The sequence below is a fragment of the Hyla sarda genome, chromosome 5, assembly GCF_029499605.1.
Source record: "Hyla sarda isolate aHylSar1 chromosome 5, aHylSar1.hap1, whole genome shotgun sequence".
Taxonomy (NCBI): Eukaryota; Metazoa; Chordata; class Amphibia; order Anura; family Hylidae; genus Hyla; species Hyla sarda.
This window is the reverse complement of record NC_079193.1, coordinates 375302967-375421581: the sequence shown is the minus strand read 5'-3', so window position 1 is coordinate 375421581 and position 118615 is coordinate 375302967. Positions and strand designations below refer to the sequence as shown.

At 43.2% G+C, this 118615-nt stretch overlaps 1 protein-coding gene across 4 annotated transcripts; it reads left to right on the top strand.

Annotated features, from left to right (window-relative positions):
- Positions 1–38014: 38014 nt before the first annotated feature.
- On the top strand, positions 38015–118378 carry PTP4A3 (protein tyrosine phosphatase 4A3). Of its 4 annotated transcripts, none has more exons than XM_056522861.1 (6): positions 38015–38132; positions 80677–81352; positions 98641–98733; positions 105879–106009; positions 111160–111234; positions 115708–118378. In XM_056522861.1, the coding sequence occupies exons 2-6, from the start codon at positions 81248–81250 to the stop codon at positions 115823–115825; spliced, it is 522 nt and encodes a 173-aa protein (XP_056378836.1). In that variant the 5' UTR covers positions 38015–38132; positions 80677–81247; the 3' UTR covers positions 115826–118378. The 4 variants fall into 4 exon arrangements, with proteins under 4 accessions (XP_056378836.1, XP_056378839.1, XP_056378837.1 ...); XM_056522864.1 differs by lacking the exon at positions 38015–38132 and adding an exon at positions 38257–38279; XM_056522862.1 differs by lacking the exon at positions 38015–38132 and adding an exon at positions 47338–47451.
- Positions 118379–118615: the final 237 nt, after the last annotated feature.

Here is a 118615-nt window from a genome sequence, read left to right as displayed (position 1 = left end):
ATGGGATTGTATAACCAGCACTGATCTAGATACTGCCGAGGGGTCCTGTACAGCGAGCGCCATGCTGCTCATATTATGGGATTGTATAACCAGCACTGATCTAGATACTGCCGAGGGGTCCCGTACAGCGAGCACCATGCTGCTCATATTATGGGATTGTATAACAGCACTGATCTAGATACTGCCGAGGGGTCCTGTACAGCGAGCGCCATGCTGCGCATATTATGGGATTGTATAACAGCACTGATCTAGATACTGCCGAGGGGTCCCGTACAGCGAGCGCCATGCTGCTCATATTATGGGATTGTATAACAGCACTGATCTAGATACTGCCGAGGGGTCCTGTACAGCGAGCGCCATGCTGCACATATTATGGGATTGTATAACCAGCACTGATCTAGATACTGCCGAGGGGTCCCGTACAGCGGGCGCCATGCTGCTCGTATTATGGGATTGTATAACAGCACTGATCTAGATACTGCCGAGGGGTCCCGTACAGCGAGCGCCATGCTGCTCGTATTATGGGATTGTATAACCAGCACTGATCTAGATACTGCCGAGGGGTCCCGTACAGCGAGCGCCATGCTGCTCATATTATGGGATTGTATAACCAGCACTGATCTAGATACTGCCGAGGGGTCCTGTACAGCGAGCGCCATGCTGCTCATATTATGGGATTGTATAACAGCACTGATCTAGATACTGCCGAGGGGTCCCGTACAGCGAGCGCCATGCTGCTCATATTATGGGATTGTATAACAGCACTGATCTAGATACTGCCGAGGGGTCCTGTACAGCGAGCGCCATGCTGCTCATATTATGGGATTGTATAACCAGCACTGATCTAGATACTGCCGAGGGGTCCTGTACAGCGGGCGCCATGCTGCTCATATTATGGGATTATATAACCAGCACTGATCTAGATACTGCCGAGGGGTCCCGTACAGCGGGCGCCATGCTGCTCATATTATGGGATTGTATAACAGCACTGATCTAGATACTGCAGAGGGGTCCCGTACAGCAGGCGCCATGCTGCTCATATTATGGGATTGTATAACCAGCACTGATCTAGATACTGCCGAGGGGTCCCGTACAGCGAGCGCCATGCTGCTCATATTATGGGATTGTATAACAGCACTGATCTAGATACTGCCGAGGGGTCCCGTACAGCGAGCGCCATGCTGCTCATATTATGGGATTGTATAACAGCACTGATCTAGATACTGCAGAGGGGTCCCGTACAGCGGGCGCCATGCTGCTCATATTATGGGATTGTATAACAGCACTGATCTAGATACTGCCGAGGGGTCCCGTACAGCGAGCGCCATGCTGCTCATATTATGGGATTGTATAACAGCACTGATCTAGATACTGCAGAGGGGTCCTGTACAGCGGGCGCCATGCTGCTCATATTATGGGATTGTATAACAGCACTGATCTAGATACTGCAGAGGGGTCCTGTACAGCGGGCGCCATGCTGCACATATTATGGGATTGTATAACCAGCACTGATCTAGATACTGCCGAGGGGTCCCGTACAGCGAGCGCCATGCTGCTCATATTATGGGATTATATAACAGCACTGATCTAGATACTGCAGAGGGGTCCTGTACAGCGGGCGCCATGCTGCTCATATTATGGGATTATATAACCAGCACTGATGACTTGGGGGCTCTTTATCTCTATCCATGTAATATATAGCAGTCAGTGCCCTTGCTCAGATTTAGTTTTCCTGGTGATATTCAGCTGTTGCCGTGGCAACTCGACCATTTGCCAAGGTGATTAGCATACGCCTGATACATAGCGGAGCGCTACCTTTTTTGGTACTTCATTTTACACCATATCAAAGGGGTTGTAGGGGCAGTGTTTAAAAATAAATAAATAATTATATATATACAGTATATATATAATTACATAATGTATATGTATTTTTTTATATAATTTCTTATATTAAAAAATATATACATTATGTATGTGTGTGTATGTATATATTATATATTTTTATATACACACATATACATAATGTATATATTTTATATATAATTTTTAATATAATAAATTATATAATAAAATATACGTTATGTAATATATACACGCACTCTATTCGTTCAGGCTTCTTTTTAAAGGAATTTTGGGAAACCCTCTTTTTGTTTCCTCTTCACCTGTGAGCGGCGGCAGCTTGATGTGGGTGAAGGGTGGCGACGTGCAGGGATTCCCCCTTACATCACGGTGCGGTGGCGGAGTTCTTCTTCGTGTTTGCGTTCAGTCCTGTTACTCATTAGATTTTACAGAGCGGCAGAGTTGTCCTTTGAAGTGGACAGATAAATGTGGTCACCAGCCGGGCGTGTTGTGGCTTTTTTAGGAATGTCACTTTTTCCTTCCATGATGGCGGCTGCGCTCACTCATCATAACCTATCAGAGAATCAGAATGTTTTTTTTTTTTTTTTTTTTTTTTATTCATTTTTGTGATCAGCTTCATCTCTCCCCCTCTGAATGAAAACTTAAATTTCTCTTCTGTTTCCATCCCTGACAATACGTAAGATCTCTGCTTGTCATTAAAATATATTAGTACCGTATATACTCGAGTATAAGCCGTCCCGAATATAAGCCGAGGCCCCTAATTTCACCCCAAAAACCCAGGAAAAGTTATTGACTCGACTATAAGCCTAGGGTGGGAAATACATCATCCCCCCCCCCCCATGTCGTCATTTCCCCCCCCCCCCTTCATCATCACCTGCGGACCTCCAGATGTTGCAAAACTACAACTCCCAGCATGCCCGGACAGCTATCGGCTGTACGGGCATGCTGGGAGTTGTAGTTTTGCAACATCTGGAGGTCCGCAAGTTGAAGACCACTGCGGCCTTCGTCATCATCCAGACCCCCCTTTTGTTTTCTACTCGCCTCCCCTCAGTGGGAAGGAAGGGTGAGCTGGTCCGGGCCATCTATGCTGCAGAGACCGTCCGGTAGGGAGGGCTAGTCGTTCCAGGCTGTCCATCTTCACCGGGAGGCCCTCTTCTCCGCTCCGGCCCTGGAGTAGTGACGTTGCCTTCATGACGACGCACACGTCACATCCGTGCGCATGAACTTCCTTGCGCGGTGGCATCAATGCAGCGTCACTAGTCCGGGGTTGGAGCAGAGAAGAGAGCCTCCCGGTGAAGATGGACAGCCTGGAACGACTAACTTTCCCCACCGGACAGTCTCTGCAGCAGAGATGGCCCGGACCAGCTCACCCTTCCTTTCCACCGAGAGGAGGTGAATAGAAAACAAAAGGGGGGGGGGGGGGGGTCTGGATGATGACGAAGGCCCGGGCAGTGGTCTTCAACCTGCGGACCTCCAGATGTTTCAAAACTACAACTCCCAGCGTGCCCGGACAGCCGATGGCAGAGAAAAGCAAAGGCTTTCCATAGTGGAGTATGGCTCCATTCACACCACGTTTTTGCAATACAATTCCTGTATACGTTTTCAATTTGAAAACTGTACAGAACCGTATTGAAAACCGTATGCCAAACGATGCGTCAGGTTGTGTCCGTTTTGCATCCTGTACGTTTTTGTCCGTTTTTTTTTTTTCTTCCTGTGCCCAAAACCGTAGCCTACCACTGTTTTTGATTCGGGTGAAAAACTGTATTAAAACCTATGTTTGTGTGTTTTTTTTTTTTTTATTTTTTTTAAAACATGGGAATCAATGGGAACCGTACAGAACTGTATGTGCGCACGGTTCCATCCAGTTTTCACCATACACTTTTTGACTTTGCACCGTTATTTTTCTTGGAATTTCAATCAAACAAGTTAGGGATCGACCCATTATCGGTATGGCCGATATTATCGGCCGATAATCACGATTTGGGGCATTATCGGTATCGGCAATTATCTTGCCGATAAGCTGATAATGCCCCGCCCCCCGCACCGCCCCCACCGCAGCGCGACGTCACCCCCTCGACCCGCCGCACCGACCCACCGCACCGTGTCGCACCCCCCACCGTTATGCTAGGCGGTATACCGGTATGGATTTTTTCCCATTCCGCTATACCGGTCGGGCCCCTCCCCCACTCTCCGAGTCAATAAAAAAATTTAACTTACCCGTAATGGGGGTGGTCCAGGCCATCCTTCCTTCATGTAGTGTCCGGGGGCTTTCCGGGTGGAGGGTGGTCCGGTCCGAGCTGTCCTTCTTCTCCCACGGTCTTCTTCTCCACTCCTCGCTGCGCACGGGCGTCACTGCGCAGCGGCGTCTATGCAGTGTACTAGGCCGGAGCCTGCCCGGAGTGGAGAAGATGACCCCCAGAGAAGGACAGCCCGGACCGGTTCACCCTCCACCCGGAACGCCCCCGGACACTACAGGAACGATGGATGGATGGCCCGGAGCACCCTGGCAGGTAGGGGAGAGAAGCGGGTGGCGGCGGCGGCGGCCTATGGCCCCGCAAAAGCCACTGCAGATCATTGATTTAAAGTGCCCGCTTTAAATCAATGATCTGCAGCGGTGTCGCAGGGGGTTAAATAGCCGATAACTTATACCGGAATATCGGTATAAGTTATCGGCTATCGGCCCTAACCTGCACCGATTATCAGTATCGGCCCTAAAAAAACGATATCGGTCGATCCCTAAAACAAGTGAAACTCTATTCATAATGGAATGAAAAGTTAAAAACATATACTTTTTTTTTCTTCTTAAAAACTGATGTAACCGGACATCCTTTTTCAAACTGTATGCGGATTAAAATTTGTACACACGTTTTGATACAGTTTAGTGAGATTTTTTAACTTGAAACCGTATGCGGGAACTGTATAGCAAAAACGTGGTGCGCATGCAGCCTATTACCTCCCGGCGACACTTTGTCCCTTTTTCACGCACGGAACCCACACCCGGAAGTGCTGTAGTCCAAGTCTTTTTATTTTACTGTTGTCTCTATTTTTGAGCTATTTTTTATGTAGTCAGTTCTAGCTTTGCCATTTTTCTTCCAGGGGGCCTGGCTAGCAAATGCGCCAGGCTGGTTCATTCAATTTATCACTAAATTAAAAAATTCTCGTGTACATTTTTGCATAAATGTACTTTTTTGTAAAGTGTAGTGACGTGTAGTGTTGCCACGCTGCCCTGAAATAATAAAGCTCCGGTGATGTCATGTGTGCGGCGGTGTCCTTGCGCAGCCGAATCCTCCGCCAGCCTCTGTTTAGTATAATTAGGACATAAGGATTAGGAGATTATATGGTGTGAACTGGAATCCTCTCGTTCGTCTATCTGGTAATTAACATAAATGGGGGTTTTGCAGCAATGCCATTACTCGTCGGCTCTTCAGTGACGCAGGGGGGGGGGGGTCTTATTTTGCAGCAGCAAGTTCTGTTTTTCTCCTGTTAAGACCATGTTACTTCTTTATTTTAAAGAAATCTTCTAGTTCCCATGATGCATTGCAGGGCCAGACAGTTGCAAGTGCATTGACCTGCATTTTGTGATGGTGAAAGTGAGAATCGGTGATTTGTCAGGAGCTGTAAAGCGAGGAATGTATGAGGGAGATGGTGAAAATAGATGTCAGGGAACAAGTGTAAGTACCGGCATCCGAGTCATGTAACAGAGCACCCACTGCCGGGATGACACTGGTTAAAGGGGTACTCCACTGGAAAGGTAAACTGCTGTTGCCAGATTTGTAAATCACGTCTACTTAAAAATCTTAATCCTTCCAGTACTTATCAGCTGCTGTTATGATCCACAGGAAGTTATTTTCTTTTTGAATTTCCTTTCTGTCTGACCACAGTGCTCTCTGCTGACACCTCTGTACATGTCAGGAACTGTCCAGAGCAGAATAGGTTTTGTATGGAGAATTGCTCCTACAGAGGTGTCAGTAGAGAGCACTGTGGTCAAGCACGAAAAAATGTAAAAAAGAAAAGAACTTCCTGTGGATCATAACACTAGTTAAGTACTGGAAGGATTAAGATTTTTTAATAGAAGTAATTTACAAGTCTGTCTAACTTTCTGGCACCAGTTGGTTTAAAAAAAAAAAAAATGTTTTCCAGTGGAGTACCCCTTTTAATTCTCTTCCTTATGATCCCTCAGGCCACATTCACACAGCTGAATTTATGAGCGCAATCAGGCGGACAAATTCAGCCCAGATATTTTGTTGCAGCAGAGTCTCATTGTTTTCAATGGGGTTCTGCTGCACCGTGCACACGGCAGAATTTCTTGGCCGTAAACATCTAGCATGGAAATTCAGATTCCAGTCTTTGCTGAAATATCCGAATTGTCAATTCTTTCTGCAGAATCCGTTCAGAAATGCACTGACATCCATGTAGTCCTGGGCGGACATTCCGCATAAAATGCGCTGTGTGAACATAGCCTCAAAGGGGTTATTTGTGGTTAGGAATAATATCAGCTTTGTGTGATTTTCACGCCCCCTCCCATAGACTTGCATTGAGGGGGCGGGGCTATTACGTCACAAGCTCCCGTCGCCAGCGTTCGGAACAGTTTGTTCCAAACACTAAGCAGCGGAGTACCCCTTTAATAAAAACTATCTTGAGTGGACAGTGTTTGCAAACCGGGGGAGACAGGGTTCAATCAGGGGCCACCATTATATCCAAAATTTCAATCTGTCAATGTATGTTCAGATTCCAACCAATCACAGAAAGCGAACCTGAAAAAAGTGGACGCTTAGTGAGTTCTCTCCTAGGTCTGTCACGGGACTTGGAAGGACTTATAATGCAAGTCTATGACCCTGTCCAGGTCTCATAGACACAGAGTGGGAAGATGAGCATGTGGCCACACTTCTCTCCCGGTTTGTTCTCTGTTCATTATTAGACCCCAATCTGGGGGAAAAAAACAAAAATAACTTTTGGCATGTCCCTAGGATAAGTCAAGTTTAAATTATAATTTTTATTTTTTTTTTTTAAGGGTACCTTTCATCAGAAAAACTTTTTGATTTATTGTAGATTAATGTATGCAGAATAACTTTCAAATTGCATGTTATTAAAAAATATGCTTCTTTCTATTTAATGTTTCACTTTGAAAAAATGACCTCTAGAGGTCTCCCTACCAGTCCTGGCCGCAAGCCCTTTTTATAGATTTCAGACTCATGCTGGAGTCCTAAATCTCAGACTGCAGCTGGGGACACAGACAAGCTCAGCACTGCTCCCTGACTGTCGATCAGACTCATAGCACAGCAGGGCATACTCCTGACTCTGCCTTACTGCAGGCCCTCATTCATTTTACTATCTGAGCTCTGATCTTTCCTCTCTTTGCACATGCAGTTTTAAACAGAGAGGAGAAGATTCAGAGCTGCCAGCTGAGCTTGTCTGTGTCCTGGCTGCAGTTAAAATCTATTAAAAGGGCTTGCGGCCAGGACTGGTAGGGAGACCTCTAGTGGTCATTTTCTCAAAGTGGAAAATTTAGTAGAAAGAAGCATATTTTTTAAGAACATGCAATTGGAACGTTTTTCTGCATACATTAATCTATAATTTATAAAAAGTTTTTTTTAAATGAAAGGTACCCTTTAAAGACAGGTACGCTTTATGCAGCCTCCATTTCTGTAGTAGAACATAAATCCGTAACACAGGAGGCCATCGCATTCTGTCATAGATTTCGTTCTTGCTCGTGTGCATTTTGTCGTTGCCGATACCTTTTCCCAGTTTTCCGTATGTTGTTCTTTAGTTGGTGTTCTCGTATACAGCGCTGAGGTTTCTCACAGGCCCCGGGAGGTTTACTATCCCCATGTCCATTATAAAAGCCGTGTTTGTGTAACATTAACAAGCCGTGCCACAGCTGGAATGCCGTGTTAATGTGGGTCGCCCCGGAGCCCAGGACCATCCTGCTTTTGCTTATTGACATTGGATCGCCAGTTGCAGCGAGGGCAAAAGGGCCTTGGCACAGAATGGTTTACATTGGGCTCAGACCATGAAATATCCAGATTTTAATTTTATTGTAGGGATCTGGCTTGCGGAGTAAGAATACATTGTAATGGCCTCTCTGGAGATTGTATTGGCTTTTGCACATGTTTCTGCTGTGAGCTTTGGAGCTTTAACAGCAGCTGGATGGGCTTTGTTTTCTCTAAGATTTGGGAGATTGAGTTTTATTGAATATTTTATATTCTACTCAAAGCCCCTCCCCTCCAAAATGGGGTCTGTATGTTTCCCCTGTCTCCCTTTTGTTTCGTATGGAGCTGTATTGTCTGAAACTTTTTAAAGACGAATTATTGGGCTTTTATTCAGGACTCTCATCTTTTACCAGGATCGAGGAAAGTGTAAAAAGCAAGTATTTACATTTTAAGCCTAAGACCTCTTATACTCTATCCAAAGGATAGGGGATAAGACGTCTGACCTCGGGGGTCCCGCCGCTGGGGAACCCCGCAATCTTGCATTCGGCACCCACCTCTTTGAGCTGCACACTGTGCTGCCAGCTCACAAACTGCCGGGTGCCGACCACTGGGTCGGAGTATTATGGCGTCACAACTCCGCCCCCGTGTGATGTCACGCCCCCCCCGCTATGCATGTCTATCGGAGGGGGCATGATGGCCCCCATGGTCAGACATCTTATCCCCTATCCTTTGGATAGGGGATTAGATATCTTAGGGCCGGAGTACCCCTTTAAGGGAAATTCCTAGAGGATACTTAGGGTGCGTTCACACTACGGAATTCCCGCGGAACTCAGTGAGCGGAATTCCGCGGTGTGAATTTAACATCGGTGTGAATGGGTCTCCGCGAGACCCGTTCACACTGCGGAATTTCTGCGGTGGACAATTCCGCCGCTGAAATTGTTCAGCGCAAAGAAAGAACATGTTCATTCTTTGCGCGGATTCCGCGAGCACTGCATAGCTGTCAATGGTGACTGCTCTGTGCCCCACGGCTCTAGCGCCGAAGCATCCTCGGCGGCGGCCGCCAGGTGGGATCTCTGCTCGCAGAATTCAGCAAGCGGAGATTCCGCAGTGCGAATGCACCCTTAAAGGGGTATTCCACTGCTTAGCGTTTGGAACAAACGGTTACTGGAGCCGGTGTCGGGAGCTTGTGACGGCATAGCCCCGCCCCCTCATGAGACCCCACCCCCTCAATGCAAGTCTATGGGAGGGGGCGTGTCACACCCCCTCACATAGACCTGCATTGAGGGGGCGTGACATCATGAGGGGGCGAGGCTATGACGTTACGAGCTTCCATCGCCGGATCCAGTGTTCGGAATCAGTTTATTCCAAATGCTGAGCAGCGGAGTACCCCTTTTAAGTATCTGACCAGTGGGCATTTGAATAGCAATGTCGAGAATAGGGGCCAAACTTTTCAATTGAGTGGAGCAGCAGCAAAGTATCCACAACGCTACTTCACTCACATTGGGACTACTGAAGTTGGGTCCAACTGATCAGTATCACCCGCACTACAAGCCTGTATGACAGGTTAGTGCGGGTTATACTTGATGACTGATTTCCTTTAAAGAGGTTCTCCGGTGCTTAGACATCTTATCCCCTATCCAAAGGATAGGGGATAAGATGCCTGATCGCGGGAGCCCCTCCCCTGGGGATCCCCGTGATCTTGCACGCGGCACCCCGTTTGTAATCAGTCCCCGTAGCGTGTTCGCTCCGGGTCCAATTACCGGCGACCACAGGGCCGACGGCGTGTGATGTCATGCTCCGCCCCTCAATGCAAGCCTATGGGAGGGGGCGTGACAGCTATCACGCCCCCTCCCGTAGCCTTGCATTTTTCCTCCAGCTCTGAGCCCTGCACTCACAGCTGTCAATCAAGGAAGTGTGTCCATGACATAGGTGATGACACATGGACACAGCAGGACTAGTATGTGTCCAAGCAGGCAGGGGGGCAGTTGTTTGACTGGCTTTTTCAGTATGAAATACTGAACATTTTCTAATGAAAGCAATTGCAAAACCTATTGGTTATACATGCTTTACAACATGTAAAAAGTTTTTGTATCTGACATTGACCATTTAAAGGAAAGGAATTAGCCGCTCCTAACTGGTCTTCACTGCGCATGTGTCGCTTCCTGACATGCGCAGTGAAGACCAATTAGGAGTGGCGGGGAGAGGGAGCGCCGGAGGGAGGGGAGGAATATTCGTAAGCGGGCATATTTGCGGGCATTTGCATATTTAGGAAAACTAAGATTGCGGCCGAACAGCCGGACTGATCTGGGCAAGGTAGGGATCATATGAATCGGGGGACCTGCACTATCCATCGGTACCTGTGGTTAGTGCGGGAGTGAACATGTGACCGTTTTCCTTTTAAAGTAAACTTCTCCCCACCTGCCGTCTCTCTCTCCCCCACAAGGTGTTTGTTTTGCTCTGGCTGTAAACCTATCCCTTCCTCTATAGCTTATTGACTCCACTGATCTCTTGGCTCTGACTGTAACCTTGGATGCCTGATTCTGTCAGACCGGTAGGGGCAGGAACCCCCGGCGCATGCACATATCCAGCTGCTGCCGTCAGTCCTGATCGCTCCTGGACTCTTACCAAGTATCCTGCTGTATCAAGAACATTGGCTTTACTTAGACGGGGTCAGCGCGGGAAAGGCCAGATCAATAAATTTAGTTCCATGTAATTGACAGGTTGACGGCTCCGACAGGACATACCTCTAAAAGTAACATGAAGACATTTGTAAAGCACCGAAGGGCTGAGTGCGCCAGACAACTTGGAAGAACTGAGTCGGGAACCGTATGCACCAAGAGCCCGGATATACTTAGAATAGATCGGAGCTGGGGAAATAAAGACTTTTCTATTAATCATTCTATACGTTCTAAGAGACTGATAAGTCCTGGGTCACCACCTATCAGGTCCCTCCCCTCTCATCTCGATCTCTATACTGCTATCTGTATGGGATCAGGATATATGGTAGTTACACACATTCCCTACAGCTCTATCTGTATACTGCTGCTGCTATCTCTATGGGATCAGGATCTATAGTAGTTATACACCTCCCCTCCAGCTCTATCTGTATACTGCTGCTTTCTCTATGGAATCAGGATATATTTAGTAGTTATACACCTTCCCTTCAGCTCTGTGTATATATTTAGTAGGTTAACCCTTTCCAGCACAGTAGGGGATCATTTTTAGAACCTGAAAAACCTTCACTTCAAAATCTTAAGAAAATGCATCAACTGTGAAATAGGTGAAATCGCCCTCCTCATGGTAATATTTCTCTAAAAAAAAAAACACTGATTCCATTGCAACTTAAGAATTTCGCATGGAGTTCACATGGGTTCTGCTACAAGCTACATCCCATTATGTTTAATGGAAATCTGTAGAGTCCATTATTGTCCTGTCCTCTGTGTAGATTCTCAGGATAGAGACTCTGTATTCACTGGGGCTCATCCGTGCCCAAACTGAAATCCATGGGTATGCTCTCTTCTGGCATGGATAGGTGAGAGATTATTGGTACGGAAGAATTTGTTGTCTCCATGAGTGTATCGCGTCTACAAACAAGCATCACCTTACTTCTGGTCCAATAGCTTAATGGGATCCATATTTCTAACACTATCAACATTGGTGCCCAATCTTGGTGAAGACACAAACCATGAGCAGCCAGGTTGGGTTTATATTACTGGGACGTATCCATGCTCAGATTGGCATGGACCCAGTTCAATTCAGGGACCAGAATGGTCAGGTCCTTTACCGAGCATATTCAAGTTTTGTTTTGAACCAAAAAAAAGTGGCTTGCTGTGCTTTTTACTGTAGAGCTAAAAAAAATTATCCGAATGTATTCAATAGATATGATCTCTGGGGTCCTGCCACTGGGGACCCTACGATCTAGGTGTAGACCCCTGACATTCTGTGCCAGGCGCTGCCTCCGAGACAGGAATGTGACATCACGGCAACGCCCCCTAGCGATGTCAGGTCACGCGCCCTCTATTCATGTCTATGGGAGGGGGTGTGGTGGTCATCACGCCCCCTCCCATAGACCAGAATGGAGGGGGAGTGGCTGTGACATCATGTCTCATGAGCAGGGCCCGGCACAGAATGCCGGGGGCTGCACGGAGATCGTGGGGGTCCCCAGCGGCAGGACCCCTGTGATTATAAATCTTATCCCCTATCCTTTGGATAGAGGATAAGATGTATAAAGCCGCAATACCCCTTAAAATCGAATGAGGACCGATCATGTCCAAACACAGAGATGTTGAGATTCTGCCAATGTATCTGTGCCTTTGAGGCACGAATCGTAATATAAACCCGGCCTAACGCCTCGTTCTAGTAGAGTTATGGAAAGGGAGGTTGGGATGGGGAAGGATCTTCTAGAGCAGTGGTTCCCAACCCAGTCCTTGACGCCCACATTCTGCTTTTTGTTATTTTTAGATACTCCATTAGAATAGTACAGGAAAATTTTTTTAAATCCAGGACTGTTGTTGGGCCTTGAGGACTGGGTTGGGAACCTCTGTCCTAGTGGGGACCACATTGGTGGTGGTTGAGCTCCATGCTTCTGGATCTTCATAGATTTGACTTATAGGTGTCTGTCTTGACTTATTTGACTCTTCTGGTGAAGGTCTTACAGAGCTGTATATGGATTCTGGATAAGTTATTTGGATGTCATTTCTTCCTTCACCTTTCACTCAAACTATTAGGGCGGCACAGTTTGGGGGAAATGTGCGATTGTGAAATTCCCCAGTTTTATCTGCAGTTTCCCCCCTTTTCATTTCATACCAATGCCCCAATGTCACATTTCTCCCCCAATGTCACTGGACCTGATGAAGAGGGGGTCCCACCCCTTGAAGTGCATAGTCCCAGCGTTCTTGCCAATAAAATTTTAATTTCCTTTCCCAATACCTGATGGTCCGACTGTGTTCCTCCTGATCCGATCCCTTCTCTGGGGATCACAGGTGAAGCGCCAATTGGATCGCACTTCCAATGTCATATGAAGAAGATTTATTAAAACCTGTCCTGTTACTAAGTTGCCCATAGCAACCAATCGGATCACTTATTTTTCTGAGGTCTTTTCAAAAATGAAAGAAGCGATCTGATTGGTTGCTATGGGCAACTCAGCAACTTTTCGCCTGGACAGGTTTGCATAAATCTCTCCTTTTATATTTACATACTCATTTCATGTCCACACCCCCATGTCACATCTCCCCCAATAATGCTGTGCTTACCTAGCCCTGTTCCCCCGTACATCTACCGCAGGTCCGGTTTTCCTCCATGCTGTCCTATGGGACTTAAAGGACCTACCTGCTCAGCCAATCAGTGGCTGCAGCGGTGACAACTGGTTATTGGGAGCACAGAAAGGATACTGGGACCACACGGAGGAGAACGGGATCTGCGGAAGACCTACAGAGGGGACAGGGGCTAGGTGAGGTCAGGCTGTTTTTTTGTTCCCGCACGCATCTATTACTCAGGACAGTGTTTCCCAACCAGGGTGCCTCCAGCTGTTGCAAAACTACAACAAGGCTAAAGGCTGTCCAGGAATACTGGGAGTTGTAGTTTTGCAACAGCTGGAGCAACCGTTGTTGAGAAACACTGACTTAGCATTTGAATTTTGGTAGCGGTCCAGACCCTGTGTGCATGCTTGATATGGTGCTTGATACCTAATTGCAAATTTTCCCGGGGGGACCATATGGACATCATGCAATTCCTAAAAATCCTAATGTGATTGCGAGATATCGTGCAGCCCTTCAAACTATTTAAAGTTCTTTTTATGTTTATTATATATTTTATGGATCGGCCTCTCCGTGCTACAAGGTTATTCTGCCATGTTTAATTTAATTTTTTTTTTATTTTTAACAACCCAAAAATAAAAGAAGTTTGACCTGCACACCCAACGTGAAGACCACCGGGCTTGGCAGCTCTTGACGCTCCCGTTGTGTCTTCTGTCAGGTGGCAGCACTAGGATCCATTGTCTCGTATAAAATACATTAACCTTTAGGAATGTGGCGGCTCCTTGTACCGTGTGTGAGTTCACCCTTATTGGGGTGCGTTGGCGCATCTCCTTTTATGTCTTTTTTGTTTTCCCGCTACCACAGCCATTTTATCTGTTTAAGTGTCACTTTGTTGGTGAATAGAGGACGGAAGAGGAACGGCTTTGAAGGCCGCTGCTTGGAATGTGGGCCAGTGTTCTCAATGTACGGGGCTCATGGATGACAGCTGGGCTTTAAGGGGCCTGTATTGTGCCTGTAATTCCCTCTTCATCCTCACCAGATACTTGGAATGCCTTTGAAGTCCTCCCCACCCCCACCATACACACTTTGCCTGTGCAGTGAAAAGCTGATCTGTACAATTTCTGGCACCAATTGCCTGGCTCAATGTACCTTGCATTACATGGAGGGCTTTTTGGCAGCAGATGAAATAAAGAGGAAAAAATATTTTACTTTTGTTGATATCTTGTAGATCTATAGAGACACAAAAAATAATTTATAGGTATCCATATCTTATAGTTCTTACAACCCATGGAATAACAGTCTGCTGTCATATATTACTTTTACTGTGTATTGTTATATTATGTACAAGAATATAACTACTATAATACTGCTCCTATATACAAGAATATAACTACTATAATACTGCCTCCTATATACAAGAATATAACTACTATAATACTGCTCCTATATACAAGAATATAACTACTATAATACTGCCTCCTATATACAAGAATATAACTACTATAATACTGCTCCTATATACAAGAATATAACTACTATAATACTGCCTCCTATATACAAGAATATAACTACTATAATACTGCTCCTATATACAAGAATATAACTACTACAATACTGCTCCTATATACAAGAATATAACTACTATAATACTGCTCCTATATACAAGAAAATAACTACTATAATACTGCTCCTATATACAAGAATATAACTACTATAATACTGCTCCTATATACAAGAATATAACTACTATAATACTGCTCCTATATACAAGAATATAACTACTATAATACTGCTCCTATATACAAGAATATAACTACTATAATACTGCTCCTATATACAAGAATATAACTACTATAATACTGCTCCTATATACAAGAATATAATTACTATAATACTGCTCCTATATACAAGAATATAACTACTATAATACTGCTCCTATATACAGGAATATAACTACTATAATACTGCTCCTATATACAGGAATATAACTACTATAATACCGCTCCTATATACAAGAATATAACTACTATAATACCGCTCCTATATACAAGAAAATAACTACTATAATACTGCTCCTATATACAGGAATATAACTACTATAATACTGCTCCTATATACAAGAATATAACTACTATAATACTGCTCCCTATCTACAAGAATATAGCTACTATAATACTGCTCCTATATACAAGAATATAACTACTATAATACTGCGCCTATATACAAGAATATATCTACTATAATACTGCGCCTATATACAAGAATATAACTACTATAATACTGCTTCTATATACAAGAATATAATTACTATAATACTGCTCCTATATACAAGAATATAACTACTATAATACTGCTCCTATATACAGGAATATAATTAATATAATACTGCTCCTATATACAAGAATATATCTACTATAATACTGCTCCTATATACAAGAATATAACTACTATAATACTGCTCCTATATACAAGACTATAACTACTATAATACTGCTCCTATATACAAGAATATAACTACTATAATACTGCTCCTATACACAAGAATATAACTACTATAATACTGCCTCTTATATACAAGAATATAACTACTATAATACTGCTCCTATATACAAGAATATAACTACTATAATACTGCTCTTATATACAAGAATAGAACTACTATTATACTGCTCCTATATACAAGAATATAACTACTACAATACTGCTCCTATATACAGGAATATAACTACTATAATAGTGCTCCTATATACAGGAATATAATTAATATAATACTGTTCCTATATACAAGAATATAACTACTATAATACTGTTCCTATATACAAGAGTATATCTACTATAATACTGCTCCTATATACAAGAATATAACTGCTATAATACTGCTCCTATATACAAGAATATAACTACTATAATACTGCTCCTATATACAAGAATATAACTACTATAATACTGCTCCTATATACAATAATATAACTACTATAATACTGCTCCTATATACAAGAATATAACTACTATAATACTGCTCCTATATACAAGACTATAACTACTATAATACTGCTCCTATATACAAGACTATAACTACTATAATACTGCTCCTATATACAAGTATATAACTACTATAATACTGCTCCTATATACAAGAATATAACTACTATAATACTGCCTCCTATATACAAGAATATAACTGCTACAATACTGCTCCTATATACAAGACTATAACTACTATAATACTGCTCCTATATACAAGACTATAACTACTATAATACTGCTCCTATATACAAGACTATAATTACTATAATATTGTTCCTGTGTATAAGACCAGACCTCTTTTCCCCGTTCTTTAGGGCGGAGTACCCCTTTAACCACATTTAGCAGTGAAGGTTTTAATGATTCTCACTGTCTGTATAGACTCTTGGTTTCTATTAGACTTTTGACGTTTGGCCATTTGTATATGTTTATTTTTTTCTTATACTTTTTAATACACGTTAAATTGAACCAACTTCTAGGTTCCTGGGAACTATTGCGCTTCCTTGTTTGGCAGCAGAACTTCTTGTGGTTCACACAGGAACTCTGAGTGATGCCGGGGCCGCCCTGAGCCCTAAACCCCGGGTCAGGTTCTGTCAGTATCTGGAGGCTGGTAAGTTGGCTTGTGTACTGATAAAGTTTCTTCTAGCTGCTCTTCAAGTTGCCAAAAAACGCTTTGGGGTCTCCATAGCATGGCCTGAGCCAAGACCTTCTCTACTGTTTATTTTGACATAAAAACCCATGTGCCCAGCGAGCGGATGGCTGTGTGGGTATCTCTATCCGTGCTGACGCCATTCCTCTCACTGAGGCGCACACCATCTGGATTCCCAGTACAGGGGGGTAGTATGTCCTCTTTTATGAGAGCTAATAATGAATTCCTAATATTATGCTTGTTACTGTCCTCCCAATGATTCACTGTTTAGCCAATTTCTGCTATGTTTTATGTATATTCCCAGTATCTCACCAAACCCAACTGGGAAAAGGGGATTTTTTTTGTAATTTAAAAAAAAAAATTATTTTGTGAATTCTCTTTATTGCTTCCTTTATGCTTGGGAATAAGGCACACATTTTATGGTTCTCGCAATATGGAAGATGGTTACCTCGTTCTTAATGCTTCTTCTTTGAGCAATGAACATTGAATTTGCTGCCAATAGGAGAGGAGGACGGGACGTTACAGTGATTCAGTTTCCAATTTTATCCCGCAGTTTGCCAGCACTTACCTGCTTGTTGCATCAGAACTCCACCACTATACCCTCAATAGGCAGGAATATAACTACTATAATACTGCTCCTATATACAATAATATAACTACTATAATACTGCTCCTATATACAAGAATATAACTACTATAATACTGCTCCTATATACAAGAATATAACTACTATAATACTGCTCCTATATACAAGAATATAACTACTATAATACTGCTCCTATATACAAGAATATAACTACTATAATACTGCTCCTATATACAAGAATATAATTACTAGAATACTGCTCCTATATACAAGAATATAACTACTATAATACTACCTCCTACATACAAGAATATAACTACTATAATACTGCTCCTATATACAAGAATATAACTACTATAATACTGCTCCTATATACAAGAATATAATTACTAGAATACTGCTCCTATATACAAGAATATAACTACTATAATACTACCTCCTACATACAAGAATATAACTACTATAATACTGCTCCTATATACAAGAATATAACTACTATAATACTGCCTCCTATATACAAGAATATAACTACTAGAATACTGCTCCTATATACAAGAATATAACTACTATAATACTGCTCCTATATACAAGAATATAACTACTATAATACTGCTTCTATATACAAGAATATAACTACTATAATACTGCTCCTATATACAAGAATAGAACTACTATAATACTGCTCCTATATACAAGAATATAATTACTATAATACTGCTCCTATATACAAGAATATAACTACTATAATACTGCTCCTATATACAAGAATATAACTACTATAATACTGCTCCTATATACAAGAATATAATTACTATAATACTGCTCCTATATACAAGAATATAACTACTATAATACTGCTCCTATATACAGGAATATAACTACTATAATACTGCTCCTGTATACAAGAATATAACTACTATAATACTGCTCCTATATACAAGAATATAACTACTAGAATACTGCTCCTATATACAAGAATATAACTACTATAATACTGCCCCCTATATACAAGAATATAACTACTATAATACTGCTCCTATATACAAGAATATAACTACTATAATACTGCTCCTATATACAAGAATATAACTACTAGAATACTGCCCCCTATATACAGGAATATAACTACTATAATACTGCCCCCTATATACAAGAATATAACTACTAGAATACTGCTCCTGTATACAGGAATATAACTACTATAATACTGCTCCTGTATACAAGAATATAACTACTATAATACTGCTCCTATATACAAGAATATAACTACTAGAATACTGCTCCTATATACAAGAATATAACTACTATAATACTGCCCCCTATATACAAGAATATAACTACTATAATACTGCCTCCTATATACAAGAATATAACTACTATAATACTGCTCCTATATACAAGAATATAACTACTAGAATACTGCCCCCTATATACAAGAATATAACTACTATAATACTGCCCCCTATATACAAGAATATAACTACTAGAATACTGCTCCTGTATACAGGAATATAACTACTATAATACTGCTCCTGTATACAAGAATATAACTACTATAATACTGCTCCTATATACAAGAATATAACTACTAGAATACTGCTCCTATATACAAGAATATAACTACTATAATACTGCCCCCTATATACAAGAATATAACTACTATAATACTGCTCCTATATACAAGAATATATAAAATTTTTGTGTCCATTCAGCCTTAGGCTAAAACATTGGTCCTAGCACTGGTCGTATTGTTGCCCACACCTCCGTCCGCCTTCACCGCTGTGTGACCTTCTGCGATATGTCTGGGCATATTTGGGGCACATGATGAATACCGCCTGGTATTATTAGCGCACGGTCATGCCATGGAGGGCAGGTGACTGGAGCTTTCCAGCTGTTGTTTTGTAAGTTACTTTTATAGGCTCTGCTCATCTGTCAGCATCGTGTCCTGCCTTCTGCATCACGTACGTGACGGGTGTTAAGATGTTGTTTTTCCCACAGAAAAAGACATTTATTTATTATTTATTTTTATTTTTTTGGGAGGTTTTTCTTTTTTTCTTTTTCTACCTTCTTTTCCTGTGTAGGTGTTTGCAAGATGTACCTAGAAGAATGTTTGCTAACCAGGGTGCCATGCTGCACATGCTGGGAGTTGTAGATTTTGCAACTGCTGGAGGCACCCTGGTTGGGACCCAGTGACCTAGACTAAAGCGCTGGTTTTATTGGTTTTGTGATCCATCAGTGTTCGTGTTTTTCATGACTCAGAGATGGACGGCTTTTTCTGCAGAAGCTTGAATACAGTCTGAGCCGTCAATCACTGTGTGTGTGTGGGCCGAGGAAAAGAACGCCAGGCTCCCATTCCTCCAGTATCCTGGCAGCATCAGAACCGCCTTAAAATATTGAAATACACACAAGTATGTACCGATATCTATAGTCAGCATCTTCCTTCTTGTTCTGTGCTACCGTACAGCCTTCAGAATAGCTTTTCTGGTGATGAAAAGAAGCTGGTTTACTTTTATATGTACAAGAATATAACTACTATAAAACTGCTCCTATATACAAGAATATAACTACTATAATACTGCTCCTATATACAAGAATATAACTACTATAATACTGCCTCCTATATACAAGAATATAACTACTATAATACTGCTCCTATATACAAGAATATACCTACTATAATACTGCGCCTATATACAAGAATATAACTACTATAATACTGCTCCTATATACAAGAATAGAACTGCTATAATACTGCTCCTATATACAAGAATAGAACTACTATAATACTGCTCCTATATACAAGAATAGAACTACTATAATACTGCTCCTATATACAAGAATAGAACTACTATAATACTGTCTCCTATATACAAGAATATAACTACTATAATACTGCTCCTATATACAAGAATATAACTACTATAATACTGCTCCTATATACAAGAATATAACTACTATAATACTGCGCCTATATACAAGAATATAACTACTATAATACTGCGCCTATATACAAGAATATAACTACTATAATACTGCTCCTATATACAAGAATAGAACTGCTATAATACTGCTCCTATATACAAGAATAGAACTACTATAATACTGCTCCTATATACAAGAATAGAACTACTATAATACTGCCTCCTATATACAAGAATATAACTACTATAATACTGCTCCTATATACAAGAATATACCTACTATAATACTGCGCCTATATACAAGAATATAACTACTATAATACTGCTCCTATATACAAGAATAGAACTGCTATAATACTGCTCCTATATACAAGAATAGAACTACTATAATACTGCTCCTATATACAAGAATAGAACTACTATAATACTGCCTCCTATATACAAGAATATACCTACTGTAATACTGCCCCTATATACAAGAATATAACTACTGTAATACTGCCTCCTATATACAAGAATATAACTACTATAATACTGCTCCTATATACAAGAATATAACTACTATAATACTGCTTCTATATACAAGAATATAACTACTATAATACTGCCTCCTATATACAAGAATATAACTACTATAATACTGCTCCTATATACAAGAATATAACTGCTATAATACTGCCTCCTATATACAAGAATATAACTACTATAATACTGCTCCTATATACAAGAATATAACTACTATAATACTGCTCCCATATACAAGAATATAACTACTATAATACTGCCCCTATATACAAGAATATACCTACTATAATACTGCCCCTAGATACAAGAATATACCTACTATAATACTGCTCCTATATACAAGAATATAACTACTTTAATACTGCCTCCTATATACAAGAATATAACTACTATAATACTGCCCCTATATACAACAATATAACTACTATAATACTGCTCCTATATACAAGAATATAACTACTATAATACTGCCTCCTATATACAAGAATATAACTACTATAATACTGCTCCTATATACAAGAATATAACTGCTATAATACTGCTCCTATATACAAGAATATAACTGCTATAATACTGCTCCTATATACAAGAATATAACTACTATAATACTGCTCCTATATACAAGAATATAACTACTATAATACTGCTCCCATATACAAGAATATAATTACTATAATACTGCTCCTATATACTAGAGTATAACTACTATAATACTGCCTCCTATATTCAAGAATATAACTACTATAATACTGCTCCTATATACAAGACTATAACTACTATAATACTGCTCCTATATACTAGAGTATAACTACTATAATACTGCTCCTATATACAAGAATATAACTACTATAATACTGCTCCTATATACAAGAATATAACTACTATAATACTGCTCCCATATACAAGAATATAATTACTATAATACTGCTCCTATATACTAGAGTATAACTACTATAATACTGCCTCCTATATTCAAGAATATAACTACTATAATACTGCTCCTATATACAAGAATATAACTACTATAATACTGCTCCTATATACAAGAATATAACTACTATAATACTGCTCCTATATACAAGAATATAACTACTATAATACTGCTCCTATATACAAGAATATAACTACTATAATACTGCTCCTATATACTAGAGTATAACTACTATAATACTGCTCCAATATACTAGAGTATAACTACTATAATACTGCTCCTATATACAAGAATATAACTACTATAATACTGCTCCTATATACAAGAATATAACTACTATAATACTGCTCCTATATACAAGAATATAACTACTATAATACTGCTCCTATATACAAGAATATAACTACTATAATACTGCTCCTATATACTAGAGTATAACTACTATAATACTGCTCCAATATACTAGAGTATAACCACACATATTTGTAAGATTATAGAGGGAGATTCATTAAAACCTGTGTGGAGGAAGAGTGGCGGAGTTGCCCAGAGCAACCAATCAGATTGCGTCTTTTATTTTCCAGTGGCCTTTTTTTTTTAAATGAAGGAAGCGATCTGATTGGTTACTATAGGAAACTGCATCAATCTTCCTCTATACAGGTTTTGATAATTCTCCCTCATAATGATTATATATCCTAAATACAAGAAGATATCTTCACATAAATGTGATGGAGTCTTTTGACGGGGGTTTATAATGGGGGGGGGGTATATTTTCGGGCACGGTTTTGCGTCGTGTAAGCGCACACGTACAGTGAGATCAGTCAGGTGGGAGTGCAGCGCAGTGATTTCTTACAGATCTTTGTGTGGGAATGTAAAGCGCGCTCCAGGCTATGTGAACATTACCGAAGTCTATAATGTATCCTGCACATTTTTTACTTTGTTGATAACCTTGGGGAAGCGATGACGGAACATAAAAGAAACGCGGCTTAAAGCGAAATATCCATCGTTCTGTGATGGTTACGTTCCGCTACAGTAACAAACTATAGAGCTATATCTAGATACTTACTAAAACTTGGTCAGTGACTGGGTGGTCGCATAGCGGGCACATCGTGGTTGATCAGAGCTACGCTACTTGTTTTTAATTTAAAGGGGTACTCCGCTGCTTAGCGTTTGGAACAAAATGTTCTGAACGCTTAGAGACGGCAGCTTGAGACGTCATAGCCCCGCCCCCTGATGACGTCGCACCCCACCTCCTCAATGCAAGTCTATGGGAGGGGGCGTGACTGACGTCACGCCCCCTCCCATAGACTTGCATTGAGGAGGCGGGGCGTGACGTCATGATGGGGCGGTGCTATGACGTCACGAGCAGCCAGCTCTAAGCATTCGGAACATTTTGTTCCAAACGCTGAGCAGCGGAGTACCTCTTTAAAGTAAAATTCTCCATTACTTTACCCAAGGACCTGCCATCTCTCTCTTCCCCACAAGGTGATGTCATGAGGGGGGCGGGGCTATGACGTCACGAGCTCCCAGCGCCGACTCCAGTGTTTGGAACAGTTTGTTTCAAATGCTGAACAGCGGACTACCCCTTTAAGTTCAAGCCTTTGTGATGCTGCATTCACAGTCCTCCAGAGCTGAGATCTCCCCGCTTTATTTGCTTGTTCAATGTGTACGTTCCGTGAAACAGAATGGTAAATGCAGCTGTAGTCTGGGAAAACACGGACGTAAAGATGTGGAATTAAGACTCGAGTAGCTTTCACAAAAAATACTGAAATGTGGCGATCACAAAAACCACCATGACTCTGCGGGGGCGGTGCATGACACCATGAAAAAAATCTCTTAAGTCCCACCCCTGCAGTCCTGGAGTAGTGCCTGTTCTGCTGTATGTAATTATTTTATCATTGTCTTCTGTAACAAGCTTAAAGGGGTACTCTGCTGCTAGACAATGTTATCCCCTATCCAAAGGATAGGGGATAACATGTCTGATTGCGGGGGTCCGGCTGCTGGGGACCCATGCGATCGCCACCGAGGCACCCCAGCCATCCGCTGCACGACTTTGTACTAGCTGTCACTCGCGGGGGTTGGGGGGTCCCAACGTCCGGACCCCTTGCGATCAGACATGTTATCCCCTATATAGGGGCGGAGTACTGCTTAAATGTATCAATTAAAGTGGTATTCCGGTGGAAAACTCAGTTGATTTAAAAAAAATAAAATAAAATCAACAGATTTGTAAGTTACTTTTCTTTAAAAAAAATCTTAGTCCTTCCAGTACTTATTAGCGGCTGTATACTACAGAGGAAATTCTTTTATTTTTGGACACCTTTGTCCATGTCAGGAACTGTACAGAGCAGGAGCAAATCCCCATAACAAATCTCTCTTGCTCTGGACAGTTCCTGTTAAAGAAACCCCTAACATTACTATCAATAGGTCTTCCATGGATCCGTTTACACTGTGGATTGATCCGCGCAAAAAACAAACCTGTTCATTGTTTGCGCAGTATTCCGCGAGCACTGCATTGCCGTCAGTGGTGAATGGTGCAGGGCCACGCTGTCCTACCCCTCAAGGATTTCTCCTACATTACTCAGTGTGAACATACCCTGACAGTTCTAGGAAATCTGCTGCTTCTCCAGCTCTGCAGGGGTTGGACTTAAGTGATTCTTCAGTGCTGTCTACCCTGCCCACGCGGAGCCATGTTGGTCTTTGTGAATCCCTTTTTATTAGAATTTTCCACCTGATTTTGACGGTTCTTCTTCTCCATTGTATGTCTTACACTCCATGGGCCCCCGGGGTTTCCTCGCTTCAGATCTTTCCTGTCTTAAACGTCTCCACTAGTGGAAATATGATGCATTTTGGCTTGGAGCTGGTACACAGGCCTGGCAAGTTCTCCCGAGAGTGAGAGCCAGGAATGCTTTGGCTTCCAGCCCGAAACTATGCTTTTTGGTTTGTCCCACCCTCCGGATGGCTGCCGGAATGTTCCTGCCAAGTACGCTGCAAGGTGTATAATTTTGCGAGCCGTGCGGGAATCGGGGTGGGGGGGAGAAACGGAGGGGGGGGGGGGGGGATCTGTATGTTGCCTCCCGTAGTTTGAGCTGCGATGCTGGAGGTCACTGTGTAATCTGGTTATAAATCCTGCCCCAGTCTGCTGATGGTAGATAAGACGTTCTGTTTGTGTTATTGTTTATGTTACCATTTGGATTGTCTCCTCCTAACCAGCAATTTAATTAAAGGGGTACTCCGGTGGAAAACTTTTTTTTTTTTTTTTTTTTTATTTTTTTTTATTAAGTGAACTGGTGCCAGAAAGTTAAACATATTTGTAAATTATTTCTATAAAAAAAATCTTAATCCTTCCAGGACTTTTTAGCAGCTGTTTGCTACAGAGGAAAATCTTTTTATTTTTTTTATTTTTTAATTTCTTTCTTGTGTTGACCACAGTGCTCTCTGCCGACACCTGATGCCCGTATCAGGAACTGTCCAGAGCAGAAGAAAATCCCCATAGCAAACCTATGCTGCTCTGGACAGTTCCTGACATGGACAGAGGTGTCAGCAGAGAGCGCTGTGGACAAGACAAAAAATAAATTCAAAAAGTAAAGCATTTCCTCTGTAGCATACAGCTGCCAAAAAATACTAAAAGGATTAAGATTTTTTTTTAGAAGTAATTTACAAATCTGTTTAACTTTCTGGCACCAGTTGATTTAAAAAAAAATAAAAAAATTCCACCGGAGTACCCCTTTTCCCAAGTTTTTCCCAAGTGCTTCCTGTCTGCTGTTGTAATTTCCCAACCAGGATGCCTCCAGCTGTTGCAAAACTACAACTCCCTGCATCCAAGCTTGCTAGGAGTTGTAGTTTTACAACCATAATAGTTTTACTACATTGGCGTGCTCGCCAGTAGAAACGTGCAGTAAATATTTTACATGTGAACATTGCCTAAAGGATTGAAATTTTCATAAAACCAGTTAAAGGGATACTCCGAATGGGGGTACATTTTTATTTTTTATTTTAAATGAACTGGTGCCATAAAGTTTAACTGATTTGTAAATTACTTCTATATAAAAATCTTAATCCTTCCAGTACTTATCAGCCTCTGTATGCTCCACAGGAAGTTGTGTAGTTCTTTCCAGTCTGACCACAGTGCTCTCTGCTGACACCTCTGTCCGTGTCAGGAACTGTCCAAAGCAGGAGAGGTTTTTCTATGGGGATTTGCTCCTACTCTGAACAGTTCCTGACACGGACAGAGGTGTCAGCAGAGAGCATTGTGGTCAGACTGGAAAGAACTACACAACTTCCTGTGGAGCATACAGCAGCTGATCAGTACTGGAAGGATTAAGATTTTTAACTATGTAATAACTATGTAATTTACAAATCTGTTTAAATCCAATGGTGCCAGAAAGTTAAAGAGTACCCCTTTAAGGCTATGTTCACACTGTGGAAGATTTGCGGAATATCCGCCTGGAATACATGAGCATGTTCCTCCGGCGTTAGGACTAGAGATGAGCGAACTTACAGTAAATTCGATTCGTCACGAACTTCTCGGCTCGGCAGTTGATGGCTTATCCTGCATAAATTAGTTCAGCTTTCAGGTGCTCCCGTGGGCTGGAAAAGGTGGATACAGTCCTAGGAGACTCTTTCCTAGGACTGTATCCACCTTTTCCAGCCCACCGGGGCACCGGAAAGCTGAACTAATTCATGCAGGATAAGTCATCAACTGTCGAGCCGAGAAGTTCGTGACGAATCGAATTTACTGTAACTTCGCTCATCTCTAGTTAGGACCGCTCGGAAATGCACCATCTTCAATGCATTGCCAAACGGAATCTGCAGAAACAATGAACATGTTTTTATTATTTTTCGGGATTTCTGCGGGAAATGTTTCCGAGCATAATATTTCCACAGAATTCCGCTAGGAAATTCCGTCATGTGAACATGGCCTTAGGGTGCATTCGCATGTACAGTATCCTGCGCAGGATTTGAATTTGCAAACTTCAGTGTGAACTAATTGGCTGAACACAGTGTCTAAACCAGGGTGCCTCCAGCTGTTGCAAAACTACAACTCCCAGCATGCCCGGACAGCCATCGGCTGTCCGGGCATGCTGGGAGTTGTAGTTTTGCAACAGCTGGAGGCACCCTGATTAGGAAACACTGATGTAGGGCTGTCTGGGCATGCTGGGAGTTGTAGTTTTGCAACAGCTGGAGGCACCCTGATTAGGAAACACTGATGTAGGGCTGTCTGGGCATGCTGGGAGTTGTAGCTTTGCAACAGCTGGAGGCACCCTGGTTAGGAAAGACTGATGTAGGGCTGTCTGGACATGCTGGGAGTTGTAGCTTTGCAACAGCTGGAGGCACCCTGGTTAGGAAAGACTGATGTAGGGCTGTCCGGGCATGCTGGGAGTTTTAGTTTTGCAACAGCTGGAGGCATCCTGGTTGGGAAACACTGTAGGGCTGTCTGGGCATGCTGGGAGTTGTAGTTTTACAACATCTGGAGGCACCCTGGTTAGGCAACACTGATCTATGGATTTCTGGGCATGCTGGGAGTTTTAGTTTTGCAACAGCTGGAGGATACCTTTTTGGGAAACACTGAAATAGACCTTGGTGGATAATATTTTGATACTTTGTAACTTCTTTCTTTCCTAGATCCTAACTACTTTTTTTTGTTTTATTGTTTCAGGGAGTTTCAAAGCTTCAAGACGACACATTGGTAGGTAAGTGCATAACCGGGTATATAGATAATTTTTTTTTTTTTAGCTGATTATTTTCGGTTTATTGGTTTTATACATCTTTTATAACGCATTGTGTGTGTTGTTGCTGGAGGCAATTTAATAAGAACTTATTCTCTTTACAGTAAGTTGTGTGGAATATGAGGTCTCTAATCTTGTGGAGTAAGGCCGGGTTCACACTACATTTTTTGCAATACAGTTCCTTAAAAACTGGACTAAACTGTATCAAAACGTGTACAAATTTTAATCCGTATACTTTTTGAAAAATGATGTCGGGTTGCATCAGTTTTTGAGGAAAAATAACGTATACGTTTTTAACTTTTCAGTCCATTATGAATAAAGTTTCACTTGTTTGATTGAAATTCCGAGAAAAAAAACTGTGCAAAGTCAAAAACTGTATGGTGAAATCCGGATGGAACCGTACGCACATATAGTTCTGTATACGGTTTTTCACCCAGACCAAAAACCGTGGTAGGCTACGGTTTTGGGTACTATGGGAAAAAAAACAGACAAAACCGTACAAGACACAGAACGGATGCATCTTTTGGCATATGGTTTTCAATGGAGAGTCAATGAATACGGTTATCAATGGAGAGTCAATGAATATGGTTTTCAATGGAGAGTCAATGAATACGGTTTTCAATACGGTTCCATACGGTTTTACAAATTGAAATTGTATACGGGAACTGTACTGCAAAAACGTGGTGTGAATGCTGCCTTAGAGTATTTTAGCAGAGGTGCGTGTGTTTATCTTTTGGGAGGTCACAAACTATGTGCACAGCAGCACAGAGGGTTTAAAGGGGTACTCCAGTGGAAAACAATTATTATATTTTTTTAAATCAACTGGTGCCAGAAAGTTAAACCGATTTTGTAAATTACTTCTATTAAAAAATCTTAATCTTTCCAGTACTTATCAGCTGCTATATGCTCCACAGGAAGTTCTTTTTTATTTTCTGTCTGACCACCGTGCTCTCTGCTGACACCACTGTCCATTTTAGGAACTGTCCAGAGTAGGGGCAAATGGGGGTTGGGCTGATCTTGTGGCAGGTTACAGACTTGAGTGACATAGTGAAAGGAGCAGGGTCATAGCAGCACAGAGGATTTCTGCAGAGCAGAGGAGGACGTTACATAGCAGAAGCAGTACTGTCATAGAGTATTTCAGGAGAGGAGTGTCTTGTTCTATTATTCTGAGAGCAGTTTTTCCAGCAGCAGAGTGTTTCTGCAGCATGCATATGTTGTGTGGTGACACACCGGGATCTACATAGTGGAAGCAGCAGGGTCTTCCAGCAGCACAGAGTATTTCAGGAGATTTGTGATATTTCATTCTGAGAGTTGTATTTTCAGCAGCACAGAGTATTTAAAGCGTACCTGTCAGATCCCACAAAAAAAAAAAATCTAATCCTGACCATGTACATCTACTTGCTTTACCTCTGTCACCTATATTTATTATTAAAATACCACTTTTCATTAGCTCAGTGTTAGAGGGGGCTTGTCCCTCCTTGTGGGAGGGGGTAGGGCCTTTGTAGTGGGAGGTGTGTGGAGGGAGGGGGCATGTCCCTCCTTGTGTTGGGCTGGGAGGGGCGTGTCCCTCCTTGTGGTGGTGGGAGGGGGCGTTTTCCTCCTTGTGGTGGTGGGAGGTGTGTGGTGGCAGGGGGCGTGTCCCTCCTTGTGGTGGTGGGAGGGGGCGTTTTCCTCCTTGTGGTGGTGGGAGGTGTGTGGTGGCAGGGGGCGTGTCCCTCCTTGTGGTGGTGGGAGGGGAGCGTTTTCCTCCTTGTGGTGGTGGGAGGTGTGTGGAGGGAGGGGGCGTGTCCCTCCTTGTCTTGGGCTGGGAGGGGCGTGTCCCTCCTTGTGTTGGGCTGGGAGGGGCGTGTCCCTCTTTGTGGTGGTGGGAGGTGTGTGGTGGCAGGGAGCGTGTCCCTCCTTGTGGTGGTGAGAGGGGGCGTTTTCCTCCTTGTGGTGGTGGGAGGTGTGTGGAGGGAGGGGGCGTGTCCCTCCTAGTGTTGGGCTGGGAGGGGCGTGTCCCTCCTTGTGGTGGTGGGAGGTGTGTGGTGGCAGGGGGCGTGTCCCTCCTTGTGGTGGTGGGAGGGGGCGTTTTCCTCCTTGTGGTGGTGGGAGGTGTGTGGAGGGAGGGGGCGTGTCCCTCCTTGTGTTGGGCTGGGAGGGGCGTGTCCCTCCTTGTGGTGGTGGGAGGTGTGTGGTGGCAGGGGGCGTGTCCCTCCTTGTGGTGGGAGATGATTGGTGTGTGGCAGCCTTGTCCATGACTCATCTCTTGTCCATGTCTCATGGACAAGCCTAATACTGCTGCGGGACTGTTAAGTGTCCCATTCGGCATGGGCAACTCTAGTGGTGGGATTTTAAGGGGATGTTTTCTTAATTAAATATTCATCTCTTGAATTTTCCATCACCAACAACATATAAAACGTTTTTGGATCTGACAGCGCTCATTTAAGGTGAGGAGTGTTATTTCATTCTGAGAGCAGCACAGAGATCCATTATTCTGCCACCTTATTTACTCCTCCGTTAACAGTCCGGTGTTTTCTGCGCTGATCCCTGAATGCTCCGTAGAGACGTCAGCCTGATATAAACGCATTTCGAGCTCCCATTCTGCACCTCTGCCGGTATCCTTGGTGAGAACCTCTTCCGCATGTTCCCTCAGACGGGGAGAGCGCGTTCTTGTACCTTTTCACATCACGTTGCTAAATGCATCAATTTGCAGTAACGCTGGAACATTGTGTTTCCGAGGAGCGTGAGCCGCTTCGCCTAAGAATAAAACGCTGCGTAGTGTTTATGCAAATCGCCTTCTTTTCTGCCAGGGCTAAATTATTCTAGTTTATATTTCATATATTTTTATTTTACTTTTGGCAGTAAAAAAAAATATATAATTCTGTCCTGTTGTGACTTGTGACCTTATTCCTGGTGGGTACGGAGCGGGCGCAGGGATCATCAAAGCACAGCCGTATCCCATGACCCCATGTGTGCCCTTATCCCTCAGTGATGTCATAGGAGCCCCATGGGCACTCGGGGGCCTCTCCTGCTACAAACAAGCTCCAGACCAGGCGGCCATTTATTATCACTTAGATATTAGAGGTTTTAGATGAAACCACTTCTATAAGATCAGGATATTATTACTTTCGGGTCAGGAGGAGTTTAGCAGAATATTAGATACTTGGTTGCTGTTCTTTTCTTATATTTAATGCTTTTCAGCCACTAACCCCATATTAAAGGGGTACTCTGCTGGAAAACATTTTTATTTATTTTTTTATTTTATTTTTTTAATCAACCGGTGCCAGAAAGTTAAGCAGATTTGTAAATTGCTTCTATTTAAAAATCTTAATCCTTCCAGTACTGATCAGCTGCTGTATGCTCCACAGGAAGTTGTTTTCTTTATGAATTTCCTTTGTCTGACCACAGTGCTCTCTGCTGACACCTCTGTCCATGTCAGGAACTGTTCAGAGTAGGAGCAAATCCCCTTAGCAAACCTTTCCTGCTCTGGACAGTTCCTGACATGGACAAAGGTGTCAGCAGAGAGCACTGTGGTCAGACTGGAAAGAACTACATAAGTTCCTGTGGAGCATACAGCAGCTGATACATACTGGAAGGGTTAAGTTTTTTTTTTAAAGAGTAATTTACAAATCTGTTTAACTTTCTGGCACCAGTTTATTTAAAAAAAATAATAATCTGGTATCAGTTGATTTAAAACAAAAAGTGTTTTTCAGTGGAGTACCCCCTTTAAAGGGGGTACTCTGCCCCTAGACATCTTGTCCCCTATCCAAAGGATAGAGCAGTGTATCCCAACCAGGGTGCCTCCAGGTATTGCAAAACTACAACTCCCAGCATGCCTGGACAGCCTTTGGCTGTCCAGGCATTCTGGGAGTTGTAGTTTTGCAACACCTGGAGGCACCCTGGTTGGGAAACACTGGGATAGAGGATAAGATGTCTGATCAACAGGGGTCGCCGCTGGGACACCCTCCAGTTTTGGAGAGGGGATAAGATGTCTAGGGGCAGAGTACCCCTGTAATACTTCCCAATCCTACTGTTTATCAGACTCATAGAAATCCTGCATAGGAAGCAAAGTATTCTCCTGCTGATGTGTTTCAGATGAGGGTGGAGCTTTATCAAAGAGGTGGGGCCTAAAGGGGTCGGCCATTTATATTTTATTTATTTACCACGGGATAGGTGTTAAATGTGACTGCTGGTGATCTGACTGCTGAAACCCCCAGCAGAACGATCAGTGACCCTTGTGGATGGAATTTTGGGGACCCTCTCTCCTAGATTTCTGGGAGTCCTTCCAGTCTAGTCCTCAGTGATCACATATCATTTATCCTTTGCATTAGTAATACTGTACATATTGTTATAGTTTACAAAAAAAGAAGGTTGCAGCAGCACTCTTGTCAAAAAAATGGAGGCTCTTAGGGCACTTTTTCATCAAAACGTGTCCCCCATCCACCAAGCGGAGGTGGCCTCATTTCGGATGGTACCCTAACGCTCATTTCCCTCACCTCTGCTGGGCATATGGCCTCTGACTGGGTGACATGCAGGATCCACTATCAATTTAATAAAAACCTCCTGTGAATAGGGAGGGTTGCACTGCTACAGAGGGTGCTGCTTCCCCTAAATTGCACAGCAAAAACAAAATAAAAATAGAAAAATAGCCAGCACAGCTACCGAATACATGGGTGCACGCTGCTGTGGCAAATACTAAGTATACAAAAAAATACTGCACTCCTCACATTATCTGTATTTGTGTTTTGCTTCTGACAAGTCAGAGGGGGGAGGCTCCTGCTGCAGGACAGTAAGGAGGAGGAGGACGACATTGATGGTCTCCTTGGATCTCTCTCTAATTCTTAGATTTAATTGAAATATGGGACATAAAAATATCAAAAGAAAAGAGTATTAGGCCGGGTTCACACCACGTTTTTGCAATACAGTTCCCGTATCAGATTTTTGATGAAAAAAAATGGATTCCTCAAAACCGGACTAAACTGTATCAAAACGGGTGTACAAATTTTAATCCATATACGGTTTGAAAAATGATGTCCGGATGCATTCGTTTTTTAAATTTTTTTTAAAGGTATACATTTTTAACTTTTCACTCCATTATGAATAAAGTTTCACTTGTTTGATTGAAATTCCAAGAAAAAAACCTGTGCAAAGTCAAAAATCATATGGTGAAATCCGGATGGAACCGTACGCACAGACTTCTGTACAGTTCCCATTGACTCCCATGTTAAAAAAAACAAAAAAAAACTTATACGTTTCAATACGGTTTTTCACCCAGACCAAAAAAAGTGGTAGGTTATGGATTTGGGTACGGGGAAAAAAACTGAAACCGTACAGGATGCAAAACTTCCTGAAATTGAAAACGTATACGGGAACTGTACTGCAAAAATGTACACTTTTTTGCAATACAGTTCCTGTATCAGGTTTTTGATTTAAAAAAAAAAAAAACGGATTCCTCAAAACCGGACTAAACTGTATCAAAACGTGTACAAATATTAATCCGTATACGGTTTGAAAAATGATGTCCGGTTGCATCAGTTTTTTAAGAAAAAACATACACGTTTTTAACTTTTCAATCCATTATGAATAAAGTTTCACTTGTTTGATTGAAATTCCAAGAAGAAAAAAAACTGTGCAAAGTCGAAAACCGTATGGAACCGTACGCACATACGGTTCCCATTGACTCCCATGTTTAAAAAAAAAAAAAAAAAAAAATACGGTTTAATACGGTTTTTCACCTGGACCAAAAACCGTGGTAGGCTACCATTTGCTGTCCTGAAAAAAAAAACGTATGGTTAGAAAAACTGAGACAACCGTATACATTATGGTGCATACAGTTTTGAACAGGAAGTCTGTACGGTTTTCTGTACGTTGCATACATTTTTTTTTATTTTTTTTTTTTGTGAAACTGTATAGCAAAATTGCAGTGTGAATGAACCCAGGCATACAGGGAGTTGTAGTTTTGCAACAGCTGGAGACTCCCTTTTTGGAAAATACAGTGGCAAACATCGGAATACTATTGATCTGTGCGTCCAGCATAGCCAAAGACAAGATGGGAACAGAGCCTGGTGTGGAATGCGACCAACTCCCCTCGCCCTTCCTTCCTGGGTCACACACACCACAAAGGGCATTTTAGGCTGTGATTTCCAGCGCGGCGGCTGTGTCCTCCTCTAGTATTTACACGTACCAGAAGGACGTCCGTGTGCTCCCCTTCCTAGTAATGCAGGGTGGTCCCTCTGATTAAAACCTTCTCCGCACATTCTTGACAGGCAGAACAATGACTCTCTGTGGAGGTTTTGCATTAATGTGCTCCTCCGCTGACATGGCGGCTGCTACGCTATTCTGCTAAATCTGGCGGGTCGCTATAGCATGGCTGATGATTTGGTTGCCTGGTAATCCAGTGCTGCGATATAGGAGAGGTGGGGGGGGGGGGGCGCAGGTGGAGCAGGGAGAACAGATTCGGAAATTCCATGGGTTTTCATTGATACCAGATTAGACCGGGTTAAGGCTACATTTCGGCAACGCTATTGTGTGCGACAAAGAAAAACAGATATGCGGTGTCAGAATGGGAAATGTTTTATTGCTGTATGTTATACATTTTTTTTTCCTATGAAACAAATGCATTTAACCAGTTTTACCTAACCAGCGTGCCTCCAGCTGTTGCAAAACTACAACTCCCAGCATGCCCGGACAGCCGTTGGCTGTCCGGGCATGCAGGGAGTTGTAGTTTTGCAACAGCTGGAGGCACACTGATTGAACAATACTGCTCTAGGCTGTCAGGGCATGCTAGGAGTTGTAGTTCTGCAACAGCTGGAGGCACACTGGTTGGGGGGGAAAAGTGTTGTAGGCTGCCGGGGCATGTTGGGGGTTATAGTTTTGCAACTGCTGGAGGCACACTGATAGAAAAATACTGCTCAAGGCTCTCAGGGCATGCTAAGAATTGTAGTTTTGCAACAGCTGGGGGCACACTGGTTAGGAAATACTGCTCTAGGCTGCTAGGGTATGCTGGGGGTTTTAGTTTTGCAACAGCTGGGGGCACCCTGGTTGGGAAATACTGCTCTATGCTGTCACGGCATGCTGGGAGTTGTAGTTTTGCAACAGCTGGAGGCACACAGGTTTTGAAATAGTGTTGTAGGCTTCCAGGGAATGCTGGGGGTTATAGCTATTCAACAGCTGGAGCCACAGACTTTGGAAATACTCCTTTATTTTGTCCGGACATGCTTAGACTTGTAGTTTTGCAACAGCTGGAGGTCCACAGTTAGACCACTGACCTAGAAGCAGCCTCTACTAAGTAAGAGCGCCTCCTGCTGGCTGCTCGTGGCTGCCTGGGATCATATGGCTGCAAACTGAGCAAAAATCCTACCAAAACACAGATACACAACTCGTTGCTACAACTTGCCCAATAGACATTGCTTTCCTGTAATCAAAGGGTTAAAAAAAAAATCTATGGGTTCTTCAGACCACCGTTCTCAAAACTGTAGCTCCCCAGAGGTTACAACACTACAACTCCCAGCATGCGTTTACAGCCTGTAGCTTCAGTTCACACGGTCACCCACTCATTTCTAGGCCTGCCATGTAATACCACGTTTCTCCTGGGCGTCCTCCGCAATAACAGCTGATCCACGGGGGAGGCCACTCTGAGAGAGGGGCTTGATGAGCTGAAGGTTTGTTACAATGTAATCCAGTCTAGACAATCCTCTGTATATCGGTAGCGCATATCTCTGCCCTGTTATGATAGATTGTAGCAGTATGTAATTCAGGTAAAATGTATCAACCTATTGAGCAGACTGAGTATACAGGATGAGGGTTTAGGCTGGATTTACACATGCAGTTTTTGGTGTATACCTCCTGCCCAGAATGAACTGTACCCGTGGCTGTATATACAATGTATACCTCCTGCCCAGCATGAGCTGTACCTGTGGCTGTATATATAATATATACCTCCTGCCCAGCATGAGCTGTACCTGTGGCTGTATATATAATATATACCTCCTGCCCAGAATGAGCTGTACCCATGGCTGTATATAGGTATATACGGTATACAGTGATGGATCTGTATGTATGGTCTACAGTGATGGGTATTTGTATATGGTATACAGTGATAGGTCTGTGTATACTGTATACGGTCATGGCTCTGTCCGTATACAGTATATACAAAGCCATGACCGTATACAGTCATGGCTCTGTCTGTATACGGTCATGGCTTTGTGTATACTGTATACGGACAGAGCCATGACCGTATACAGTATGCACAGACCTATCACTGTATACCATATACAGATACCCATCACTGTAGACCATACATACAGATCCATCATTGTATACCGTATATACCTATATACAGCCATGGGTACAGCTCATTCTGGGCAGGAGATATACATCATATATACAGCCACAGGTACAGCTCATGCTGGGCAGGAGGTATACATTATATATACAGCCACAGGTACAGCTCATGCTGGGCAGGAGGTATACATTATATATACAGCCACAGGTACAGCTCATGCTGGGCAGGAGGTATACATTATATATACAGCCACAGGTACAGCTCATGCTGGGCAGGAGATATACATTATATATACAGCCACAGGTACAGCTCATGCTGGGCACTGTGTGTGTACGGTCGCGGCTCTGTGTACGGTCGCGGCTCTGTGTACGGTCGCGGCTCTGTGTACGGTGGCGGCTCTGTGTACGGTGGCGGCTCTGTGTACGGTGGCGGCTCTGTGTACTGTGTACGGTGGCGGCTCTGTGTACTGTATACCGTCACGACTCTGTATATATGTGCGCTGTAGTTATCTTCAGTCGGACCATGTGACATCCCACGTATTCCTCCTCTAATAATCGGACGGATTGGATCTGGTTGCACTTATCCTGACCCCGTACTGCAGCGACCGTCATCATTGCCGGTAAGAGTGTTCGCTGCATATGTTATACGGCACACGATGGCGGTAACACAGAGCAGCTGTAGAGCCGGACTCCCCTGTGGACGCCCTCCCCGTTTTTTTGGGGGGGCCGGCATTGACATCACTAATTGAAGACAGACAGAAATGTGGAACAGCAGGAAATGCCTGGAGTCCCTGCTCTGCTCCAGAACACTTGGCTTCTTTCTAGAGAGAGAGAAGAAAACATTTCTTGTAGGTCAGGGCCCTAGTGGTGGGATTCCAGGAAGCTGCTGATTCTGTTCATCCTGATCTTCCTGGTTCTGGAATATAATGCTAGAGCTGCAGTAGAGACTGACACTGACGTGACTATTAATTAGATCAATGCGAGCGATCGATAATGCATTTTAAGGGGCCCCCAACTGCTTGTGGGGACAAAGAACATTCGTGCATATATATGTACAAACTATATGGTTATTAGCTGAATTTGTCATTTTAGATTTTTTTTTTTTTGTTCAAAGGACTGATCTTACCTTTTTAAAGCATTGTTCCTTAACCTGTGGTTCTTTACTGTAACTGTTACATAATTACAACTCCCAGCATGCCCAGACAGCCGTTGGCTTTTTGGGCATGCTGGGAGATGTAGTTTTGCAACAGCTGGAGGCACACTATTAGGGAAACTTTTCTCTAGGCGGTCAGTGCATTCTTGGAGTTGTAGTTTTGCAACAGCTGGAGACACCTTAGACCAGTACTTGATTTTACACTAGAGCAGTGTTACCCAACTACAATTCCCAGCATGCCCAGACAGCCATTGACTTTTGGGGCATGCTGGGAAATGTAGTTTTGCAACAGCTAAACCAACTGGTGGCAGAAAGTTAAACAGATTTGTAAATTACTTCTATTAAAAAAATCTCAGTCCTTCCAGTACTTATTAGCTGCTGAATACTACAGAGGAAATGGTTTTCTTTTTGGAACACTGAGCTCTCTGCTGACATCACGAGCGCAGTGCTCTCTGCTGACATCTCTGTCCATTTTAGGAACTGTCCAGAGTAGGAGAAAATCCCCATAGCAAACATATGCTGCTCTGGACAGTTCCTAAAATCGACAGAGATGTCAGCAGAGAGCACTGTGGTTGTGATGTCAGCAGAGAGCTCTGTGTTCCAAAAAGAAAATAATTTCCTCTGTAGTATTCAGTAGCTAATAAGTACTGGAAGGATTAAGATTCTTTAATAGAAGTGATTTACAAATCTGTTCAATGTTCTGGCACAAGTTGATGATGATAAAAAAAAAAAAAAGTTTTCCACCGGAGTACCCCTTTAAGGCACACTGGTTGAGAAATATTGCTGTAGGTTGTCCAGGTATGCTAGGAGTCCAGGCATGCTGGGGGTTGTAGTTTTGCACACAGGTTATGTTATGAAGCAGAGCGGATATTGTCAGATTCCCTCTAGTGTTTGCTGTCTGGCTCGGCTCTGCTACATGGATTTGTCCCGGTTTATTTAGCTCCCCTCTTGGGGATGAGAACGATCTCACATTCTGCTGCTTTTATTCTTCATGGCGTAGTTGCGGAGAGTTATCCAGCGCATTTAGCTCTGCTACATGTGTACACATATGTTAGGGGTGACTCCGCTGTGTGTTGTGCCTCGGATTTCTCCCAGGCGCACTTATTTATTTATTTACTGAGCACGCTCCATCCCAGGCAGGAAAACCTTTGACGTTAGCAAAACGTTAGAAAGTTCCCAGCTGCTGATAGGAGGGAAATCCCAGGGATAGGGGCGACCGAGCCCGCCCCTGATCGCCACATCTGCTGCCTCCATGTGAGTCCTGGGTGTCAGCGGGTGGCACCGGGCTGTGCGACTATTATTACTGCCCTGTAGGTTTTCTCTTATTTATATTCTGCTTTATTGTGGGTCTTGTGTATAGTGTTGTGTGATCTTATTATTGTGATGAGGAGCGGAGAGCGCCGGAGCCTCAGGAGACACCAGGACCCATCTAGAAGCGGACATGGATCTTCTCTTAGGTTTGGGGAAGGGGCGAATTCACATGCGACAGGTTTCTTGGCAAAATCATTTACCTGAATGGCGGATATTTCAGAATGAATAGGAGAGTTGTAGAAATTTCTGCAACAAATCTGAAATAAATTAGCTGCCTGATTCCTGGAATGATTCCCAGGCTGCTAGAATTATTATTTGATTTGTTGTGGTTATTAGTATTTATTAGTATTTATTATTAGTATTTTTATTATTTGATTAGTTGTTGTTATTAGTATTTATTATTAGTATTTATTTATTTTTTATTATTTGATTAGATGTTATTAGTATTTATTAGTATTATTTATTAGTATTTTTATTATTTGATTAGTTGTTGTTGTTGTTAGTATTTATTATTAGTATTTATTTTTTATTTGATTAGATGTTATTAGTATTATTTATTAGTATTTTTATTATTTGATTAGTTGTTGTTATTAGTATTTATTATTAGTATTTTTATTATTTGATTAGTTATTAGTATTTATTATTAGTATTTATTAGTATTTTATTATTTGATTAGTTGTTATTGTTAGTATTTTTTTATTATTTGATTAGTTATTAGTATTTATTAGTATTATTTATTAGTATTTTTATTATTTGATTTGTTGTTGTTAGTATTTATTAGTATTGTTTATTAGTATTTTTATTATTTGATTAGTTATTAGTATTTATTATTAGTATTTTTATTATTTGATTAGTTGTTTTTGTTGTTGTTTATTAGTATATTTATTATTTGATTACTTGTTGTTGTTGTTGTTGTTGTTGTTGTTGTTGTTAGTATTTATTATTATTTATTAGTATTATTATTAATTATTAGTATTATTTAATTAGTATTTTTATTATTATTACTATTACTGATATTGGTGCTTTTGCTGTTTAGGAGTATAGTTCTATGTATAATAATAATAATAATAATAGCAGCAGCAGAACACTTAATCAAATAAATAAATAAAATAAATCAAAATTATAATTTTATAATAAAATATTAATATCAACAATAATTAATATAATAAAATAAATTTATAAAATAAAAATTAAAACATGTTTTTGTTATGTTGTTATTATTATTAGTATATTTATTTTATAAAATTATGTTTATTTTTATTTTGTGTTTTGCTGTTTCAGGAGTATTGTTTATTATGTATTACTAATCATTATTATTATTATTATTGATGTTTTGTGGTCATGTTTTAGGAGTATGTTTGTTTATTACTATTTTTGGTGAACAGCTTCCCACAATAGTGATCTGCTGCACCATATGCCAAAAAAAATCAGTGGTATTCCACCTGTGGCTCCTCCTGTAGTTGCAAAACTACAACTCCCAGCATCTCCTGACATGTTAGAACTCTTGTATAATTTTGAAACAACAGCTGGAGGCGCCACAGGTTGGAAATGTTATACGTTTTGTTTAGGATTTGTCTTTTGTGTATATTTATTATCTGAGGGACGGCACTACAGAATATGCAGGCATAGAAATAAGTATTGTTACTGCTTCGTATGTAGAGTGTGCGTCAAAAGCATTGTTTTTAACCAGTGTGCCTCCAGCTGTTGTAGAACTACAATTCCCAGTCATGGTAGCATTCCCGTACCCAGCGGTCGCACCCCCGCGATCAAACACTTATCCCCTATCCTGTGAATAGGGGATAAGTGTTAATCACGCTGCAAATGTCCTTTTAAACAGATTTGTAAATTCTATTAAAAAAAAAAAATCTTAATCCTTCCAGTACTTATTAGCTGGTGTACACTAAAGAGGAAATGGTTTTCTTTATGGAACACAGAGCTCTCTGCTGACATCATGACCACAGTGCTCTCTGTTCCATTTTAGGAACTGTCCAGAGCAGCATACGTTTGCTATGAGGATTTTCTCCTACTCTGGGCAGTTCTTAAAATGGACAGAGATGTCAGCAGAGAGCACTGTGCTCGTGAATTCAGCAGAGAGCACTGCGTTCCAAAAAGAAAATAATTTCCTCTGTAGTATTCAGCAGCTAATAAGTACTGGAAGGATTAATATTTTTTTAATAGAGGTAATTTACAAATCTGTTTAACTCTCTGGCACCAGTTGATTTAAAAAAATAATAAAAATAAATAAATAAGAATTTCCACCGGAGTACCCCTTTAACATCTATAGGAGTTACGTGAACAGCCCCTTTTATGTCTCTTTGGCGTCCTCACCAACCTTAGACTCTGTGCGGACGCCCTTTTTCTCAGGATCGGTGCAGGTCTCTGCATGAAGATCTCACCTCTGAGATTGTTGGAGATGGGAAGGGGACACTGGGACTGATGGGAGGTCCCAGCTATATACAGTGATCCCTCAACTTACAATGGCCACAACATACAATAGTTTCAACATACAATGGTCTTTTCTGGACCATTGTAAGTTGAAACCAGACTCAACGTACAATACTACGGACAGTCCAGATCTGTGAAATGTGTCAATGGCCGGAAGAACTGACCAATCAGAATGGGCAATTTACTGGTAAAACACCTGTATTCCTGAAGTGTATGCACTGACTGATGTCTGGTAGCGCCCCCTACAGTACAGGGAGGTATTACATGTTCTGTACTCTTTACCTGTATTACTGAAGTGTATGCACTGACTGGTGTCTGGTAGCGCCCCCTACAGTACAGGGAGGTATTACATGTTCTGTATTCTTTACCTGTATTACTGAAGTGTATGCACTGACTGGTGTCTGGTAGCGCCCCCTACAGTACAGGGAGGTACAACATGTTCTGTACTCTTTACCTGTATTACTGAAGTGTATGCACTGACTGGTGTCTGGTAGCACCCCCTACAGTACAGAGAGGTATTACATGTTCTGTACTTTACCTGTGCCAGGGTTACCTGCTCCTTTGGACACCAGGTGAGGGCGACTCCATGTTACTTTTTTAGGACATTGAACTGTACAGGACCCTGAAGAAGCTCCTGTCCTCTACATAGACCAGTGTTTCCCAAGCAGGGTGCCCCCAGCTGTTGCAAAACTACAACTCTCAGCATGCCCGGACAGCCTTTGGCTGTCCGGGCATGTTGAGAGTTGTAGTTTTGCAACAGCTGGAGGCTCCCTGCTTGGGAAACACTGACATAGACAGTGATTACAGCTCCCAGCAGATCTTTCTTACTTTTATATGGAAGGATTTGCTTTATCTATATTAATCTACTTATTTTTGTTTAATCCTGACTTTTTCCTATTTTTGGATGACATTTTGGAGCTTCAGAACCAATTACCAGGTTTCCATAGAGTTCTGGTCTCAACATACAATGGTTTCAACATACAATGGTCGTCCTGGAACCACTTAATATTGTAACTTGAGGGACCACTGTACCTCATGGCTTCTCCATTCTCTCCCTGAAATGGCTGATAACAGAAAACAATGGAATCAATTCAAGGCCAATATTGTCACGTCTATGTGGGGACTGGACATTGATCCCTGTTCTGGGTATCGGTCCTGTTATCATTGGGGTCCGATGTCTATGACATAAACCTATTACACACAGTACAAGTCTTTATACCCCCCTCCCCTTTCCCACCTGTGGTGTCTATTCTGGCACTGACCTAAATGGCACCTGCACAAAGCTGCTCCTTTATGTATTCTCCTTCACGTGTCCCAAATGTAACCACGTGAGATGCCCGTATCGTGCCCATCTCCAGCTTGGCCCTTCTTTTGGTGGCATCAGTTTACAATTCCTGCAGGGTGGGGTGAGTTTGAGCTCAGTAACTGTGAACCAGTCGTGTAGTGGGGGAGTCTGTACCCACTACCCAAAGAATAGTGTAGTGTTTCCCAACCAAGGGGCCTCCAGCTGTTGCAAAACTACAACTCCACTCCTGGACCTCTTATGCCCTGTCCCAGTGTTTCCCAATCAGGGTGCCTCCAGCTGTGGCCAAACTACAACTCTCATGCTGGGAGTTGTAGTTTGGCCACAGCTGGAGGCACCCTGGTTGGGAAACACTGCCCTATCCATGCTCACTCCACCCCTAGACATCGTATCACCTATCCCAGTGTTTCCCTGCCAAGGGGCCTCCAGCTGTTGCAAAACTACAACTCCACCCCTAGACATCGTATCCCTATCCTAGTGTTTCCCAGCCAAGGTGCCTCCAGCTGTTGCAAAACTACAACTCCACCCCTAGACATCGTATCCCCTATCCCAGTGTTTCCCAACCAGAGTGCCTCCAGCTGTGAACAAACTACAACTCCCAGCATGCCTGGACAGCCAAAGGCTGTCCAGGCATTCTGGTAGCTGTAGTTTGGCAACAGCTGGAGGCACCCTGGCTGGGAAATACTGCCCTATCCATGCTCACTCCACCCCTAGACATCTTATCCCCTAAGCCAGTGTTTCCCAACCAGGGTGCCTTCAGCTGTTGCAAAACTTAAACTCCCAGCATGCCCGTACAGCCAATGGCTTTCCGGGCATGCTCAGAGTTGTAGTTTTGCAACAGCTGGAGGCACCCTGGTTGGGAAACACTGGCATAGGGCAAGACTAGGTGATCATTGGATGGTCCGACAACTTGGAACCCTATGTCCCCTGAGTGAATGGGGTGGCAGAAGTCCCATAGAGAATGAATGGAGCGGTGGTCGAGCATTTGTACTGCTGCTCCTTTCACTTAAAGGGTCAATTGACCTCCGTTCCTGTTTTCATAAGGCAGTCTGGGGAGAGCAGGGTTTCCCAACCAGTGTCCTTACAGCTGTTGCAAAACTTCTACTCCCAGCATGCCCCTCATGCTGGGAGTTGTAGTTTTGCAACAGCTGGAGGCACCCTGGTTGGGAAACACTGCCCTATCCATGCTCACTCCACCCCTAGACATCTTATCCCCTATCCCTGTGTTTCCCAGCCAGGGTGCCTCCAGCTGTTGCAAAACTACAACTCCCAGCATGCCCGCACAGCCAATGGCTGTGCGGGCATGCTGGGAGTTGTAGTTTTGCAACAGCTGGAGGCATCCTGGTTGGGAAACGCTGGAAAAGAGGATAACTCCCAATCTTGCGGCATCCCATTGCTGCGTGTGGATGATGTAGCTTTATCTCCATTACTGGTCTGGTATCCCCTCCCGCTGTCCTCCATGCTTTATACTCCACTTCTGCTCAGCTATATCTCATCTGTCTCTCTGTCCCTCATGCTTTACACTGCAGCTCTACATGTCATGTGACTGGTTGTATGTGTTGTTGTGTTTCCTGGATTGCTTTGTGTTGGTTTTCGCTATAAAGAACATATATATATGGGGGGGGGTGAACGAGCAGGTTCAGAAGTTTCCTCAGCTGTTTATTCAGCACCAAGGACTTGCCGGCAGGATTGCTGTGTTCTTGTCCTGGATGCACAGACCCTGCAGCCTGTAACATGGTGTTACGGACGCTCTGTGAAACCACCGCGGCTCATGTGTCCAAGGTCAAGGAAATAAAGCAAACACCGATATCAAGCCAGAATGTCAGTCCTGAGTGCAGATGCCAAGTTACATCGAGTCCGTAATACCAGATTGTGATGCCCATGAAGGGGGGGGGGGGGCAGGTTGGCAATGATGCCCATGAAGGGGGGGGGGGGCCAGGTTGGCAATAATGCCCACGGGTGGAAGGGGCTCCGCTGCCGGTGAAGCTCCTGGGAGGTCCAGCAGTCGGTCATGTTGGGAGTTGTAGTTGGATGGATGCACGCTGGTTGGGAAACACATGCTGGGCTTGCAGTGATGACCATGATGTTCGGGGTTTAAGGTTGATGACCATGACATGGGGGTCTATGATGACTGTGATGACCGTGATATGGGGGTCTATGATGACTGTGATGACCGTGATATGGGGGTCTATGATGACTGTGATGACCGTGATATGGGGGTCTGGGATGACAGTAATGACCATGATATGGGGGTCTGGGATGACAGTGATGACCATGATATGGGGGTCTATGATGACAGTGATGACTGATATGGGGGTCTATGATGACAGTGATGACTGATATGGGGGTCTATGATGACAGTGATGACCATGATATGGGGGTCTATGATGACAGTGATGACCATGATATGGGGGTCTATGATGACAGTGATGACCATGATATGGGGGTCTATGATGACAGTGATGACCATGATATGGGGGTCTATGATGACAGTGGTGACCATGATATGGGGGTCTATGATGACAGTGATGACTGATATGGGGGTCTATGATGACAGTGATGACTGATATGGGGGTCTATGATGACAGTGATGACCATGATATGGGGGTCTATGATGACAGTGATGACCATGATATGGGGGTCTATGATGACAGTGGTGACCATGATATGGGGGTCTATGATGACAGTGATGACCATGATATGGGGGTCTGGGATGACAGTGGTGACCATGATATGGGGGTCTATGTTGACAGTGGTGACCATGATATGGGGTCTGGGATGACAGTGATGACCATGATATGGGGGTCTATGATGACAGTGATGACCATGATATGGGGGTCTATGATGACAGTGATGACCATGATATGGGGGTCTATGATGACAGTGGTGACCATGATATGGGGGTCTATGATGACAGTGATGACCATGATATGGGGGTCCGGGATGACAGTGATGACCATGATATGGGGGTCTATGATGACAGTGATGACCATGATATTGGGGTCTGGGATGACAGTGATGACCATGATATGGGGGTCTGGGATGACAGTGATGACCATGATATGGGGGTCCAGGATGACAGTGATGACCATGATATGGGGGTCTGGGATGACAGTGATGACCATAATATGGGGATCCAGGCTGGCGGTGATGACCATGAACAGGGGAGGGGGGGGGGGGAGCCCGGGCTGGCAGTGATGCTCATGATGTGGGGTCTCAAGCTGGCAGAGCTGCCTGTGAGGAGGGTCTCTGGCTGGCAGTGTTGTGTACAGTGTATCCCTCTCAGCAGGTTACATAGTAGCTCAGTGTTCTCTGGCTGTGATGGTAGTGATTCCGGCAGGAGCGGTAATGACTCCCAGGTGTTCAGTGCGGAGGGTTACCGTGATGTCATCCGGATATCGTGTGCGGTCTGGGGGGCTTCAGTTCTCTGGTGTTATCCAGAGAATTCACCACTTCAGTGTTTATAGCACTGCTATTTCTGCTAAACCACTGATCCCAGCTTGGCTGTCTGTCTGGTCATGCTGGGAGTTGTAGTGGCAATAATAATTGTTGAATCAATAGTTTCCTTCCTTATAGCTGCATTATATTACCCCTTGGTACTTCTTTACTGTATGTCTGTCCATTGTTTCTTTTGTCCGTGGCCCCCTATGAAAATTTACCCTGTCCTAACATCACATGGACAGACAGATCCAGTTACTCATTTCTTGAAATAATCTGTACTCCTTTAAAGGGGTACTCCGCCCCTAGACATCTTGTCTGATTGCGGGGGGTCCTGCCGCTGGGGACCCCCCCCCCGCGATCTCTGCTTCGGCACCCCAGACATCTGGTGCACGAGTGAACTTTGCTCCGTGCCGGATGACTGGTGATACGGGGCGGAGGCTCGTGACGTCACGGCCACCGCCCCCTAAATGCAAGTCTATGGGAGGGGGCGTGGCGGCAGCCACGCCCCCTCCCATAGACTTGCTTTGAGGGGGCGTGACCATGACGTCACGAGCGGAGCGCAGCCGTGATGTCACAAGCCTCCATCGCTGAATTCGATGCTTTAAGGATATTTTCCCACCTGGCTGCATATTTGCTGCATATTTTCTGCTGCGTATTTTATTTCAATGGGTAGGAAAATACGCAGCAGCAAAATGCGCCAGGTGGGAACATATCCTTAATGAACGCCAGGTGCAGCTTGGAGATCGCGAGGGTCCCGGACTCCCGCGATCAAACATCTTATCCCCTATCCTTTGGATAGGGGATAAGATGTCTAGGGGCGGAGTACCCCTTTAAGACCATGCTCCTTCCAAGAGAGGATAAAATACTCTGTGCTCCTGATCCTCTAGCTATATAACTCCTCATTCTACTTCCCACCAACCAATGATCACATTCTTCTCCTGAAGTACTCTGTGCCGCTGGATACCCAACTATTGTCACTCTGTGACCTGTAGGATCTCCTTATCCCCTCCTCGAATACTCAGTGCTGCTGGTGGACCCTGCTACTTCCCCATGTCAGTGTTTCCCAACCAGGGTGCCTCCAGATGTTGCAAAACTACAACTCCCAGCATGCCTGGACAGCCGAAGGCTGTCCAGGCATGCTGGGAGTTGTAGTTTTGCAACACCTGGAGGCACCCTGGTCGGGAAACACTGCCCTATGTTCAGATCTTGTTTTGAGGTCCCAAACTGACAGTAACATAGTGGAAGGAACAGGGGACCCTGCAGCACAGAGTATTTTAGCAGAGGAGCAGAACTCTCAATGTGTGACGAAAGAATTCGAAGTGGATCCATCAATTCCAATAAACATCGATTTAATTCGTAGTTGAACAGTATAAAAATCTTTAGCAGATAGCACTCACAGCCCACCACCTAGCCAGTGTTACACAGCAAAATGGACGCGTTTCGAGCGCATGCGCTGTGTAACACTGGCTAGGTGGTGTGCTGTGAGTGCTATCTGCAAAAGATTTTTATACCGTTCAACTACGAATTAAATCGAAGTTTATTGGAATTGTTGGATCCACTTCGACTACGTATCAAGCTGGGCCTGGCTGAGGACCCGTGCAAAACCATTGGGAGGTGAGCTGAAGATTTTCTTTAGAGATGAGAGAACTTACAGTAAATTCGATTCGTCACGAACTTCTCGGCTCGGCAGTTGATGAGCACCGGAAAGCTGAATTAATTTATGCAGGATAAGTCATCAACTGCCGAGCCGAGAAGTTCATGAAGAATCGAATTTACTGGTAAGTTCGCTCATCTCTAGTGGAAAGTATAACAATAGCTGCTGCTCAATTTATTTCCAAATGGCCAGATCCAAAAAAAATCTGCGTAACCTTGTAAAGATCCCCATCCTCCGGAGCGGAGCGCCCCCACCCCTGTCCTCACATGACCTCGCCTAGGCCGCTCACGTGCGCTGGAAATCCAGGAAAGTGCTGTGTGTCTGTGGAGCGGGCGAAGGCTGTATAGGGTCACTCCATAGAGCAGTGTTTACCAACCAGGGCACCTCCTGCCATTGTCTGTCCGGGCATGCTGGGAGTTATTGTGTCTGTTTTAGAATAGCCGGGGGATCCTCTGTAAACCTCCTCCAATCCCAGGTCTGTATGGACAGTTCCTATATACCAGTGTTTCCCAACCAGGGTGCCTCCAGCTGTTGCAAAACTACAACTCCCAGCATGCCCGGACAGCCAACGGCTGTCCGGGCATGCTGGGAGTAGTAGTTTTGCAACAGCTGGAGGCACCCTAACTAGGAAAGACCGCTATATGGATACAAATGTCTGCACATGGGTGTAATATTTATTAATTTATTTTTATTTGTATTTATTTATTTATTTATTTTATTTTGTTTATTTTGTTTTATTAATTTTTCATTTATTTATATTTTATTTATTTGTTATCTTATAATATTTATAATTATTATTTTTATTTATTTTTTATTTTTATTTTTATTTATTTTTATAAATTTTTAATTTGTGTATTTATATTTTATTTATTTGTTTTATATTATTATTATTATTTTTTATATATTTTTTATTTATTTTTTTTGCATTTTCTTAGCTCAGAACCATCCAAAACAGGTACATGCAAATACATACAAAACTATGCAAACTGATGTTGGCACATTAGGGTCCGACTAATCCTCCTTACAGCGAGTCCCAGTGGCCAGTACTGAATCCGTTGTACAGCTTCTCTATCGGTCACGAATCGCGTTTCGATTGTGGCCCTATATATATATATATATATATATATATATATATATATATATATATATATATATAATTCATAAAAAGCAGCACATCCAGAATAGTGAAATGGGTGCAATCCTGTTGAACCTCGGTGCTCCGGTTCTTACTAGATATGAAATGGATAAAGGCAGCACACCACGATGGTATAATCCAAAAAATCGTGAATTTATTCCATGATGTAAAAAACAACGTTTCGGCGATCTCTCACCGCCATTTTCAAGTGAAAATGGCGGTGAGAGATCGCCGAAACGTTGTTTTTTACATCATGGAATAAATTCACGATTTTTTGGATTATACCATCGTGGTGTGCTGCCTTTATCCATTTCATATCATATATATATATATATATATGTGTGTGTTCACACATCCATTGTACAGTTTAACAGTTTACCTTACGGTATGTTTTAATTTTTCTGTGTACAAAAGGGTAATCAACTAAGCTATTGTATACAGCGCAAAGAAAAAAAATATATATAGTTTTTAGTTGTTTTTTTTTTTGTTTTGTTTTTTGGGGGGGGGGGGGGTTATAACCTAAGTCAATGTGAAAGCGATTATGCTGTGGGGCATATGGCAGCATGTGTTTTTAGTGTCCATTAATGCATTTTTTTTGTTTTCCTTTTTCAGCGATATAAAATGTAATTTTACACTGAACGGAAACAAAAACCCAGTGTGAACGCAGCCTATGCGACATTTTTTCAATTTTTTTTTTGTGATGCAATGTGATAGAATAATACACTGCTCAAAAAAGTAAAGGTAACACTTAAACAACACAATGTAACTCCAAGTCACTGACACTTGTGTGAAATCCCACTGTCCACTCAGGAAGAACACTGATTGACAATCAATTTCACATGGAACAGACAACAGGTGGAAATTATAGGCAATTAGCAAGACACCCCCAATAAAGGAGTGGTTATGCAGGTGGTGACCACAGACCACTTCTCAGTTCCTATGCTTCCTGGCTGATGTTTTGGTCACTTTTGAAGACTGGCGGTGCTTTCACTCTAGTGGTAGCATGAGACGGAGTCTACAACCCACACAAGTGGCTCAGGTAGTGCAGCTCATCCAGGATGGCACATCAATGCGAGCTGTGGCAAGAAGGTTTGCTGTGTCTGTCAGCATAGTGTCCAGAGCATGGAGTCGCTACCAGGAGTCAGGCCAGTACATCAGGAGACGTGGAGGAGGCCGTAGGAGGGCAACAACCCAGCAGCAGGACCGCTACCTCCGCCTTTGTGCAAGGAGGAGCACTGCCAGAGCCCTGCAAAATGACCTCCAGCAGGCCACAAATGTGCATGTGTCCACTCAAAAGGTCAGAAACAGACTCCATGAAGGTGGTATGAGGGCCCGACGTCCACAGGTGGGGGTTGTGCTTACAGCCCAACACTGTGCAGGATGTTTGGCGTTTGCCAGAGAACACCAAGATTGGCAAATTTGCCACTGGCGCCCTGTGCTCTTCACAGATGAAAGCAGGTTCACACTGAGCACATGTGACAGATGTGACAGTCTGGAGATGCCGTGGAGAACGTTCTGCTGTCTGCAACATCCTCCAGCATGACCGGTTTGGCGGGGGGTCAGTAATGGTGTGGGGTGGCATTTCTTTGGGGGGCTGCACAGCCCTCCATGTGCTTCCCAGAGGTAGCCTGACTGCCATTAGGTACGGAGATGAGATCCTCAGACCCCTTGTGAGACCATATCCTGGTGCGGTTGGCCCTGGGTTCCTCCTAATACAAGACAATGCTAGACCTCATGTGGCTGGAGTGTGTCAGCAGTTCCTACAAGAGGAAGGCATTGATGCTATGGACTGGCCGCCCGTTCCCCTGAATCCGATTGAGCACATCTGGGACGTCTCGTTCCATCCACCACAGACTGTCCAGGAGTTGGCGGATGCTTTAGTCCAGGTCAGGGAGGACATCCCTCAGGAGACCATCCTCCACCTCATCAGGAGCATGCCCAGGCGTTGTAGGGAGGTCATACGGGCACGTGGAGGCCACACACACTACTGAGCCTCATTGGGACTTGTATTAAGGACATTACATAAAGTTGGATTAGCCTGTAGTGGGGTTTTCCACTGTGATTTTGAGTGTGACTCCATATCCAGACCTCCATGGGTTGATACATTTGATTTCCATTGATAATTTTTGGTGATTTTGTTGTCAGCGAATTCAACTATGTAAAGAGGAAAGTATTTCATACTATTAGTTCATTCAGATCTAGGATGTGTTATCTTAGGGTTCACTTAGTTTTTTTGAGCAGTGCATATAAATATTTTTTTGTTGTATTCAAAGGCTGGAAACAAACCCAGTAGTTCACAGCTGGAGTTTGTTGCAATTGCATCTTATTCTGGACTATCCCATGTTGGATAAACTTCTCCTCCTGATGGTTAGATCCTCCTGCGCAGATGCATTGTAACAAACGAGGTTTATGCTTTCGATATTCTCTGTATCCAAAGCTGCTCTCGCACAGCTGCAGGCGCATTTAGGGTCCCTCCTCTGAGCTTTACATAATAGTAGGCGGTTCCCTATTCAGGACCCTCCTCTGCGCTTGACATTATAGTAGGCGGTTCCCTATTTAGGACCTCCCTCTGTTGAGCCTTAAATTATAGTAAGTGCCACAACCCCCCCCCCCCCCCCCCCTCCCTATTCTGCACCTTCCTCTGAGCCTTCAATTATAGTAGTAGACCCCATTGGGGACCCTTCTCTGTCGAGCTTAACATTCTAGTAGGTGGTCTCCCCATTCCCTCCTTTGTCCACTTTTACATTCTAGTAGGTGGTTCCCCATTTAGGACCCTCCTTTGTCCAGTTTTACATTATAGTAGGTGGTTCCCCATTTAGGACCCTCCTCTGTTGAGCTTTGCATTCTAGTAAGTCCCCCCAATTCAGGACTTTCCTCTGAGCCTTACATTATAGTAGGTGACCCCGGTGAGGACCTTTTCTCTGTAGAGCTTCCTATTCAGGACCTTCCAAAGCTTTACATTACATAGGGTGGTCCTCATTCAGGACCCCCCCCACCCCCCCCCCCCCCCCCCCCCCCCGAGCTTTAAATTCTAGCTGGTGTCCCCCATTCAGGACCCTCCTTAGTCCAGTTTTACATTGTAGTAGGTGGTCCCTCATTTAGGACCATCCTCTGAGCTTTATATTATAGTACTTGGTCCCTCATTCAGGACCCTCCTCTGAGCTGTACATTATAGTACGTAGTCCCCCATTCACCACCATCCTCTGAGCCGTACATTATAGTAGGTGGTCCCTCATTCAGGACCATCCTCTGAGCTGTACATTATAGTAGGTGGTCCCTCATTCAGGACCCTCCTCTGAGCTGTACATTATAGTAGGTGGTCCCTCATTCAGGACCCTCCTCTGAGCTGTACATTATAGTAGGTGGTCCCTCATTCAGGACCCTCCTCTGAGCTGTACATTATAGTAGGTGGTCCCTCATTCAGGACCATGCTCTGAGCTGTACATTATAGTAGGTGGTCCCCCATTCAGGACCATCCTCTGAGCTGTACATTATAGTAGGTGGTCCCCCATTCAGGACCATCCTCTGAGCCGTACATTATAGTAGGTGGTCCCTCATTCAGGACCATCCTCTGAGCCGTACATTATAGTAGGTGGTCCCTCATTCAGGACCATCCTCTTAGCCGTACATTATAGTAGGTGGTCCCTCATTCAGGACCCTCCTCTGAGCTCTACATTATAGTAGGTGGTCCCTCATTCAGGACCCTCCTCTGAGCTCTACATTATAGTAGGTGGTCCCTCATTCAGGACCATCCTCACAGCCGTACATTATAGTAGGTGGTCCCTCATTCAGGACCCTCCTCTGAGCCGTACATTATAGTAGGTGGTCCCTCATTCAGGACCATCCTCTGAGCCGTACATTATAGTAGGTGGTCCCTCATTCAGGACCCTCCTCTGAGCCGTACATTATAGTAGGTGGTCCCTCATTCAGGACCCTCCTCTGAGCTTTATATTATAGTAGGTGGTCCCTCATTCAGAACCCTCCTCTGAGCCGTACATTATAGTAGGTGGTCCCTCATTCAGGACCCTCCTCTGAGCTGTACAGTATAGTAGGTGGTCCCCCATAAAGGACCCTCCTCTGAACTGTACATTATAGTAGGTGGTCCCCCATAAAGGACCCTCCTCTGAGCTGTACATTATAGTAGGTGGTCCCTCATAAAGGACCTTTCTCCACATTACACACGGGCCCATCATTTCTCTTCTGGGATAAATGGGACCACAGCAGTGGGGTTCCCTCTGACCAGACTTGGTTCAGCCCTTTTTCTGCCGTCTTTCTGACTTCTTACGGATTCTCTGTTGTCTTCATCCTCACGTGTGATGTTTACTGCAAATGTCTCTAGTGGCCCCAGAGGGAATAGTGTGTATCTTAGGGGCCCTTTCTGGCCAATTACTGGCTGCCATAATTCCCACATATTAGACCCGTGACAATGCCGAACAACTTGCTGTAGATCTGGGATTTGCTTCAACAGTTTGATGTAAACAGAATGTTGGAGAAGTTTTTATTGTATAATAGTCGGGAAGGGGGGTGGGGGGGTGAGAGAATGGAGTACAGAAAGTTCTACCCAAGACCAGATCGGTCTTTCCCTACCAGTCTGCCTTCAACTGTTGCAAAACTACAACTCCCAGCATGCCTGGACAGCCAACAACTCTCTGGACATGCTGGGAGTTGTAGTTTTGCAACAGCTGGAGGCACCCTAATTGGGAAACACTGCTTTGGAGAATAAACAGTCTTTTTTACTCCAAACTGTTTGTTTTTTATCTGCACTGATACATTGTAACAAACTCTTAAAGGGGTTATGCAGGAAAAAACTTTTTTTTACATATCAACTGGCTCCAGGAAGTTAAACAGATTTGTAAATTACTTCTATTAAAAAATCTTAATCCTTTCAGTACTTATGAGCGTCTGAAGTTAAGGTTGTTCTTTTCTGTCTAAGTGCTCTCTGATGACACGTGTCTCGGGAACCGCCCAGTTTAGAAGCAAATCCCCATAGCAAACCTCTTCTAAACTGTGCGGTTCCCGAGACAGGTGTCATCAGAGAGCACTAAGACAGAAAAGAACAACCTTAACTTCAGAAGCTCATAAGTACTGAGAGGATTAAGATTTTTTAATAGAAGTAATTTACAAATCTGTTTAACTTTCTGGAGCCAGTAGATATATAAAAAAAAATTTTTTTTCCTGGAATACCCCTTTAACCCCTTAAGGACGCAGGACGTAAATGTACGTCCTGGTGAGGTGGTACTTAACGCACCAGGACGTACATTTACGTCCTGTGCATAACCGCGGGCATCGGAGCGATGCCCGTGTCATGCGCGGCTAATCCCGGCTGCCGATCGCAGCCAGGGACCCGCCGGCAATGGCCGATGCCCGCGATCTCGCGGGCGTCCGCCATTAACCCCTCAGGTGCCGGGATCAATACAGATCCCGGCATCTGCGGCAGTGCGCGATTTGAATGAATGATCGGATCGCCCGCAGCGCTGCTGCGGGGATCTGATCATTCATAACGCCGCACGGAGGTCCCCTCTCCTTCCTCCGTCCGGCTCCCGGCGTCTCCTGCTCTGGTCTGTGATCGAGCAGACCAGAACAGGAGATGACCGAAAACACTGATCTGTTCTATGTCCTATACATAGAACAGATCAGTATTAGCAATCATGGTATTGCTATGAATAGTCCCCTATGGGGACTATTCAAGTGTAAAAAAAAAATGTAAAAAAATTTAAAAGTAAAAAAAAAGTGAAAAATCCCCTCCCCCAATAGAAAAGTAAAACGTCCGTTTTTTCCTATTTTACCCCCAAAAAGCGTAACATTTTTTTTTATAGACATATTTGGTATCGCCGCGTGCGTAAATGTCCGAACTATTAAAATAAAATGTTAATGATCCCGTACGGTTAACGGCGTGAACGAAAAAAAAAAAAAGTCCAAAATTCCTACTTTTTTAATACATTTTATTTAAAAAAAATTATAAAAAAATGTATTAAAAGTTTTTTATATGCAAATGTGGTATCAAAAAAAAGTACAGATCACGGCGCAAAAAATGAGCCCCCATACCGCCGCTTATACGGAAAAATAAAAGTTAGAGGTCATCAAAATAAAGGGATTATAAACATACTAATTTGGTTTAAAAGTTTGTGATTTTTTTTTTAAGCGCAACAATAATATAAAAGTATGTAATAATGGGGATCATTTTAATCGTATTGACCCTCAGAATAAAGAACACACGTCATTTTTACCATAAATTGTACGGCGTGAAAACAAAACCTTCCAAAATTAGCAAAATTGCGTTTTTCATTTTTAATTTCCGAACAAAAATAGTGTTTTTTGGTTGCGCCATACATTTTATGATATAATGAGTGATGTCATTACAAAGGACAACTGGTCGCGCAAAAAACAAGCCCTCATTCTAGTCTGTGGATGAAAATATAAAAGAGTTATGATTTTTAGAAGGCGAGGAGGAAAAAATGAAAACGTAAAAATTTAATTGACTGAGTCCTTAAGGCCAAAATGGGCTGAGTCCTTAAGGGGTTAAGTGATTTCCACAGCTGATGTATTTACAGTTGTAACAAACCCTCAGATGTGAGAAATACTACACCAGGTTACATTGTAGAAAGATGTTGGGTTCCTAAACAAGAATTTGATTCACTAACAGCAAACCTCAGTTACATATATTAGAAATCATCAAACATCGGTTAAAGGGGCACTCTGGTGGAAACATTTTTTATTTTTATTTTTAAATCAACTGTTGCTAGAAAGTTGTACAGATTTAGAATTTACTTCTATATAAAAATCTTTCCAGTACTTATCAACTGCTGTTTTTCTCCAGAGGAAGTTGTGTAGTTCTTTCCAGTCTGACCACAGTGCTCTCTGCTGACACCTCTGTCCATGTCAGGAACTGTCCAGAGCAGGAGAGTTTTGCTATGTGGATTTGTTCCTGACATGGACAGAGGTGTCGGCAGAGAGCTAGGGTCAGACAGAAAAGAACTACACAACTTCCTCTGGAGCATACAGCAGCTTATAAGTACTGGAAGGGTTAAGATTTTTTTTTTTTTTTTTTTTAAAGAAGCAATTTACAAATCTGTTTAACTTCCTGGCACCAGATGATTTTAAAACATATTTTTTTCCCCTCTGGAGTACCCCTTTAAAGGGGTACTCCGCTGCTCAGCGTTTGGAACAAACTGTTCCGAACGCTGGAGCCGGAAGCTCCTGACAAAAAAGCCCCGCCCCCTAATGACATCACAGCCAACCCCCTCAATGCAAGTCTATGGGAGGGGGTGTGACGGCTGTCACGCCCCCTCCCATAGACTTGCATTGAGGGGGCGGGGTGTGGCGTCATGAGTGGGTGGGGCTATGACATCACAAGTTGCTGGCTCCAGTGTTCGGAACAGTTTGTTCCAAACGCTGAGCAGCGGAGTACCCCTTTAAGCTTTAGTTATATAAAACTGGAGAAAGGCTTTGAAGTTCGCCTATCACCCACCATGGAGGCCACCAGTTTGGCTTCTGGGTGATGGAGTTTTCCAGAACTTTTTAACCCATTTCCTTTCACTGACATGACTGTTTGGGTGGCGGTAGGAGAGCTGGCATAGGGTGTTACGGAGCCAGTAGACTGTACCAGATTAGATCTCCACATTCTTGCCCACGCGGCTGGCACCCAGCGCACTGTCATTATAAGCCCTTTCGCGGTGCCAGCGCACAGATCCAGCTCACTGGTGCAGTCACTGCACATCGGGCTCCGCTTTCGTGGTTTCAATTAATTTCTATTTTCTTTGAGTCTGAATTACACGCTGTACTGCGCGGACTGTGAAAACCACGGATTAGCTTTCTAATATAGCACAAGTGCCCGTGCTGTACAAACCGATTGCCGCGTGATGCCGCCTGTGCCACCGCCTCCACCAGTCTGTGTATATTATGTGGGGGAAGCAATAGCTTCGGGGGGAGCGGTGGCAGTGATAGGTCTCAGGAACCCCGGACAGGTAGGGGGAGAGAAGCGGGTGGTGGCGGCCCTAAAAAAAAAAACTATATCGGTCGATCCCTAATTTCTAATTTGAAGACCCTTCAAATCCACTTCAAAACTGAACTGGTCCCTTAAAAATATGGAGTTTGAAAATTTTGTGAAAAATTTTAAAATTGTTGCTCAACTTTGAAGCCCTCTGGTGTCTTCCAAAAGTAAAAACTCATAAATTTTATGATGCAAACATAAAGTAGACATATTGAATATGTGAACCAAAAAAATATATATTTTGAATATCCATTTTCCTTACCAGCAGAGAGCTTCAAAGTTAGAAAATTGCTAAATTTTCTTTTTTTTTTTTCATCCAATTTTGGGATTTTTCACCAAGAAAGGATGCAAGTTACCATAAAATTTTACCACTATTTTAAAGTAGAATATGTCACGAAAAAACAGTCTCTGAATCAGAATGATAAATAAAAGCATTCCAGAGTTATTAATGTTTAAAGTGACAGTGGTCAGAATTGCAAAAAACATCCTTAAGGTAAAAAAGTCCTTAAGGGGTTAAAGACATACTCTGGTAAATGTTATTTATTTAAAGGAGTTCTCTGGTGCTTAGACATAGGTGATAGCTGTCACGCCCCCTCCCGTAGGCTTGCATTAAGGGGCGGAGCGTGACATAACACGGGGGGCGGGGGCGTGACATAACACGCCGCCTGCCCTGTAGTCGCCGTTAATCAGTCCCGGAGCGAACACGCTCCGGGGACTGATTACAAACGGGGTGCCGCGTGCAAGATCACGGGGGTTCCCAGCGGCGGGACTCCCTCGATCAGGCATCTTATCCCCTATCCTTTGGATAGGGGAACCCCTTTAAAGAGTTCTGGCTGCAAGCCTTTTTTTTTTTTTTTTAATAAATTTCAGACTCATGCTGGAGTCCTAAATCTCAGACTCAGCCGGGACACAGACAAGCTCAGCACTGCTCCCTGCTCCATTAATCTTTAATATTTAAAAAAAAATTGATGAAAGTTACCCTTTAAGCCTTTGTTCTAGAATAAAGTTTATTTCTGTGTCTATGTCCAGTTGTGTTGCGGATAAGGGATGGGGGTACACAATGTGCCCTGGGTTCTACGAACGGGTCATATAAGATTAAAGACCTGAAATATCCCTCTGACGAAGACATAGGTCAGTCCCATGTAACCTGATGGACGTGTGATGTAGGCTTGGGTTACAGGCCACATGCCAGCGCTGGGCCGCAGTGTGTCGGGTGGGTGGATGAACCTATATTTGGCTGAAGCATCCGTAGAAGTCAGTGCTCGACTTGAACCAAGACACTCGCACCGTAATAACGAAGGAACATATTTTTACCTGTACAAGAAGCCCGAATGTTCTGCCCCGGTAAGTACAATAGGCTTCTTGTACCCATAGAAAGATGGAGATTTTTCTCTTCTGCTGCAGTGACTTAGTCGCTGCAAAACTGCAACTCCCAGCATGCCCGTACACCCAAAGGCGACAGCAGTGTATGCCAGTGTGCCTCCAGCTGTTGCGACTCCCAAACAGTAAGACTGCCAGCATGCTACAGCAGTGTATACCAAGCAGTATGCCCCCCGCTTTTGCAACTCCCAAAAAGTATGACTCCCAGCATGCTACAGCAGTGTATGCCAAGCACTGTGCCTCCTGCAGTTGCAAATCACGACTCCCAGCATGCCCGGACAGCCAATGGCTACAGCATTGTATACCAAACAGTGTGCCTCCAGCTGTTGCGACTCCCAGCTTGCTACAGCAGTGTATGCCAAACATTGTGCCTCCAGCTGTTGCAAAACTACACCTCCCAGCATGCCCGGACAGCCTTTGGCTGTCCGGGCATGCTGGGAGTTGTAGTTTTGCAACAACTGGAGGCACCCTGGTTGGAAAACGCTTTCCTATAACATATATATGAAGAGATTGCTGACTAGTGTTGAGCGCCACCACTGGACAAATGTATAGTCCTGATTGAAATCCATGTAAGGCTGCGTTCACACGGCTGTCTAGACCCGTTCTGTTCTTCTCCCATCAAAAAAAATAAAAAAACGGACAATAACGGATGCAAACGGATGAGCATGCTCAGAAGAAAAAAAAAAAAAAAAAAGTGTATCAAAAAAACTGATGCAAATGGATGACATTAAAGGGGTATTCCCGTGGAAAACTTTTTTTTTTTAATTTTTCATCTCAACTGGTGCCAGAAAGTTACAGATTTGTAAATTACTTCTATTAAAAAAAAAAAAATCTTAATCCTTCCACTACTTATTAGCTGCTGAATACCAGAGAGGAAATGGTTTTCTTTTTGAAACGCAGAGCTCTTTGCTGACATCACGAGCACAGTGCTCCCTGCTGACATCTCTGTCCATTTTAGGAACTGCCAGCGTAAAAGGAAATCCCCATAGCAAACATATGCTGCTCTGGTCAGTTCCTAAAATGGACAGAGATGTCAGCAGAGAGCACTGTAATCGTGATGTCAGCAAAGAGCTCTGCGTTTCAAAAAGAAAACAATTTCCTCTGTAGTATTCAGCAGCAAATAAGTACTGGAAGGATTAAGAATTTTTAATAGAAGTCATTTACAAATCTGTTCAACTTTCTGGTACCAGTTGATTTAAAAAAAATTATAAAAAATAAAAAAAAGTTTCCACGGGAGTACCCCTTTAAAGGCTCATCTGTTTTCCATAGACTTAAATGTTAAATTTACTTTATCCGTTTTTTTCTTACTTTTTTTGAAAGGAGAAAAAATACCGCATGCACAGTCTATTCTCCCGTAAAAATAAAAAAAGGTAATGAGCGCAGACGGGTGCAAACGTATGTGATAGGATTGTGAAAAAAAAATCACATTGACATGAATGCGATTATTTTACGACCGTTTGTAATCCGTTTACAAGTAGCAACAACGACGGAACCTAAACCGGGGGGGGGGGGGGACAGACAGCCGTGTGAACCAGAGATACTTTGTAATCTTTTAGCATCTGATGGTGAGGATGTTGTTACTTTGTTACTTATTGAACTTGGGTTTGTTGGTAGTTTGTCACCATGAAGAGGCAGAGGGCTTATATAGTACATCCATGTTGCCTACATTTAGTTAGTTATTTTAATTAATTTATTTATTTATAATTTTTTGTTTGTACATCCAGGGTTCCAACATTTTTTAAATATTTTTCTTTTACTAGATTTATTAGTTTTTTTTTATTATAGGTTTATAATTTTGTTCCACTTTTTTATTTTAAATGCTTCTGAGCAGTGGTTGCTAAGGAGAACTATATCCCCTTATGGCTGGGTTCACACCACGTTTTGTTAAATACGGTTCCTGTATACGGCAGGAAGGAGGGGGCGGGGCTTAATCGCGGCGCCCGCACTCAGCCGTATTCGGCAACCGTATTTAATGCATGTGTATGAGCCGACCGGAGTGAACCACAGCCTCCGGTCGGCTTCGTTTTCGGCTGTATGCGGTTTCCCGACCGTAGACAAAAACACGGTCGACCACGTTTTTGCCTGCGGTCGGGAAACCGCATACGGCTGAAAACGAAGCCGACCGGAGGCTGCGGTTCACTCCGGTCGGCTCATAGACTTGCATTAAATACGGTTTGCGAATACGGCTGAGTGCGGGCGCCGCGAGTAAGCCCCGCCCCCCCTCCTCCCAGCCGTATACGGGAGCCTTAGACTGGTGAACTCGTATGGAAGCCTCCAGACTCTGCCCCAATAGATGATCGGACAGGTAACATTTCAACCAGCCGAATTTATTTCCCTTCTAGCTCTGCAATTATTTCCTAATGCTGCCTGTGTTCCTCATGACTCCTCTGGTTTTGCAGAGAGAAGGGGGAGTGGAGTCTAATCACTGCATCTGGTCCTTTTATTATTACCTGTCACATTGGGGGAGATTTATCAAAACCTGTGCAGAGGAAAACTTGACCAGTTGCCCATAACAACCAATCAGATATCTGCTTTCATTTTTCAGAGGCCTTAGTAAAAATGAAAGCAGAGATCTGATTGGTTGCTATGGGCAACTGGTCAGCTTTTCCTCTGCACAGGTTTTGATCCATCTTCCTCATTGTTTCCTAACTTGTCTACACACAAGCAGCTTACACATCTGATCTCATGAAGATAGCAGCAGCAGTATACAGATAGAGCTGGAAAGGAGGAATGTAATTTTAATAGTTTAATGGCTTGACATTAGTTTTTATTCCAAAAAGCACTATGGGTGGTCTGTGGTATTGCAGCTTTTAAGTCCCCTTACACATCCGTGTAGCTGAACTGCAATATCAGACACGGCCCTAAGGACAGGTGTGGCGCTGTTTTTATTTTTTTATTTATTTATTTATTTTTCCCAGAAGGAGGCAGCCATGTTTTTCCAATCCCAGACAGCCCCTTTAAGAGTCTGTCCCCATTTGCTAATCCCCGTTCCCGCCGTCTTGTCGTCCTGCGTTTTCTTTGATTGAACTTCTGAAACTTGATACTAAGTAGCTGCCACTTTGCATAAATCAAAACAAGGTTACTGCTGCCATGGCGACCGGGAAACTGTTGTCACCGAGGGCTGTGGGATGATTTCTCTAGTGAAGTCTTTGCCCCGCGCTTGTAGAGACTTCTCTCCCCCGGCCCCTCCGCTTATGTAACCAGGTCCTCTCATTGGATTTTTGGCTTCTGTTTTCCTTTTCGATAATGAATTTTCTAAAGACAAAATAAACTTTTTTTGTTTTGTTTTTTTTCTTTTTTATAATGTATCCATCTCCTGATACAATGTGTCCTGGACAAGACACGTGGGTGCTGAACTCCCTGCGAACTGTATGGACATGTCTGCCAACCACGCTAACCCTTTATGGTTACCCTTTATTTTTATTTATTTTATTTTATTTTTTAATGAACCGTTGCCAGAAAGTTAACAAACAGATTTGTAAATGACTTCTGTTAAAAAAAAAAAAAAAAAAAAAAAAAAATCTTAATCCTTCCAGTACTTATTAGCTGCTGGATACTACAGAGGAAATTCTTTTCTTTTTGGAACACAGAGCTCTCTGCCGACATCACGAGCACAGTGCTCTCTGCTGACATCTCCGTCCATTTTAGGAACTGACCAGAGCAACATGTGTTTTCTATGGGGATTTTCCTCCTACTCTGGACAGTTCCTAAAATGGACAGAGATGTCAGCAGAGAGCACTGTGCTCCTGATGTCGGCGGAGAGCTCTGTGTTGCAAAAAGAAAAAAGAATTTCCTCTGTAGTATTCAGCAGCTAATAAGTACTGTAAGGATTAAAAAAAATATTTAATAGAATTAATTTACAAATCTGTTTAACTTTCTGGCCCCAGTTGTTGAAAAAAATAAATAATAATCATTTTTTTCACCGGAGTACCCCTTTAAAGTATTGGTGTTGGGGGGTGCAACCTGATCACAAGCAATAAAGTTGGTGACAGTGCCCATTTAAGCTTTAATCTTTGCATATTGGAAAGCTCCTTGTCATTTTTAAAGGGGTACTCCAGTGAAAACCTTTTTTTTTATTTAAATAAACTGGTGCCAGAAAGTTAAACAGATTTGTAAATGACTTCTATTAAAAAAAAATCTTAATCCTTCCTGTACTTATTAGCTGCTGAATACTACAGTGGAAATTCTTTTCCGTTTGAAACACAGAGCTCTCTGCTGACATCACGAGCACAGTGCTCTCTGCTGACATCACGAGCACAGTGCTCTCTGCTAACATCTCTGTCCATTTTAGGAACTGTCCAGGGTAAAAGGAAATCCCCATAGCAAATTATATGCTGTTCTGGACAGTTCCTAAAATGGACAGAGATGTCAGCAGAGAGCACTGTGGTCGTGATGTCAGCAGAGAGCTCTGTGTTTCAAAAAGATAAGAATTTCCACTGTAGTATTCATCAGCTAATAAGTACTGGAAGGATTAAGATTTTTTAATAGAAGTAATTTACAAATCTGTTTAACTTTCTGGCACCAGTTGATTTAAAAAAAAAAAAAAAAGTTTTTCCCCCCGTAGTACCCCTTTAAGATGTCTTCTACCTTCAGTAAACTGTGGACAACGTGTCAGCTGGAAATGATCATGTTGGGTGTTCATCGCCTGGGTGCAGGGAGGTTGTGCAACGTGGTTTCGGGTGGTGCACACGCACTATAGTGCCGCATAGTCACCTGACATCACGGCACTGTTTCCCAACCTGGTTGCCTCCAGCTGTTGCAAAACTACAACTCCCAGCTTGCCCGGACAGCCGTTGGCTGTCCGGGCATGCTGGGAGTTGTAGTTTTGCAACAGCTGGACGCACCCTGGTTGGGAAACACTGGCTCACGGACTGTGTGGTGTCTTTGTGAGCCATTACTTTGCACTATGTGGAAGTATAGGTGATGTTTGCCATCTTCGCGGCCTCCGTGCGCTGCAGCATTGTAATACAGCGGCCTCCGTGCGCTGCAGCATTGTAATACAGCGGCCTCCGTGCGCTGCAGCATTGTAATACAGCGGCCTCCGTGCGCTGCAGCATTGTAATACAGCGGTGCTCCGTGCGCTGCAGCATTGTAATACAGCGGTGCTCCGTGCGCTGCAGCATTGTAATACAGCGGTGCTCCGTGCGCTGCAGCATTGTAATACAGCGGTGCTCCGTGCGCTGCAGCATTGTAATACAGCGGTGCTCCGTGCGCTGCAGCATTGTAATACAGCGGTGCTCCGTGCGCTGCAGCATTGTAATACAGCGGTGCTCCGTGCGCTGCAGCATTGTAATACAGCGGTGCTCCGTGCGCTGCAGCATTGTAATACAGCGGTGCTATGTGCGCTGCAGCATTGTAATACAGCGGTGCTATATGCGCTGCAGCATTGTAATACAGCGGTGCTCCGTACACAGATGTAGCCTCCTGTACGATAGAGCAGGAGGCCTCAGTGGGCATCGGGTATTTCAGGCCATGCGTGCGCCATGTTACGCATTGTACATTTCAATTGCAATATTTTACACCTTGTTGTGTGTGCAGGTTTTTTCCTATTACACCCCCCACCCGTACGGTCTGACTGTTACCATGGCAGCAGAGGGTTTCTGAATGGCACGATTAGCACGAGGCTGAATATGGAGGTATAAGGAAATGTATCAGTCACCAGGGATCTTGTAATACCGCCACCTGCCCCCACACACCGCCCGTACAATATATAGCTGACACATCGTAGATGACCCACACGGTCCCTGCTGTCGTAGATGACCCACACGGTCCCTGCTGTCGTAGATGACCCACACGGTCCCTGCTGTCGTAGATGACCCACACGGTCCCTGCTGTCGTAGATGACCCACACGGTCCCTGCTGTCGTAGATGACCCACACGGTCCCTGCTGTCATAGATGACCCACACGGACCCTGCTGTCATAGATGACCCACACGGTCCCTGCTGTCATAGATGACCCACACGGTCCCTGCTGTCGTAGATGACCCACACGGTCCCTGCTGTCGTAGATGACCCACACGGTCCCTGCTGTCGTAGATGACCCACACGGTCCCTGCTGTCGTAGATGACCCACACGGTCCCTGCTGTCGTAGATGACCCACACGGTCCCTGCTGTCGTAGATGACCCACACGGTCCCTGCTGTTGTAGATGACTAATACAGTCCCTGCTATCATAGATGACCCACACGGTCCCTGCTGTTGTAGATGACTAATACAGTCCCTGCTATCATAGATGACCCACATGGTCCCTGCTGTTGTAGATGACTAATACAGTCCCTGCTATCATAGATGACTAATACAGTCCCTGCTATCATATATGACCCACACGGTCCCTGCTATCATAGATGACTAATACAGTCCCTGCTATCATAGATGACTAATACAGTCCCTGCTATCATAGATGACTAATACAGTCCCTGCTATCATAGATGACTAATACAGTCCCTGCTATCATAGATGACTGAAGACAACAGATCCCCCCTGAGTCATCTATTCCTGCATAGAACCTGAATCCAAGCACTTGAGTCCTGAGAAAGGAGGAGGAGGCAGGAGAGCGATTTGTGCAGGGATTAGTTACTGTAAGAGTCTTAGAAGTGCATGTAGTGTGTGACATGAAGCGGGGAGCGCTGTCCGGATCATGTGCTCCGAGCGGCAGCTGCGACTGGTTCTGTGCGGACTCAGTATTCCCAGCCTCGCCTGCCCAGCAGGGACCCAGGTCTGTACCGGCAACTTGTATGTGCTGGAACGGGGATTGTTACTGTGTGACTTATAGAATGGCTGGGGGTCCTCTTTAACCCTGTATGTACTGGAACGGGGGATTATTACTATGTAACTCTAATAGAAAGGCTGGGGGTCCTCTTTAACCCTGTATGTGCTGGAATGGGGGATTGTTACTATGTGACTTATAGGACAGCTGGGGGTCCTCTTTAATCCTGTATGTGCTGGAACGGGGGATTGTTATTATGTGACTTATATAGAACGGCTGGGGGTCCTCTTTAACCCTGTATGTGCTGGAACGGGGATCGTTATTATGTGACTTATATAGAACGGCTGGGGGTCCTCTTTAACCCTGTATGTGCTGGAAAGGGGGATTGTTACAATGTGATTTATATAGAACGGCTGGGGGTCCTCTTTAACCCTGTATGTGCTGGAAAGGGGGATTTACAATGTGATTTATATAGAACGGCTGGGGGTCCTCTTTAACCCTGTGTGTACTGGAATGGGGGATTGTTACAATGTGACTTATAGAACGGCTGGAGGTCCTCTGTAACAATCCCCAATTCCAGCATATACAGGGTTAAAATGTGACGTTTTATAGAACGGCTGGGGGTCCTCTTTAACCCTGTATGTATAACTCTATATGTATTTGGTGTCAGAATAGCCAGGGATCCCCTGTAAACCTCCTCCAATCCCAGGTCGGTATGGACAGTTCCTATATAGCACTGTTTCCCAACCAGTGTGCATCCAGCTGTTGCAAAACTACAACTCCCAGCATGCCCAGACAGCCGTTGGCTGTCCGGGCATGCTGGGAGTTCAAGTTTTGCAACAGCAGGAGGCACCCTGGTTGGGAAACAGTGCTATAAACAATGGATTTTTACATTGTATTTACTATATCACAGGGGTCTTCTGTAACCCCCCCACCAGTCCCAGCTCTGTGTTGATAACGAGTGTATGTGTTGATATAGGGAAATGTTACACTGTATCTGTTATGGAACTGCTGGGGGTCTTCTGTGATGACCCCCACATCCCAGGTGTATATAGACAGCTCCTGTATATAATGGATTGTTACACTGTATCTTATAGAACGGTTGGGGGTCTTCTGTAATGACCCCCACACCCCAGGTCTATATGGACAGCTCCTGTATATAATGGATTGTTACACTGTATCTTATAGAACGGTTGGGGGTCTTCTGTGATGACCCCCACATCCCAGGTGTATATAGACAGCTCCTGTATATAATGGATTGTTACACTGTATCTTATAGAACAGCTGGGGGTCTTCTGTAATGACCCCCACATCCCAGGTGTATATAGGCGGCTCCTATATATAATGGATTGTTACACTGTATCTTATAGAACAGCTGGGGGTCTTCTGTAATGACCCCCACATCCCAGGTGTATATAGACGGCTCCTATATATAATGGATTGTTACACTGTATCTTATAGAACAGCTGGGGGTCTTCTGTAATGACCCCCACATCCCAGGTGTATATAGACAGCTCCTGTATATAATGGATTGTTACACTGTATCTTATAGAACAGCTGGGGGTCTTCTGTAATGACCCCCACATCCCAGGTGTATATAGACGGCTCCTATATATAATGGATTGTTACACTGTATCTTATAGAACGGCTGGGGGTCTTCTGTAATGACCCCCACATCCCAGGTCTATAATATATAATAGATTGTTACACTGTATCTGCTACATTACAGGGCTCTTCTGTCACCCCCACATATCCCAGGTGTATATAGACAGCTCCTGTATATAATGGATAGTTACACTGTCTCTTCTGTCACCCCCACATATCCCAGGTGTATATAGACAGCTCCTGTATATAATGGATAGTTACACTGTCTCTTCTGTCACCCCCACATATCCCAGGTGTATATAGACAGCTCCTGTATATAATGGATAGTTACACTGTCTCTTCTGTCACCCCCACATATCCCAGGTGTATATAGACAGCTCCTGTATATAATGGATAGTTACACTGTCTCTTCTGTCACCCCCACATATCCCAGGTGTATATAGACAGCTCCTGTATATAATGGATAGTTACACTGTCTCTTCTGTCACCCCCACATATCCCAGGTGTATATAGACAGCTCCTGTATATAATGGATTGTTACACTGTCTCTTCTGTCACCCCCACATATCCCAGGTCTGTACAGACGGCTCCTATATACTATGTATTGTTTTCAGTTGACTGGTTACATTGTCTCAGGTCTATTAGAATAACTTCTGTATATAACTAATTTGGGGTCATGTGACATTACTGGGGGATACATTGTATCTGTGTCCCGCGTTTACATTGTGGGTCCTTGCTATAAGGATTTATGGCGGCATTGTACATGGTCATCATTGTTACCGTGGTATCACATTGTATCCGCTTACACATTGCACTCACCGATCCGGCGCTCTGGTTGGAGCAGGATGAATCCGGGATCGGGGCTTCGCTCTTTGTATACGTAGAGTCTGTGTTTGCTCTCAGGTGCAGCGCAGGGTCACGGCCGCAGGCAGGTGATAGATACGACTTTACTATCTGTTTGGACTGCGTTGCTTGGTCGGATACACAAAAGGAAGGATTTGTTACATTGTAGCCTTGTATGTTCTGGAAGGTCATGCCCTATTCCTTATGTACCAGTGTTTCCCAACCAGGGTGCCTCCAGCTGCTGCAAAACTACAACTCCCAGCATGACTGGACAATCTTTGATTTTGCAACATCTGCAGGGCCACAGTATGGAGACCTCTGATGTAGACGGCTCAGAGAGATCTCTGTTCTGTGACCTGAAGCCAAACACCCCCCCCCCCCCCCCCCCCAAACATATACTGTGCCATACATCACCAGGCTTACACGGTTACATAACACCTATGAGCCTGGCTAACCCGAAACAGGTCAAGTGCAAAACCCCTTCTCCTGATCCGCACTATAGAGATACACAACGACACAGTAGAAATCACATCACATTACACGCACGTTCACCTCTGCTACATAGAAAGTAATAGAAATCAGAAGCCTCAAAAGTGTGAAGCCCAGGCCATATGAAATCGCGGCCACGTGCAGTCACCATTGGCAGCACAATTTTGCTCAAAAAAAAAAGAAAGTTAAACAGATTTGTAAATGATTTCTATTAAAAAAAATCTTTACCCTTCCAGTACTTTTTAGTAGCTGTATGCTACAGAGGAAATTCTTTTCTTTTTGAATTTCTTTTTTGTCTTGTCCACAGTGCTCTCTGCTGACACCTGATGCCCGTATCAGGAACTGTCCAGAGCGGGAGAAAATCCCCATTGCAAACCCTATGCTGCTCTGGACAGTTCCTGACATGGACAGAGGTGTCAGCAGAGAGCACTGTGGACAAGACAAAAAAGAAATTCAAAAAGTAAAGCATTTCCTCTGTAGTATTCAGCAGCTAAAAAGTACTGGAAGGGTAAAGATTTTTTTAATAGAAGTAATTTACAAATCTGTTTAACTTTCTGGCACCAGTTGATTTAAAAAAAAAAAAAAAAAGTTTTCCATCGGAGTACCCCTTTAACCATGAAATGATGCACATGTTAGGGATGTCTCAAAACATTATTATTATTATTTTTTTTTTTGTCAAGGGGCACTCCACCCCTAGACATCTTATCCCGTATCTGCAGGGGTCCTGCCGCTGGGACCCCCTGTGATTTTTGTGCAGCACCCAGCATTCTAAACAGTATGTAGGTACTCTAGGGGCGGAGTACCCCTTTAAAGACCAAAAGATTACCAATACTTTTTGATACAGTATCTTCTTCCTTTTTTTTTTTTTTTTTTGTAAAGTGACAGTAGAGGTGGCTCTTGTCAGGTGGGGCATGCTGGGAGTTCTAGATTTGCAACAGCTGGAGACACCCTGGTTGGGAAACGCTGATCCATGTCGCCAAATAATCCTGAAATCTTGCAGTTTGCATTCTAACTACTAGTCCTAAAACTACGCTGTGACTTCCCATTCTGTCTGTGATGATAAGGAGGAGGCTGCTGGAAAGTGATCTATACAGCATTACAGTGAAAGGTTACACCGGTATAGAGAAAAGACAATTGGAGCTCAGCCTCCCCCTCCCCTGCACAGGTCACAGAGCATGCTCACAAACCTGTCTCATGCAAACAATAGGACCGCGTGTCACCAGCTGTTGCAAAACTACAATTCCCAGCATGCCCGGACAGCCTTTGGCTGTCCGGGCATGCTGGGAGTTGTAGTTTCGCAACAGCTTGTGACATACTGTCTGAAAACACTGCAATAGGACTGAAGATGTTCATTGTATCTATGTCCATGGGACTTGCAGTAAAGCACATCACTAAATGCTGTTTAAAACAGCTCAGGAAACATGGCCGCCCCCATTATAATGTGCTAAAAAAAAAAATAGAAACAGATTGGAAATAAAGACCATGTTCTACTCTACGAAATCTAGGTGATGCATTTCCTTTTAGCTCTACAACTATAAAAAGCCATTTACAAAACCAATTCTAGAGAAATGTGCGCAGCCCCTGAGGCTTCCTAGCCCCGGGCCGGTGTAGCTGCTGCAGAGACTCTTCCCTGACAAGTAACATCAGACTATGGAAGGAGCAGCACGGCCCGGAGATATGTGGCATCGCTGTTAGATGATCTTGTAGATTCGCTCTGAGCAGCGGAGGAGCCCGAGGGCTTTACCTGTCAGGGGCCCCGGAGGTGACATCCCCCAGAGGGCCTGTCCTGCTGCCTTCTCGTGTAGTCACTTTACGTTTCTTCACATTATTTCAGATGCAGTAGATGCTGAAAGTGCTGTCATATTGTGTGCGTATATATATATATATATATATATATATATATATATATATATTCAAGAAAATGAAGTATTTCTCACAGAAAAGGATTGCAGTAACACATGTTTTGCTATACACATGTTTATTCCCTTTGTGTGTATTGGAACTAAACCCAAAAAAGGGAGGAAAAAAAGCAAATTGGACATAATGTCACAACAAACTCCAAAAATGGGCTGGACAAAATTATTGGCACCCTTTCAAAATTGTGGATAAAAAAAAAGATTGTTCCAAGCATGTGATGCTCCTTTATACTCACCTGGGGCAAGTAACAGGTGTGGGCAATATATCAAAATCACACCTGAAAGCAGATAAAAAGGAGAGAAGTTCACTTAGTCTTTGCATTGTGTGTCTGTGTGTGCCACACTAAGCATGGGCAACAGAAAGAGGAGAAGAGAACTGTCTGAGGGCTTGAGAACCAAAATTGTGGAAGAATATCGACAATCTCAAGGTTACAAGTCCATCTCCAGTGATCTAGATTTGCCTTTACAGTGCGCAACATTAGCTACAGTGCCATGGGTTGAAAACTTCTTGATAATCTCCCTGGGCGTGGATGGAAGAGAAACCTTTGAGAGTTGTGAACACAGGATCGTCCGGATGGTGGATAAGCAGCCCCAAACAAGTTCCAAAGATATTCAATCTGTCCTGCAGGCTCAGGGAGCATCAGTGTCAGCGCAAACTATGTCAACATTTAAATTAAATGAAACGCTATGGCAGGAGACCCAGGAGGACCCCACTATGGAGGAGACCCAGGAGCCCTGATGTCTGAGCTCCCCCCGGATCCACCTGCCGCCTCCCTGCTTGGATCGAGACGACCCATGAAGCCGTAGATTCCCGGTAAACTGTTTGCAACTTCTGACGGTGAGCGCTCTGCTTTTGCCTTTCTTTGGTGTTACATATAGACCCAGGAGGACCCCACTGCTGACACAGAGACATAAAAAAGCAAGACTACATTTTACCAAAATGAACTTGAGAAAGTCAAAATCCTTTTGGGAAAACGTCTTGTGGACAGATTGAGACCAAGATAGAACTTTTTGGTAAAGCACATCATTCTACTGTTTACCGAAAATGGAATGAGGCCTACAAAGAAAAGAACACAGTACCTACAGTGACATATGGTGGAGGTTGTTTTGCTGCCTCTGGCACTGGGGGTCTTGAATGTGTACAAGACATCATGAAATCTGAGGATTACCAATGGACTTTGGGTCGCACTGTACAGCCCAGTGTCAGAAAGCTGGGTTTGTGTCCGAGATTTGGGTCTTCCAGCAGGACAATGACCCCAAACAAAAAGCCCCCAGAAATCGACGACAACAAAGCGCTGGAGAGTTCTGAAGTGGCAGCAATGAGTCCAGATCTAAATCCCATTGATCACCTGTGGAGAGATCTTAAAATTGCTGTTGGGAAAAGGCGCCGTCCAATAAAAGAGACCTGGAGCAGTTTGTAAAGGAAGAGTGGTCCAACATTCCGGCTGAGAGGTGTAAGAAGCTTATTGATGGTTATAGGAAGCGGCTGAGTTCAGTTATTTTTTACAAAGTGTGCGATCAAATATTAAGTTAAGGGTTCCAATAATTTTGTCCAGCCCATTTTTGGAGTTTGGGGACATTATGTCCAATTTGCTTTTTTTCCTCCTTTTTTGGTTTAGTTCCAATACACACAAAGGGAATAAACATGTGTATAGCAAAACCTGTGTTACTGCAATCCTTTCCTGTGAGAAATACTTCATTATCTAGAAAAATTTCAGGGGGGCCAACATTTACGGCCATGATTGTGTGTGTGTGTGTGTATATATATATATATATATATATATATATATATATATATATATATTATTTTCATGTGTTTCCCAACCAGGGTACATTCAGCTGTTGTAAAACTAGGGTAACCCCCTATGACAGTACCAGTAGTCGTAGAGATACTACCATATTCCCCAACTGGTGCATCTGTCGTAAAATTACAAAAACGAAGTTCCATCATACTCTGCCAGCCAAGTTTATGGCATTGCCCAACCTTAGGGCTCTCCAGCTGTTGCAAAATTATAACTTATCAGAAGAACCTACATCCTCATCTGTGCTGTTAAATGGGACTGCAGGGAAACCTACAACCTTATCTGTGCCTTTTAAAGGGGTATTCTGGTGGGAAACAATTTTTTTTTAAATCCACTGGTGCCAGAAATTTAAACAGATTTGTAATTTACTTCTTTTAAAAAAAAATGTAATCCTTCCAGTACTTATCAGCTGCTGTATGCTCCACAGGAATTCTTTCCAGTCTGACCACAGTGCTCTCTGCTGCCACCTCTGTCCGTATCAGGAACTGTCCAGAGCAGGGGAGGTTTGCTCTGGGGATTTCCTCCTACTCTGAACAGTTCCTGACATGGACAGAGGTGTCAGCAGAGAGCACTGTGGTCAGACAGAAAAGAACTACACAACTTCCTGTGGAGCATACAGCAGCTGATAAGTACTGGAAGGATTAGGTTTTTTAATAAAAATTATTTACAAATCTGTTTAACTTTCTGGCACCAATTGATATAAAAAAAAAAAAAGTTTTCCACCGGGGTACCCCTTTAAAGGGGGCTGTAGATGTGACTGCAGGTGAATCTATCTTATTATCTGTGCTGAATGTTATCATGTAAAAATAATGAGCCCACAGAGAGTTAAATGACAAACACGGTTCTGCTGGGATTTCCAGGGACCGATTAATACATCTGTAACCTATGGCTTGTCCTGTTTGCAGTCCTATGTAGGGGAGACGGTATGTCCAGGAGATATTGCTCTGTGATAAGGAGTGTGTAGTTTCAGATGAATGTAAGATGAATACAATTACAGACGCCATTCCCGGGCGCTGGTCCCACTAACAATCTTTAATGGGTATCAAAATCTACTGCAGAAAATCTGCAGAAAATAATGCACGTGTGAATGTACCCTTAAACAGAATCTGAAACCTGCAGGCTCGTAATATTTGACCAGTGATTTCCAACCAAAGGACCTCCAAACTGCATGCTGGGAGTTGTAGTTTTGCAACAGCTGGAGGCCCCCTGGTTGTGAATCACTGGTCTACACCCTTCACATTCACAAAGCTCTCCCAATCCACCTGAAGTAATGCCTGGAAGCGCAGACTGACATTCCCGGGAACTCCTCTCCGCATCAGACAATGACGCACTCAGGGAAATGTAGCCGGGCAGGTTTTCTGGGATTCAGAGGTTAGTATGTGCTGGGGACATGACAGCCGACTATACTGTGTGTATGGGGAACACGTGATTGGGAGATATGTATATGGGGAACACATTTATGGGGAGCTATCGTATGTATATGGGGAGCTATTGTATGTATATGAGGAGCTATTGTATGTATATGGGGAGCTATTGTATGTATATGGGGAGCTATCGTATGTATATGGGGAGCTATCGTATGTATATGGGGAGCTATCGTATGTATATGGGGAGCTATCGTATGTATATGGGGAGCTATCGTATGTATATGGGGAGCTATCGTATGTATATGGGGAGCTATCGTATGTATATGGGGAGATATTGTATGTATATGGGGAGCTATCGTATGTATATGGGGAGCTATCGTATGTATATGGGGAGATATCTTATGTATATGGGGAGATATCTTATGTATATGGGGGAGATATCTTATGTATATGGGGAGATATCTTATGTATATGGGGAGCTATCGTATGTATATGGGGAGCTATCGTATGTATATGGGGAGATATCGTATGTATATGGGGAGCTATCGTATGTATATGGGGAGCTATCGTATGTATATGGGGAGCTATCGTATGTATATGGGGAGATATCGTATGTATATGGGGAGATATCGTATGTATATGGGGAGCTATCGTATGTATATGGGGAGCTATCGTATGTATATGAGGAGCTATCGTATGTATATGAGGAGCTATTGTATGTATATGGGGAGCTATTGTATGTATATGGGGAGCTATCGTATGTATATGGGGAGCTATCTTATGTATATGGGGAGCTATCGTATGTATATGGGGAGCTATTGTATGTATATGGGGAGATATCGTATGTATATGGGGAGCTATCGTATGTATATGGGGAGCTATCGTATGTATATGGGGAGCTATCGTATGTATATGGGGAGCTATCGTATGTATATGGGGAGCTATCGTATGTATATGGGGAGATATCGTATGTATATGGGGAGATATCGTATGTATATGGGGGGGAGATATCTTATGTATATGGGGGGGAGATATCTTATGTATATGGGGAGCTATCGTATGTATATGGGGAGATATCGTATGTATATGGGGAGATATCGTATGTATATGGGGAGATATCGTATGTATATGGGGAGATATCTTATGTATATGGGGGGGAGATATCTTATGTATATGGGGGGGGAGATATCTTATGTATATGGGGGGGAGATATCTTATGTATATGGGGGGGAGATATCTTATGTATATGGGGGGGAGATATCTTGTGTATATGGGGGGGAGATATCTTGTGTATATGGGGGGGAGATATCTTATGTATATGGGGAGATATCGTATGTATATGGGGGGAGATATCTTATGTATATGGGGGGGAGATATCTTGTGTATATGGGGGGGAGATATCTTGTGTATATGGGGGGGAGATATCGTATGTATATGGGGAGATATCGTATGTATATGGGGAGCTATCGTATGTATATGGGGAGCTATCGTATGTATATGGGGAGATATCGTATGTATATGGGGAGATATCGTATGTATATGGGGAGATATCGTATGTATATGGGGGGGGAGATATCTTATGTATATGGGGGGAGATATCTTATGTATATGGGGGGAGATATCTTGTGTATATGGGGGCGAGATATCTTATGTATATGGGGGGAGATATCTTATGTATATGGGGGGGAGATATCTTGTGTATATGGGGGGAGATATCTTATGTATATGGGGGAGATATCTTATGTATATGGGGGAGATATCTTATGTATATGGGGGGGGGGAGATATCTTATGTATATGGGGGGATCTTATGTATATGGGGAGATATCTTATGTATATGGGGGGGAGATATCTTGTGTATATGGGGGGGAGATATCTTATGTATATGGGGGGGAGATATCTTATGTATATGGGGGGGAGATCTTATGTATATGGGGGGAGATATCTTATGTATATGGGGAGATATCGTATGTATATGGGGGGAGATATCTTATGTATATGGGGGGGAGATATCTTATGTATATGGGGGGGAGATCTTATGTATATGGGGGGGAGATCTTATGTATATGGGGGGGAGATATCTTATGTATATGGGGGGGAGATATCTTATGTATATGGGGGAGATATCTTATGTATATGGGGGGGAGATATCTTATGTATATGGGGGGGAGATATCTTATGTATATGGGGGGGGAGATATCTTATGTATATGGGGGGAGATATCTTATATGGGGGAGATATCTTATATATATGGGGGGGAGATATCTTATATATATGGGGGGGAGATATCTTATGTATATGGGGGGGAGATATCTTGTGTATATGGGGGGGGAGATATCTTATGTATATGGGGGGGAGATATCTTATGTATATGGGGGGGAGATATCTTGTGTATATGGGGGGAGATATCTTGTGTATATGGGGGGAGATATCTTGTGTATATGGGGGGAGATATCTTGTGTATATGGGGGGAGATATCTTGTGTATATGGGGGGAGATATCTTGTGTATATGGGGGGAGATATCTTGTGTATATGGGGGCGAGATATCTTGTGTATATGGGGGCGAGATATCTTGTGTATATGGGGGCGAGATATCTTGTGTATATGGGGGGGGAGATATCTTGTGTATATGGGGGCGAGATATCTTGTGTATATGGGGGGAGGTATCTTGTGTATATGGGGGAGGTATCTTGTGTATATGGGGGGGGAGATATCTTGTGTATATGGGGGGGGGAGATATCTTGTGTATATGGGGGCGAGATATCTTGTGTATATGGGGGGAGGTATCTTGTGTATATGGGGGAGGTATCTTGTGTATATGGGGGGGGAGATATCTTATGTATATGGGGGCGAGATATCTTATGTATATGGGGGCGAGATATCTTGTGTATATGGGGGGGAGATATCTTATGTATATGGGGGGGAGATATCTTATGTTTATGGGGGGAGATATCTTATGTATATGGGGGGGAGATATCTTTTGTATATGGGGGAGATATCTTGTGTATATGGGGGGAGATATCTTGTGTATATGGGGGGAGATATCTTATGTATATGGGGGGGGAGATATCTTATGTATATGGGGGGGGAGATATCTTATGTATATGGGGGGGGAGATATCTTATGTATATGGGGGGGAGATATCTTATGTATATGGGGGGGAGATATCTTATGTATATGGAGGGGAGATATCTTATGTATATGGGGGGAGATATCTTATGTATATGGGGGGGGGAGATATCTTATGTATATGGGGGGGGGAGATATCTTATGTATATGGGGGGGAGATATCTTATGTATATGGGGGGGAGATATCTTATGTATATGGAGGGGAGATATCTTGTGTATATGGGGGGGGAGATATCTTGTGTATATGGGGGCGAGATATCTTGTGTATATGGGGGGGGGAGGTATCTTGTGTATATGGGGGGGGAGGTATCTTGTGTATATGGGGGGGAGAGGTATCTTGTGTATATGGGGGGGAGATATCTTATCTATGGGGAGGCTCTTTCCCTTCGGCTGTCCGGGCATGCTGGGAGTTGTAGTTTTGCAACAGCTGGAGGCACCCTGGATGGGAAACACTGATATAGAGTAAAAGGTAAATGCTCTGTCTCCACCAAGCTCTTAAGCTCCCCCTAGTGGCACCTGAGTTGTAGTTGTGCAACAGCTGGAGGCACCCCCCACCAGCAGAGCTGCCTACTCCGTCATGTGGGGTCACCAGAAGAGGAGTCGGTGACCGGTGATGCGCTTGTTCCTGATTTACAGGTTGACTCACTGGTCATTGTATGGGTCCTGCTATATATAGCCCAACACTTGGGACCTGTGGCTTCCACAATGATGTCACCTTGGGTGGTATCCTCCGATTGTTCTGCCTTCTCCCCCCCTTTCAGTCACTTGATGAACATGTGCTTTGTGCATCTTACCCTGGAGCGGCCATGTGATCGGCTAAATATAGAGACCTCATCGGAAGCCGCGTTTAGATCAGCGAAAGAGCCGCGACTGCCATTCAATAAAGGTCGGTCCATGGGGGCCACAAAGAGCTCTGAACGGAAGCCATCTGCAAGGCTGAGGGATCTACACATATTCTAAGACAGTGTGCCTCCAGCTGTTTCAACACTCGTGGTATTCCAGTAAAACCCTTTTTTTTTTTTTTTTTTAAGATCAACTGGCTCCAGAAAGTTACAGATTTGTAAAGTACATCTAATAAAAAATCTTAATCCTTCATATAGTTATCAGCTGCTGAAGTTGAGTTGTTCTTTTCTGTCTGACAACAGTGCTCTCTGCTGACACCTCTGTCTGTCTCAGCAACTGTCTAGAGCATAAGAGGTTTGCTATGGAGATTTGCTCCTACTCTGGACAGCTCCCGAGACAGGTGTCCACAGAGAGCCGTTAGACAAAAAAGAACAACTCAACTTCAGCAGCTAAGTACTGGAAGGATTAAGATTTTTTTTTTTTTTATAGAAGTAATTTACAAATCTGTTTAACTTTCTGGAGCCAGTTAATATATATATAAAAAGTTTTTTTCCTGGATAACCCTTTTAAACTCCCAGCATGCCCTTCCAGCTAAAGGCTTTGTACGGGGCCCCATATCGTCACCCGAGGACCTTATGGGGCTTCTGACAAGCCACGGACAAAAGCAAATAGCAGTATTTCCACCCGCCATGACCGCACCACCAGAGAGATGGACTCCTCCCCCAGGGACAGGAAACCTAGAGCCCAAAAGGAAGCACAACCCTCCATAGCCTCAGTGGTTTCCTGTCCCCATGGGAAGCCTGGAGCAGTCCATGTCCCTGATGGGGATGTGACGGAGAGGAGGCCTGGAAGTCCCTTCCCTGTGAAGGGTCAGGGTTAGCAGAGCCTCCAGTAGCTCCTGGTTGGGAGCTTTCCGTCATGTCCCCAGTCAAGATTTATAATCTCGCGCTGCCCCCTCCGTCCTCGCTCTAGTGTGCTGCGGCTGCATGCCCGTTCTGCCTGGCTGCGGCGCATAGTTTTATTTGCACCTGGGAGTTCTCAGGAGGTCTGCTGAAGTGGGGTCTGCGTGCTCCGGTCGTTTGCTGGTGTTCCCTGGCTGCGGGGGCGGGTCTGGCATAGTCGGTTTCACTTGCTTTGAGCTGGGAGGGTCAACGGCCTTCCTAAGCTGAACGCGCCTACTCTGGTCAAAGCTTGTGATGTCATAGCCCTGGAGCTTGTGAGGTCATAGCCCAGGAGCTTGTGTTGTCGTAGCTCAGGAGCTTGTGATGTCGTAGCCCTGGAGCTTGTGATGTCGTAGCCCGGGAGCTTGTGATGTCGTAGCCCGGGAGCTTGTGATGTCGTAGCCCGGGAGCTTGTGATGTCGTAGCCCGGGAGCTTGTGATGTCGTAGCCCAGGAGCTTGTGATGTCGTAGCCCAGGAGCTTGTGATGTCGTAGCCCGGGAGCTTGTGATGTCGTAGCCCTGGAGCTTGTGATGTCGTAGCCCTGGAGCTTGTGATGTCGTAGCCCGGGAGCTTGTGATGTCGTAGCCCGGGAGCTTGTGATGTCGTAGCCCAGGAGCTTGTGATGTCGTAGCCCAGGAGCTTGTGATGTCGTAGCCCCGCCCCCTCAATGCAAGTCTATGGGAGGGGACGGGGCAATGACGTCACACGCTCCTGGCGCCGACTCCAGAATTCTTTCCAAACGCAGAGCAGCGGAGTACCCCTTTGACTTTTTTGATTTTTCTTCTCTTTTGGACGTAAGGTCCTGCAGGCGGTGGTCCCACCCTAATTCTGGTATTCTCTCTGCTGTTGTGACGGGGTAAAAAGCCGGTAATTACTCGCCGTTAATTCTGCTTCCTCGTAGTCACGACGGCACCGCGGCATTCTGACCCCTCTTTATTTCTGTGCACGCGGTTTCTTGTTTACACGGGTGAGAAGTAATCTAAATGTGGATGTATATACATTGATATGTTTCATTTTCTTCTAAAATTATTCTATTTTGTAGATTTACTTTATGACCACATGGTGTCGTTTATTTTTAGTAGTTTTAGTTTATTTATAGGAAGTCAATTTAACATGTAGGCTCTTAATGGGTCTCGGTAATTCATTGAGGCTATGGAGGGTTGTGCTTCCTTTTGTGCTCTAGGTTTCCTGTCCCTAGGGGAGGAGTCCATCTCCCTACCGGCTTTCCTAACCAGTGTGCCTCCAGCTGTTGCAAAACAACTTTTTAATTTTTAGTATGTGATAATCGCAGCGGCTATCTAGTCTGAACTGTTCTTAACAGCATTAAGACATTTGCTTTACAGCAAGCCACATAGACATGGGCAACAATAGACAGGAGATGTCCTATTGACATTAAAGGGGTACTCCCGTGGAAAACTTTTTTTTTTTTAAACCAACTGGTGCCGGAAAGTTAAACAGATTTTGTAAATCACTTCTATTTAAAAAAATCTTAATCCTTTCAGTACTTTTTAGGGGCTGTATACTAAAGAGAAATCCAAAAAAGAAATGCATTTCCTCTGATGTCATGACCACAGTGCTCTCTGCTGACCTCTGCTGTTCATTTTAGGAACTGTCCAGAGCAGCATATGTTTGCTATGGGGATTTTCTCCTGCTCTGGACAGTTCCTGAAATGGACAGCAGAGGTCAGCAGAGAGCACTGTGGTCATGACATCAGAGGAAATGCATTTCTTTTTTGGATTTCTCTTTAGTATACAGCCCCTAAAAAGTACTGAAAGGATTAAGATTTCTTAATAGAAGTGATTTACAAATTAACTTTCTGGTACCAGTTGATTTAAAAAAAAAAAGTTTTCCATAGGAGTACCCCTTTAATGGGAAATGTTACTCGGCGAACACTGACATGTGCAGCGGTCATACCACAAGGAGAGGGAGGCTGAGCTATGCGCTTCATCTATTGTCACTTTCCAGCAGCCTCCTCCTTATCACGGACAGAACAGGAAGTCTCGGCTCAGTTTTAGACCTAGTGTTGCGAATGAAAACTGCAAGATTTTAGCATTATTTTGAAATATAGATAGTAAAATGGAAAATTAGAAGGATCATTTTTTTTTTTAATATAATTTTTTTTAAACTAGATTTGACCCCTTAAGGCAATGCTTTCCAACAAGTTTGTCTCCAGCTGTTGCAAAACTACAACTTCCAGCATGCCCGGACTTCCTTAGTCTGTCCTGGCAATGTGGGAGTTTTAGCATTGCAACAGCTTGAGACAAACTGCCGTAAGGCGCCATGGCAATCATGTACATGCCAGGAGCGGGCTCCTGACTCCATCCCTGGTGGCCCCTGGCTGATTTAAGTAGCCATGGGCCAACCCTTATAACCACGGTAATCTATTAACCCTTTTTGACACTGCTGTCAAAATGGACAACTGCATCTAAATACACAAGTACACATGTCCTGCATAGATCTGTATAAGCAATCAAATGATTGCTCATACAATTCCCCAAAGGGAACTAAATAATGCAGTATTGTTTTTTTTGTTTTTTTTGTTATCCAACAAATATAAATTAACCCCTTCCATACTAGAAGTGCATATCACCCCCCCCCTCATTTTTCCAAATTTAAATAAAAAATAGAATCAGAGTAAAACAGAATAAACAGATTTGCTATTGAAACCAGGAAAATATAAATATATAATTTTTTTTGTTTTATAAAAGCAGGAATCAAAAGTAGGATGCAGAGGTTACTGTAATATTTCCTATACCCAAGGAGTAAAAAGTGTAAAACTATAGGCACAAAAACAGTCCTGCAAGCTATATGAAAAAATGAGTATAGAAATATCAAAATTACAAAATGTATATATAAATGATAAAAGAATAAAATTTTGTTTCATATAAGTGTATGTATTTTATATTCTACACACACTGGGGGTCATTGTTAAATTCTCAGGTCTGTATATATTATGAAAAAATTAGGAGTGTAATTGGTCCTGCAAAAACTAAGAGTTATGGCTATTAGTGGGCTTGAAGGAAATTACCCAAAAATGAAATTTGGGCAGGTCAGCAAGAGGACATTTTTTTTATGAAACATTCCCTTTAAAGGGTTACTCCGGCCCTGAGACCTCTTATCCCCAATCCAAAGGATAGGGGATAAGATGTCTTACCGCGGGGGTCCCGCCGGAGTATCGTGACGTCACGCCCCCTCCCATAGACTTGCATAGCGGGGGCGATGTCACACAGGGGCGGAGTCATGACATCACAATACTCCGGCCCCATGGTCGCCACCTGGCTGTTTGTGAGCTGGCACCGCAACGTGCAGCTCAAACAGGTGGGTGGCGAATACAAGATTGCGGGGGTCCACGGTGGCGGGACCCCCACGGTGGATAAGATGTCTCGGGACCGGAGTACCCCTTTAAACGTGATATTCCAATAGGTTTCAGTATAACACACATTCTGTATATTACTTCTTGCTTTCCAGCCTGCTGTGAAGTTCTACCGTTATTATTGTTGTCTTATGTTACACTGTGACTCCTATCTAACAATTCTTTCCGTTTCTTCTCCAGTTCTGACGTCGGTGATATATGGAGCTCCTGAAAAATACCTTTGAATACTGTCACGCCCAACACCGCCTCTCCGCATGAATTCCATGCTTTGCCTGCTGCTCAGGAGCCGGCTCGCGGTCAGCGCGCACCATTAGAGGCCTCTGCGCTCACATCTCCTCCAGCAGAAGACTCTTGTGTCTCCGGAGCCCTGTCTCCCGCTCACAGTCCGTCCCGGCTGTAAAATTCACAGTCTATCCAGATGGGGTAACGTAATCGTTCCAGAAGGATGATCTGTTATCGCCCCTGAACTGCCAGGACTTATTGCAAAGTTTTTGGGCTTTTTTTTCTACCATACGGAAGGAAAAAGTCTTGGAAATTTAAGTGTTAAGAACATTTTGGAGAATTTGGATACTGACCCTGAGCCTTGTAGACGGGCAGCCGGTTCTTGTTATATCAGAGCCGTTCCTGTACAGCCTCCCAACCCCTTTACTGGTTTGGGTGTTTTTTAGATATTTTGCACAATATTTGTGTTTTCTGAGTTTTTTTTGTACGTTTTTATCTGCTCCTTTGTATCTCTTTTGAGCGTCTTGCCATGGCTCGGATTAATCGCCCAGCTCCAGTGGAAGTCTGCTATAAAAACATGCGCTTCCTGATCACCCATAACCCCACAAACGCTACAATGAATACCTTCATAGAGGTAAGTAGAGATGGAAGAATATTATCATGTTAAAGGGGTTATCCAGGGAAAAACTTGTTTTTATATATATATATCAACTGGCTCCAGAAAGTTAAACAGATTTGTAAATTACTTCTTTTAAAAAATCTTAATCCTTTCAGTACTTATGAGCTGCTGAAGTTGAGTTGTTCTTTTCTGTCTAGGTGCTCTCTGATGACACGTGTCTCGGGAACTGTCCAGAGTAGAAGCAAATCCCCATAGCAAACCTCTTCTACCCTGTGCAGTTCTTGAGACAAGCAGAGATGTCAGCAGAGAGCACTGTTTCCAGACAGCTCAACTTTAGCAGCTGATAATTATTGGAAGGATTACGATTTTTTAATAGAAGTAATTTACAAATCTGTTTTAACTTTCTGGAGCTAGTTGATGTAAAAAAAAATTTTTTTTCCTGGAATACCCCTTTAAGAGGGCAGGGTCTAACCAGGGATGGGTCTTTATGTTCTACTGCAGACAGGGCAAAGGGGGGAGGCTCCTGCTGCAGCCAGTAGGCCTTACAGTTCATATTCTATGTTTTGACTTCCTCGCCAAAATGTAGTAGTTCTTCATATTCTGTAGACTGATGGACCTTGTAAAAAGTTTAAATACTGATCTCTTCTTCCATATTATCCATAATTCTGTATTATCAGTGCAGGATAAGTAATGTATGTACACTGTGACGTCACCAGCAGAATAGTGAGTGCAGCTCTGGAGTATAATACAGGATATAACTCAGGATCAGTACAGGATAAGTAATGTAATGTATGTACACAGTGACCTCACCAGCAGAATAGTGAGTACAGCTCTGGAGTATAATACAGGATATAACTCAGAATCAGTACAGGATAAGTAATGTAATGTATGTACACAGTGACCTCACCAGCAGAATAGTGAGTACAGCTCTGGGGTATAATACAGGATATAACTCAGGATCAGTACAGGATAAGTAATGTAATGTATGTACACAGTGATCTCACCAGCAGAATAGTGAGTACAGCTCTGGAATATAATACAGGATATAACTCAGGATCAGTACAGGATAAGTAATGTAATGTATGTACACAGTGACCTCACCAGCAGAATAGTGAGTACAGCTCTGGAGTATAATACAGGATATAACTCAGGATCAGTACAGGATAAGTAATGTAATGTATGTACACAGTGACCTCACCAGCAGAATAGTGAGTACAGCTCTGGAGTATAATACAGGATATAACTCAGGATCAGTACAGGATAAGTAATGTAATGTATGTACACAGTGACCTCACCAGCCGAATAGTGATTACAGTTCTGGAGTATAATACAGGATATAACTCAGGATCAGTATAGGATAAGTAATGTAATGTATATACACAGTGACCTCACCAGGAGAATAGTGAGTACAGCTCTGGGGTATAATACAGGATATAACTCAGGATCAGTACAGGATAAGTAATGTAATGTATGTACACAGTGATCTCACCAGCAGAATAGTGAGTACAGCTCTGGAGTATAATACAGGATATAAATAGAGATTTTCCTAGCTAACGTGACGGAAAATATAAGTTATATGAAGACAGGAGGCGAGTATCTTGCATTAATCTTTCTTTAATTAATGCCCATAGCAGAAAAATCTTTATACAAACGTATTTAATAAAATCTTTTTTAAAAAACTACATATCCCAGCAGTCCCCTGTGAACTCCTCCTCCTATCCCAGCATGCTGGCTGCTATATAAGGGACTGCTTGAAGATCCTCTTCCTCTTTCTTTATGCGAATTGCATGACCGTCACCAGAACCACGGAACGCCGGAATCCGGGACAGCTCCTCCTCGGTATCTCCGAACCTCCGGCCAACAGGACCGAAAACCGGGAACGAAACTGTTAAGGAACAATTGCAACAGAACATATCAGGCTGCACCGAAACACCGCTGTCTTCGTCTTCTCCTTTCAATACCCTGGAAGGAAAACAAAAACACCATAACAGGGAGGGTAGGGAGGGAAGATACTCGCCTCCTGTCTTCATATAACTTATATTTTCCGTCACGTTAGCTAGGAAAATCTCGATTTATATATCAGACAGGAGGCTCATATCTTGCAAGTTTAAAGCTAACAGTGCTTACATACAGAAATAATAACAAATATGTCATAGAACAGACACAGAGACGTGTGTTTGAGGTCTAAAATAAAATTGCCGAAAAGTCGTCTCGGACGACCAATCAGCGGCCAATAGAAGATCCGAAAGTGAACCTCCTGAAGTGACCACCTTGGTGGCCATAGCCCCTCTAGAAGAGTGGGCCCCAAAAAGAGAGATATCGATCCCAGCCATTTCCATGGCCGACCTCACCCACCTGGCCAAAGTGGCCGAGGATACCGGAAGATGAGGTTTGACATATGATATCAACAACTGATTGTAAGATTCAGGTCTCAAAGTCGCGGTCCGCGACTCATACGATTGTAGACAGCGTACTACACACAGACGTGGGTGATCAGGAAAAAAGGGATAGAAGACGGATTGAAGTCCCGTCTTAGTCCTACGAACCACCGAAAACCGTACCCCTTCCGGCGAAAATTGTCGCCTGGAAATATCCAGCGCCTTTACATCCGACACCCGTTTTATGGATACTAAACATAACAGTGTAGTAAGCTTGATGGATAGCAACTTTAAAGCGAGTGTGTCATTATCCTCCCAGGAGGAAAATAAATCCAACACAAGGGAGACATCCCAAGTAGACTGGTACCTAGGACGGGGAGGACGTTTAAATCTTACGCCTCGTAAGAGTCTACATACCAAAGGATGTTTGCCCACCGGTAACGCGTCCACCGGGCAATGATACGCCGATATAGCGGATCTGTAGACGTTTAGTGAACTGTAGGATTTCCCAGACTCAAAAGAGTCTGCTAAATAATTCACTATCACTGAAACAGGTGCATGAACGGCATCAACTTGCCGTCTATCACACCAACGAACCCACAATGCCCAGGCTGATCGATATGCCGATCTAGTCCCTGGGGCCCAGGCCAAGGCAAGGAGGTCTCTAGCCGATTGCGAAAGGTCACCACCGGCATCCGGGACCCCGAAACCAACCACGCGAGGAGTGGAAGGTTGCCCTCCAATATCAGGGGATGAGGACCCTTGGTTGGGGTCGTGAGAAGGTGAGGCGAGTGAGGAATCAAACGAGGATAGTCGATCGCCATCCCTAAAAGAAGGGGGGAACCATGGTTGCGTTGGCCACCAAGGGGTGACCAACACCACAGTCGCCTTCTGACTCAGTACTTGGAGAAGAACTCTGGTTATCATATTGAATGGGGGAAATGCATAGTGCGTCCCCAATTCCCATATCTGACGGAATGCGTCCACTGCGGATGCTTCCGGATCCGGCCTCCAGCTGTAAAAGCGAGGCAGTTGTCGATTGAGCCGGGATGCGAAGAGGTCCGTGTGTAACGGACCCCAAAGAGACCTCAAAGTCTGAAAAATAGATCGTTCCAACGTCCAATCGCTGGAATCCTTCAAATAGCGAGAATTCCAATCTGCTACGATGTTGGACACACCAGGAAGGTATTCTGCAATCGGGATGATGTCCCGGGATAAACAGAAATGCCAGAACGTGGACGCGATGTCCGCCAGCACTCTGGACCTCGTACCTCCCAGGCGGTTGACATATTGAACCGCCGCCACATTGTCCATGCGTACAAGTACGCAACAATTGGAATGGTGAGGGAGAAAGCTCCTGATAGCGAAGAATGCTGCCAAGAGTTCCAAGGCATTGATGTGGAGAGAAGACTCCTCTGCGGACCATCTCCCTCCTGTGGTGTCTTGCCCGCAGCGAGCTCCCCAACCGTGGCGGCTCGCATCGGACTCTATTATGACGTCCGGGCAGGCATTGAAGATAGTCCTGCCGTTCCATTCGACAGCGTGTCGAAGCCACCACTGCAATTCCTCTACAACTTCCGGACCGATGGTAACTTCGTCCGCATAGCGAAGACCCCGGCGAAGGTGAAGAGCTTTGAGCCGCTGAAGGGCCCGATAGTGAAGAGGGGCCGGAAAAATCGCTTGAATAGAGGCCGATAATAGGCCCACAATGCGTGCAATCACCCTCAGTGATACTCGACCTTTGCGCAAAGTCGCTCTGATTTCCTTGCGAATCAAAGCCAACTTGGATGTTGGTAACATCAAGATGGCTCGTTGGGTATCCACTAGGAAACCCAGGAACTCCATCTCCTGCGCGGGAGACAGAACCGATTTTTTGTGATTGATGAGGAATCCCAATTCCTCCATCAACGAAAGGGCCCATTGGCTGTGAGTCACAGCCTGTGCCCTGGACCGGGCCATGATTAGTAGATCGTCCAAGTAAATAATAAGTCGTACCCCCCTGCTCCGAAGAGCCGCTATCACCGGTTTCAGTAACTTGGTGAAACACCAGGGGGCCGATGACAATCCGAATGGAAGGCAGGTGAACTGCCACATTCGGTCCCTCCATAGGAATCGTAGGAATCTTTAAGAGGTGTGATGAATGGGGACGGTAAGATATGCGTCCTTCAGATCGATTTTTACTAACCAGTCTCCTGGCCAGAGGAGGTCGCGTAACAGATGGATCCCTTCCATCTTGAAGTGACGGTAAGTCACGTGTTGATTCAAACCTCTCAGATTTATCACCGGGCGGTAACCGCCATCTTTCTTCTTGACCAAGAAGATGTTGCTGACAAATCCGGGGGAGAATGGGTCTACTTCTTGTACTGCTTGTTTTGACAAGAGCTCCTGGAGCTCGTTGTCTATGAGCGCTACGTTCTGCGCGGAGAATCGTATGGGTTGAGGTATAACATTCAACTCGGGAAGAGATTGGAATTCTATCCGGTAGCCAGCTACCGTATTGAGGATCCAAACGTCTGCTGTAATCGTGGACCAGACGTGGAAAAAATATCTTAGCCTGCCCCCCACCAATGTGTATGGAATTGAAAAAGTACTCACCGGTCGGTGGGCGAGATCTGGGGAATCCGCGACCTCCACGTCCTCTCCATGGTCGCCCTCGAGGGGGAAAGAAAGGGGCCGGTTGGACCACGGGCAGAGCATATTGTGGTTGAGCAGGAGCAAATTGTTGCTGTGCCGGTCTAATGTAGGGCCTATATGGGGCATTGCGGCCGGCAGATCGGCCTCTGCTTCTACCGGCCTTGCCGAAAACCTTACCAGGTTGGCCCGTCTTTTTTAGAGAATTTTGCGCCTTATCTAGGCTGGAAAACAGGCTGACAAATTTGTTAATATTTTTAATGAGGTCATCTCCAAATAAGAGACCTTCAGCGGAGGGACCCGGCTCATTCTCCGCTAAGTGGGAGAGCTGCGGCTCCAGTTTCATCAGGATGGACCGTCTCCGTTCAGTAGAACAGGCCGTGTTCGCACTGCCCAGCATGCATATAGCACGTTGGGCCCAGCCTCTCAGTTGCTCTAGGTCTACTGGTTGGGCGGTGGATGCCGCTTGCTCTGAAAGATTTAATATCTTTGTGAGCGGGCCGAGAAGATCAAGAATGCGGTCTTGGATCAACTTAAATGATCTCTCAATCCCCTTCTTTGAATACTTTCCTGATCGTGTCAGGTACTTGAGGAGAACCGGATCTATCTCCGGCGTGACCGCAATCTTCTTGGTTACACAGGGTCTGGGGCACTCAGCCCTCAATTTGTTACGGTTCGTGCGGTCCAAAGCCCGTCTAGTCCAATATTCTACATATTGTGCTACGTGTGGTAGCGGTGCCCAGTCTCCGGAGCGTGGGTGTGTGATCGCATCCGGGCTGAAAAGAGGTTGGCCCAGAGAATCTAGGATCGCCTCATTTGGCGTCTCTGGTTCGGCATCAGGATAATCAGCCGTAAACCCCGCATCTTCCTCATCAGAATCAGAGCCTGTGGCCTCAGCCACATCAGACTCGCCGGACGACTCGTCGGTAGACGTGACATATGAGTCCGGTTTCGTCCGCCGGGCGGACTTCTGCCCCTTACAAGTTTTCTCCTTGGGGCCCAAGGGTCGAGAATGTACATTAGGATGCGGGGTGCGACAGACCGGTTCAGGTTCTGTCTGGGGCACATTGTAAGCTTCCCCTGCCGGGGAGTCGGAATGTCCAGAGACATGTTTTCTTTTATGTGAGACCTTACCCCTCACGGGCACCTCTCTAGAGGTAGAGGCTAAAGGATTATCACAACTCATATTTGCAGCCAGAGCTGCCTGAATGGACTTGTTAATCAAGTCCTGTATTTGGGTCGCAGACATGATCTGAGAAGCCTCAATCTCTATGCCCTCATTAGTCTGGCCAGGCAGAGTAGAGAAAGGGACTGAGGGTTTTTCACCAGCCATGATAGACAGAGTGACTGTAAAATAATAGTAGTTCTGTTTATAGGAGCTAATGCTACTAGCTATTATTAATAATAAACTACCTGAAGGTACTAAAACTGGGACCGGACCTATAATGCTGGCGCTCCTCTCACCGCTCGCACAACACTGGCGACTGGGAGAGGAGGAGGGATCCAGCAACCAGCGCTTACAGCCGTAATCTCGCGAGACTACGGCTGTAAGACCTGTGATAGGTCGCACGGAATCCCGAAAGGCGTGTCGCAGGGTGCGCGTCACCCGGACACGCCCCCTGAAATCGCGAAGCCCGCGAAGGTGTCGAGCGGCGGGAAGAAGGTAAGAAGACGGCGCGAATAGAAAGTAAGATGGCGCCTATAGAGGGACAATACTATAGAGGCAAATACAGAGATATGACAGGAATCGCTGTTAGAGGTAGCGAAAGCTTAGAAAATACAGAGTATGAAGAAAAACTAGGTATCAAGAGAAAAATAGGTATATATATAAATATATATACCCCGAAAAATTAGTAATATTAGAACAACAGAGAAAATAACAGCCGGAGTATACAGGGCATAATCCTAGATACCCTGAATACACCCGGAATCACAATTAATACACATTAATATACAATGAATACACACAGATTATACTTAACTTGCTGCCATGAGCAGAAAGAAAGAGGAAGAGGATCTTCAAGCAGTCCCTTATATAGCAGCCAGCATGCTGGGATAGGAGGAGGAGTTCACAGGGGACTGCTGGGATATGTAGTTTTTTAAAAAAGATTTTATTAAATACGTTTGTATAAAGATTTTTCTGCTATGGGCATTAATTAAAGAAAGATTAATGCAAGATATGAGCCTCCTGTCTGATATATAACTCAGGATCAGTACAGGATAAGTAATGTAATGTACACAGTGACCTCACCAGCAGAATAGTGAGTACAGCTCTGGAGTATAATACAGGATAAGTAATGTAATGTATGTACACAATGACCTCACCAGCAGAATAGTGAGTACAGCTCTGGAGTATAATACAGGATATAACTCAGGATCAGTACAGGATAAGTAATGTAATGTATGTACACAGTGACCTCACCAGCAGAATAGTGAGTACAGCTCTGGATATAATACAGGATATAACTCAGGATCAGTACAGGATAAGTAATGTATGTACACAGTGACCTCACCAGCAGAATAGTGAGTACAGCTCTGGAGTATAATACAGGATATAACTCAGGATCAGTACAGGATAAGTAATGTATGTACACAGTGACCCCACCAGCAGAATAGTGAGCACAGCTCTAGAGTATAATACAGGATATAACTCAGGATCAGTACAGGATAAGTAATGTAATGTATGTACACAGTTATCCCACCAGCAGAATAGTGAGTACAGCTCTGGGGTATAATACAGGATATAACTCAGGATCAGTACAGGATAAGTAATGTAATGTATATACACAGTGACCTCACCAGCAGAATAGTGAGCACAGCTCTGGAGTATAATACAGGATATAACTCAGGATCAGTAAGGATAAGTAATGTATGTACACAGTGACCTCACCAGCAGAATAGTGAGTACAGCTCTGGAGTATAATACAGGATATAACTCAGGATCAGTACAGGATAAGTAATGTATGTACACAGTGACCCCACCAGCAGAATAGTGAGCACAGCTCTAGAGTATAATACAGGATATAACTCAGGATCAGTACAGGATAAGTAATGTAATGTATGTACACAGTTATCCCACCAGCAGAATAGTGAGTACAGCTCTGGGGTATAATACAGGATATAACTCAGGATCAGTACAGGATAAGTAATGTAATGTATATACACAGTGACCTCACCAGCAGAATAGTGAGCACAGCTCTGGAGTATAATACTGGAAATAACTCGGGATCAGTAAGGATAAGTAATGTAATGTATGTACACAGTGACCTCACCAGCAGAATAGTGAGTACAGCTCTGGAGTATAATACAGGATATAACTCAGGATCAGTACAGGATAAGTAATGTAATCAGTGACCTCACCAGCAGAATAGTGAGTACAGCTCTGGAGTATAATACAGGATATAACTCAGGATCAGTACAGGGTAAGTAATGTAATGTATGTACACAGTGACCTCACCAGCAGAATAGTGAGTACAGCTCTGGAGTATAATACAGGATATAACTAAGGATCAGTACAGGATAAGTAATGTAATGTATGTACACAGTGACCTCACCAGCAGAATAGTGAGTACAGCTCTGGAGTATAATACAGGATATAACTCAGGATCAGTACAGGATTAGTAATATAACTCAGTTCTGACTTTGTGGTAACATGAATTATTTGACTGATCCTAATTATTTTTATGTTCCATTAAGCTGGGTGTTGTAGTGCTTTATCACTAGTCGTTCAGCCGCCATTATCGTGCTCACTTATTATCAGCCTGTGTGGATTGGGCCCTTGGACCTGACATGGAATTAGAAGTACAGGTTCTCCTCCCTCCTGCGGGTCTATTGTTTATCTGCCGCTCGGAGCACTTGTCACCATGTGTACAGCCGGGACTTGGCATCGGGCAGTGCTGAGCTATTTTAGTGGATCCTGAGTAAACGCCATCATGTGAAATCCCTGGGCAGCGTTTAGCAGAGGTGGATGGCGTCCAAACACAGCGCTCCACTTTACTGGAGGTTTGGGAACCTAAACTGATGAGGACTAAAAATAAATGGGATTTGGAGAGCACAATAAGAGCCGAATTATCATCCGACCATGGCCGAACTCTATGCAATTAATCTGCTGTGTTTACTGTGCGGGTTAACCCTTTGCAGTCCAGCGAAGTAACAAGGGAAATACGAAAAGGGAATTTGGGGGGGGGGGGGGGGGGGGGAGACAAGAAGCAGAGGGCAACGGACAGGAAAGTGTGAGGCTTATCCTACAACTACATCACAGTCTTGGCAGCAGTCTTGGGTCAGCTTAGTTCCTGTGAATTACAGGATAACATCACCTGTCAGATCATTCCCCTCCCCTCCAGCTCTATCTGTATACTGCTGCTGCTATCTCTAGGGGATCAGAATATATAGTAGTTATACACCCCTCCTCCAGCTCTATCTGTATACTGCTGATATCTCTATAGGATCAGTATATATAGTAGTTATACACCGACCTCCAGCTCTATCTGTATACTGCATCTATCTCTATGGGATCAGGATATATAGTAGTTATACACCCCTCCTCCAGCTCTATCTGTATACTGCTGATATCTCTATAGGATCAGTATATATATAGTAGTTATACACCGACCTTCAGCTCTATCTGTATACTGCTTCTATCTCTATGGGATCAGGATATATAGTAGTTGTACACCTCTCCTCCAGCTCTCTGTATACTGCTGCTATCTCTATAGAATCAGTGTGTATATATATATATATATATATATATATATATATATATATATATATATGTATATAGTTAGTAGTTATACACCGACCTTCAGCTCTATCTGTATACTGCTTCTATCTCTATGGGATCAGGATATATAGTAGTTGTATACCTTCCCTGAGGCTGTGTTGATATTTTTTATTTTTTTTGCAGTTGTTTTCAATTTTTTACATCATTTTCCAGCAGCAAAAATGGTGCAATTGGGAAAATCACGGTCAGGTTCTTGGGAAATGTAGGCAACATTAAGAAATCATTTATTATTGAATTGCAATTATAGCTGAAAATCCCATCCTGGCACTTGCTAAAACAGGTAAGCAAAGTGCTTACACAAGGACCTCTACATTATTCTCTAGCTTATGCTGCACTATATCAGGGGGAAAAAATGTCCATGAAATGCTTCTTCAAATGCACCTAGATCCTGCTTTATGTTCTGAAAAATGTTGCAATATCACGTTATCAGAGTGTGAACCAAACACTACTATCCCTACGTACGAGGAATAAGCTAAATTCACGGATCATTCCTTGCCTGTCCGCACTTTCTATAATCCTACATGGCTTAAATGTGTCATTATTTTTCTATCTCTGCTTGCTGTTAGTCAAAGGCTGAAAACTTGTACAGGCCTAGTTGTTGTTGTCGTTGTTGTTGTCGTTGTTGTTGTCGTTGTTGTTGTCGTTGTTGTTGTCGTTGTTGTCGTCGTTGTTGTTGTCGTTGTTGTTGTCGTTGTTGTTGTTGTTTTTTTCTCACATCTGAGGGTTTGCTACAATTTGTATATAGACTATCCTTTTTGTGTCTAGACAGTCAGGGTGCCTCCAGCTGTTGCAAAACTACAACTCCCAGCATGCCTGAAGCTGTAGCTTTGGAAGAGCTGGAGGGCCACAGTTTGGTGACCGCTGCAGCAGGACATGCCATCACTTTATCATCAGTGAAGGGTCCCACCTTTCGGACCCCTACGATGTTGAGAATGAAGGCCCGCTGCATTTGTTTAGCCACTAAAGTGAACGGGTCCTTGTTGCAGTTCCCTTCACAGCCAGGAGGGAGCACAATTCTGAGTGGAAAAAACGTGAAAGGGGACAAATAGCACGGTCAGAACTGCAGACTCTTCACTCTCAGGTGGGGGTCCTTACCTTTGGGACCAACACTCATCCTATCCTGTTATTTTTAAGTATAGGAATGAACTTTTCATTTCTTCTTTTCAGATGATTTAAAGGGGTACTCCAGTGGAATTCTATATTTTTTTTTTTTTTTTTTTTTTTTTTTTTTTTTTTTACAAGTCAGCTGGTGCCAGAAAGTAAAACAGATTTGTTAATTATTTCTATTAAAAAATCTTAAGTACTTTAAGGATTATCAGCTGCTGTATGCTGGACAAGAAGTTCTTTTTTAGGAACTGTCCAGAGTAGGATAGGTTTGCTATGGGGATTTGCTTCTACTCTGGACAGTTCCTGACATGGACAGAGGTGTCAGCAGAGAGCACTGTGGTCCGACAGAAAATAAATTCAAAACGAAAAGAACTTCTTGTGGAGCATACAGCAGCTGATAAGTACTGGAAGGATTAAGATTTTTTAATAGAAGTAATTTAAAAAAAATCTGTTTAAACTTTCTGGAGCCAGTTGATCTGAAAAAAGAAATGTTTTTTCACCGGAGTACCCCTTTAATACACGTTGCCTGCACTGATACAACTCCTATACATGATGGCAGTTGTAGTTCAGCAACAGCCGTAGAGCCGCTGGTTGGGGAACAATAGACAATGATTACAAATCCCCAGCCAAGTCTCCTAATGTAAAAGTTCCCATTTACTGACAGCAAGCAGAGATGGTGTAAATGGTAAGGAATTAAAAATCTCAACATATTAAAAAGTTAAAGGAGACCCCCCTCCACGTCAGCGGTGCTGCTTCTGAATATACTGTATGTAATGATCCCCCCTTATATTTTCAGGGTACTGTACACGACAATTAGCTTTGTCATTGTGTTTTGTTATCCTGAATCAGCAATTTGCATGTACAGTCTGGTGGTTTTTGGACATGCAAATTGCTCGTGTCGCCATGTTCTCCTGCCCGGCTTTGTTCAGTGGTTTTCACATCTGGGCATCATGGGAGATCGGATATCCGGTAAGAAGCTTCTGTGAAAAAAAATGTGTGCACACTCGGCAGGGCTGAGCGTGCATGTGTATGGGAGAATCAGGCTGAATGGATTCCACAGATAGCTCGCTCTTACAGCTTCCCATACACGTGCATGCTCGGTTCGCCTTACAGTGCATTTGATCGGAATTGGGGGATGGGGGTAAGCTGCTGCTAGACATGTCTGTTGCCATCCTTTTCTCCCTAGATCAGTGTTTTGTCAACGGGGGGCCTCCAGTGGTTGTAAAACTACAACGCCCAACATGCCCAGACAGCCAAAGGCTGAGCGGGCATGCTGGAAGCTGTAGTTATGCAGCCGCTGCACTTACACTGGCTCTCTGGGCATGCTGGGAGCTGTAGTTTTGCCTCAGCTGCACTTACACTAGCTGTCCAGGCATGCTGGGAGTTGTAGTTTTGCAACAGCTGGAGGCACCTTGATTAGGAAACACTGCCCTAGACATCTGCAGTCTTCTACACCTTACACTGGTTAATTTATTTTATTTTTTGTGCTAACAAAGTGCAGCATGGGCTAATATTAGAGGAATTATCATTAGAGAAAAAAAAGAGGTTCTTGTGTACACCTTGTTGCTTACCTGTTTAGCTGATGTTGCAGGCACAAGGTTTTCGGCCATACAAATTGCAATTCCATCACTGAAATTATTTCCTAATTCTGCCTACGTTTGCCATGAATCCTTTGTCTTTGCAGAAAGAGAGGAGGTGGAGTCTGATCACTGCACCTGGTCACTTTAATGAGTGCCCATAATTCACCCAGGTAAACTGATTACTCATAAAAGGTTTGGGGGGTCAGTTTACATTTTGTGCAGTTTTGATGCATTTTCTCATGCTGTGTGCATTTAGAGAACTATTGCCAGGAGGTGAAAGTAATTGGACCTGTAATCACATTTGAGATAGCAGTAGCAGTATACAGATAGAGCTGGGAAGGGAGGCATATAACTACTATGTATTCTGATCCCATTAACATAGCAGTAACAGTATACAGATAGAACTGAGGGTAGGGTTATAACTACTATATATTCTAATCCCATAGAGCCATTGGCTGTCCAGACATGATGGGAGTTGTAGTTTTGCAACAGCTGGAGGCACCTTGGTTGAGAAACACTGCCATAGAGATAGCAGCAGTATACAGATAGAGCTGGTAGGGATATAACTACTTTATTTTCTAATCCCATAGAAATAGCAGCAGCAGTATACAGATAGAGCTGAAGGGGAGGGGTAATACTATATATTCTGATACAATAGAGGTAGCAGCAGTATACAGATAGAATATATAGTAGTTATACACCTTCCCTTCAGCTCTATCTGTATACTGCTGCTGCTGCTACCTTTATTGTAACAGAATATATAGTAGTTATACACCTTCCCTTCAGCTCTATCTGTATACTGCTGCTGCTACCTCTATTGTAACAGAATATATAGTAGTTATACCCCTCCCCTCCAGCTCTCTGTATACTGCTGCTACCTCTATAGTAATCGAATATATAGTATACACCTCCCCTCCAGCTCTATCTGTATACTGCTGCTGCTACCTCTATTGTAACAGAATATATAGTAGTTATACACCTTCCCTTCAGCTTTGTTACAATAGAGGAAGCAGCAGCAGTATACAGATAGAGCTGTAGGGGAGGTGTATACTATATTTTCGATAACTATAGAGGTAGCAGCAGTATACAGATAGAGCTGGAGGGAAGATGTATAAATTCCTTATATTCTGTTACAATAGAGGTAGCAGCAACAGTATACAGATAGAGCTGGAGGGGAGGTGTATAACTACTTTATATATTCGATTACTATAGAGGTAGGAGCAGCAGCAGTATACAGATAGAGCTGAAGGGAAGATTTATAACTACTATATATTCTGTTACTATAGAGGTAGCAGCAGTATACAGATAGAGCTGGAGGGGAGGTGTATAACTGCTATATATTCTGTTACTATAGAGGTAGCTGCAGTAGCTGGGGATCATATGACCCTGTTACAGTAATTAAACACAAAGATGCAGCTGTGCTGGAATAATGACCATGGTGCTGGAGGACTAGTGATGGGGAATGTGCAGGATATGGGCCAAATAAAAGGTTCTTCTTTAAACTGTATATAAGCCGGGTTACGTCTCTGTATATAAGCAGGGTTACGGCTCTTTATATAAGCGGGGTTACGGCTCTGTATATAAGCGGGGTTACGTCTCTGTATATAAGCAGGGTTACGTCTCTGTATATAAGCAGGGTTACGTCTCTGTATATAAGCGGGGTTACGGCTCTGTATATAAGCAGGGTTACGTCTCTGTATATGAGCAGGGTTACGTCTCTGTATATGAGCGGGGTTACGTCTCTGTATATAAGCAGGGTTACGTCTCTGTATATAAGCAGGGTTACGGCTCTGTATATAAGCAGGGTTACGGCTCTGTATATAAGCAGGGTTACGTCTCTGTATATAAGCGGGGTTACGTCTCTGTATATGAGCAGGGTTACGTCTCTGTATATAAGCGGGGTTACGTTTCTGTATATAAGCGGGGTTACGTCTCTGTATATAAGCGGGGTTACGGCTCTGTATATAAGCGGGGTTACGGCTCTATATAAGCGGGGTTACGTCTCTGTATATAAGCGGGGTTACGGCTCTGTATATAAGCGGGGTTACGGCTCTGTATATAAGCGGGGTTACGGCTCTGTATATAAGCGGGGTTACGGCTCTGTATATAAGCAGGGTTACGTCTCTGTATATGAGCAGGGTTACGTCTCTGTATATGAGCAGGGTTACGTCTCTGTATATGAGCAGGGTTACGTCTCTGTATATGAGCAGGGTTACGTCTCTGTATATAAGCAGGGTTACGTCTCTGTATATAAGCAGGGTTACGTCTCTGTATATAAGCAGGGTTACGTCTCTGTATATAAGCAGGGTTACGTCTCTGTATATAAGCAGGGTTACGTCTCTGTATATAAGCAGGGTTACGTCTCTGTATATAAGCAGGGTTACGTCTCTGTATATAAGCAGGGTTACGTCTCTGTATATAAGCAGGGTTACGTCTCTGTAAATAAGCAGGGTTACATCTCTGTATATGAGCAGGGTTACGTCTATGCATATAAGCAGGGTTACGTCTCTGTATATGAGCAGGGTTACATCTCTGTATATGAGCAGGGTTACGTCTCTGTATATGAGCAGGGTTTCATGTCTGCATATAAGCAGGGTTACGTCTGTATATAAGCAGGGTTACGTCTCTGTATATAAGCAGGGTTACGTCTCTGTATATAAGCAGGGTTACATGTCTGCATATAAGCAGGGTTACGTCTCTGTATATAAGCGGGGTTACGGCTCTGTATATAAGCAGGGTTACGTCTCTGTATATAAGCGGGGTTACGTCTCTGTATATGAGCAGGGTTACGTCTCTGTATATAAGCGGGGTTACGTTTCTGTATATAAGCGGGGTTACGTCTCTGTATATAAGCGGGGTTACGGCTCTGTATATAAGCGGGGTTACGGCTCTATATAAGCGGGGTTACGTCTCTGTATATAAGCGGGGTTACGGCTCTGTATATAAGCGGGGTTACGGCTCTGTATATAAGCGGGGTTACGGCTCTGTATATAAGCGGGGTTACGGCTCTGTATATAAGCAGGGTTACGTCTCTGTATATGAGCAGGGTTACGTCTCTGTATATGAGCAGGGTTACGTCTCTGTATATGAGCAGGGTTACGTCTCTGTATATGAGCAGGGTTACGTCTCTGTATATAAGCAGGGTTACGTCTCTGTATATAAGCAGGGTTACGTCTCTGTATATAAGCAGGGTTACGTCTCTGTATATAAGCAGGGTTACGTCTCTGTATATAAGCAGGGTTACGTCTCTGTATATAAGCAGGGTTACGTCTCTGTATATAAGCAGGGTTACGTCTCTGTATATAAGCAGGGTTACGTCTCTGTATATAAGCAGGGTTACGTCTCTGTAAATAAGCAGGGTTACATCTCTGTATATGAGCAGGGTTACGTCTATGCATATAAGCAGGGTTACGTCTCTGTATATGAGCAGGGTTACATCTCTGTATATGAGCAGGGTTACGTCTCTGTATATGAGCAGGGTTTCATGTCTGCATATAAGCAGGGTTACGTCTGTATATAAGCAGGGTTACGTCTCTGTATATAAGCAGGGTTACGTCTCTGTATATAAGCAGGGTTACATGTCTGCATATAAGCAGGGTTACGTCTCTGTATATAAGCGGGGTTACGGCTCTGTATATAAGCGGGGTTACGTCTCTGTATATAAGCGGGGTTACGTCTCTGTATATAAGCGGGGTTACGTCTCTGTATATAAGCGGGGTTACGTCTCTGTATATAAGCGGGGTTACGTCTCTGTATATAAGCGGGGTTACGGCTCTGTATATAAGCGGGGTTACGGCTCTGTATATAAGCGGGGTTACGTCTCTGTATATAAGCGGGGTTACGTCTCTGTATATAAGCGGGGTTACGGCTCTGTATATGAGCGGGGTTACGGCTCTGTATATGAGCGGGGTTACGTCTCTGTATATGAGCGGGGTTACGTCTCTGTATATAAGCAGGGTTACGTCTCTGTATATAAGCAGGGTTACGTCTCTGTATATAGGCAGGGTTACGTCTCTGTATATAAGCAGGGTTACGTCTCTGTATATAGGCAGGGTTACGTCTCTGTATATAGGCAGGGTTACGTCTCTGTATATAGGCAGGGTTACGTCTCTGTATATAGGCAGGGTTACGTCTCTGTATATAGGCAGGGTTACGTCTCTGTATATAGGCAGGGTTACGGCTCTGTATATAGGCAGGGTTACGGCTCTGTATATAAACGGGGTTACGGCTCTGTATATAAGCGGGGTTACGGCTCTGTATATAAGCGGGGTTACGGCTCTGTATATAAGCGGGGTTACGGCTCTGTATATAAGCGGGGTTACGTCTCTGTATATAAGCGGGGTTACGTCTCTGTATATAAGCGGGGTTACGTCTCTGTATATAAGCGGGGTTACGTCTCTGTATATAAGCGGGGTTACGGCTCTGTATATAAGCGGGGTTACGGCTCTGTATATAAGCGGGGTTACGGCTCTGTATATAAGCGGGGTTACGGCTCTGTATATAAGCGGGGTTACGTTTCTGTATATAAGCGGGGTTACGGCTCTGTATATAAGCGGGGTTACGGCTCTGTATATAAGCAGGGTTACGGCTCTGTATATAAGCGGGGTTACGGCTCTGTATATAAGCGGGGTTACGTCTCTGTATATAAGCAGGGTTACGTCTCTGTATATAAGCAGGGTTACGTCTCTGTATATTGTTGGTTCCTAAATGCTACATCTGTATCAGAGGAATAAGCTGTGTTCACTAGATATAGATCGCCCGTCTGTAGAAGACGCCCACACAGAATGGTCTTCTGCCTCCTGAACCTTTTTTGTCTGTTTTTCTTAGGATCTGAAGAAGTACGGGGCCACGACGGTGGTGAGAGTGTGCGAAGTGACCTACGATAAGACGCCGCTGGAGAAGGACGGGATCACAGTCATGGTGAGATCAATATGGCTGCTAACACTGCAGGAAAATCAATGAGGATGATATCATCACATATGAGGTGTTATATAGAGGTTATATCAGTACTGGAGCGTTATAAGAGGAGCGGCTGATATCACATATGATGTAGTATATAGAGGTTATATCAGTACTGGAGCGTTATAAGAGGAGCGGCTGATATCATCACATATGATGTAATATATAGAGATTATATCAGCACTGGAGCGTTATAAGAGGAGCGGCTGATATCACATATGATGTAATATATAAACATTATATCAGTACTGGAGCGTTATAAGAGGAGCGGCTGATATCATCACATATGAGGTGTTATATAGAGGTTATATCAGTACTGGAGCGTTATAAGAGGAGCGGCTGATATCATCACATATGATGTAATATATAGAGATTATATCAGTACTGGAGCGTTATAAGAGGAGCGGCTGATATCATCACATATGATGTAATATATAGAGATTATATCAGTACTGGAGCGTTATAAGAGGAGCGGCTGATATCATCACATATGATGTAGTATATAGAGGTTATATCAGTACTGGAGCGTTATAAGAGGAGCGGCTGATATCACATATGATGTAATATATAGAGGTTATATCAGTACTGGAGCGTTATAAGAGGAGCGGCTGATATCACATATGATGTAATATATAGAGATTATATCAGTACTGGAGCGTTATAAGAGGAGCGGCTGATATCACATATGATGTAATATATAGAGATTATATCAATACTGAAGCATTATAAGAGGAGCGGCTGATATCATCACATATGATGTAATATATAGAGGTTATATCAGTACTGGAGCATTATAAGAGGAGCGGCTGATATCACATATGATGTAATATATAAACATTATATCAGTACTGGAGCGTTATAAGAGGAGCGGCTGATATCACATATGATGTAATATATAGAGGTTATATTAGTACTGGAGCGTTATAAGAGGAGCGGCTGATATCATCACATATGATGTAGTATATAGAGGTTATATCAGTACTGGAGCGTTATAAGAGGAGCGGCTGATATCATCACATATGATGTAATATATAGAGATTATATCAGTACTGGAGCGTTATAAGAGGAGCGGCTGATATCACATATGATGTAATATATAAACATTATATCAGTACTGCAGCGTTATAAGAGGAGCGGCTGATATCACATATGATGTAATATATAGAGATTATATTAGTACTGGAGCGTTATAAGAGGAGCGGCTGATATCATCACATATGATGTAATATATAGAGGTTATATCAGTACTGGAGCGTTATAAGAGGAGCGGCTGATATCACATATGATGTAATATATAAACATTATATCAGTACTGCAGCGTTATAAGAGGAGCGGCTGATATCACATATGATGTAATATATAGAGATTATATTAGTACTGGAGCGTTATAAGAGGAGCGGCTGATATCACATATGATGTAATATATAGAGGTTATATCAGTACTGGAGCGTTATAAGAGGAGCGGCTGATATCACATATGATGTAATATATAAACATTATATCAGTACTGCAGCGTTATAAGAGGAGCGGCTGATATCACATATGATGTAATATATAGAGATTATATTAGTACTGGAGCGTTATAAGAGGAGCGGCTGATATCATCACATATGATGTAATATATAGAGGTTATATCAGTACTGGAGCGTTATAAGAGGAGCGGCTGATATCATCACATATGATGTAATATATAGAGGTTATATCAGTACTGGAGCGTTATAAGAGGAGCGGCTGATATCACATATGATGTAATATATAAACATTATATCAGTACTGGAGCGTTATAAGAGGAGCGGCTGATATCACATATGATGTATATAGAGATTATATCAGTACTGGAGCGTTATAAGAGGAGCGGCTGAGATCATCACATATGATGTAATATATAGAGGTTATATCAGTACTGGAGCGTTATAAGAGGAGCGGCTGATATCACATATGATGTAATATATATAGAGGTTATATCAGTACTGGAGCATTATAAGAGGAGCGGCTGATATCACATATGATGTAATATATAGAGATTATATCAATACTGGAGCGTTATAAGAGGAGCGGCTGATATCATCACATATGATGTAATATATAGAGGTTATATTAGTACTGGAGCGTTATAAGAGGAGCGGCTGATATCATCACATATGATGTAATATATAGAGGTTATATCAGTACTGGAGCATTATAAGAGGAGCGGCTGATATCACATATGATGTAATATATAGAGGTTATATCAGTACTGGAGCGTTATAAGAGGAGCGGCTGATAACATCACATATGATGTAATATATAGAGGTTATATCAGTACTGGAGCGTTATAAGAGGAGCGGCTGATATCATCACATATAATGTAATATATAGAGGTTATATCAGTACTGGAGCGTTATAAGAGGAGCGGCTGATATCACATATGATGTAATATATAGAGGTTATATCAGTACTGGAGCGTTATACGAGGAGCGGCTGATATCACATATGATGTAATATATAGAGGTTATATTAGTACTGGAGCGTTATAAGAGGAGCGGCTGATATCACATATGATGTAATATATAGAGGTTATATCAGTACTGGAGCGTTATAAGAGGAGCGGCTGATATCACATATGATGTAATATATAGAGGTTATATCAGTACTGGAGCGTTATAAGAGGAGCTGCTGATATCACATATGATGTAATATATAGAGGTTATATCAGTACTGGAGCGTTATAAGAGGATGATATCAGTCACATATGATGTAATATATAAACATTATATCAGTACTGGAGCGTTATAAGAGGAGCGGCTGATATCACATATGATGTATATAGAGATTATATCAGTACTGGAGCGTTATAAGAGGATGATATCAGTCACATATGATGTGTTATATAGAGGTTATATCAGTACTGGAGCGTTATAAGAGGAGCGGCTGATATCATCACATAAGATGTAATATATAGAGGTTATATCAGTACTGGAGCGTTATAAGAGGTGCGGCTGATATCATCACATATGATGTAATATATAGAGGTTATATCAGTACTGGAGCGTTATAAGAGGAGCGGCTGATATCACATATGATGTAATATATAGAGGTTATATAAGAGTATATCAGTCACATATGATGTAATGTCTGGAGGTTATTTTGGAGCTGGAGGTGTCAGCAGAGAGCACTATGGTCAGACAGGAAAGAACTACACAACTTCCTGTGAAGCATACAGCAGCTGATAAGTACTGGAAGGATAAGTAATTTACAAATCTGTTTAACAAGTTAGGAAACACTGCTATAGAGTCTGTCAGGACAGGATGATGGGGGTTGAAGTTTTGCAGCAGCCGTAGAGCTTACAGGTTGGGGGAACCAAGGGTATAGACCTGTGTTTTCCAAGCAGTGTGCCTCCAGCTGTTTAACCCCTTAAGGACACATGACGTACTGGAACGTCATGTGTCCACTCCCGATCTATAACGCGGGGCCACGGCGTGGCCCCGCGTCATAGCGGGTCGGGCCCGGCCTCTAACAACGGCCGGGACCCGTGGCTAATAGCGCGCGGCATTGATCGCGGTGCCGCGCGCTATTAACCCTTTAGACGCGGCGTTCAAAGTTGAACGCCGCGTCTAAAGTGAAACCGAAAGCATCCCGGCTAGCTCAGTGGGCTGTTCGGGATAGCCGCGGTGAAATCGCGGCATCCCGAACAGCTGACAGGACAGCGGGAGGGCCCCTACCTGCCTCCTCGCTGTCCGATCGCCGAATGACTGCTCAGTGCCTGAGATCCAGGCATGAGCAGTCATGCGGCAGAATCGTTGATCACTGGTTTCTTATGAGAAACCAGTGATCAACATAGAAGATCAGTGTGTGCAGTGTTATAGGTCCCTATGGGATAACAATGATCAGTATAAGAGATCAGTGTGTGCAGTGTTATAGGTCCCTATGGGATAACAATGATCAGTATAAGAGATCAGTGTGTGCAGTGTTATAGGTCCCTATGGGATAACAATGATCAGTATAAGAGATCAGTGTGTGCAGTGTTATAGGTCCCTATGGGACCTATAACACTGCAAAAAAAAAGTGAAAAAAAAAAGTGAATAAAGATCATTTAACTCCTCCCCCATTAAAAGTTTGAATCACCACCCTTTTCCAATAAAAAAAAAAACACAGTGTAAATAAAAATAAAAATAAACATATGTGGTATCACCGCGTGCGGAAATGTCCGAATTATAAAAATATATCATTAATTAAACCGCTCGGTCAATGGCGTGCGCGCAAAAAAATTCCAAAGTCCAAAATAGTGCATTTTTGGTCACTTTTTATATCATTTAAAAATGAATAAAAAGTGATCAATAAGTCCTATCAATGCAAAAATGGTACCGTTAAAAACTTCAGATCACGGCGCAAAAAATGAGCCCTCATACCGCCCCATACACGGAAAAATAAAAAAGTTATAGGGGTCAGAAGATGACAATTTTAAACGTATTAATTTTCCTGCATGTAGTTATGATTTTTTCCGGAAGTCCGACAAAATCAAACCTATATAAGTAGGGGATCATTTTAATCGTATGGACCTACAGAATAAAGATAAGGTGTCATTTTTACCGAAAAATGTACTACGTAGAAACGGAAGCCCCCAAAAGTTACAAAACAGCATTTTTTTTTCAATTTTGTCGCACAATGATTTTTTTTCCCGCTTCACCATAGATTTTTGGGCAAAATGACTGACGTCATTACAAAGTAGAATTGGTGGCGCAAAAAATAAGCCATCATATGGATTTTTAGGTGTAAATTTGAAAGAGTTATGATTTTTTAAAGGCAAGGAGCAAAAAACGAAAATGCAAAAACGGAAAAACCTCCGGTCCTTAAGGGGTTAAAAACTACATCTCTCATCATGCCCTGACCGTGTCTGCAATGCCTGGATAATCTATTACCAGGCAGTGCATGATGGGGGTTGTAGTTTTACAACATCTGGAGGCACCCTGGTTGGGAAACACTGGTCTAATGCATCAGTACCAGGCTCCGCTCGGATTCCTGGATGGCATACTTGGCAGTGCCAGCTTGTGCACTGAAGGGTGATTTTCCAGTCTGTTGCCCTTCTGCATACAAGAGTTCCAGGAAGGGCCGGTCGGCCGCGCTCTCTGATCCTTTGTCAGGTTGTAGCTTCTGCCGCTCACTAATCCTCTGTACCAGTGAGACCATCCTAGATGATCAGATGTGTTGTCAGGGGGGCACCAGGCAGTGCCGCCTCCTCAGCCGCTCGTGTTCACAGGACGCTATAAATAGCAGAGGACGCTGCAGCCGCGGCTGATTATATGAGCGCAGCTCTGGGGGGGGACATTACTCTCAAGGCTGGATAATGCAACGGTGTATGCTGCACGCTCATGCGGAATGGTCGTGCATATATAAGTGATGAGGCTTTGGGATCCATAAAATCAATACTACAACACATTAATTATGGATGTTTTAGGACACTGTTTCCCAACCAGTTGCTGCTTTCCCACCAGCTGCTGCAAAACTACAACTCCCAGCAGGCCCGGACAGCCTTCGGCTGTCCGGGCCTGCTGGGAGTTGTAGTTTTGCAGCAGCTGAAGACACCTTAGTTGGGAAACACTGTTTTAGGATGACACACTTGGCTATAAGGCGAGAACAACTACTGACAACATATAGATGGTGGATTAAAGAAGTCCTCCGGAGAAACAAATTTGCTTTCAAATTAACTGCAGCTAGAAAGTTATGCAGATTTTTTTTAATTACTTCAATTTAAAGGGGTACTCCAGTGGAAATTTTTTTTCATTTATTTATTTTTTTTCTAAATCAACTGGTGCCAGAAAGTTAAACAGATTTGTAAATTACTTCTATTAAAAAATCTTAATCCTTCCAGTACTTATTAGCTGCTGAATACTACAGAGAAATTATTTTCTTTTTGGAACACAGCGCTCTCTGCTGACATCATGACCACAGTGCTCTCTGCTGACATCATGACCACAGTGCTCTCTGCTGACATTTCTGTCCATTTTAGGAACTGTCCAGAGCAGCAGATGTTTGCTATGGGGATTTTCTCCTGCTCTGGACAGTTCTTAAAATGGACAGAGATGTCAGCAGAGAGCACTGTGCTCGTGATGTCAGCAGAGAGCTCTGTGTTCCAAAAAGAAAATAATTTCCTCAGTAGTATTCAGCAGCTAATAAGTACTGGAAGGATTAAGATTTTTTTAATAGAAGTAATTTGCAAATCTGTTTAACTTTCTGGCACCAGTTGATAAAAAAAATTGAAATGTTTTCCACTGGAGTACCCCTTTAAAAATCTTAATCCTTCCAGTACTTATCAGCTGCTTTATGCGCCACAGGAAGTTGTGTAGTTCTTTCCAGTCTGACCACAGTGCTCTCTGCTGACACCTCTGTCCATGTCAGGAACTTTCCGAGCCTGCTGGGAGTTGTAGTTTTACAGCAGCTGAAGACACCTTGGTTGGGAAACACTGTTTTAGGATGGCACACCGACAACATATAGATAGTGTATTAAAGGGGTACTCTGGAGAAACAAAATTGCTTTCAAATCAACTGGTGCTAGAAAGTTATGCAGATTTGTAAATGACTTCTATTTAAAAATCTTAATCTTTCCAGTACTTATCAGCTGTTGTAAACGCCACAGGAAGTTGTGCAGTTCTTTCCAGTCTGACCACAGTGCTCTCTGCTGACACCGCTGTCCGTGTCAGGGATTGTGTGCTATGTGGATTTGCTCCTGCTCTGGACAGTTCCTGACACGGACAGAGGTGTCAGCAGAGAGCACTGTGGTCAGACTGGAAAGAACTACACAACTTCCTCTGGAGCATACAGCAGCTGATAAGTACTGGAAGGATTAAGATTTTTAAATAGAAGTAAATTACAAATCTGCATAACTTTCCCGTGACGTCACGAGCCTCTGGCGCTGCACCCGACGCGCTAAACGAATGCCGGGTGCAGCAGAGAGATTGTGGGCTGCCCAGCGACGGGACCCTCCCGCGATCAGATATCTTATCCTTTAGGATAGGGGATAAGATGTCTAGGGGCGGAGTACCCCTTTAAGTCTCTTGTCCCTTTGTCTGTAGACAGTAGCGGATCTTGTTATATCTGCCCTGGTGCTGAACATTTATTCTGGTTTGCAGGATTGGCCTTTCGATGACGGTGCGCCACCTCCAAACAAGATTGTGGACGATTGGCTCAACTTGCTGAAAGCAAAATTCTGTGAAGATCCCGGTTGCTGCGTGGCCGTGCACTGCGTGGCTGGACTGGGCAGGTAAGGGACATGTGCATGGACTGCTGAGTATATGGAAATCTCTCCTAAACATTAGAACTGAGTAGAAGGAAATCTCTCCTAAACATTAGAACTGATTATAAGGAAATCTCTCCTAAACATTAGAACGGAGTATAAGGAAATCTCTCCTAAACATTAGAACTGAGTATAAGGAAATCTCTCCTAAACATTAGAACGGATTATAAGGAAATCTCTCCTAAACATTAGAACGGAGTATAAGGAAATCTCTCCTAAACATTAGAACTGATTATAAGGAAATCTCTCCTAAACATTAGAACTGAGTATAAGGAAATCTCTCCTAAACATTAGAACTGAGTATAAGGAAATCTTTCCTAAACATTGGAACTGATTATAAGGAAATCTTTCCTAAACATTGGAACTGAGTATAAGGAAATCTCTCCTAAACATTAGAACGGAGTATAAGGAAATCTCTCCTAAACATTAGAGCTGAGTATAAGGAAATCTCTCCTAAACATTAGAACTGATTATCAGGAAATCTCTCCTAAACATTAGAACTGAGTATAAGGAAATCTCTCCTAAACATTAGAGCTGAGTATAAGGAAATCTCTCCTAAACATTAGAACTGATTATCAGGAAATCTCTCCTAAACATTGGAACTGAGTATAAGGAAATCTCTCCTAAACATTAGAACTGAGTATAAGGAAATCTCTCCTAAACATTAACTGAGTATAAGGAAATCTCTCCTAAACATTAGAACTGAGTATAAGGAAATCTCTCCTAAACATTAACTGAGTATAAGGAAATCTCTCCTAAACATTAGAACTGAGTATAAGGAAATCTCTCCTAAACATTCGAACAGAGTATAAGGAAATCTCTCCTAAACATTAGAACGGAGTGTAAGGAAATCTCTCCTAAACATTAGAACTGAGTATAAGGAAATCTCTCCTAAACATTAACTGAGTATAAGGAAATCTCTCCTAAACATTAGAACTGAGTATAAGGAAATCTTTCCTTAACATTGGAACTGATTATAAGGAAATCTCTCCTAAACATTGGAACTGAGTATAAGGAAATCTCTCCTAAACATTAGAACTGAGTATAAGGAAATCTCTCCTAAACATTAGAACTGAGTATAAGGAAATCTCTCCTAAACATTAGAACTGAGTATAAGGAAATCTCTCCTAAACATTAACTGAGTATAAGGAAATCTCTCCTAAACATTAGAACTGAGTATAACGAAATCTCTCCTAAACATTAGAACTGAGAATAAGGAAATCTCTCCTAAACATTAGAACAGAGTATAAGGAAATCTCTCCTAAACATTAACTGAGTATAAGGAAATCTCTCCTAAACATTAGAACTGAGTATAAGGAAATCTCTCCTAAACATTAGAACTGAGTATAAGGAAATCTCTCCTAAACATTAACTGAGTATAAGGAAATCTCTCCTAAACATTAGAACTGAGTATAAGGAAATCTTTCCTAAACATTAGAACGGAGTATAAGGAAATCTCTCCTAAACATTGGAACTGATTATAAGGAAATCTCTCCTAAACATCAGAACTGAGTATAAGGAAATCTCTCCTAAACAATAACTGAGTATAAGGAAATCTCTCCTAAACATTAGAACTGAGTATAAGGAAATCTCTCCTAAACATTAGAACTGATTATCAGGAAATCTCTCCTAAACATCAGAACTGAGTATAAGGAAATCTCTCCTAAACAATAACTGAGTATAAGGAAATCTCTCCTAAACATTAGAACTGAGTATAAGGAAATCTCTCCTAAACATTAGAACTGAGTATAAGGAAATCTCTCCTAAACATTAGAACAGAGTATAAGGAAATCTCTCCTAAACATTAGAACAGAGTATAAGGAAATCTCTCCTAAACATTAGAACAGAGTATAAGGAAATCTCTCCTAAACATTAACTGAGTATAAGGAAATCTCTCCTAAACATTAGAACAGAGTATAAGGAAATCTCTCCTAAACATTAGAACGGAGTATAAGGAAATCTCTCCTAAACATTAACTGAGTATAAGGAAATCTCTCCTAAACATTAACTGAGTATAAGGAAATCTCTCCTAAACATTAGAACTGAGTATAAGGAAATCTCTCCTAAACATTAGAACTGAGTGTAAGGAAATCTCTCCTAAACGGTGCGGGAAAGGGCGCGATGGTGGGGGAACCCCTATAAACCAGGAGTCTCAAACTGGCGACCCTCCAGATGTTGCAAAATTTCAACTCGCAGTATGCCTGGACATGCCCAGACAGTCATTTGCTGCAGCTGTCGGGAATGCTGGGAGTTGAAGTTTTTGCAACATCTGGAGGGCTACCAGTTTGAGACCCCTGCTGTAAATCTTTCTCGTCATCAGGAGAGTGTACACCAGTGTTTCCCAACCAGTGTGCCTCCAGGTGTTGCAAAACTACAACTCCCAGAATGCCTGGACCGCTAAAGGCTGTCCAGGCATGCTGGGAGTTGTAGTTTTGCAACATCTGGAGGCACCCTGGTTGGGAAACAATGGTGTATACCAAAAGTGGCTGCAAAGAAGGAATATTTTGAGTTTTCCATTTGCTTCTCCTGTTAAAGGGGTACTGCAGTGAAAAGTTACTCATGCCCTGTCCACAGGATGGGGGATAAATGTCTGATCACGGGGGTCCAACAGCTGGGAACCCCCACAATCTCCTGCACTGTTGTCCTGGCTCTTTGAGGGGAGTGCATGCTACTCCATTTATTGTCAATGGGAGCACCAAAGAGACCCCAGTGCTGTACTTAGGCATCTCCGGCGCTACCATGGAGAGCAGGGGGTCACAACCGTCAGACCTAACATACCCCCCTTCCTGCGATCAGACACATCCCATATCCTGTGGGTAGAGCATTGTTTTCCAACCAGGGTGCCTCCAGCTGTTGCAAAACCAACTCCCAGCATGCCCAGACAGCCGAAGCCTGGGAGTTGTAGTTTTGCGACAACTGGAGGCACCCTGGTTGGAAAACACTTGGGTAGAGGGATAAGTTACTTTTTCCTGCAGTACCCCTTTCATCTTATTTCATGTCCTATTACGAGCCATAATTAAATCGGTACTCTGTTGTTTTATTTTTTTGTTTATTTTTTTAAATCAACTGGAGACAGAAATGTAAACAGATTTATAAATTACTTCTATAAAAAAAATTCTTAATACTTCCAGTACTTATTAGCTGCTGTATACTTCTGTTCTCTGCTGATGCCTCTGTCCATTTTAGGAACTGCTATGTTTGCTATGGGGATTTTCTCCTACTCTGGATAGTTCCTAAAATGGACAGAGATGTCAGCAGAGAGCACTGTGGTCAGACAGAAAAGAAATCCAAAAAGAAAAGAATTTCCTCTGTAGTATACAGCTGCTAATTACTGGAAGGATTAAAGGAGTATTCCAGGAAAAAACTTTTTTAATATATATCAACTGGCTCCAGAAAGTTAAACAGATTTGTAAATTACTTCTATTACAAAATCTTAATCCTTTCAGTACTTATGAGCTTCTGAAGTTAAGGTTGTTCTTTTCTGTCTAAGTGCTCTCTGATGACACGTGTCTCGGGAACCGCCCAGTTTAGAAGAGGTTTGCTATGGAGATTTTCTTCTAAACTGGGCGGTTCCCGAGACAGGTGTCATCATAGAGCACTTAGACAGAAAAGAACAACCTTAACTTCAGAAGCTCATAAGTACTGAAAGGATTAATATTTTTTAATAGAAGTAATTTACAAATCTGTTTAACTTTCTGGCAGCGGTTGATTTAAAAAAAAAAAAAAAAAAAAAAAAAAAGAAAAAAAAATTTCCACCGGAGTACCCCTTTAACTAGTAATGGAATCAGCAATACAGACTTTTTGATTGGTTTGTTTCCATGGTAAAAACAAATCGGGAAACGAGAAAAAAAAAAAAGGGAGATTTTACTGTGTAGATTATATATCAACACAGCTTATGTAGTGTAATAAATATTATATATTACATAATATAAGAAATAACATAAACATTTTCTATATTTATATTATTACACTAGATAGGATTAGAGATGAGCGAACTTACAGTAAATTCGATTCGTCACGAACTTCTCGTCTCGGTAGTTGATGACTTTTCCTGCATAAATTAGTTCAGCTTTCCGGTGCTCCGGTGGGCTGGAAAAGGTGGATGCAGTCCTAGGAAAGAGCACCGGAAAGCTGAACTCATTTATGCAGGAAAAGCCATCAACTGCCGAGCCGAGAAGTTCGTGACGAATCGAATTTACTGTAAGTTTGCTCATCTCTAGATAGGATATATATAGAATTTTTTATATTATTTATTACACTACATAGGCTAAAAACAGTTATTGTATTACATGATAACCCTCCATGCCTCGGGCTATACAGATTTGCTAAGAACGGGCAGCCATATTGGTTGTCATTCTCAAATTAACCCCTTAACATCTGGGGAATTTCGGAATAAAACTTTAGCTCTGTCTCTAACTTCTTGTTACTCTTATACATTTTTTTATGATTTGGGTGGAAACCTTTTAAAACCAGAAAAAAAAAAAAAAAAAAAGATGAAACTATTTGAGCAAAGTTGACCTGTGAAACCCGTCGGAGCATCCCCTGAATGGGAGCTGTGCCATGTGGGATATACTGTGCGGTGTGGAGACGTGCCAGGAGAAGGGCTTATCTACTGACCCATAACCCTCAATATCCAGTCAGTGACGCCTCGTCCTTGGAGATCTCTATGAGAGGAGGATGGACGGTCCCTTTGCGTCCATTCTTTATGTCTCCGGCTCAGCAGACGGGATTCTCTTATGGGGCGCGGTGTTATACTTTTGGCTGTACTGATGACTGCGATTCTCAGGCTGTTTGCCAGAACATCTGGGAATTGAATTAGACCCAGAGCAGAGAACACGGGGTCATGGTGAGCCCCGCAGAGATCCTGGGGCGGCCGCCCAAAAGCTCATCTTTATAGAGGAGATGGTTCCTATAGGCCAGTGGTCTTCAAACTATGGACCTCCAGCTGTTGCAAAACTACAACTCCCAGCATGCCCGGACAGCCAACGGCTGTCCGGGCATGCTGGGAGTTGCAGTTTTGCAACAGCTGGAGGTCCACGGTTTGCAGACCACTAAAATTTTTAGTAGTGGTTGTAAAATAAAGCCTAATCTTGGTCACATGTTCTTCTGTTCCTCAGGGCTCCGGTCCTGGTCGCTTTGGCACTTATCGAGAGCGGGATGAAGTATGAAGATGCCATTCAGTTTATCCGGCAGTAAGTGTTATACTGGTTATGCCCCCAGCCTCTAGCGTGTATATATATATATATCTCAACTGGCTCCAGAAAGTTAAACAGATTTGTAAATTACTTGTATTAAAAAATCTTAATCCTTTCAGTACTTATGAGCTTCTGAAGTTGAGTTGTTCTTTTCTGTCTAAGTGCTCTCTGATGACACCTGTCTCGGGAACCGCCCAGTTTAGAAGCAAATCCCCATAGCAAACCTCTTCTAAACTGGGCGGTTCCCGAGACACGTGTCATCAGAAAGCACTTAGACAGAAAAGAACAACCTTAAGTTCAGAAGCTCATAAGTACTGAAAGGATTAAGATTTTGTAATAGAAGTAATATACAAATTTGTTTAACTTTCTGGAGCCAGTTGATATATAAAAAAAAGTATTTTCCTGGATAACCCCTTTAATGGTAGTGGCTGCTAAGAAGAATATTTTTTAGAAGTTCACTCAGTTGTCTCTTCCTGGAAACCATCATTAAAGGGGTACTCCACTGGAAAAGATTTGTTTTTTAAATCAACTGATGCTAGAAAATTAAACAGATTTGGATCAGCTGCTGTATGATCCACAGGAAATTCTTTTTTTGTCTGACCACAGTGCTCTCTGCTGACACCTCAGTCCATTTTAGGAACTGTCCAGAGCAGGATAGGTTTTCTATGGGGATTCGCTCCTACTCTGGACAGTTCCTCAAATGGACAGAGGTGTCAGCAGAGAGCACTGTGGTCAGACCAAAAAAAGAAATTGAAAAAGAAAAGAACTTCCTGTGGATCATACAGCAGCTGATAAGTACTGGAAGGATTAAGATTTTATCAGTTCCTGTGTATCAGCCACAGGAAGTTCTTTTCTTTTTGAATTTCTTTTTTGTCTGACCGCAGTGCTCTCTGCTGACACCTCTGTCCATTTTAGGAACTGTCCAGAGCAGGAGAAAATCCCCATAGCAAACCTCTCCTGCTCTGGGCAGTTCCTGATATGGACAGAGGTGTCAGCAGAGAGCATTGTGTTGAGACAGAACGGATATTCACAAAGAAAAGAACTTCCTCTGTAGTATACAGCAGCTGATAAGTACTGGAAGGATTAAGGTTTTTTATAGAAGTAATTTACAAATCTGTTTTAACTTTCTGCCGCCAGTTGATTAAAAAAAAAAATTCCAGTGGAGAGTACCCCTTTAATGGTAGTGGCTGCTAAGAAGAACATTGTTTAGCAGTTCACTCGGTTAACTCTTCCTGGAAACCATCATTAAGTCGCTGTTGATGCATCTTTTAGGCCTTGTTCAGACGACAGCTGTTTTAAACTGGCGGAAAAATTCAGCTTGGAAATTCCGTTGCAGCAGAGTCCTGTTGTTTTCAGTGGGATTCTGCTGCATCGTGCTCACAGCAGAATTTCCGTGGTATAAACATTGTGCATGGTGTTACTGTTTATATAATTTTACTATACCATTATGTCTAATGTCCCCTGATGAAACCCACTATCTTTTGGAGGAGGGGTGAGAAACACGTCGAGTCAAACAATAGATTTTTAGGGTCACAATTTCCTGGGGGAACTATTATGCATTGTTGTCTGGAGTTTTTTTTTTTTCTTAAGTCCTGTGATAGTGTTTTTTTTTAAGTGTCTCTGCTGCATAAATCAGTCTTAGGGTAGGGGCCGCACACAGCGCATACGCAGCGTATTGCACGCTAAACTAAATCCACTGCCAGGACTGGTGCAAGGTTTTTTGCCACCCTAGGCGAAAGCTAATTTTGCCGCCCCCTTGACCCCACCCATTGGCTCCGCCTTTTATGGCACTGCCCACCTTACTACTGGGGTGAGACATCCTCATGTAATTACCTTACTACTGGGGTAAGTAAAATAATGGAGAAAATAACACTGCAGCGGTAAGTAGATGTAAGTAGTGGTCGGTTTCAAATAACCTCCTTTATTGAAGACTTGGTAAACACATACAGTGCAGATAACGACGCTGTCGTTATCTGCACTGTATGTGTTTACCAAGTCTTCAATAAAGGAGTTTATTTGAAACCGACCACTACTTACATCATCTTATAGTGTCGTCCATAATATAGTGTCTGTACCTGTGTGTGACGGTTTTCTCACAATTCTTCTGTGATTTTCACTCCAATATTTATTTTTAACAGCATACAAAATGACTGTTGTCTCAGATTTTTCCCAGGTTGCAATGCGTGTTCGAGACCTGACTCACTAGTCAGCTGATGACAGGGAGCCTGTCTGCTTCAATGGGTGGAGCGATCGCTTGGTGGGAGAGGGCTCAATCTGCAACAGCTGTAGGCACCCTGATTGGAAAACACAGGTCTTTTGAATGGATGCAGCTAATTTATGTTTCAATGGGTGGGGTGGCTAATGTGTGGGAGGGAGGAAAATGGAATTATGGGATTTGTAGGCAAAAAAAGAAAAGTCAAACAGGAAATAAAAGTTCTCAAAAAGCTAGCCTCAGCGTTATGGTAATCTCACAACATAGCCATTTAGCCCCAAGACCAGCACAGATCCTTCCTAAGCCTGTCCATTACTGTCTGCCAGGTCGGTAATAAAATCACCTTATGGTGGAGAACCCCTTTAAACTAGTGGGAGCACCACTGCAGTGTTATTTTCTCCATTAATTTACTTTCCTATGCTACGGACTTCTGCCAAGGCTCCGTCAAGGACACTGCCGGCCGGCATACCACCTTATCTCTTCACACCTGGACATCCATACAGGTGACGCCGCTCCTCATAGAGGACACCCACACGATCATCTTATCCCACGGGGACACCAGGCGCAGCCCTCTCCTACCTTTTTATCTTACCCAATCACTAACTACTGGGATGACACACTGTAACAAACCTCCTCCTCATGTAATCTCCTTACTACTGGGGTGGCACACTATAGCAAAACTCCTCATGTAATCTTCTTACTACTGGGGTGACACACTGTAACAAAACTCCTCCTCATTTAATCTCCTTACTACTGGGGTGACACACTGTAACAAAACTCCTCCTCATGTAATCTCCTTACTACTGGGGTGACACTGTAACAAACCTCCTCCTCATGTAATCTCCTTACTACTGGGGTGACACACTGTAACAAACCTCCTCCTCATGTAATCTCCTTACTACTGGGGTGACACACTGTAACAAACCTCCTCCTCATGTAATTTACTTACTACTGGGGTGACACACTGTAACAAACCTCCTCCTCATGTAATCTCCTTACTACTGGGGTGACACACTGTAACAAACCTCCTTCTCATGTAATCTCCTTACTACTGGGGTGACACACTGTAACAAACCCCCTCCTCATGTAATCTCCTTACTACTGGGGTGACACTGTAACAAACCTCCTCCTCATGTAATCTCCTTACTACTGGGGTGACACAATGTAACAAACCTCCTCCTCATGTAATCTCCTTACTACTTGGGTGACACAATGTAACAAACCTCCTCCTCATGTAATCTCCTTACTACTTGGGTGACACAATGTAACAAACCTCCTCCTTATGTAATCACCTTACTACTGGGGTGACACTGTAACAAACCTCCTCCTCATGTAATCTCCTTACTACTGGGGTGACACAATGTAACAAACCTCCTCCTCATGTAATCTCCTTACTACTTGGGTGACACAATGTAACAAACCTCCTCCTCATGTAATCTCCTTACTACTGGGGTGACACACTGTAATAAACCTCGTCGTCATGTAATCTCCTTACTACTGGGGTGACACACTGTAACAAACCTCCTCCTCCTCATGTAATCTCCTTACTACTGGGGTGACACACTGTAACAAACCTCCTCCTCATGTAATCTTACTACTGGGATGGCACACTGTAACAAGCCTCCTCTTCATGTAATCTTACTACTGGGGTGACACACTGTAACAAACCTCCTCCTCATGTAATTTCCTTACTACTGGGATGGCAGGGTTTAGCTGGATGGGCGGGTGCTTTGGATGCTGGCTAACTTTATTGTGGTGGGCAAGAGTGCGCTCTAGGCGGCTGCCTATTTTGCCTATAGGCAGAGCTGGCCTTGTCCACTGCACAGTGAGAAATACGCTGCATATTCACATAGGGTTAGCTGGCAGCAGCCCTGTGTGTGCAGTGAGGTTTGGAGGAGAGTCCACTGCACTGAGGTGACTCCTCCAAACCTCACTGCACACACAGGGCTGCTGCAAAGAAGCGGGTTTTGCATAGCCTGAAATATTCTGTGTGTCTGCTGTGTGTGACCCTATCCTTATACACTGATAATTACCCTAAATCAGTGGTCTCAAAACTGTGGCCTTTCAGCTGTTGCAAAACTACAACTCCGAGCATGCTCAGGCATTCTGTGCATTGTAGTTTTGAAACATCTGGAGGGCCACAATTTGGAGACCACTGTGCCCAAACCCTCTTCACTCTTTTTGTATGCGATGATCCTAAATCTGTACCGACGCAACAATGATGTCTTGACGAGTTTTTTTTTTTTCCCACTTTGCAGAAAGCGCAGGGGCGCCATCAACAGCAAGCAACTGACCTACCTGGAAAAATACCGGCCAAAGCAGAGACTACGATTCAAAGACCCCCACAACCACAAAAACAAGTGCTGCATCATGTAAATGCCGAGACTTATTGCCAAAACGCGCAACACACACACACACAGCGCTCCCTCTCTTCTTCCTCCATACGATGAAGTCAGCAGCTTCCTCCAACCAACATAACTAATTTTTTTTTTTTTTTTTTCATCTTTTAAAAGACACAAAAACACCTAGCACTCACGGGGTTAAAGGGGTATTCCGGCCAAAAACATTTTATCCCCTATCCAAAGGATAGGGGGATAAGATGTCTGATCACGGTGAGCCTGCTGCTGATACCCCCCGTGATCTCCCTGCATCACCCGTATTCTATGCGGGTGCTGAGTCTCTAGTTTCGGAAACCTCCAGGTTTCCGGGACTGGGGACGTGACGCCACGCCCCCTCCATTCTTGTCTATGAATAGGGGGCGTGACTGCCGGGATTGGGGACGTGACTTTCCGGGACTGGGGACGTGACATCACGCCACGCCCCCTCCATTCATGTCTATGGGAGGGGGCGTGACTGCCGGGATTGGGGACGTGACTTTCCGGGACTGGGGACGTGACGTCACGCCACGTCCCCTCCATTCATGTCTATGGAAGGGGGCGTGACTGCCGGAATTGGGGACGTGACTTTCCGGGACTGGGGACGTGACATCACGCCACGCCTCCTCCATTCATGTCTATGGGAGGGGGCGTGACTGCCGGGATTGGGAACGTGACTTTCTGGGACTGGGGACGTGATGTCACGCCACGCCCCCTCCATTCATGTCTATGGGAGGGGGCGTGACTGCCGGGATTGGGGACGTGACTTTCCGGGACTCGGGACGTGACATCACGCCACGCCTCCTCCATTTATGTCTATGGGAGGGGGCGTGACTGCCGGGATTGGGAACGTGACTTTCTGGGACTGGGGACGTGATGTCACGCCACGCCCCCTCCATTCATGTCTATGGGAGGGGGCGTGACTGCCGTCACGCCCCCTCCCATAGACATGAATGGAGGGGGCGTGGCGTGACTTCAGTCCCGGAAACCCGGAGGGAGCCACATTGGGCTATATAACAGTATAGGAAGTGTGATCTTGTGTACCAGCAGATACACAGACTATGTAAAAAAATAATGTATTTAGACTACTGGTACATCATATGTGTGTGCAATTCTTTTTTTTATTTTTTAAATATGTAATTTCAGTTTTTTTCCTTTGCATTAAGTGTGTCCTATCGGACATGTGCGACACCCCCATAGGAAGCGTAAAACAACACAATCAAGCCTTACTCTATAGCAGCGTTCCGGCTGTTGCACAAACTACAACTCCCATCATACCCCCTCCGTGACAGCCTCCTGGTTGGGGGGAGGAACGTTGGCTATACCGCTTTTACTATCACCAGACGATCATTTCATACATTTCACACAGAATTATGTTTAAAGGACTAAATAAATAAAATGTAAGTGCCGCCAGCTACCACTGCAGGGGGAGAAGAAGAAAAACTAAACAAAATGTGGATTCGGCATCTGCCCTAACCACGTTGTCTGGTGTCACGTATCCATTTATTTGTAAAAAAAACTTGGTATTTCCTGTTTATAAAAAAAAGCCGATTTTTTTTTACATTTTTGGATTATTATTTTTTTTTATTTTATTTTATTTTTTTTTTGCATCTTGTACAGATCTGTGCGAGCTGACTGAACGTTTATTGGTACACGGTGTTCAATGGGTCACAGTAGCCTTGAAGTCCCAGGCGGAAAAATAGGGTTGAGTGAGGGCGCGGTTTGTGATAATTGAATCTATGATGACCTCTGGAAAGTATAACACACAAAAAAAAAAAAAAAAAAAAAAAGCAAAACCTTTTTTTTTTTTTTTTTTTTTTTTTTAAGTGATGAGATTGTGACAAACGTCTGTTACATTATTATTATTATTTCTATATATCGAACTACTTTTTGGGGGGAAGAAAAAAAAAAACGGTTCCTTAATGACTGTATGAACTCAAAGGGTTAACTTAAAGAAAAAATCGTGTTTTTTTTTTTTTTTTTTTCCTAATGAAAGTATATATAAAAAAAAAATAATAAAAAAAAATTTAAATTCTGACGGTGGTTCCATAGCCGTAAAATCTGCAGCACCTGCTTTGTATAGCGCTTGTCTTTACAGGTCAAATCTACCTCTTCCTGCAGAGGGTTATGTTGCGGCCGTCAGCTCACAAAGGTCTCGTCACCGCGCACGCAATTCAGTTGTGTCGGATAGCTCAGTGCAAAATTTTATTTTTTTATTATTTTTTATTTTCTTTTATTTTTTCATTTTGAGCATTGAGCCTAGGTAATTAAATGGTTGTGAAGCCGTATGTAACAGAATGGCTTTTATACACGTGTTTCACTTGTATTCTGTAAAAAAAAAAAAAAACGCTGAGGATTTGTTGTGTTTTTGGGCGAGGAATGAGTGTATTTTAAATTTTTTTTGAAAAAAAAAAAAAAAAACACAAATTCTTCCATGACAGCGTTTGTGCCCGATCATGGAGTTTCTGTCTTTAACACTTTGAATTATGCCCATATATATATGGAAGATTTCCGAATAAAATAAATGGCACTGGAGTTTATTAAACTTTAAAAATCTGAGTTTTTCTTTACCTTTATTTTTTTTATGTTTTTGCAAAAAATTTGATGTTTTGGCAAAATATTTATTATTGTGGTTTTAGAAGATTCATAAAGAAGTTTACCTGTAGGTGGTCTGACCACTGGCACCCACCGACGATCTCGAGAACAGGGAGTAAAGGGGTATTCCATGAAAAAAAATATATTTGTATATATATATCAACTGGCTCCAGAAAGCTAAACAGATTTGTAAATT

Excerpts from the sequence above, each read along its gene's own strand:
- PTP4A3 (XM_056522861.1), top strand. The coding sequence starts at position 81,248 with ATGGCTCGGATTAATCGCCCAGCTCCAGTGGAAGTCTGCTATAAAAAC. Across the intron at positions 81,353-98,640 it reads CAATGAATACCTTCATAGAG|GATCTGAAGAAGTACGGGGC; the intron begins GTAAGTAGAGAT and ends TGTTTTTCTTAG. Across the intron at positions 98,734-105,878 it reads AGGACGGGATCACAGTCATG|GATTGGCCTTTCGATGACGG; the intron begins GTGAGATCAATA and ends TCTGGTTTGCAG.